Source organism: Trichosurus vulpecula, chromosome 7 (assembly GCF_011100635.1).
Source record: "Trichosurus vulpecula isolate mTriVul1 chromosome 7, mTriVul1.pri, whole genome shotgun sequence".
NCBI lineage: Eukaryota > Metazoa > Chordata > Mammalia > Diprotodontia > Phalangeridae > Trichosurus > Trichosurus vulpecula.
Genome location: NC_050579.1, coordinates 60,200,522 through 60,339,374, shown reverse-complemented (window position 1 = coordinate 60,339,374; position 138,853 = coordinate 60,200,522). Strand labels below are relative to the sequence as shown.

The window sequence follows — 138,853 nt, the reverse complement described above, 5'->3', positions numbered from 1 at the left end:
GAAACTGATCCTCCGTCTTTAGAAACTTCCTCTAAGGTGAACCAACTAGGCGACAGTGCTTGGTCTGGGTCCCTGGGGGAGAACCTTGAAGTACCTTCCCTGGATGTGGCCAAGTTTTCACTCAGGATTGGGAGGGGACAGACTGAGCCTAGGGTCCCCTCCTCCTCTCTCCCTCTTGGGCCCCTTGGCCATCCCCTTCTACCTTCTCATCTTTCATACAGCCCATCTTCTCTCCTTTCCTGGCTGCTGCTTCTTCTTTGCCTTTCCCCCACTCCTCTTAGGATCTCCTATGTGAGGGGACCTTATTTCCACAGTAGGGTGAGCATATGAATGAATCTGTCCTGATCTGCGGTGCCCTCCCTCTCAGAGACTGATTACTCCTCCCTCTTCCCACCCCATCCCCACCTTTGCCCTGAGCTTATTCTTTAGTGAAATTAGGTAGGGAGAGGAAAAATTAAAAAACCCAAGAGAGACAATACACTATATATAATATATATAATATTCTATATATTCTATTTCTATTGTATATACGAGCTGTACATGTCCGTGTAAATGCTGTTTAATGAGAAGCCCAAAGCAGTGATTAGTGGACTATTTTCATCCTCAGTGCTGTACAGATATATTTTCATTGTATATTTGATATTTATAATTTTTTTTAGTGTTTGGCTGGGTCAGACCCCAGCCTGACAGCCCACAGGGGCAGGGCACTGGGCTGGGTGGGGGGAGGGGGATCAACTCTTTCGTTTTATGTGGGGTTCAGTATTGCATTGTGACCATTTGCTGTAGGCTGGGGCCCAGTTCCAGTTGTATCATTACTGTGTGTTAGCCATAGGGCTCCTTTGCTAGGTGAGTAGGATGTCCGTGCAGGCATGTGTTAGCATTTGTGATTCCTTGTGTCTACTGCTTTTCTGGGCCTCTTACTCGCTCATGCCTGCTGCTGTCCCATACTAGACCTTGAATTGATATATTGCAAATGAGGGAAGAAAAGGCCCCCTCCGGTGGGGTACCCTTTAACTATTAGTTTTTTTGCCTTGGGACAACAGAGGCCTTAGTCTACAGAGTGAATTTTACCCCAGGGTGATGTCTATCTGTCTGTCTGTCTTTCTGTAAGTAGCCAGAGTGAGCTAGAGCTCCATGGATCCCATTTGTATGTGAGCAGGAACAGGGCAGAGCAGAGCAAGCCATCATCATCCTGGACCCTCTTCAGAGATGGAGAAAAGGAGTGGTGAAACTCCAGACCTTCTCTTTCCACCAAAAACTTAGGTGCTCCCATCAAGTTCATAGTCCCTTTTACCATGTTTATTACAGGGATCAGAATTTGTATGTAAGAAGCCCAAGATAACCAGAAGGCCCCAACAAAGCTTTCCCTTATTCCCAATCTTACAATCCTCCAGGAAGGCCTTCCTTTGGTATGGACAGGCCAGGGCTCACCCAGCCCACATCCGGGAGCTGTGGGTCATAGCATCACTGGGGAGAAAGATTGGATAGGAACTGAGCAAATCCCTGGTGGCCCTCCTGCTCCTATCACCAGCTTCTCGCTCAGGGAGATTTCTCCTCCACCCCTCTGGCAAAGGCACTATGTCAAGCACTAAGCTAGGCTCCCCTAAGGTATATGTGAATGTGGAAGAGACCAGTGCTGACTTGGATAGGAGCAGCTAGGCACTGGGCAGGGTGAGGCATCCCTTATCTGCACCATACCCCCCAGCCCGGTGAGCCCAAACAGGGCAGGCTCCTGGCCCAGACAGCTTTTGCTTTCTAGCAATAAATTCCATATTGTGGTGGGACAATCCCTCAGAAGTGAGTTAGCTATTTAATTTGTGGCCTGTGAGTTGTTAGAAGCTGCTGGTGGTCCTGGCCCCCATTGCTTGCCTGAAGTATTACTAACTGGTCCCTGTGGCCACCACATTCCAGCCCTCCTTTCCATCCTTCAACCCTATCCAAGATTGTTAGCTTGCCCACCTGCTCTGAATGAGGGGCATTTGGTTCTGCCTCTCAGAAATGCCTAACACCTTCCCACCCCCCCAGGGTGAGAAAGCTACTAGATTTACCCCCACCCCAACATTATTTCCTTATCTCCCTCCAAGACATCAAGTTTGGCCCAGAATCCCTTGCCTGGAGGCAGCTAAAGTGGTTTCCTGGAGAGAACAAGCAAGCAAATCCCCCAGGAGGAGAACCCAAGCTCTTCTCCCAGACCCTGGACTTCTGGGGGTCACATTTGTCTCCCCAGGATTGGGATTGGGAAGAAGGTCCTCAAGGATAAATGGAGGCCCTTGCCTCCTTGCCCAGGTTCCATTGTACAGATAGATACAAGCACACAACTTATAGCCACTTTGTTTTCTAGTAAAAGTTTAAATCTAATTCAGCACATAACATCCCTCCCCTCTCCCAAACCCTCCCCATGATGTAGCCGATCAGAGCTCTAATTAAAAACTGCCCTACTCCAGGAGGAGGGAACACAATGGTCCCTCTGAACCCCCTGCCACGGGGCACAATAAAGTATCTGTTCTTACCAAGCTTGTGTTGACTTTGTTCCTGCTTGGAGGTGGGGTGGAGGAGGGAGTGGGAAGGACGGGAGAGAATGGGGTGGGGTGGAGAGAAGGGTGAAGGTTCTAGAGAAAATGTGGGGAAGGATTGAGGAGCAGAGAAGGTAATGGTTGTGATGGGCAGCATGAAGGTACGGGCTTTAAGGGGAAGGATCTCAAAAGTTTGGGAGGGATTCTGGGGGAATCTGTACCTGGGGAAGGGCCAGAGCTAAGCCACGTAGAGGATCGAGCACCAGAAGTCGGGAAGACCACAAGCATTTATTTACTATTTACTGTGTATTAGCAATATACTAAGCTCTGGGATAAAGCAAAAACAAACAGTCCCTGCCCTCAAGGAGTTTACATTCTAATGTGGGAAGACATACCTAGAAAGAAGTCAGTGTCAGAGGGATGTGACGAGGTGACAAGGTCCCCAAGGACTGAGGGAAATTTCATAGTGAGACCATAGCTGAAGCTTGAAGAAACAGGAGGTAAATAAAAGATGGTCATCCTGGGACCCTCCCCAAAATGGAGGCCCCAGGAGAAAGTCACCAGTCAAAGAGGCTGGCATGGAAAGACATGAATTTGAATTCTGTCTTGTGTGACCCAGGGCAAAAGAGAAAATCTCTCTGGGTTGGACTCTATCACCTCTAAAGTCCCTTTCAGTTCAATCTATGATCCTATGAGAAAAGAACGTGGGCTGAGGGGGGCACATATAGACACCACTCAGTGGGTATTGAGCAGGGGTTTGTGCTTGCCGCAGGATTCCTTCAGGGGTGGCTTTTGAGGGACAAGGGCTTTTGAGTTTTGAGATGCCTCCACCACCCCCACCTCCAGAGCTGGTGGCACAATGATCATTGACTCTTGTTTGTCCTTAGTTCTCAAAGAGGACCCTGACATCAAGAAGGTGATGCCATGACATGCGGTTGAATTGGATTTAAGTGAGGGAGGGCTGTGCAAAGTCACCAGCCTCTTAGAGCTGAAAGGAACCCCAGAGGTCATCTAATTGTTAGAGCTCTAAATGCAAGAAAGATTTTACTTATACTGAGCCATAGTCCTACTTTCTGGGATTAGGCAGAGTAAATTTCATTCTTTCTTTAAATTTAAAAATTTAATTTTTTAGATTTAAAATTAAAAAATTTAATTTTTTAGATTTAAAATTTAAAAATTTATTTTTAATTTAAAATTTAAAAATTTCTAAATTTAAAATTTAAATTTTAAAAGATCTAATTTTTATTTAAAATTTAAAAATTTAAATTTTTAAAATTTTCATTCAGAGTAAAATTTATTCTTCTATCACAGACCTCTTCAAGTGTGTAAATACAGTGGTGTTTATTCTTCTATCACAAATCTCTTCAAATGTGTAAATACAGCCCCCACCCCCACCCTCCATCTGCACCAGGTTCAGCTTCCTCAGCCCCTCCAATGGAGATCTTTCCCCTTCTGGGTCCCTCTTCTCTTGTTACACTTCAGATTGTTAAGATCTGTCTAAAGGATGGCAACCAGAAGTGAACACAGCCCTCCAGCTGTGGCCAGACTGGGATGGAATGAGGAGGGACTGTCATCTCCATTGTTTTGAACATCATCCTTCTGTTAGAATCATCTGAAAGAGAACCGGCTATTTGATCTGCTTTCACAAGAGCAGTGGTGTAAGGGACTTCCTGTAAGCCATTAGAACTGGAAACCAAGGTGCTCTTGTGATCAAGAGCAATAAATAATCAATGGACCACCCTTAGAAAGCATGCCTGGCACCCTCTAGGGTGGGAAGCACTTGTTGTATGCCAAGCACTGAGAGCAAACAGAACTGGAGAGAAGGCATTTTGCCTTCTACCTGCTTCTTCTCCACCTATTCAGGGCTACCAAGCATGAAGCCTCTCAGGCAGCACCTGGCGGGGAGGCAAGAACTACCTGCAGCCACAGTAGCCAGGCAGGGTGGGTGTAGGGGGGCACAACTAAGGATCCTTCAAGGTTATTGGGTTTGTGGTGTTTCTTGAGTATAATTCTGGGCATCTCAGTTTAGGAAGAATGTTGATAAGAGGAAAAACATTCAGATGAAAGAAACCAGGATGGTGAAAGACATCAAGTCCATGATATATGAAGATTGATGGAAGGAATTAGGACATTTAGCCTGTGGAAAAGAAGACTCAGGTGGACATGATCAATATCTTTAAGTATTTGAAGGGCTCTCATGTGAGAAAGGCAGGCAGGCAGCAACAGGTGGGTCCTTAATTTATTAGGTCCTTAATATTGCCAGAAAGACAGTCCCTGCCCTCAAGGAGCTTATATTCTAATGGAGGAAGGCAGTGAATAAAAGGGCGCTGGAAAAGGGTAGCTGGGAAGTACCCAAATGGGGACAAATCCTGCAAAGACATGGTGGTAAAGTCTAGAGAATTAGAAGAACAGCCAGGAGGAATATGAAGTGTGGTTAGCCTTGGCCTGTCCCTAAAATGGAGGCGTAGGAAGGAAATCAACAGTGGAAGAAGGGACCCAATGTGGTAGAGAGTTGTTCCAGGGTGAAAAGGGAACTGAATCATGGTGGCAAAGTGTAGGAGAGTCAGGAAGAAAGCATAACGGGTGTGGGCTCAACCCCCAAGTAGAGGTCCTGGAAGGAACTCGCCAATGAGAACGGTACCAACATAGCAGAAGGATGTTCCAAAGTGATCGGACTTGTTCTTTTAGGCCATAGGGAGCCAATGGATGGAAATTGCAAGGGGGCAGTTTTGAGGTTGATGTGAGAAAAAACTTCCTGATAATGAGATCGGTCCAGAATTTGAATAGGCTCCCTTAGAAAGCAGTGAGTTCCCTCTCCCTGGAGGTCTTCGAGCAGAGGCTGGATGACCATTTGTTGAGTTTGGTACAGAGTCAGCTGGTGGTGTTGTGGATGAAGCACTGGGCTTAGAGTCTGACCTTAGACTCTTACTAACCGTGTGACCTTAAGCAAGTCACCTAACTTCAGTTTCCTCATCTGCAAAATGGAGATAATAGCAATTTCAGGGTTGTTGTGATGATCAAATGAGATAATATTTATAAAGGGCTTTGCAAACCTTAAAGCGCTATATTTTTTAATTGTTTAATTGTTTCAGTCACGTCCAACTCTTTGTGACACCATTTGGGGTTGTCTTGGCAAAGATATTGCAATGGTTTGCCATTTCTTTCTCCAGCTCATTTGATAGATGAGGAAACTGAGGCAAACAGGGTGAAGTGACTTCTCCAGGGTCACATAGCTAGTAAATGTCTGAGGCCAGATTTGGCCCCAGGAAGATGAATATTTTTGACTTCAGGCTTGCAATTCTATCTCCTGTGCCACCTAGCTGCCCCAAAGAGCTATATAGATTCTAACTATTTTTATTATTATATTATGGAAATTTTTGTGTGGTTTGAGTTGGTTGAGATAGCCTCTGAGGTCCCTTCCAGTGCCAAAATTCAGTAATACTGTGATTGAGCGTGGAAAAAGAAGCTATTCTAGGCATGACCACCAGAGGGGGGAAAAGTCTGCTGAAATTTCTAGTCCTTTTCGGCTGTTTCATCTAAGCATCAGCTTTGATTGCTCCCCTAGCCTTCTCTATGCCCATCTCCCTCTCATCCCCATGAAGCAAATGGGGGAGCTGAGGCCCTAAAGGTCATGAGACCACAGAGACATAGGAACCCAGGAATCCAACCTGTAGATCGAAGGCCTGACTGTGTCACCCCCTCCTCCCCACCTTGGGCTATTCATTCAACTCCCGCCTTGGTTTGGGTTTTTAAGCCCTTTATGCACTGGTCCAACCCTACTTTTCCAGTCTTCTCACACCTGACTCCACTCCTCTAATTCTGCAAGGCAGAAGCATTGATTTGCCTGTTGTTCCTCCCACATGGCACTTGGTCTCCTTTCTCTGTGCATTCCTCTGACCCCCAGGCCTGGATGGTTTTCCCTACTTACCTCTGACTCCTGGCTTCCTTGAAGACTCACTTGAAATTCCACTTTCAGCAAGAAGGCTTTCCTAGTAGTGCTCCCAACCACAAAAGACCTTCCTTCTGAGATGACCTTGCATTTATACTATATGTACTATGGTATTTGCATATTGCTTTCCCCATTAGATTGCAAACTCCTTGAGGGGCAGGGACTATCTTTTACCTCTTTTTGGATCCCCAGAGCACATAATAGGTGCTTAATAAATATTTTTTGATGGATTGATCTGTGATTTCGCATTTATACTGTATATTTTATGTACTATGTGATTTACATGTTGTCTCCCCCATTAGAACAGGGCCCCTTAAGGGAAGGGACAGTGTTTTTGCTGTCCTTTGCATCCCCAACATTTAGCACAGTGCCTGGCATATAATAAGCATCTAATTAATAAATGTTTGTTAGCTGACTGGAGAGGGACTAGACATCTCTTATGAATCTGAACAGCAAAGGAAAAATGGAAACCTGAGGATTCCTTAGAAATGTAAACATGGGGGGAACTAGGTGGACCTGAGTTCAAATCTGGCCTCAGACACTTGACACACTTACTAGGTGTGTGACCTTGGGCAAGTCACTTAACCCCAATTGCCCTGCCTTCCCCCCTCCCCCCAAAAAGAAACGTAAGCATGCAAGTCTTTACGAGTTTTACCATCATCCTTTACTTGAGTCACTTCCAAAAAGCTTAGAAATGCCTATTAGATTTTCATAAGGAAACTGAGGCCAGGAAGGGGAAAGTAATTTACCCAAAGTTACATGGGTTCTAAATAGCAGACCTGAGGTCCCAAGACAGGGGCTTGGATTCCAAATTCACTGTTCTTGGGGCTACACAAAGCACCTTAGAGCAAATATGCTCCAAGGGATGTGGTATGCTAGTAAAAATGTTTAACAATTGGCTCTCTGACAATTTTTTAACAGTTATGACACATTTTAAAGTTTCATCTGCATTACTAATATTATCTCTATCACTTTCTTAAATCTAGACAATCAATAAAGCAATAAATGAAACCCCAATTTTTAATGTTTGCTGATTTACAAGGCATAAATGATCACACTGAAAATTTGACAATTAGTGGGTAGGAAGGGCTCCAGCATGCCCCTGGATGCCCCCTTCTAAGAGGAGGAGAGCACAGGGGAAGAGAGCTCCCAACGTGCCCTGAAGCATCTCTAGTTGAGGTAACAGTGAAAGTTAGGCTATCTCTGAGGTCAGATGATACCAGTTGAAATATCACCTCTGCTCCTTACTCCCTGTGTAACCTTGGGTAAATCAGCTTATTCATCTGTAAAATTGAGGTGTTGGACTCTAAGGGCCCTTTTGGCTTTAAATCTATGATCCCGTGAGACCTCAGAGTGAAATATGAAGCTACCCCCAGAGCCTGGCTGGTTTGAAGGTGAGATCTGGGATCTTATTTCAGTCTGAGCCTCCTAGGCCCCTCACTCAGCCCTGGAATGGATCCAGCCTTGCAGAGTTCCACAGAGCAATACCTCCCCGAGACCTAGTTTCTTACCCTTCCCCCACCCACTTCAAAACTAAACCGGTGTCTAGAGAGGTTCCATTCATTCCCCAGTGGTTTCCCTCAGGTGTGTTAGCATCATCACCACAGTCAGATGTCTGTCCTTCTTCCCCCTTCTCCCTTAGCCAGCTCTCAGTTACTGAGGCTCAGACCAGGAATCTGAGACATGTTGGTAGGGAGTAAAGGATGAAGGGACATATAGGTGAAGCAGTGGATACATTGGTGGGTTTGGAATCAGGAAGACTCATCTTCCTGAGTTCAAATCCAGCCTTAGACACTTATTAGCTGTGTGACCTTAGGCAAGTCACTTAACCCTGTTTGCCTCAGTTTCCTCATCTATAAAATGAACTGAAGAAGGAAATGGCAAACCACTCCTATATCTTTGCTAACAAAACCCCAAATGGGGTCATGCAAGAGTTGGATAGGACTGAAACGACTGAACAAAAGCAGCAAAGGATTGAGTGGCAGGCTCCAGGTTCTACCCCTCTCCCTATACTGAACTCTAATTAATTTAATTTAGCAATTATGTACTCAGGAAACTGTGTGGTCTGCACAGCACCAGGCATCATGGGGGATACAAAAAAAATGACAATACTTTCCTCCTTCCTCTTTGTCTGGCTTTCTTTTGTGTGCACCTCTCAATACTTTACCCTGGTGAAGTTTTTCTGAGTTTATATATTTATTCTAATAAATAGAGAGTAGTTAATGTCAGTAGAGGTCTGGCATGTATGAGGCTAGGGATGGAGGGACAAAATGAAATGGGAACACCTGGAAAGTAAGGCAGAGTAAAAGGAACCAATGATTAAGGCTTGGGTGCAATAGGTCTCTGAAGCCAAGCAAACACACCTACTGGGAGAAAATAAGGAAGTGATATAGTTGAGGGTAAAAAGAAGGTCTGGGAGCCTGGGTGTCTGTAGTTGGAGGTCAGGCTAGAAAGGAGCCCTGGAACCAAAACCCAATCTTGACTATTCCACTCTGTTCTTGAGAATCAGTGAGGGTTAGTGAGGTTTAAGATTCAAAGATTACCAGCCATGACTAGCACTTAGGGGCACCCCCCAACTCACCTAATGGGTTGTTGAGGTAAGGCAACCCAGGGTTTAAGGTATTCTTGGGGGCCAGTCCAAAACCTCAGGGGTTTCTAGACTTGCCCTTATATGTATATGTGGAAACTGAAGCCCACAGAGGTGAAGTAATTTGCCAAAGTTGACTGAAGTCATAAATGACAGAGCTGATATTCACACCCGGGTCTTCTGACTCTAAATTGGTCACTCTTTCTACTGTATCACATTTCACCTTTCCCTCCTGTCTCTTCCTGGAACGTCCCCCTTTGAACATTCTTCTCAACCCTATCTCTTGTCTTAGGGTTACAGCTCTAAAGCTGGTTTCCATTCCCCTAAGAGAAAATAAGCTCCTTGAGGGCAGGGTCTCCTTCATCTTTGTGTCCATAGTGCCTAGCATAATTCACTACATATACTAGGCACTTAGGAAAAGTTTGTTGAATTGAATGTCATTCCCCTGCTCAAAAATATTCACTGCCCTCCTTTTTTGCCTCTAGCATAAAATATGAACTCAGCATGGCATTTAAAACCCTGGATATCTTATTTCCGAGGTATCTTTCTAGACTCTCCCTTTATGTTCTAGCTAAACTAGGCTACCAGCTATTCTCAGAACGTGACATTCCATCTCCTGGGCCCATGCCTCTTCCAAGGCTGCCCCCCATTCCTGGAATGCTTTCCCTCCTCATCTCTGCCTCTCAGATTCCTCAGCTATTTTTAAGGCTCAACTCAGGTGCCATCTTCTTATGGGAAGATTACTTGATATTTCTCTATGCACCCCACTAGTTGTTAGTACTTTCTTCTTCCTTCAGTTGCCTTGTAGTTAATTGCATGAGCACATGCTGTTGCCTAACAGGATAATTAAAGATAAAAACTAAGTGCAGAAATGATCAATTAATCATTCAAAAAATAGGAAGAATGAAACAATCCCTACCCTCAAGAAGCTTACATTCTAATGGGAGGGACATTGTATTTATAAAAGTATAAACCATATTAATACAAAGTAAGTAAATACAAATATATGCAATGAAAACATCCTCCACATGTAGCATGGGGGTGTTGTTATGTGGCTTAAAGGGAGGCAGAATAGACAACTTTAACCCCTTATCCCTCCACCCTTCACTAAAAGAGATTTTAATTCTTGCCAGGAAGGAAAGCAAGAAGTTGAGGCCACTGGCTATTCTTCTCTCCTCAGAGACAAGTTAGGATTATATCTTGGTTGTTTGGTTGGTTGTTGTCCTTCCTTCTCCAAGAGGACCAAAATGACATGACTATGTTGGAGTCAAGGTATAGTGTATCTAACTATAGCTGATCAGACCAATTTGAGCTCGGAAGGCTTGGAAGGATTATATCTATGTGCTCCCTTAAATATTGTTAGTCTAGGGGATGCTAACTTTTAATTGCTGTCTTATTAATGGAGGAAGCAGGACCCTAAGTTTTATAGCCAAGGCTTGACTCCCTTCGCACAAAATACTAGTTCCACAATGAACACACATAACAATTAGTAAAGAAACCCATTTATCCAAGTCAAAGCAAAACAAAATTCAGAGTCTCTAGAGTAGCAAGCTAGGGCTAGAGCCATGGTAGAGGTGTCTAGCTTTTCTCATGTTGGTTTCCTCTCAGAGGCTTTTCCTTCAGCAGCCTGAAGTGGAGTTGGCATTATCCATCACACGTCTTGAAGCTGTTGGTCAGAAGCACCTGAAGCCAATGCAGAGCCCAAAGAACCCTAGGAGACTCAAAGGAGTCTCTCTCTGACTCACAAATTCTAGCTGCCCTGCCCCCTCAGGTGGGCTCAGGGCATTGATCTCCATTAATGAAGAGACAGTCCCACACCAATGGGCTTTGGGACTTTGGCTAGATATACGAAGTAACTAAATACAAGATAGATCAGAAGGTGAGGTACTAGCAGTTGGGGGGATCAGGAAAGGTTTCATGAAGAAAATAATGTCTTTGCTGCATATTAAAGGAAGAAATGGACTCTATGAGGAAGAAGTAAGGAGGGAGTGCATTCCAGGCATGGATGAAGACCAATTCAAAAACCATCTGATAGGGTGTCATCAGTGAGGACCAAAGAAAAGGCCAGTTTAGTTGGATTTCTGTGTTGGGGCTGAGGGGAAGAGTAATGTCCAATAAAAATATATAGGAAAGTTCCAGATAGTGTAGGGTTTTAAAAACTAAACAGAAGAGTTTATATTTTATTTTAGAGGCAATAGGAAAGAATTGGGATGGGTTGAGTAGGGAATCACATGATCAGGTCTGTGCTTAAGGAAAAATTACTTTGGCAGCATGTAGGATGGCCTGGAGTGGTGGGAGGGAGGGAGGGAGAGAGAGAGAGAGAGAGAGGCACTATAGATACAACCTTCCAAAGTTACCTAGGATTTGAACCAGGGTCCTCTGTTTCCAATGTACCTCTATTTTATGGATTGATGCAAACAAGCAAGGTAAGAAGAATCCAGACAGCAACTTCCACAATGACCACCATAATGTAAAGGAAAGCAACACTGAAAGACTTTAGAACTCTGATCAATGTTGTGACCAATCCTGACTTCAGAACACTGAAGGTAAACACATGCCTCTTGCCTCTAAGCTGATAGGTGGTGGACTAGAGGAATAGATAGTGGCCTGCATATTCAGACATAGCCAACATATTAATTTGTTGGCTTAATTACACTTATTTGTTACCAGGAAGTAGGTGTGGCAGTCAGTGGAAAATGATGGGAGAGGGGGAGAGACAAAAAAAGAAGGAAAGAAAAGAGCACCATCATTTAGTCATTAAAAACTAAAAAAAAATTTCTATTGAATTAGAACAAAAGAAGGAACTAGGGGGGAAAATTATAGCATGTTTCTTTGATAAAGGTCTCATTTCTCAAATATATAGAGAGCTGAGCCAAATTTGTTTTAAAAAGAATAAGAACCACTCGATAAACAGCCAAAAGATATGAACAGGCAGTTTTCAGAGGAAGAAATCAAAACTATCAATGGTCATATAAAATATTCTAAATCACTAATAATTAGAGAAATACAAATTAAAACAACTCTGAGATATCACCTTATATCCCTCAGATTGGCTATGATGACAGAAAGGGTGAATGACAAATTCCAGAAGGGACATAGGTCACTAATGCACTGTTGCTGGAGCTATGAACTGGTCCAAACACTTTGGAGAACTATTTGGAACTGTGTCCAAAGGGCTATAAAATTTTTCATTTGACCCAGCAATACTGTTACTAGCTCTCTACCACAAGGACATTTTTTTTAAAGAGAGGAAAAGGGCCCATATACACAAAAATATTTATATCAGCTCTTTTTCATGGTGGGAAAGAATTGAAAACTAAGGGGATGCCCATCAACTGAGGAATGGCCAGACAAGTTATAGTATATGAATGTGATAGAATACTATTGTGCTGTAAGAAAAGAAGGGGATGGTTTCAGAAAAAACCTGGGAAGAATTATATGAACTGATACAAAGTAAAGTAAGGAGATCCAGGGAAACAATGTACACAGTAACAGCAATATTGTAAAAATAAACAACTGGGGAAGACTTAGTAACTCTGATCAATACCATGATTCACCAGAACTCTAAAGAACTGTCCACAGAATTTTGAATGCAGACCAGATTGGACCTGTCTCTAACCTGGGAATGGCTGGAGCCAAAACAGAGCAGGCCAGAGGCAGCTGTATCAGGAATCAAGTAGCAATTTAATTAGTTTCAAAGTGAGGAAAACACTTGCAAATGGAAGTTCTCCTGAGTAGGAGGGTTTAACATGTTGGGGTACAGGCAAAGGCAGTGCTTACATACATATTGGACTGGACTATGACATAATCATTTTTTAGGCTTTGAGTTACTGTACTCATAGGTCCTGGGGGAATAATATTGTCCCAAGTCTTGGGGGTTGTGATTACTGTGTGGGGTACAGAACCAGAATTCTGTGACAGGAACAGGAGTACAGTACAAGGAACAAGGATTGTGAGCATGTCAGAGATGTGATGGATGTTCACTCTCAGGTCCTTGGGAAAGGTTAGTGGAAGTGAACACTTGGTGCAGTACACTTTCCCAGAGGGTGAGAGCATCCAAAGTGCAAAGGAGTATTGTTATGCCAAGCTCTGGGCACAGACTTCTTTCTGGGCCTTAGCTTTGGGAAACATCCAAAGTGCAAAGGGGTATTGTTATGCCAAGCTCTGGGCACAGACTTCTTTCTGGGCCTTAGCTTTGGGAAACAGGGTATCTCCAAAATATTTTGACAGGACCCGTGATGAAAAATGCTATCTATTTCCAGAGAACTGATAGACTCAGAATGCAGATTGTAGCATATTTTTCATTTCTTTATTTTTCTTGGCTTTTTTTGGAATATGGTTAATGCAGAAATATATTTTGTATGACTTCATATGTATAAGGGGTATCATTTTTCTTACCATCTCAAGAGGCAAGAGGAGGGATAGAGGGAAGGAGAGAATTTATAGCTGAAAATAATTTTTTTAAAAAAAGAAAATTTTCTTTTGTAAGAAAGGAGATCCACCCTCACCCCAATTAATCCCAGAAGGCCCTGACATCTCTATGAAATCAATAAATCAAAGGCAGACCAGGTTTGAATAAGGCCTTAATTAAGTTGAAAAGATCATAGGAACTTTAGATCATTGGATGAAAGCAGATAACTCAAGACAGAAAACATCTTGTGATTAGTAAAAGACAATCAGTGATGCCCCATGGGACTGTGTATAAAAATGGCAAGCTAGTTTGGAAGCCATTTAGTTGTGTGGCAGCTAAATCCAGTGGTAAAGGATTCCTGAGAGGGAACCACTTTTCAGAAGAGAAGAATTTCTCCCCTCCTCTCTCTTGTCCCCTCGTTCCATTGACCATATTATCAGAGAGAAGGGACCAGTTGGAGACAATATATAAAATTAGGAGTGAAGAGGAAGATATCAAGGACAAACATAAACAAGTATGGGACAATACCCACCCAAGGGAAAGTGGACAGAATGTCTGCTATGGACTATGGAAAGGTACTGATCATTAGAGTCAGTAGACAGCTATGTTGTTATTGTTTAGTTGTGTCTGATTCTTCATAACCCCATTTGGGGTTTTCTTAGCAGAGATACTGGAGTGGTTTGCCATTTCCTTTTCCAGCTCATTTTACAGATGAGGAAACTGAGACAAATATGGTGAAGTGACTTACCCAGGGTCACCCAGCTAGAACTTGTCTGAGGGAGGATTTGAACTCATGAAGATGAGTCTTCATGATTCCAAGCCCAGTACTTTACCTACTGAGTCACCTGGCTGCCCAGTAGAGAGTTATATCTAAGGTGAATTTCTTGAGGACTCTCACAAAAGGAGAAGTCCCAGCATTGCGACTTCTGAAGTACACCTTTGCCACCCCTGTTCCCAACATGTGTGCCTCATTACCTTGGAACCTTAAATCTGAGGCCACTCTCCTTAAGGACCTCGTGAGTGCAGGGAAAGAATGTTCCACTGGTTTGAAGGGAATGTTTTCTACCAACTATTCCACCTCAGTAAATAAACTTTTCTAAAAGTTAATTAAGACTACTGGCTAATAACCAAATCCACTGGTGGGGTCTTTTGAGTGACAGGATTAGAAACCCCAGGCCTTCAGGGTTACCCCTAGAACCCTGAGGGTAGTAGTAGCAGCTGCCCTCTGGGGACTCAGCCCATCGGTGCAGAGCAGACATTGGGGAAAGGGGCCCTGGAAGGGACCCTACACTGTGATTCAGAAATGTCTGACTTTCTGAGACTGTATTTCTCATCCCTCAGTACAGAATTCTCACTCCCACACTCCAAGGGCCAGGACATTAGAATAAGTGCTGAATTTGGAGTCGAAGGATTTAGGTCCAAATTCTGACTCTGCAATTTACTTACCTCTGTGATCTTGGGCCTTTAATTTAATGTAATCTCCATGGGCCTCAGTTTCCATGCCTGTAAAATAAGGGGTTGCTCTAGATAAATTCTAAATTCCTTCCCAACTCTAAATCTATGATCAATTTTTCTCCCATTGAGCTAGGGCAGACTAAGAAGAAAAAAAAAACACCTTTCTTTAATTTTAAAAACTACCAGGGCTACCATGCCCCAACTCTATATAGTAAAGGCCATACTCTTATCATGAACAGCTCATCCCCCAAAGAAATGTCCTCAAAGATCAAAGCCTTGACCTTAATCCCACCTAGGAAACCTGCTGGAGTTCATCTTAGAGACTGAGGATGTCTCATAGGAGGCTAGGAGGAGCTAATTAAATGATCAGATAAAGTCTTGGTCTGAGTCTCTGTGTGGGAAAAGAGTCTATTACCTTCAGCCTGACTGAAGGAGTCTGATAAAGTAATTAAATTAACCAGGCAGAGAGAAGGGATTTCAAGCAGAGGATTCTGGGAAAGAATGGATCCAAAGAGCAATTCTGGAAGATGCTGGCTAGAGTTTGCTGGTTCTGATCTTGGCTCTAAGGGCTAGTCTTTAGGAGGAAAGGGAAGAAGCCCTGGGGGTCTGGGCAATCAAGACTAGCCCCAGCTTCTTTAGGCCTCCCGAAGACATGCATGAACTAGAGACAACCTGAGAAAGAGAAGAGATGTAAGTCGGTCACATCTTTTCACATACTCAGGCATCTATGCTGTGTGGATGAGCTGCTGGCACCAAGATCTCCCCAGTCCCCACACTTAGCCCTCTAACCTAAGGGGGAGAGGAAGACAATATAAACTAGTTTCAGATAAATAAGGTTTGAGCACCCTGCAAGATAAAACTGGTCTGACAGATAAGCCAATAAAATGTTGCCTTTATGATCAAACTTGAAGAATCCAGAAAGATTCCCCAGCCTCAAAATATCTCTCCAACAAATGCCTAAAATTACACTATTAGAGACATGTTCATTTAGAAATAAGCATTGCTCTTTCTCTTCCAGTTTGCCAATACTCCTGGAATGGGTAAAATTTGATCTAATAGAAGGAAGAAAAGCATTATTAATCACCTACTATGTGCCAGGTGCTTTACAAACATCATCTTATTTAATCTTCATAACTACCCTGGGAGTAGGTAATATTCTGATGTCCATTTTACAATTGATGAGACAGAGGCAGATTGAAAGTTCAATGACCAGCCCAAGGTCACACAGCTAGTAAGTATCTAAGATTGGACTTGAATTCAGGACTTTCTGACTCTGGGTCCAATAATCTATCCAGTGCACCAGGTCATTGCTAATGGTACTGGTCTAAGACCCACTTAATTAAGAGCTAACTCCCAACCTTTACTAGCTCTGTGGTCCTGGGACCTGGGTCCTGGGAATAATAAGATTTTCCAGGATTGGCTTTGCTTCCAAAGTCTCAGGGCCTCTCTCCTTGTCTCTCTATCTTCCAACCTCTCTCCTCAATTCACTCCCTTCCTCAAACCCAGGTGCAGTCCAAAATACATAGAGAAGAAAGACGGGGAGGATAATCCAATACAAAAGTACAGGTCCTTGGGAGTATGTTTGGTTGGTGAAGATGACTGAGGTCAAAGGATTGATAGACTTCCCAAACTTTTACTCTCTGGTCCACAGAGAAGGGCAGCTCTGTCCTCCATGACCTAGAAACTAGTTTAAGTTTGGAGTGAGCACAGCCAAGCGAACTTGCCCGGTACCACTAGGGGGCAGCACCCACCCATTCCGTTTTCCAGTTCTGAGCAGAACCACCTGTTTATTTAGCCCTTGGCTCTGAACTATGTGGTTCAAGTTGCGGAAAACTCAATGCAAAGAAATGGCTTTTATTCTTTTCTCACCTCCTTCCATGCCTCTCCCCTCCCCTAAGGTAGAAGAAAGCCATCACCCAAATTTTTGAGTCCATCTGGGATCTCATTAATTTTGACGTCCCCTCTAATGATGGTTCATTGTTGCCTGTCATCCATGCTTTCCATTCACAACCGTGGGACTCTTGTCTATGTTGCTATTCAAGATTACAAGCATTATGATTCAGTTTTTCTTGATGGTAAGAATCATTTGTTGTTTTTTTAATCTTTGTAGATCTTTTCCCAGTTTTCCGCTGTTTGTTGTCTCCCTTCCATTTTCATGCTTAAATGCCATCAAAGATGACTCTGCCTATTTGACCCTCTTGCCAAGCTTTCTTTAAACTGGTTTCTCCCTCTACTGCTTTGCTCTGATTTATGAGGCCATGCTGCTTATAACCATCCATCATCCTTCTCCATAAGACTTTACAAACAAGTTTACATTAATTTGTATTCTAAACCAGAGTTGCCTTTGGCCTTCATTTCTCCCTGCTCAGCAAGTGAGTCAAGCGTTTGCTGACGAAGGCAATTTTTAGGCACTTTTGATCTCCTTTTTTATGGCAGATTGATTCATATTGGTTAAACTTCTGCATGGAGTTATTATAATCAGTGTTGATGTCAATTACTCATTTTTCATGAGCAATAACTTGTTCAAATAGCTCAGGATTGAGTTGTTTCAATAACATGTCATGCCTTTTTTCCTCATTATTCTTTCTTTTAGCTTTTTATTAATTCGATCTTTGCTCTAAGAAGTCACTGGTCTGACTGTACTCAGACAGCTAATTCAGCGATGACATCCACATCAGTAAGAATCATTTCCTGTCTTGTTAAAATCTAATTAATTTCATTTTTGGTGATGCTATTCAATGCTTGACACATTCATCGACTTTCCTGAAGAAAGCATTCATAATGTAATGGTAATTCATTATGTATTCTATCAAAAATAATAGCTAGGATTTATATGATTTAATCCTCATAACAACCCTGAGAGAAAGGAGTAATTATCCTCATTTTAATCTCATTAAATGAGATTTAAATCTCATTAAATTTAATCTCATTAAAGATATTTGTGAAATGCCACGTAGTAGGCACCTAATAAGCGCTTATTTTTTGCATATGAGGAAACTGAGACCAATAGAAGTTAAGTGGCTAAGGGTCATTTTGCTAGGAAATGTCTGAGGTTGGATTTGAATTTAGATCTTCTTGACTCTAAGTCCAGTACTCTATCCACTGAGCCAATCAGCCATCTCTCCATGTCTGCCTACCCCATCCATGTGTCTGTCTATTCTCTCCATGTCTGATTACATGAAAATCTGTCTATCCCTTCTATATCATTCCCATGGGGCAGCTGTATCAATAATTGTAAAAGGGGAGTCATAATAGTACCTATAAGGGTACTATTGTACCCTGTGAGAATCAAATGAGAGAATTTTTTTTTAGAGAGAAGGCAAGGCAACTGGGGTTAAGTGACTTGCCCAAGATCACACAGCTAGTAAATGAGAGCATTTTTGAAAAGTGCTTAGCATAGCACCTGGAACGTAGTAGGCACTTGGGAGATGCTTTTTCTGTTTCTCATATGACCCTCCACCATGCTTTTGGTCTGCTGCCCAGGTGTCTGTCTATCCTTTCCCTGTCTGTGTGTCCCCTCCATGTCTGATTACATTTATATTGTACTTTTCGATTCGTAAAACCCTTTCTCCACAACTCAACATGGTAGGTACTTCAAGAATTGTTATCTATTTCCATTTCATAGATAAGGTCACTGAAGGTCAGAACTGATGAGTGATTTGTTCAAGGTAATGAACTCCAAACATTTTACGGGCTTTAAAGTTGGTGACATACTTTACATATATTTTCATTCAGAACAGCCTGTGGAGGCATGGACAAATTTGCTTATTCACATTTTACATACGAGGAAACAGAAACTTAAGAAGGTAAGTGATTTGCTCATGGTCACACACCTAGTAAACATCAGAGGTGAAAACTGAACTCAAGTCTTCTGACTCCAAGGCCATCACTTGAGGACCACAACTGCATGTTGCTTGTCACAGCCAGTAAGTTGTTGCTTAGAGCTAGGCTTCTAAGTGATTCACAGAAATAGAATCCCAGACTTTAAGAGGTGGAAGACACCTCATGTGTCTAGTCCAGCCCATGACCCCCAAGGATCCCCACTCTAACATCCTCCCTCACCATCCAGCTTTTACTTTGAGACCTCCACTGAGATAGAACCCACCACTCCCAGAGGCATTTCATTCTATTTTTCAATAGTGTAACTTGTCCAGAAAACTTTTCTTATACCAATCTTAAATTGGTCTTCTTGCAACTTTTACCCATTGGTGCTAATTATGTCCTGTTATAATGTCCCAGGGACACTATAACTTATAATTCCTACTTCACATAACAGACCTTCAAATACTTGAACCCAGCTTTCAAAACTTTCTTTTTTTCAGCCAAAGAATTCAACATCTAAAATGGTTCCTCACATGGCATGATTTCAAGGCCCTTAATTATCCTCTTTGTTCACCCCAGGTACTTTCCAACTTATCAACATTCTTTTGAAAATATGGCACCTAGAAGTGAGCACATTGCTCCAGATGTGGTCTGACAGGGGTGGGGTAGGGGTTCTTTCTTGCAAGACCATCCTTCTAGTCCTGGACCCATATCTCTTAAGACAGCCTGAAATTTCATTAGCTTTTTGGCTGCCATATTGGTGCACATGGAGTATGGGGCCCACGAGGACCCCTAGATCCTTGAAGGAAGATTGCTTTCTGGCCATGCCCCATTTTCTATTTAAAAAAATGGAATTTCTGAACAAAGGTTTAAGACCCTACACAAATATCCTTATTACATTTCCCCTAATTAAATTCAGTCTGGTATTCAAGAAATCCAACAGCAAACATATATTAAGTACTGGTAAGTGTCAGATACTATATTATGTGCTGGGGGAGGGTCCTAAATAGTGGATTACTTAGAATAGAATATAGAATTATATAAATTATATAAAATAAAATAATAGAATATATAGAATTATATAAATAGAATATAGAATTATAGTTATATAAAATTGTATGGAATTATATAAAATATATATAGAATTATATAAAATTATATAAAGTTAGAATTAGAGAATTATATAAAATATTCCTCTACTTTGACGGATCTGTGATCTTACCAGTGCAAGTATGCCCTCTAATAATGCATATTCTCAACTATCCATGCCCTCTAGTCCTGTGCAACTCTTGTTCATCTTCTCTCCCTGAATATACAAAGACAGAAAGGGTAAACAACGATGTGCCAAAAGATCTTGTATTCTATATTTTAATGGATCCTAATTTTGTCATCCAACTTGTTACTTGTCCCTCTTAGCATAGTACACTTGCAAATTTGATTAGAGGGCTATTTATATGCAGATTCAAGTGTTTGATAAAAATGTTACATATCACAGAGCCAATGACAGATCCCCAGGGCACCTCACTAAAGACTTTATGTCAACATCAAACCATTAATGACTCCTCCATTAGCCCAGTCATTCAACCAAACAAATAATACAATCCATCAATCATACAATCTGGGCAGCCAGCCCTTCAACCAGATGAATAATACAATCCATCTAATTGTATTATTAGCTAGGCTACGATTCTCTTTTTTGTCCACAAGAATTGCATAAGAGATCTTATCAAATGCTTTGCTCAAATCGAATAAAATATAGCTACAGCGTTCTCTTTATCTACCACTCTAGAAACTCTGCCAAAAAGGGAAACGAGCATGAGTGGCTTGCTTGTGACAAAGTCATGCTGGCACTTACTATGTGCCAAGCACTTGTCCTGTATGTAAGAAATGTGAACAGAAAAACCAAGATAGTCAGCCCCTGCTCTCAAGGGGCTTACACGCTAATGTGGAGAGAAAACATATAAAGGAGCAGCTTCAGGGAACCTGGCGAGTCTCAGAACAATAGTCACTACTGATATAGCCCTGTAAGGTATGTAAAGCACAATGCATGTGTTATCTACCCTGGGAGGTAGGTGTTAGAATTATCCCCATTTTATAGATGAGGAAACTGAGGCAAACAGAAGTTAAGTGATTTGCCCACCAGGGTTACACAGCCAGTGAATGTCTGAGGCAGGATTCAAACTCATATCTTCCTGGCCCTATCTAACTCTCTATAGATTCCACTTGCTTACAGAGCACAGATTTAGAAACATCTCTTCAAATGTCCATATGGACTATTTGTGTGGTAGAGGCTTCCAAGCTCATATTGGTCTGATCAGCCACAGTCAGACATGGTGATGTCATTTTGGTCCTCTTTGAGCATGAGGGACAACAGCCATATACTCTACCACCGAGTTGCCTTCTGCACCAGAAGTCAAGGTTGCAACTGGACAGCAGATATTAAAGGCTAGGGGTGTACCAGTTAGTCAGATGACAATGTTCAAAACTGGCAGCAGAGCCTGGTGGTTCCCCATCCCAGTTTAAGATTTGTAGATAATGACTGCCAGCTTATCCTAGGGCTATGAACAACCATGGTGGCTTTCCCAACTAGCTACCCGAGTTAGGGTCTGGATGGCCCAGGGGTCCTTCAGGGAGGAGTAGATGGAAGGCAATGGGAAGGATACCCCTACTTGAATTTCTTCCTAATTGGCCAACCCAAATTCTTGGGGGGTTGGGCAGCCATTGAAGCAAAGAATAACAGCTAAGCAAAATATATCTTATACAGAGATCATACCTGATGATGATGCATGTGCATATGTGTCTATGTCTGTGTATACATGTATGTATGATATTCTATCCTAGTAGGTTCCCATCACTCTGCTATAAAAGAAGAGGTATATATTTCATTATCTCTTCTCTAGACCTCAATTATTTTTTTCTGTTACCTAGAGTTCATCTTCTTCCTTTTAATTTACGTTATCATAGTCATTTGGCATAAGGTTTCCTTGCTGTTGCTTATTTCAGCCTAGATCAGTTCATACAAATTTTCCCATGTTTCTCTGAATTCCTCATATTTATTCATTCTTACTATGCAAAAATATTCCATTATATTCATATTTCTGGGGGGGTTTCCTATTCATTCCCCTAAATGATTTTTTTCCAATTGCATTTTAAAATTTATTTTTAATATTCATTTCTTAACAAAAAATTTTGAGTTCTGAATTTTCTCCCTTCTTTCCACCCCTTGCCCACCCATTGTGACGGCAAGAATTGTGATATCAATTATACATATGAAATCATACAAAACATGTTTCCATGTTAGTCATATGACCAAAAAAACCTCACCAAAAACCAAGAAGAATAAAGAAGGTGAAAAAATTATGCTTCAAATTTTCATTTAGAAGTAGAGGAAAAATTGGGAAGAGAAATAAGAAGGATGCGAGAAAACCATGAAAAACAAGTCAATGACTTGCTAAAGGAGACCCAAAAAAATACTGAAAAATACACTGAAGAAAACAACACCTTACAAAATAGACTAACTCAAATGGCAAAAGAGCTCCAAAAAGCCAATGAGGAGAAGAATGCCTTGAAAGGCAGAATTAGCCAAATGGAAAAGGAGGTCCAAAAGACCACTAAAGAAAATACTACTTTAAAAATTAGATTGGAGCAAGTGGAAGCTAGTGACTTTATGAGAAATCAGGATATTATAAAACAGAACCAGAGGAATGAAAAAATGGAAGACAATGTGAAATATCTCCTTGGAAAAACCACTGACCTGGAAAATAGATCCAGGAGAGATAATTTAAAAATTATTGGACTACCTGAAAGCCATGATCAAAAAAAGAGCCTAGATACCATCTTTCAGGAAATTATCAAGGAGAACTGCCCTGATATTCTAGAGCCACAGGGCAAAATAGAAATTGAAAGAATCCATCGATCGCCTCCGCAAATAGATCCCCAAAAGAAATCTCCTAGGAATATTGTTGCCAAATTCCAGAGCTCCCAGATCAAGGAGAAAATACTGCAAGCAGCCAGAAAGAAACAATTTGAATATTGTGGAAACCCAATCAGAATAACCCAAGACCTGGCAGCTTCTACATTAAGAGATCGAAGGGCGTGGAATGCGATATTCCGGAGGTCAATGGAGCTAGGATTAAAACCTAGAATCACCTACCCAGCAAAACTGAGTATCATGTTCCAAGGCAAAATATGGATTTTCAATAAAATGGAGGACTTTCAAGCTTTCTCAGTGAAAAGACCAGAACTGAATAGAAAATTTGACTTTCAAACACAAGAATCAAGAGAAGCATGAAAAGGTAATCAAGAAACGGAAATTGCAAGGGACTTACTAAAGTTGAACTGTTTTGTTTACATTCCTACATGGAAAGATGATGAGTATGATTCATGAGACCTCAGTATTAGGGTAGTTGAAGGGAATATGCATATATATATATATGCATATATATATGTTTATGTATATATATAAGTGAATGTGTATGTATGCATGTATCTATGTGTATATGTATGTATGTGTATATATATATATGTAAAAGAAAGAGAGCAGACACAGGGTGAGTTGAGGATGAAGGGAAGATAGCTAAAAGAAATAAAATGAAATTAAGGGATGAGAGAGTAACTTACTGAGAGAGGGAGATAGGGAGAGATAGAATGGGGTGGATTATCTCCCATAAAGGTGGCAAGAGGAAGCAGTTCTAGGAGAGGAGGGGAGTGGGCAGGTGAGGGGGGAATGAGTGAACCTTGCTCTCATCAGATTTGGCCTGAGGGGGAATACCATACATACTCAGTTGGGTATCTTACCCCACAGGAAAGAAGAGGGAGGAAGATAAAAAAAAAAAAATAAAAGGCAGGGGGATGATGGAGTGGAGGGCAGATGGGGGTGGAGGTAATCAAAACAAACACTTTGGAAAGGGGACAGGGTCAAGGAAGAAAATTCAATAAAGCGGGATGGGTTGGGAAGGAGCAAAATGTAGTTAGCCTTTCACAACATGAATATTGTGGAAGGGTTATACATAATAATACATGTGTGGCCTAGGTTGAATTGCTCAACTTCTTAGGGAGGGTGGGTGGGAAGGGAAGAGGGAAGGGAATTTGGAACTCAAAGTTTTAAAATCAGATGTTCAAAAACAAAAAAACTTTTTGTATGCAACTAAAAAATAAGATACACAGGCAATGGGGCGTAGAAATTTATCTTGCCCTACAAGAAAGGAAGGGAAAAGGGGATGAGAGGGGAGGGGGGTGATAGAGGGGAGGGCTGACTGGGGAACAGGGCAACCAGAATATACGCCATCTTGGAGTGGGGGGGGAGGGCAGAAATGGGGAGAAAATTTGTAATTCAAACTGTTGTGAAAATCAATGCTGAAAACCAAATATGTTAAATTAATAAATTGCATTTAAAAAAAAATTTTCATTTAGATTAGACCAGTGCTTTTTCTGGAGGTAGAGAGAATTTTTCATCATAAGTACTTATGAACTGTCTTGGATCCTTGCGTTATTGATCAGACTAGCTGAACCATTCATAGTTGGTCATCATACAATACTGCCATTATTGTGTGCAATATTCTCTTGGTTCTATACACTTCACTTTGCATCATTTTATATAAGTCTTCTGAGGTTTTTTCTGAAACCATCCCCTTCTTTTCGTATAGCACAATAGTATTTCATCACAATCATATACACAACTTGTTCAGCCATTCCCCAATTGATAGGCATCCCCTCAGTTTCCAATTCTTTGCACCATAAAAAGAGCTGCTATATTTTTTTGTAAAAATAAGTCCTTTTCCTTTTCCTTGAATTTCTTTTGGATACAGACCTAGTAGTGGCATTGCTGGGTCAAAGGGTATGCAGAGTTTTATAGCCTTTTGGGCTGTGTATTGTGTACCTAATCTATTCCACTGATACACCACTCTATTTCTTGGCCAATACCGACTTGTTTTGGTGATTACTAATTTGTAATACAGTTTGAGATCTGGTACTGTTGGGCCACCTTCCTTTACATTTTTTTCACTGATTCCCTTGATATTCTTGACCTTTTGTTCTTCCAAATGAAATTTGTTATTTTTTCATAGCTCTATAAAATAATTTTTGTTACTTTGATCTCAGTGATCTTTTAATACATACATAGTACACAGCAAGTTGGAAAAAATTAGGAAAGTATAAGTGTAAATCCTGCCTCATCGACTGTGCTTCTGCATTAACACCTCCCATTTCTTTCAGCTTGGGAGAATGAAATTCATCTGGGTCTGGATCTTAAGTCTGAAGGCAGCTTGGTGCTTTCATTATCTCTCTCCTTTTTGTTTTCAACCCCATGTTAGCCATCTTTGTTCTATCCTTTCTGGTAAAAATTGTTCCCTTAAACAGAAAAAAAAGATGAGGAATAAAGGAAAAGTTGAGTAATTCTTTTTTCTTTCTGTCATTCACTATCATCCAGTCCAAGTTCTCATCTTAAATCTACCTTGATCCTCCCTTTTCCCCCAAATAGAGCTTAAAATATCCTTTTATTGTCTTTAGAACTCATTATCAGCCTCAGCTCAATCTAGATTTGAGCCTTACTGACTCTTTTCTCATAGGACTATGCCATGCTTTTGTATTTATCCATTACCAACACTCACTTCCATGTTCTGTCCATATCTTTTAAGAGTCATCTATATTGGTCCCTTTGGACAACTCTCTTTTTTTCTGCTCCATTGAAATTGTTTATCATTGTGTCTTCAGAACTTGGCCTTGGAGAGCTTCCCGAAGCCCTGTGTACTTTCTTTCTGCAATCTTAGTTGATATATTAATGCATGTATAGAGAGAAGGGAAGCTATCTTTCTTGAGAGGCAGTGTATCCTTCTTGAGAGGACAGTGTTCCTTTTGGACTTGGGAAGAGTTAAGTTCAAATTTTGCCTTTCAAACTTACTTGCCATATGATCCTGGGAAAGTCATTTTAATTTCTTTAAGCCTCAGTTTTCTCAATTTAAAATGGAATAATACTACTTACTTCACAGACTTTTCACCAAACTCATATAGAAAACATATGTAAAATGCTATGGATACTTTAAAACACCAATGCCAGCTATTTGTATTGTAGGCATCAAGTATTAGAACCATAACCATCATTGTCCTGACTGCTAGAGGAAAAATCAAACATGGATTGGATTGATTGATCCTTTTGGATTTGACTTCCAGTTCCCAAACTTACTAGCCAGGTGACCTGCGCAAATCACTGAATGTCTCTGAGCTTCAGTTTCCTTTTCCATAGAATAGGGGAGGACAATACTTGTACTACCTACTCCCAGTGTTTTTATGAGGAAAGTAGTTGGTAAACCTTAAAGCATTTTATGCTTTGATACTTTTAAAGATCTGTGATTCCCTTGGTACAGGAACCTCTTTCACCAACCCTAGACCTCTGCTTTTCCTGATGTCATCAACAGATCCAAATGAAAACCTCATCAACTCACTTTAGGGGAAGGAACACTTCTGAGCTTGGAGTCTCAAAGACCTCATGGCAGTGATCCCTCCAGCAGAGTACAAGCCCTGCTAAGCCTGACCAAGCTGGAAAGGCCTTGAGGGCAGCCCAGGGATAGACTGTTCATCAGTCCAAGCAGGACCAGCTCAGCTAAACATTGGAATTCGTGAAGGACCTATGATTTTGTCAATATGAAAACTTCCAGTGTGGAAACTTCCTTCATCAAAGCAGAACGCAACCCACCTATAACTTTGTAGATAAGTTCTAGGGAGTTGCTTGTGTCACACAGAGGCTGTGATTTGTCCAGGATTGAACAGAGAATAAATGTCAGAAGTAGAACTGGAAATCCATGTCTTCCTGACTGCGAGGCGAACATTCTATCCACTTGGTTATTTCACCTCTTATACACAAAAAACACATTATCAATGTGTAAGCAATGATTATTATTGGGAGGCAGCTTGATGGGGGTGTAAAAGCATGCTCGCTTTGGCATCCTTGGATCCCTCTTCTGTCACTACTATACATGTGTAACCTTGGGTGGGTAAGTCATTTAATTTTTCCAGGCTTTCCATTTCTCTTTTACAAAATGAGGAAGTCATACTGACTGGTCTCTAACATCCCTTACAATTCTAAATCCATCATCCTATTATTACTCTCCTTTTGTTCATGATTCTATTATTCATAAGAAAGAATTTGGGGTCAAGCTTCCCAAACAAGGTAATGGAAGGTTTTGTTTTACTTTTCCCCTAATTCTCCAGGCAAAATATTTAACCTTTATCAGGCTGAACAGAATCTGTTGCTGACCAGGCCTGGAGAGTGAGTGAAGAGCAAGAGAATTCCCTTCCAAGTCTGCCGAGAGCTGGTGGTAACGAGGAAAAATGGAAGCAACTTTGAACAAGTGCTATAGGGATTATCTCTGGAAACTATTTCTAGGCTTCCATGGCAGAGTTTCCTGGAAATCTAATCACAGCTGTTCCCTTGCCCAGAATTCAAATTCAGAAAGTGTAGATTAGCAGGTAATCATATACATAAAGATCTTGGATTTCTAGATTGTTGTAAACATTCGAAGTGCTTTTAAATCCATTATCTCAATCTCACTGGATTATCCCAATAACCTTCTGATGTAGGCAGGTCAGATATTATCAGAGCCCTTTCCCATCCTCTAAAAGTATGTGCGTATTAGTTGTAGCTGCAGATAAATTAATGAATGATTTTATGAATCAATGAATTTAAAATATTAAAGAAGGGTATTTGCTTGTACCTTAATAAAAGCAAGGGGGAAGATCAGCAATTTTGAAGTATGAATTTTAAATTATCTTTTGAACCCAGAAAAATGAGGCTAAATGTTATTTTATGACTAGTAATGATTAGTTACATGACATCAAATAACACTCAAAACCAAACTAAACTCCAAACATGAACAAGGTAATGTCACCTCCTTGAATTTTTTCAGAATTTTGGAGTTGGAAAGGATCTCAGTGTCTTCCCAGCTAGTCCCACCCCACTCCTACAAAAAGGACCTCCATTACAACATATCCAATAAGTGGTCATCCAGCATCTTATCAAAGGACACTATCAAAGGGGACTCTGCCTCTCCAAGCAGTCCATTACACTATTACATAGCTCTAATTGGGAAAAGGTTTTCCTGATGTTAAGCCTAAATTTGCCTCTTTGCCAACTAATGGAGTTGACTACTGACTACTCATTGTGAAAGAAAGTGGCTAAAGAGACCTAAGGGGAATATTTTGTAACAAGGTCAAAGAAAGAAAAATGTGATAATTTTGAAGCAAGTTTCTCTGATAAAGGCCTCATTTTTCAAACATAAAGAACTGAGTCAAACATATAAAAATGAGAGCCATTCCTCAGTTGATAAACGATCAAAAGGTATATACAATCAGTTTCAGATGACATAATCAAAGCTGTCTATAGTGATGTGAAAAAATACTCTAATTCACTATTGATTAGAGAAATGCAAATTAAAACAATTCTGAGGTACTACCTCATACCTATTAGATTGGCTAACAGGACAGGAAAAGTAAATGACAAATGTTGGAGATGATGTGGGAAAAATGAGACATTAATATATTGTTGGTGGAGTTGTGAACTGATGCAACCATTCTGCAGAACAATTTGGAACTATGCCCAAAGGGCTATAAAACTGTGCATGCCCTTTGAGCTAGCAATACCACTACTAGGTCTGTATTCCAAAAGAGATTTAAAAAAAACAAAAAGGAAAAGGACCTATATGTACAAAAAATATTTATAGCAGTTCTTTTCTGGGGGCAAAGAATTAGAAATTGAGGGAATGCCCATCAATTAGGGAATGATTGATCAAATTGTGGTATGTGATTATGATGCAATACTATTGTGCTATAAGAAATGATGAGCAGGATGCTCTCAGAGAAACCTGGAAAGACTTATATGAGCTGATGCAAAGTGAAATGTACTGTGTACAAAGTAACAGTAATATTGTAGAATGATCAGCTGTTCTCAGCAATACAATGATCCAAGACCTCTCTGAAAGACTGATGATGAAAAATGCTATCCATCCCCAGACAAAGAACTGATGGTGTCTGAATGCAGACTGAAACATACTTTTTTAACTTTATTTTTCTTGAGGCTTTTTTTGGTCTATGTTTTCTTTCACAACATGACTATTATGAAAATGTTTTATATGACTACACATGTATATAACTTATATTGGATTGCTTGCTTTCTCAATGAAGGCTCTAGGGAGGGAGAGAATTTAGAACTCAAAGTTTTAAAAATGAATGTTAAAGTAGTTTTTACATGTAACTAAGGAAAAAAATACTAAATAAATAAGAAGAAAAAAAGGAATGATGAGCAGATAGGTTTCAAAAAAACCTGGAAACTGATTACATGATCTGATGCTGAGTGAAGTGAGCAGAACCAGGAGAGCATTGCATACAACATCAGCAACATTGTGCGATGATCAGCTATGAATGGCTTAGCTCTTCTTAGCAATACAATTATCCAAAACCATTCCAAAGGATTTGTGATGGAAAATGCTGTCCATATCCAGAGAAAGAACTCATGGAATTTGAATGCAGGTCAAAACATACTATTTTCACTTTGTTTTTGTTTTTTGTGGATTTTTTCCTTTTTTTGTTTCTTTTTTCACAATGTGACTAACATGGGAATATGTTTTGCATTATTGCACACGTATAATCTATATCAGATTACTTACCCTTTGGGGTGGGGAAAGGGAAGAGAGGTAGAGAGGGAAATGTGGAACTCAAAATCTTTCCAAAAAATGAATGTTGAAAACTGTCTTTACATGTAATTAGAAAATAAAATACTATTAAATAAGAAGAAAGAAAGAAAGAAAAAAGAAAGAAAGAAAGAAGGAAGGAAAGAAGGAAAGAAAGAAAGAAAGAAAGGAAGGAAGGAAGGAAGGAAGGAAGGAAGGAAGAAAGAGAAAGAAAGAAAGGAGAATGTGTATTCAGAAATATTGAAATATGCATGCCTTACCACTTCGTCCTTGGTCTTACTCAAAAGGAAAACATTCAGCACATGGACAGATGTGTGATTTTTGACAAGTTTGGCAGTAGACATCAGTTGTCTTCCAGTTAAAAAAAAGTCAATGTGTCAGGTGCTATGCTGAAGCTGAGGATACAAAGAAAGACAAATATAACGCCTGCTCTCAAGAAGCTTATAATCTAACAAAGGAAGCAATATACAAACAATTATGTATAAACAAGATACATACAAGATAAATTGGAGATAGTCTCAGAGGGAAGATACTAGCACTAATTGGGATTGTGAAAGTCTTCAATATTAGCTGGGATTTGAAGAAAGCCAGGGAAGCCAGGAAGGATAGATGAAGAGGGAGGGAATTCCAGGCATGAGAGATAGCCAGGGAAAAAGCACCAGGTTGGGAGATGTCCTGCTCAAAGCACAGCAAAGAAGCCAAACATTCTCGAGTCAGGTAGAGTATGTGAAGGAAAGTAAAATGTAAGAGGACCGGAAAGGTGGGAGGGGGTCAGGTTATTAAGGACTTTGAAAGCCAAATAGCAAATTTTATATCTTATCCTGGACTAATAAGGAAATACTGGAGCTTACTGAATGGGACAGAGGGTGGTAACATTTTGATCATTTTGATGGCTGAGTGCAGGGTGGTTTGAGATGGGGAGAGACTCCAGGCAGGGAAACCAACAGCAGAAAACAAATACCACTAAGTATTATTGTTCCTATTTTACAGGCAAGGAGTTGGTTGGTTGTTGACCTTCACTCTTGAAGAGGACCAAAATGACATCACTATGCCAGAGTCAAGTTTCAATGCATCCAACTGTGGCTGACCAGACCACAATGAGCTCAGAATGCTCTACCATAGGTTGGGCACAAACAGTCTATGTGAACATTTGGGGTGGATACTCCAAATTTGTGCATCCTGTGTTTCCTTTGAGCTGTCTCAATTCTGCTTTGCTCATAAGAGCACAGCACCTTCTCTGATGTGGGCACACCATGCTGAGCGATCCTGTGACAATGTCTCCCATGTCACGAATCGGTTTCAAAGTTCTTAAGAGAGACCTTGAGAGTGTCCCTGTATTGCTTCTTCTGACCACCGTGTGAACACTTGCCCTGTGTGAGTTCTCCATAAAATAGTCTTTTTTGGCAAGCTATGTTTTGCATTCAAACAATGTGGCCAGCACATCAGAGTTGTGCTCTCTGAAACTGTGTTCGATTGAAGGAGACTAAGTGCCGGAATGACTAATTGACTTGCCTGAGGTCACACAACTGGAGCCAGGAAGACCTGAGTTCAAACAGTCTCAAATACTTACTAGCTGTGTGCCTCTGGACAAGTCTCTTATTAATTATGTTTCCTCATCTGTAAAATGAACTGGAAAACGAAATGGCAAACCACTCCAGTATCTTTGCCAAGAAAATCTCAAATGGGATCACATCTGTATTGGACACAACTGAAATGACTCAACAACAACATACAACTAATTAGTGACAGAATCAGAAATGGACACACCTCACCACCTGACATTAGCCTGGCTCCAGCTTGTTCAGCCTCTGACTCAGTGAAAGGAGAAGGACTATCTTTTTCCTCTTCATAATGGTAGTTTCTTCTTGTCCTACCTCTGCCTCAGTTTTCTCAGCTCTTTAAACCCTACCTGCCCTCTTCAAATTATTCTTGTTGCCAAAGATGCCAAAGCACTTTATAAAGTACATCTCTATATCACCCCAGGCAAAGTCTAGCAGGAAGTTTTCCTACTTGGTGCCCCCAACAGCCTATACTTTCTTCCTTGGAATCCCTCTCTCTCTCTCCTTGCTTTCTCTATTTAGGACCACCCTGTGCCCTTCTCCCATTTATTTATTCTCGAGCAAACTCTGGCTTCCTGTTCCAGTCTCCTCTCACTATACTGAAATACTCTATGAACTCCCTTCTGTTCCCTGACATCTCCTTCCATTCTAGCACAAATCAGGTTTTTTTTTCCTCTCTCCTTTCTTAATCCTTTCTTAATCTTCTTCTCCATCTGGACCATGGCCACAGATCCTTCCTCTTATCAAATACTTTCCTTCTTCCTCATCTAGGTGGAGATATGTAAAATACATTTGAAAAAGCAGAACTTTAGCTTTGGGTAAAGATTGAGGGTAGAGGTATAGAATTGGAAATGATCTACATAAAGGTAATAAGTGAAACTACCTGAATAGATAAACTCACACCAAGGTAAAAAGTATAGAGTAACAAGAGAAGGGGATCAACAGCAGATAGAGCATCAGATCTAAAATGGAGAAGATCTGAGTTCAAATCTACCATCAGACAGTTACTAGCTATGAGGCCCCAGGCAAATAACTTAACTTCTCTTTGCCTCAGTTTTCTCATCTGCAAAATGGGGATAATAATAGCACCTACTACTCAGAGTTGTTGTAAGGAGAGAATGAGATATTTGTAAAGCATTTTGAAAACCTTAAAGTGATGTAAATGCTAGTTATTATGTTATCACCAATGAGAGACTTAGTTTGATCTTGGAGAAAGATATTAAAGGTAGAGTAATAAGGTTTATGTTTCCTTCCTTCTATTTCTTTTACTTGTCTCACATTAGTCCATCTTTACCTTCTGACAACTCACTTTGCTTCTGTAGAGCTTGGCATTTTCATATATAAAATGTAAGCTGTGTACTATACCACCTAAGATTACCTTCAGTACTAAAATTCTGTTTCTGAAGCCAACTTTGCAATGGGGTGTTATACTAATATTACACACCAGAGGTCGCTCCCAGCACATCCTTCTTCCCACCTTACCTCCATTCTTCATCACCCCTCCTATTGGTCCCCTTTGCCTTCTCCTCATCTTCAGTCATCTCCCTGCAGAGTTCATGCTACTATACCCCCATACTTCTCATCTGAGGTTCTGTCCAGAAGAAATGGGCTAGATCTACAGCAAGAAAGCTTTGACTGGACTGGGTGGGGGTGTGTGTGTGATGATGATGGTTCTAGAACTAAGGGTAGTTAAGAAATAGGTAGGGAAAACAATGTATGGAGGTCTCTTTCTCTGGGAGGATTTTTGACTGAAATGAATCCCCATATGCATGAGGCTAGAGCTATGTAGCTGAAGGGGTAGCAGAATGAACAGGTTGATCCCTGAAGTGGATCTTCCATATTTTTCTTCTCTTTACCATTGCCATGGCTGCTTCACCTCTCTTTAAGAGACTTCCCCTTTTGTTTTCTCTGTTCTTCCTGTTTCCTCTGTCCTTTCTTAGATATATAACATTTTTTTCCCCTCCGGACTTATATCTCTTCTTTGGCACCTCTGGAGTTTCCTATTCAATTATTTCCTCCCTTACTTCTGGCCATGACCTCCCCGGTCATCGTTGTGTCGATACAAGTAACACCACCACCACCACTACCACCACGATCACTATCATCAATAATCAAACAAGCATTTGCTAAATGCTTGCTACATGCCAGGCACTGTGCTAAGTGATAGAGAAAATACAAAGAAAGGCAAAAAACAATTCTTGCTCCCAAAGAGCTCACATTATAATGGAGAAGATATCGCCTACAATTCTTTGGACTAGATATGTACAGAATAGATATGTACAGAGTAATGCAAGAGGGAAAGGCAGCAGAATTTAGGAGGACTAGGCAAGACCTCTTAAAGAGTCATGTTTGAGCTGAATCTTGAAGGAAGACAAGGATTCTAAGAGGTGGAGGTGAGGAGGGAGAACATTACAGGCATGTGGGAATGCCTGTACAAATATAAAGATATAGGAGATGGAGTTCTGTGTGTGAGGAATAATAGTGGGACAATATGGCAAGATCATAGAATTCATGGAGGAGAATAATATGTAAGAAGACTAGGAAGATAGGAAAAAAGCAGATGATGGAAGAGTTTTAAATGCCAAACAGAGAAGTTTAGACTTGACTCCAAGGGTAGTAAGAAGTTACTAGAGTTAGCTGAAGGGGAGAATGACATAGCCAACCCCATGCTTAAAGAAAATCACTTTGGCAGAATAGACTGAAGTAGGGAGAGACTTGGGACTGAGACACCAATTAGAAAACTATTGCCACAAGCCAGGCATGAGGTGATAAGGGCCTGAGCTAAGGCTGCAGCTCTATGAACAACAAAGATGTGTTGGATGGCTCCACCAAGGCAGGTAGTGCTAGTTTCCCTCCCATTTCTAACCACTTTCATTTTTCTCCTTTCTCTATCCCCTTTGCTTTGGGAAATGGCATAATCCCAGCCAGCCTGTGAATAGATTTGAAGCTGTCCATTGATGGGTTTTGAGGTTGGTTCTGGAGTAATAGGAAAGGTAATTCTAAGCAATGAGAGTCCCATGGCATTTTGCCTGAAGTTCTAAGGATAGGACATTTAACCCCAATACTACCTTTCCTATTACTACAATTTTATATATTAACTTAAATAACTTCTTAGTTATGCTGTTTTGGGACCATCTAACCTACTCTGGTCTATCGAACTCCCTCTCCCCACTCCCCATTCTAGCTTCCCACCCCTTTTGGCCCATTCCTGTCCTGTGACATTTCTGTACTATTTTCAGATAAAAATAAATTGAGAAATCTTCTTGACTCTAAACCAGTTAAACACTAATGAGGAAGTATGGTACAGTGGAGAGAGCACTGATTTTGAAATGTGAAGACCCAATTTTAAATCCCCTCTTTAATAATTATTACCCGTGGCACTGGAGGTGAATAACCTAATGTCCTTAGGCAGGGTAGGGGAATGGCATAGATGTTCTTTGCAGTCCCATCCAGCTCCAGAGTATGAACCTGTGAAATTTTGAATGCTTAGTCAGATTGAGCTAGGGGCAGTAAGGTCTCTGTGACCATGTGTCAGCTTACATCCTATAGACTCATAAGATATTAGCATTAGAAGGCACTTCAGAGTAACATCTCCAAGTATAGTAATATTTAATAGGTATAAAGCAGCTTATCTAAGGTCTAAAGCTACACAAAGAATTGAGGATTATCTATGTATCTACTTCTATGAGAACTGATAGTTTAAATAGGTTTTAGTTTTCTGTTATCAATCTCTTTTTTTTGCTCATGATAATAATATATAGCTTCACAGAAAAGTCCTATTCCAATGCCCATTCTTTATGATATGGTCATGAAGGCATGACTCTGGTTTCTAGAAGGCTATGCCAGGCAAACACAAACTTTGGCTACTCCTACCCTCCTACCATATTGGAAAGGCTGTGAGACAGGACTCTGTGACAGGCTCATCCTCAGACAGAGCCCAAGTGGATGAAGCTTATCCCCAGGCTGATCAGAGGGTGATAACAATTTTTAGCCAGACAGGTCTCCAAGATCATCTTTTAAGTTGCAAAAGGGTTGGGTTCTGTGTCAGCTAAAGAGGCCACATCAAGTTAATCATTGATGCTGAAAATATCGAAAGTACTAGCATCTTTCATTGTATTGTGTTTAAACCTTTCTCGAGGAATTCTGACATTTTGCCTCCCTAGCCCACCTTCATTTTATCATTGATATTGTAAATGCAGGGCCTACATCTGTACCTACACCTGGGAAGGCACTGCAGGTGAACAGTAAGCTGCACCCATAATTGAATAGGAGGGAAAAGGGAGCCTGGATAGCACTTGGGGAACTATGCAGTGCTCAGCACTATCCCAAGCTCCTCCGTGACACAAAAGCCCACTTTTAAAAACACTGATATTCCCCGTATGCTTCTATATCGTGGCTTTGATCCATGGAACAGTTTCCAATGAATCAGAAGCATAGGCACCAAAAGACAATAGAAAGAGGCACAATGGGCATAAGTAAACTATCTCATATTACTAACGTGGTCTTGTTTTCAAGAAATGGTTTAAAAGATATCATCCGGGGAATATATGATTGGAGGGGGGTGGAGAAGAAGGTCCAAGGATAATAGCTGGACAGCTCCAGCACTGCCCTTGGTTGGTACCCATGGAATTAGTCAATCAACAGGTTTTATCAGGCTTCCACTAGCAGGTGGGGAACCTGCAGCCTGGAGGCCACATGTGGCCCTCTAGGTGCTCCAGCACAGCCCTTTGAATGAATCCAAACTTCACAGAACAAATGCCCTTAATAAAAGGAGTTGTTCTGTAAAACTTGGACTCAGTCAAATGCCACACCCGAGGACCTAGAAGGCCACAAGTTCCCCACCTTTGAAAATGTTCAAAGACCTAGAGGAAGACCTATACTGTGTTTGGTTGATTCCCTACAGAAGACTTATGGAGGGATATGGAAAATAATCACACAGGATGAGAAGTTGTGAATAGTTAGTGGTCTGCACCAATGTAAAAGTTACCTTCATGGATGAGATTACAGGTCTATTGAAATATTGCAGCAAATTTGGCTACAGTTAGGTCACAATCTGCTTCTTAATGTAAAGTAATTTCTTCAAAGTCTACCTTCCGAATGCCAGATCGGGAGAGTACAGGAGAGGAAGTGACTGGCACCTTTGGCGAGGCTTATATTTTCAGTTTTCAATAAATATTTATTGAGCTTGTCACATGCCCAGCACTGTGCCAGGTGCTGTGAGGGAAACAAATGAAAAAGAATGTGTTCTTCTCCCTGCCTTGAAGGAGCTTACAGTCTAGCTTGGGTAGAAAAGACATAAACGCATGAAAAATTAAATAACAATATAAGTGATAAATAGCAAGGGAGACAATGTTAAGAGCTGCCACCAGGCAGTGCATGAGCGCTTACCTTATGCGGGGCCCAGTGAAGAGTTTTGTTATGGAATGGGCCTACAGCTGGCCACACATTCTGGATGCATAAACTCCTTTTACTACAAAGACCTCAGGCAAGGGAGAGGGAGAGGGGAAGAAAGGACACAAGAATGGAGCTGGCTTCAGTCTGTTAGAAAGTCTCAGTGAATAGAACCCAAGTCCCTGTCTCTCCAAAAGACAAGCCTCATTCTTCCCGCCTCTTCTTTTCTTCTCCATACACTGTGTTCTCTTAAGGTCTCCCAGACTCTGCCACTACCCTGGACAGCTCCAGAACTCTCGCTTTGTTTCGCCAGTGGGGAGCCCATTTACCTAAGGCTAAAGGGACCCAGGGGACCCTGCTCCCAATCGCAAACTCCAAGAACAGCAAGAGACGTCTTCTCAATGTCCTGATTCAGTCCCTGCGATGACTGCTGGTGACTGTTGCATCACGTTCTCAACAAAACATACAAATACCTCAGAGACGCTCCTTTCCTGAACTCCTAGGGTGGGCTGTGAGTAGCCCAAGCTCATAGTTCAAAAGATCTCTTTTTTCTGCAATATCTTATGGATGGTTCACTCAAGACAGCCTCTCTTTCCAGTCCCAACCATTGGGGAATACCTTCAGAAACGCTAAACACCAAAGGTACAGCTAATGGGGGAGGGGATTTAGAGAGAGCCCTGACTAGGGAGACGCCAGAGACTGGGGGAGGGAGGGATAAGTCAGGGGTCAAAAACTCCTTTTTCTCGGTCACCGGGGCTGCAATGGGCGGAGCTGCCGAATAGGGAACCAGCTCCCGAGAGAGTGGAGAGGGGGAGGGAGGTGAACAGAAGCAGTACGCCGGGCTGAGCACCGGCAGCGACGGGGTTACTCGGCCCGGTGCAACTGCGGGCTCAGCCTGGGCCCCGAGAGAGAGCCAGACCTCAAAGCCGGAGCTGCCGCGCCCCAGCACCCCTCATCCTCCCTGCCTGCTCCAGGCGCAACGCCCCGCGCCCCGCCCACCCCACCCCACTAAGGGCGCGCCTGGGCAAGGCGGAGCCGTCAGGAAAAGCCTCTGGAGCTGGGAGTCCGCAGCCGGGAGTCCGCTGCCGGATCCCTGGAGAAAGAAAAGAAGGTTCTCGGACGCCTGGGTCCCTAGCCCAAGCCGTAGCATCAGTGATCAGCCTCCACCTAGAGAAGCTACTTCCTGGGACCACCCTCACTTTGGTCTCACCCTCCGGCTCGGCCAATCTCGCCCCCCCTCCACTCCAAGCCAAACGTCGTCCCCCCCACCCCGAAATGGGCAGAAGCTTGGATGGCGAGGTCCCCATTGCGGCTGGATCCCAGGGCCCCGGCGCCGGGGCACTTCGCTGAGGCCACCCCCCAGCGCAGCCCTTCAGCACTAGAAGGGCTCAGGTGTCTCCCATAGATCTGCCCGGATAATCCGCTAAGGGCGCCGACAGCTCTGGTCAGAGCTACTGCCCCGCCCCTTAGCTCAGCGCGGCGCAGGACGCCCCGTCGGATTCCCCCTCCCGCCCCAGTTCGGCCCCCTCAACGCTGCACCCAGACGCCACCTCCCGGAATCCCGCTCGCAGTCCGCGCCAGGGACCCAGGGACCCGAGCCTCCCCCGGTCCTACCCGCACCGGCTTGTTTTCCTTCTGCAGGCGCAGCCACCTCGCCCAGCGCGGCCCCTCCCCCCGCCCCTCCCCCCTCTCTGCGCTGGATTTATGAATGGGGGGAAGAGGCCACATGCCGCCACCGCCGGGGCTGCTGCTGCTGCTGCCGCTGCTGCTGCTCCCTCGTGTTGACCAAGAACAGCTTGGGCAGGCGGAGCTGCTGCCTTGAGAGCATCGACCCGGCCCCGGCAGCCTCTGCTGTGAGGACTTGTTGCTGCTGCGCTACCGCTGCCCCTGCTGCCCCTGTCGCCACCGCGGCCACCTGCGTTACTGCTCCTAGCTTGGAAGGAGGCGCTCCCGGGGCTGGGTCCGGGGCTGGCTGCGAGAGTGCGGCTCCGGCTCCGCGGAGCTGCGGGCGTGAGGGTCAGGCTACTGGAGTGAGGAGGCTTCGAGGGGCTGTGTGTGCGCGCGTCCCCCGCCCTAGCCGGTGCGGCTTTGGACGCTTCTCTGTCCTTTGCGGGGTGGTGGGGGTGGGGGTGTGTCGCGGGTCCCTGCGAATCTGCCCAGGGGTTCCTCTGTGTGTGTGTGTGTGTGTGTGTGTGTGTGTGCTCGCGGGCGCGTGCGTGTGCGTGTGTGAGTGTGCCCCTGTGGGGAGAGAGGGTGTGTGTGTGTGTGTGTGTGTGTATTAGCGCTCTCACGTTGTGTGTGTGTGTGTGTGTGTGTGTGTGTGTGTGTGTGTGTGTGTGTATACGTGCGCGCGCGTGCCCCTGCCTCTCTGTGTCCCTTATTCTGGCCCTCAGTTTTCCTCTTCCCGCTTCCCCCTCCTGCTGCCTGGCTCCCCCTCCCTTCTTCTCTCTTTTCTCCCTCCCTCCCTCCCTCCCTCTTTCCCTCTCTCTTTCTCTCTCCCTGGCTGCTCTGCCTCCCCAAAGCCCCAACCACCTGTGCATCTGAGAAACCTAACTCCTTTCCTTGGAGCCTCAGGGAGTTGTGCCCTGGGTGGGGAGGCAGGGGCCGAGGCACACCGCCGGGAGGGGGCTGCCTGCCTCTTTCCTCCTCCTCCCTTCCCTGCACCCCCCGTTCCCCCTCCTCTCCTCCGCCCCCCCACTCTCAGTCTGACGCTGCCTCCTCGGGAAGGGTGTTTAGAGGGCAGCGGCCGCCCCAAGCCGGAGCCCCGCAGCGCTTCTTATGATCAGCTCGGTGTGTGTATCCTCCTACCGCGGGCGTAAGTCTGGGAACAAGCCTCCGTCCAAAACATGTCTGAAGGAAGAGATGGCCAAGGGCGAGGCGTCGGAGAAGATCATTATCAACGTGGGCGGCACGCGACATGAGACCTACCGCAGCACCCTGCGGACCCTGCCTGGCACTCGCCTCGCCTGGCTGGCGGACCCCGACGGAGGGGGACGGCAGGAGCAGAATGGAGGCGGCGGCCGTGCGGGGAGCAGCAGTAGTTGCGGCGGCAGCAGCAGCGAGTTTTTCTTTGACCGGCACCCAGGCGTCTTCGCCTACGTCCTCAACTACTACCGCACCGGCAAACTGCACTGCCCCGCCGACGTGTGCGGCCCGCTGTTCGAGGAGGAGCTCACTTTCTGGGGCATTGATGAGACAGACGTGGAGCCCTGCTGCTGGATGACCTACCGCCAGCACCGAGATGCTGAGGAGGCGCTGGACATCTTCGAGAGCCCAGACGGCGGCCCCGCAGCCGGAGAGGAGGCCGGGGAAGACGAGCGGGAGCTGGCCCTGCAGAGGCTGGGCCCTCACGAGGGTGGCAGTGGAGCCGGCCCTGGGGGAGCAGGTGCCTGCAAAGGATGGCAGCCTCGGATGTGGGCGCTCTTTGAGGATCCCTATTCGTCTCGGGCTGCCAGGGTGAGTAGATAGATGCCTCACCCCATCTCTTCAGGTGGATTCCCCTAATCAGAGATATAGGGGAAGTCATGTCTTAACCCAGTTTTGAGGTGTGATGTTAAGAGAAGTTGGATTTGGGACTAAGGCCTGGACCTTCTCCCCACTGGGTGACCCTTTGTCTTTTTACCTCTCCTCTCTCCACCCATGGCCTCACTTTCTGAGCAGCTTTTTCACCTACATACACACTTGCTCAGAAGATTTGCACCACACATTTTCTTTCCCGTATGGCTTTGACCCTGGACATTATTAACTCTCCTTCCCACCCTCACCTAATCCCTAAAAGTAACTGTGTCCCCATCTTATCTGCTTGTCCTGGCCTACTCCCCATTCTGAGGCCATTTGAGGGTGTTACCTTGGCCTGTCCCTAAATAGAAGCCTTCAGATGTTCCCTATTACTGTTTCTGGTGTTCCTTTAGTACAAAATTCCTCCACCTGATAGACACACATACTCTCTTTACAACTCTCATATACATAGGACCAACAGATGCTGCTGGACAGCTGCATAATGACTTATTTCTTCATAGACTAGGAAGGAGTGGGAAAACAAGGGCAGGGCAGAGTTGAAGGTGGGGTAGAGAGGAGGTGGGCTAGGTTTGGTCCCACTTGTTTGTGGACCTTTAAGGAAGTGCCACAGATAAGCCCAGAGCTCCAAATCAAGTCTGTGCTTAATCTGAAGTTTCATTGACCTCTGACTTCACTGGTCTTGACCTCATTAGGGGGTTAGACAGGAAGAGTGCCTGCTTTCCCTGGCCCCAGATGACTTGGGTAGAAATCGGGCTGTCCTTTAAGCAGCAGATTTGCTTGGAATTTGTGTGCCTGTACCTTTTCATTCCTATTCATGGCCCTGGGTTTGCGTATTTGTGTGTGTATGTGTGTGTGTGTATGTGTGTGTGTGTGTATGTGTGTTTGTGGTGGGGAGGAGAGGAACCAGGATAGCTTGAGTAAATACTACCACTCTCCTACCATGGCTGGGGGCAGGGAAAAAGGGAAGATGAATCATCCCATTCTCTACACACAAGCTATACATACAAGCTACACACACACATACACACACACACATGCACATGCACACATGCACACTCAACCTGGAGGGAAGAAAGAGCTAAGACTCCTACCCACACCATTATCCTTATGTGACTAAAATTTTTTAAATAGTGGTAGGATGGAGTTTGGCTCTTAAAATAACTGGAGTCGGCTATGGGGCAGGGACCCTCACCCAACCAGTTATAACCTTGGCTTGGGGTTTCCTCAGCTGTGGTTCTATATAAAGCACTAGTGGTTACCCTCTCACCCTGACCCCTCACTCTAGCACAGAGCATTGTGTCTTGTACATAGTGAGTGGACTTTTAACTGCTTACTGAATTGAATGGGGGAAAAGCAAAATGCTTCCTTCTGGGAGTGGTAGGCCACCTTAGAAATCCCGAGTTGCCTTATTAATGAGTATTGTAAGGCAGCCACCCTCCCCCACTGCACCCCATGCCCAGTACCTCCCATTCTAGACCCCAAGCCAATCACTGAAAAGTTCCATTTCCCCACTCTGGGGAGAAGAGAGCAGAGCAGAAATGAGCAGGGTAGGAGATGGAACTGAAGGTAATGAGTGGGTGGGGTTGAGTTGGGATCCTAACTAGAAAGAAAATATCCTTACTCAGAAGGAAAGGAGAGGCAAGGCCAGAGGGCTGTCCCCCATCCTGTGAGAATGTTATGCACATTAGTGTACACCAACCTGGGCAGCAGGGACTCTTGGCCCATGCTGTGAACTAAGACAAATTCAGTGTGATGTGTTGGTTTCTTCCTTAAGCAACCTGGAGCCCAGGATCAAAGGAAGAAGAACATTTATGGAGGGTATTTGGGCATCCTGGGTCTTTGGGACTGCCTATTACTCCAGCCTGGCCTCTGGAATCCTTCCTCACAGCTGATTACACAAGTTCCTTGAATGAGGCACCAGGACACTACAGTTAGGTCAGTCACCAGTACTAATGATGAGAGTCAGGGGCAAGGATAACCCCACAAAGTAAGCAATCCTCCCAGTGGCCTCCTTTTGGCTAGGGTCCAGAAGTGGAGATGAAGAGGCAAGAGAATTATGAGTGATAGGATGCTAGCTCCAACTAAAGTTATGGGGAGGCAGCCTAGGAGTCAGGAAGCTGGGAATCTGAAGAAAGGTTCTAGATTCAGCCTATTCATAAGCTAACAGCCAAGATGCCCCATTTTTCCAGCCACAGCTGAGGCCTTTGGGGTTTTCTTACCCTTCTGAGGTTCTTCTCTCCAGGATTGCCCCTTTCTCTGTGACAGTATCTGCCTCCCAACTTCTTGGACCAGGCCTCTTGTTTGAGCAGAGTATTGCCTCCAGCCTGGGCCAGCTTGTCCAGGGTTTCCTGTACAAGAGCTGAGTCTGAGATACCTCTTCTAAATTTCTCAAGGATCCCAAAACAGAACTAAGTTTCTCTGACATTCAATGCTATGAATAGTCATGGGCACCAGCTCGAATGGTACTGTAGTGGGGCCCATTAACATTGATCCAAAACTTGAAATGAACATGTCCAGGGCTTAGGTATCCCTTCTGGGGCCAGGGTACCCCTGGGGACCTAGCTCATAGGCTGTGACCCCTTTCTTGTAAATTACTGATAACTGACACTTAAAAGTGTTTTAAAGCTTGCAAAGCACTTTGTATATATTATCTTACTGAGATGGAGGTGTTTTGAGAAAAACAGTGATGTGAAAAACCCAAGATTAGAGCTTCAGCAGGGCTGGTCTCAGATTCTTGGATCCACACCATTGTAGTGGGAAAAGCATAATCATATAGCATTCAGAGCTGGAATTGACCTCGATACTGGACTTGGGAGTCAGAAGACCTGCCACTTCCTACCTGGGTGACCTTGGATAACTCTCTCTAAGCCTTAGTTGCCATATCTGTAAAATGGGATGATCTTGGCACTGCTTCTACATAGTTGTGTGAGGTATCATGGTTTTAAAGGTGGAAGGGACCTAGAAGTCATCCAATCTAACTGCCCATTTTACAGGTGTGAGAAATGAGTTCCAGAAAAGCAAAGTAACTTACCCAACGTCTCACAAGTTAAATGGCAAATCCAGGATTCAAACACGGTACTTCTGTCTCCAAAGCTAATTCTCCTTTCACTATTTCATGCTTGGAAGAATTCTATAAGTATCACCTCTTTAGGAGTTCGAGACCACTGAGGGTATGCTGGGAGAAAAGGGGAGCAGAACAAGCATTCCTACTATGTGCCAGAGACTGTCCTAAGCACTTTACAAATATTATCTCATTTTTAGAGGGAGGCAAGTGGGGTTAAGTTACTTGCCCAAGGTCACACAGGTAGTAAGTGTCTGAGGCCAGATTTGAACTCAGGTCCTCCTGATTCCAGGAGCTCTATCCATTGCACCATTTAGCTGCCTCTAATGTTATCTCATTCGATCCTCACAACAACCCTGGAAGGCAGGTGCCACTATTGTCTCCATTTTACAGTTGAGAAAACTGAGGAGGCTGAGGTCAAGTGACTTGTCCAGGGCCACAGAGCTTCTAAGTATCTAAGAGGTGAGATTTGAATTTGGGTCCTTCCTGACTCTAGTGGCCAAGGGAGGGAAGTGCAAACATCCCCTTTCTGAATGAATTTCTTAACGTTGGTGTTTAGGCTGATGACTGACCTGGAGTTAGGGAACCTAGGGCAGAAATCAGGCCTAATGTAGGGACTTTATGGGGTAGAAGTTAAGAGCCCAGGACTAACTAAGAGAGGAGAAGGGCCACTCAGACCCCAGGGCATCTCTCCCAGAAAGCAGCAAGCAGACCAGTCATTTGAGAAGTGTTTTGAGAAGGATTGAGAAGGATTATAACAGCAGCAAAATAGAAATAAATTAAAATTGAACAAAGCTGGTTAGAGGAGCCTGTTGCTTAGCTACAGCCCTGGCAGGCACCCCATATAAGTTCAAATACAGGTAGGTGCCTCGTTTGGAGGTCTGTTGCCTTCAAGGTGCTTCTGGAGTCCAGCTTGAGAACATGGAAATTGTCTCAGCTCCTGTCTGCTAATGTTCCAGGCAGCAAACTCCTCTGGTAGTGCTAAGGGTCTGGCCCTTGGTGGGAGCTGCTGCATCCCTGCCTGTTGCCCAAGGGCAGGTAAGAGCATTTCCTGATGTGGCTTTGGGACCAGAGTTAGATTAACGGTGATTTTGATTGAGCTGCACAGACCAAGTAATCAGAACCCCCTCCCCGGAGCCAAAAATAACTGCATCCAGTTTTCTGTGGGACCGTATAAAGTCACAGAAGAATAGAATGTCAGAGCCACTGGGGACCCGAAGGATCCTCCAAGATCTGTGGTGGTGCCCTAGGGCAAGGACTAGAATTTCTAGTGAAAGGCAGAACTAGAAGGAAATTTAGAGGTCATCTAATCCAGACTGAAATGCAGAGGTCAAATGACTTTCCCAAGGTCACTAGCCAATTTGTAGCACAAGGATTATATCCTAGGTCTCTTGACTTCTTGCCATCCCACCTTGCTCCTTTTTCCCCCTTTAAACTATAGTGATTTCTAAATAAGCCCCTCTGGACAGGTGAAATGAGCCCCTTTTGGGGGGGGGGGGGAAACAGAAGAAAGAAGAAGTATCAGCTTCTTCCTTGATATTTATGGCTTGTGAAAATTGTTAGTGGGGTCCCTCTCTCCTGTTCTTCCAGTGGATATCACCACCATCTCAGAGTGGGCAGTGGTTTCACCCAGGTGGTATTGGCAGGGCTGGCTCCATCTTCCAGCCAGAAGAGAGGAGGAGGACAATGGCAGGGCCAGATTGGGTGGCCCTGGCTGAGCCCTGGTTGGGTTCTGACAAACCAGAGCTCAAGCATGGGGAAGGCTGATAGGGTCTGGTCCAAGATGCTACTTTGAAGGCACTAACATTTGCCCAGGCAAAGATGGGGGTGGTTCCACACCTTGGGGCTATAATTTAATGCTTGGCTTTCCCCTGCTCATGTGGCCCCTCATAAGTGGTCAGAAAGAGTCAGGGAAGTGGTTCTTTTCATCCTTGTCTCTTGGCCAATTTCTTCCCAAGCTCATTGTTATTCAGTTCCCTATGTTCCTCTCTCCCTGTCAACTGCACTCCCAAAGTTGCCTCCTATAAGGCCAAGGTACCACCAGAGCTCAGACTACAGACAGGAAGAGGGATAGAGATGGGAGTTATGGGGAGGGGGAGGTGACAGAATAAGTTCTGAATGATGCCCAGAGGTGGCTTTTACCCTCAAAAGAAGTGGAATAAAATAAAATTATTCTGGGAAGTAATTGGAATGTCATTTGCCTGCCCACCTCAAGGCCCTCAATCTTGCCCCAAGAAGACCTACCCTTTTAGAGGGTTGCCTGGAATTTTTTTTCCTTTTTTTTTTTGGAGGGGGAAGGCAGGGCAATTGGGGTTAAGTAACTTGCCCAAGGCCACACAACTAGTAAATGTGTCAAGTGTCTGAGGCTATATTTGAACTCAGGTCCTCCTGACTCTAGGGTTGGTGGTCTACTCACTGTGCCACCTATCTGCCCCTGGCTTCCCTGGAATTTAAAAAGATTTGGGAATCTGCTACATGACGCAGACATGACAGATTTGAGCCTGGTCCTTGGCCCTCCTGGGATTTTGGTAGCTGCCCAGTCTTTGCCAGAAAAACCAAAACCCTGAAAGACTGTGCCTTCTGCTTTGAGGCAGTCACCCCTGAGAAGAGAGGGATATGGTAACCAAATCTCCTGGGCCCTACTCCTGGGTCCCTTAAAGCAGGGGAAGAAGCCTGGGTTCTAGGTTCCAGACTCCTTGCCCTGAAGCAATTTCCTAGTCAAGTCTTCTGTTTTTTGTTTCCTCCTCTCTAAGCAGACAAACATTTGCTTTTGAACATCTTGTTTCTGGGACAATGAGGTGTTTGTGTTGTTTTGGGGTTTTTGGGTGGGGGGGTTGGGAGTAGGGTAGAGAAAATAAACTTGGACTATTTTGGAAAGTGGAGAAAGATATAGAAGAGGTGGAGCTAGAAATCTGGGTCCTTGTGGCCTCTGCTCCTCCAACTCCTTCCCTTCCCAGGGTGCGGAAGTGGCGGGTGGGGGGGGGGGGAGGAGGAAGAGGAGAGTAACTGGGGTCTGAGCCCTGCTGGGCCACTTTTTGGCTTCAAAATACAAAACAAGCCAGTTGGCATCCTGCCTCTTGGTACTTATGTCCAGCTACTGCTAACCCTGCACAGGTGGTTATGCTTAGGACGATCAAAGCATTGGCTGACCCCAGCAAGACTCAGCCTCTGGGACTTTTCAGGAGTGAGTGGTGGAGACCATGACCTGATCTGACTTGAGTCCTTTGGACTGTTGACACTTTTTCATTGAATCTGCTCAGGGTCCAGCCCAGCATGGACTGTCCTGTTCCTAAAGCCAGCCTTGGACAAGATGCCAAGCTAAGCACGGACAGATGTAGCCCCTTCTCTGGGCTGGCCAGGAATGATGACAGAGGGCTGGAATTTCACACCGAAGATCACCCTGGAGCACAGCTGCTAATGGAACCTTGGTATCTGAGAGAAATCTCTCTCCTGAGTCCCAGGCTGTTTTTCCCAGGGACCATTTTCTGCTAAAGAGGTTCTAGTGGATGTTGCCATTGGTCACTGGAGGGGAGACCAGTCTACCAGAGTCTCAGATAGAAAGGCCTTCTGGCCTTGACTGACTGACTCTCTCCTTGGACCAAAGGGATGTCTTGATACTTAAGACTAGTTTTTCTTTTCCATGGCATGGACAAATGACCTTCACTAGGAACAAGTTATTCTAAAGAGCAAGGCTCCCAAATTCAAAGGAGACTTAGGCCAATCTCTTAGACCTCACTTTCCTCATCTGCAAAATAATTTGGTTAAACTAATGATTTTTAAGGCCAATTTTAACTCCAAAATGTTATAACCCCATGGTTCTCTTTCTTCCTTTTCCCTCCCTGCCTAGCTCTGTCCCCATACTGGCTACCTAGGCACATTTAGGAACCCCCTGGGACATACAAGGTTGGTGGAAATAGGTTAGGGTGAAAGGATTCTGTCAGCTGTAAACCATGAGGGAAACTGAGGAATCCAGACCTGGTAACTGGAAAGGTATACCTGTTTACCTGCTGAAATGCCTTCCTTTAGGGGTTTCTGGCAGAAATTTAGGGTGACCCGTATCAAATCTATCAGCACCTGTTTAAATGTTTCTAATGGCTGTTTCTGTGGGATCTGCAGACAGAAAAGAAGCTGTGTTCGGACGTTGTCTCTTTCTAAAACTGAACAGCCCCATCCCCCATCCCCCATCCCCTATCCCCTGGAGTCCTGGGAAATATTTCCCATCTTCCCTATCTGACAGGGGAGCCAATATAGGAAGCATCAGTAGGTATCTCTGACTTGGTTTAAGCTTACAGCAATCTGTGGCCTGGTATAATAAAAAGTACACTGAGATATCAGTATGTTTGCCACTAACCTTTTTTTGTGGGGGGAGGTCACTAACTCTTTATGTGAGCAAATCACTTCATCCTTCTGGGCCTCCTTCCCTTGTCTATAAAATGAGAGTATTGGGCCAGGTGTGGTGGCCCATGCCTGTCATTCCTGCTACCCCAGGAAGGCCAAGACTGGTAGATGGATCAAGTTTGGGAGTTCTGAGCTGCAGTAGAGCGCTGAAGCTGATTTGAGTGTGCATACTAACTCACATGGTGAGCCCTGTCTGCACCCCACCCCCTTCTCTGAGCCCTCCCTCTATCAGGGAGTGGGAAGTCAGTGGGCTGCCTAGGGAGGGACAAAAAGCCCAGGATAGAAATGGAACAGATCAAAGCTGGTCAGAAGTGGGGTTGGGCCATGAGTAACCTCTGCATTTCCAGCATAGGCAAAATAGGCTCAAACAAATACATAGATAAATGCACACATAAAATATTTATTTGTCTGTGTATATGTATGTACACATATGTATATATACACATGTACATGTTTGTATGAGTACGTGTTTGTTATATATGTGTATATGTATGTAAATACGCATACATACACATGTGTATATGTATATATACATATGTACACACATACATACATATATAAAACATAAAGTGAGAGAGTTAGACTAGCTAGGCTTCAGATCTGGCAGGGAGCCTTAGAGATAGTCACTTCTCTCACTCTGGGATTCTTTGGTCTTTAGTTTAGCCTGATAAGTATCCATTAAAAACATCTCCTATGTGCAAGGTATGAAATTGACTGTAAAGACAAATGAGAATCAGTCCCTGCCCTCAGAGAGCTTATAATAGCACCATGTGGGAGATAAGACAAGGGCACCGTAACCATAGTACAGATTAAGAGCCTAATGACTTCCTAAGAGAGATTTGGACAGAGTGCTCTGGTAGAAACGTCACACACACACCTTGCCCAACTCACTTTTTAAAGACTTTCAGGAATGGAAGAAGGGTCTTCACCTTACCCCACCCTATCACAATTCTTCAAGATCGGAAAAGGTCAGCTCAGGTTTCCCACCACCCCTCCAGTCTGACCTTTCTCGTTCCCATCAATGCCTTTGAGGGTAAACTAGGGGAGCTGAAAGAAACCTAGTTATTTGTGCCTGGAAGCATCTGTCCAGCACCTTGGTGGATGAGCTGGGAAATGGAGAGGAAAAAGGGGAGGAGAAGTGCATCACTCAGTGTCGATGGACTGTTCCTTACTGAAGGCCAAACGGAGATAAAGGGTTTTGATCTTTAAACCAGCAGCCTCAGAAGCCCTCCTTGCCAGGATGTACAGACTGCTTCTGGGGGAGAGTGGAGGTGCAGCCAAAAACACCCCTTAGGCTGTGAAATAAGTGGAATCCTTACCACTGCACAAGAAGCTAAGTACAAAATTACTCAGTCATTTTAAAAAATAAACGGACCAGATCAGCCTTTCACGAGAAACAGTTAATTGGAAGTCACACTGGGGCATGCTGGAGACTGAACTGTGGGTAAGATGCGAGGGTTTTTTGAAACCCCAGCTCCTGGGCTTCATAGGCTGCTCAGCTCCAGTGGGTTGTTTTCCTAAAGACCTTCCTCTAGAGGCAGTGATGTGCACTGAGGAAGACACCAGCCTTGGAGTCAGAAGACCTGAATTGGAGTCCTACTTACAACATCTACTTTTGTTCCCTTGGACAAGTCACTTCCATCTATTTGAGCTTCCGTTTCCTTCTTTCTGATTTAATTCAACAAATATTTATTCAATACCTACAATGGGAGGGCGAGCTAGCCTTAGAAGCGCAAACCCTGGGTTCATACATACATCAGCTGGGGGTCCAGGGGCAAATCACTTAACCCCTCGGTGCATCCAGTTCAGCTCTCTAAGACTACAGGTTATAGAGATAACAATTCTATTACTACTACTAACAGCTAACATTTATGTAGTGCTTTAAGGTTTACAAAGTACTTTACATATGTCATTTCATTTGATTTTTGTAACAAACCTAGGTACTATTATTATCCCCATTTTACAGATAAGAAAACTGAGGCTCAGAAGAGTTCGGTAACTTGCCCAGAGTCACATAGCTAGTAAGGAAGGGTCTGAGGTAGGATTCAGTCTTCTAGAATCTAATTGCAGCGTGGGATGCCTGAGATGAAGAGAGTTAGAGGTTTCTGTACCATGATGAAATCCCAGGTTCGGACTTCTACCCACCCACAAAAATTAGGGGCACAAAGATAATAGTGAAATCATGTCTGTACTCAAGAAATTTCCATTCATCAGAGAGAGCTTTATTGTCCTGTGAAAGGGCGGGGAGGTATGACAGCTGTCACTCTCATGGCATTTGGTGAGGATCAAACAAGATAAAGCACACAAACACACTTTATCCAGTCTACCATACTTTGCTGTGCAGTAATATCATAATAAGAAGTTGCATTTCCATGGTGCTTTTCCTCCCAGGAACCCTGTGAGGTAGGGCATGAACCTCAACCCTCATGTGACAGCTGAGGAAACCACCCCTGAATGTGCCAGGGTTCCAGCCCTAACCCTTCACTCCAGGCCCCTCAGACAGTAGGCCAGAAGATGGTCATTGCTTAGATATGGCCAAAAGTGCTCAGGCTGAGGAGGAGAACAATGGATTATGTTCCTAGGGGGAGAGGAAGTGGCAGATAAGAGAAAAGCTCCCATTCTAGCTCTCCCAGGGAGTAGAGTATATTCTTTTGACTTGGGGTTAGAGAAGCTGGAGAGATTTCCCTTGGTTAAACCATTGAGGTCCCTAAGAGTGGTTTAGTAGAAGAAAGAAAAAAAAAACCTATAGGTTGGAATGAGAAACTTGAATTCCAAACCTTAACTACCTGCATGACCCTAGGCAAGTGACCTAACTCTGGGTGTCTCAGTTACCTCAGCTATAAAATGGATGCAGTAAGATGATCAGCTTACTTCACAGGGGTTATTGTGAGGCTTAGGAGAGATGATTAAATGAGAAAGTGCTTTGAAAAAAATACAAAACAAAAAGCAAAAGGTTGTGTAAAAGTGCTAATACAAACCGGGCAGCTAGGTGGCACAGTGGGTAGAGCACCAGTCCTGGTGTCAGGAGGACCTGAATTCACTTACTAGCTGTATGACCCTGGGCAAGTCATTTAACCCTGTTTGCCTCAGTTTCCTCATCTGTAAAATGAGAAGGAAATGGCAAACCGCTCCAGTATCTCTGCCAAGAAAATCCCAAATGAGGTCATGAAGAGTCAGATAAAATTGAAAACAACTGAACAGTAGCATTTCATTAGAGTAGAAAAAGTAATTTTCAGGATCCAGGGCAAGCCTCGGCCATTCCCTGTAAGGTTGGTGGTTTGGGCTTTGCAAGTTCCTTTTGATAATGACCTAGCTCTGATCAGAAACAGAGAGGATTTGTCTTTGGCCCTATATGGAAACTGAGGCCTGAGAAAGCACAAGCCAGCTCTTTCCTTTCCTTCCCCCTTGCTTTGTGCTGAACTCAGCCTCTTGGCTCCTCTATCTGAACTTGTTTTTTTCCAAATTACTAATTAACTTAAAGCTTTGGCTCCCAGATGGGCCAGCTTCCCCACTCAGGAAGCAGCATCATCCTCATCACCCATTTGTCTCTGCAGCCGTGCAGTGCCCACAGAGAGAGGCTCAGCCTCTATTCAGCCATCTCCGAGAGTCTAGCTTTAGGGTTTTCTGCCCATTTTTCCAGTGAGCAAAGTGAGAACCAGGAAAGAAACCCAAGCCTGACGTGGAACAGAGCCGGAAAGCTAATGCCAACTTCAGGTAAAACAGAACCAGGTTCTTCTGACTCTTTTTCTTTCCTCGGTAGCAATCTCCTCTCCCTTTCCCCACACATGTGGTGGGAGTTCTTGTGTTCTTTCTTTCCCTTTCTAAGAGTAAAACCTGCTCTCAGGAAAGGACCAGTAGATCATTATAAATAAGTGAAAAGTCATAAAATGATCCTTCCCAGGAACAAAGTGAGGTAGTGAACACTTGGCGGAGAGTCTAGAGGAATCAAGTCCAATTGCCAGCTCTGCTATTTACTACCTGAGGGGCAAATCAGAACCTCTCTGGGCTTTTGTTTCCTTATTTACCAAACGAGGGGGTTAGATTAGCTGACCTTGAAGTCCCTTCCTGCCCAAAATATATGATCCCTAATCCATCAGTAAACATTGAGTGTTTACTATGTGCCAGGCACTGTGCTAAGTGCTGGGGATACAAAAAGGGGCAAAAGACAGTCTCTACCCTCAAGGAGTTTACAACATTTGCATTTTAGCAAGAGAATAGGTTTCAAGACAGAAGTGTGACTCTGAAATTTCAGTTATCAGCGAGTAGCAGGGCAAAGGTATTCTGGTAGCAGGACTCCCTCACACCCCTGAAATTGTATCACTTGGCAACTGCCCATCCTGCTCACTTCTAAGGCCTTGAAAACAATACCTTTCTTTATCTTGACTGACACTTCCTCCTGTCATCTGGAGGTGAACGAATGCCTCATTCCCAAGAGGTGTGGGTCCCTAGCACAAATGCTCCCGGATCTCCACTTTCCTTCTGATAGCATCACCATGTGATGAATTCAAGGTGTCCTTGGGATCCCAAGAGACACAGCCCAGCCAGCGTCCTGTACTTTCCCTGCCTGTCAAACAGCTTCTCTGCACCCCAGCTGGGTACAGAATCAGTCAATAAGCCTTGATTGTGCCAGGATACAGTACCAAGCGCAGGAGGTACAGAGAAAAAGCGAAAGCAGCCCCTGCCTCCAAGGAGTTTACATTCTAATGCATGAGAGATAACACAAATGAATCATCTACAGATGGAGGGAAGCTTGGAAGGGATGACAAGTAGGGGCTGGGGCAGGGATGGGACCAAGAATAGCCTCCTAAAGAGAGGGGTACTTCAGGCTGACAATGGAAGGGTGCTAAGGGTTCTAAGAGGGGAAGATTAGGAAGGAGAGCATTCTAAGCATGGAGAATGGCCAGCACCAAAGCAGAGAGACAGGAGGTGGGGCATTCTGTGTGAGGAACAGCAGTGAGGCCAAGATGATTGATCACAACATGCACAGAGGGGGAAGAATGTAAGAAGATTGGAAGGGTAAAAAGGGGTCAGGTTGTAATGAGTTTTAAATGGCAAACAGAGGACTTTATATTTGATCCCGGGGCCATAGAGTTTATTGAGCAAGAGAGTAATATGGTGAGCCCCATGCTTCAGGAAAATCACTGCCAACTGAGCAGATGATGTATTAGGGTGGGGAGAACTTGAGGAAGGGAGACCAAGCAGAGGGTTAGTACAATAGTTTAGGAGAGGTAATGACCTAGGGGGTGGCTTTATGAGGAAAGGGGAGAGGGTGAGTGTACAAGATGCAGAGAAAGAAATTATAAGATTTACAACCACTTGGATCTGTGGGCTGATTCCAAGATGTGGAAGGTGACACCAAGGCTTTGAACCTGAGTGACTGGAAGGATGGTGGTGCCCCTGACAGTAACAGAAAAGTTCAGGAGAGGGAAGGGTTTGGGGATAAAGATAATCAGTCCTGTTTTAGAAAAATATTTGTCCCACAGGCGCCAGGCTGGCTTCTCTACAGGACAGGGGGAGAAGTCATTGCCCAGTATGAGAACTTATGCCAGAGGGGTAGGTTGTGATACTGGAATCCCTGAAGCTTCTCACTTGCCTCTCACTTTGGCTCAAGGGAAAGTTGAATCCCCAGGGATCTAATCCAGGGGCAGGAGGCTACAGCAAATGGCCTTTGTGGTCTGAGGCATCTTATGTCTCACAGTCTCAACAGTCTGGGTTCTTCTCTCCTCTAATCATAGACCTCCCCCCTGCCACTGCCTTCTTCAATCTCAAAAGGTGCCCCCCAATCCCAAGCTCCTTAGTAGCTCAATTGGGAGGCAATAGAATATCTGATTTGAACTCAAAAGACCTGGGTTGGAATAATTCTGTATGACCCTGGGCCAGTCAAATCCTTTTTCTGGGCTTCAGTATCCTCATCTCTAGTCCCTTTTGGCTCTAAATCTTTGAGCTTTAAGGTCCCTCATTTCAAAATGCTACATGATCTAGATTCTACATCCTTGTTCTTCCACTTCGAATCACCTTTGTGATGGAGAGCAGGGCAAGTCATTTAACTTAGCACAATGAAGGCATGTAAATATTTACTGAATTGAATTGAGTTGAGTTGAGCTTCCATTTCCTTTTCTGTAGAATAAGGATAAAAATATCAGATCCACATAATGGACAGAAAGCCATCCTCAGAGTCAGGAAGATGTGGCTTTGAGTCCTACTGGCTGCATGAGTGATCCTGGGCAAATCACTTGAGCTTTCAGTCTCCCCCCACCTCCACCTGTACCCCAAGAAGTCTCTAAATCCTAGGTTTTTGAGCAATTTCTTATCTTCATTGGTAGGGGAAATTTCTTCACTAAGAGTTCTCTACACCAATGAAATCACAGGTTTAGACCCCACCCCCAAACTGGCAATAACAATACCTGCATGTAAAACAACTCCAAAGACTCATGATGGAAAATGCCATCCGCATCCAGCGAAAGAACTATGGAGTCTGAATGCCGAGGGAAGCAGCCTATTTGATCTCTTTTTTTGTTTTGTTGTTTTGTTTTTTTTCTTTCTCATGGTTGATTTCATGCATTCTAATTCTTCTATACAACATGACTAATGTGAAAATACATTTAATAGGAATGTACATGTAGAGCCTATATTGGATTGCACGCTGTCTTGGGGAGGGGGGAGGGAAGGGAAAGGGAGAAAATCTAAAGCTTATGGAAGTGAATGTTGAAAACTAAAAATAAATAAATTAATCTATTAAAAATTGAAATGGGTGCTTAAACTAAAAAACCAAAAAAGTATAGCAAAGACTTGGAATATTACTAAGATTAATCCTGAGTTTACTCCTATGAAAACATCAATAGCAATAGGCAAACAATGTGGAAAAACAGGAGAAACTGAAGTTTTATTTCTTCCTAAAAAATAATAATGCCTGCCCTGCCTACCCCCACGGGATCTGTGCTTGGGATCAAATGAGATAATTTATGTCAAGGACTGTGTAAACTATAGAATGGTATATAAAAGTCAGCTGTTACTATTATCGAAGAGTCTCTGAATGAAAGCCTCTTCCTCATCTAGGACTGGAGGGGGCTGAGGTAGGGAAGTAGGTGGAAGTGTAAGCATAGGCAGGTGGAAGTGGAAGGTTTTGGGGGGAAGGGGAGTAGGGACGTGAGAGTGAAAAAGTTGGCTGGCCTCCAGCAGCTGGGATCCTGACGGGTGGCGGATGGCAGCCACATGAATAACAGAGAAAGGTTCCATAATTGGTGTTATTACACATGCATTTCATCTCCATTCATAATGATTGGACACTTAAACCCAGTAGTTACTCAGCAGAACCCTGCTCTCATCATTCCGGCAGCTGCGTGGATCAGCCATTGTCACTGAGCAAAGCCTTTGGTGTGCCCCTCTCTCCCTCAGCCCACCCTCATGAACTGAACTTCCCAGAGAACTTTGGGGCAAGAGTCATCACACTGTCTCATCTCATCTATACCCTTCCTTCCTCACGTCCCTTCCTTCAGAGGCTACCTCTTTATTCTTCAGTGTGGGTTCAGGTCAACGTCTGGAACAAGAGGACGTGGTAAGAGAGACTGAGGATGGTGGGATCATAGCTGGATCTGTGTATAGGAAAAAGACTCTTCATACAGGAAGAAATAGAAGGATCATTTGCTCCATCCACCCACTTGTGAGCAGAACCTTTAAGCATTCTAGGTTCCTTATCCCCTTACATTATTGTAAGTTGCTTGAGAATAGGGACCCTGTCTTAATTAAGTTTTGTCTTTCCTCCAGCACCTAGGACAGTGGAACTATGCACAGCAAGCATTTAATGTTTGTTGTAGTTTCCATTTGGTTCTACAAGCATTTATTAAGCACATCTATAAGGTAATGAGTATAAAAACAAAAATCAAGACTTGCTTGCCTTCAAAGAGCTTATATTCTAATGGGGATGCAATATGCACACAGAGATAGATATAATACTAGAGAGGGTGTGGAGGGGGCAAGAGAAACATTGGACAAAGTGTCCTGGGAATATTTTGGGAGGAAGGAAACACTACTAAGAATGTATGGTGGGGGAAATCAGGGAAGGTTTCCTGGAGATACTGATACCTGAACCTATAAGAATGATAAGGCTTCTGAAAGGTGGAGATAAAGGACTATATTCCAAGCATGGCATACAGCTTAAACAAATGCAGAGAAACAGGAAAATGCCTTCCTTTTTTAGAAGGCATTTTTTCTCATATTTATTAATTATTGTCCATAAGAAGGTAAGCTCTTTGAGGGCAGGGACCTTCTTCACTTTTTCTATGTATCCACAGCACTTAGTGCAGTGCCTGGCACATAATACCAGGTTAATAAATGCTTGCTGATTATTGTTCTACTGGTGGTGTATCCAAATCATGGAACAGCCAGTTGGGCTGGAGCATCGTGTGCATGAAGAGGGTAGTATGAAATTAATAACAAGAAAGTTGGTTGAAATAGAATGTAAACTCCCCGAGGGCAGGGTCTATTTATATTTTGTCTTTGTATCTTCAGTGCCCCACGCAGATTGGATTTTAATGTTCAGAGAGATCTCCTGAGATGAGCATTTTGCACCCCTACTCCATCACCCATCCTGGGATCCTCCTCTTACCCCTCTTTGTCAGGCTACATACATTGTCCCCTACACCATGCCTGTCCAGGCCAGGGAAGTACAACTTCCTCTCATTTGCCCTAACCCCACCAGAACCAGCCCAACTGATATAACCTGGTGCCACCCTCCCCCTTTCCTTTGTCTCCTTCCCTGCCCTGCAGGTTGTGGCCTTTGCTTCTCTATTTTTTATCCTTGTCTCCATCACCACTTTCTGCCTGGAGACGCATGAGGCCTTCAACATTGACCGCAATGTGACGGAGATCCATCGAGTGGGAAACATCACCAGTGTGCGCTTCCGGAGGGAGGTGGAGACAGAGCCCATCCTGACCTACATTGAGGGTGTCTGCGTCCTTTGGTTCACACTGGAATTCCTGGTGAGAATCATCTGCTGCCCAGACACACTGGACTTTGTCAAGAATCTGCTGAACATTATAGACTTTGTGGCCATCCTCCCTTTCTATCTGGAGGTGGGGCTAAGTGGACTTTCCTCCAAGGCAGCCCGGGACGTGCTGGGCTTCTTGCGTGTGGTCCGCTTTGTCCGAATTCTACGTATCTTCAAGCTCACCCGACACTTTGTGGGCCTTCGAGTCTTAGGCCATACCCTCCGTGCCAGCACCAATGAGTTTCTGTTGCTAATCATCTTCCTGGCCCTGGGAGTCCTCATCTTTGCCACCATGATCTACTATGCCGAGCGGATTGGAGCCAAGCCATCCGATCCAAGAGGCAATGACCACACTGACTTCAAAAACATCCCCATTGGCTTCTGGTGGGCTGTGGTCACCATGACAACACTGGGCTATGGAGACATGTATCCCAAGACATGGTCAGGAATGTTGGTAGGGGCGCTGTGTGCATTGGCTGGAGTACTCACCATTGCCATGCCTGTCCCTGTCATTGTCAACAATTTTGGCATGTACTACTCCCTCGCCATGGCCAAGCAAAAGTTGCCTAAGAAGAGGAAGAAGCATGTTCCCCGACCCCCCCAGCTCGAGTCACCAGCCTATTGCAAGTCGGAGGAGACATCACCCCGAGATAGCATCTTCAGCGACTCTAGCCCCCCAGTGGGGGAAGAAGGCGTGGTGGAGAGGAAACGGGCAGGTGAGACTTATATGGGGGATGCTGGTGGGGTGAAATCAAGGCCTTCAGATAATTCTTCTGCCTTAGGACCCAGGCCACAGGTTTTAAGGAGACAGAAAATGGCTCTGGCTCAGGTCCTTCTAGGGTTGTTGATTCTTGATACTGTATTTACCAGACTACGTGATGCACTTTTCTGGAAGGGAAAATATTGGCATCAGATTGCCCCATGTCTTATGGCTACCTGCCACTTGGGGGGGAATTGAAGTGAGTTCCTTAGGGTTCGATGCAGGTACTCCTCCACTAAGCAATTCAATTCCAGGAGCATTTTGTTTATTGCCTACCACTATTAGCCAGTCAACAAGAATGTATATGCCAGGCACTGTACTGAGTGTTAGGGATACAAAGACAGGGGGGAAAAGGCCCCTCCTTTGAGGAGCTCACATTCCAATCAGGGAGAGAATGTATAAATAACTAGGTATGTAGAAGACATAAGCAGAGTAGATGAAGGTTATCTAAAAGCATACATCATTCAAAACACTGGAGATGCAAAGACAAAAATGAAGAACAGTGCCTGCCTTCAAGGAGCATACATTCTAATGAGGGAGACAACATGTATTGATGTATAGTAGAAAGAGCATTAAAAACAATCTGCCTGGTGACCTGAGACACAGGATCTTAGATTTAGAAGGGAGCTCAGAAGCCATCTAGACCAACCCCCCATTTAAAAAAAATTATTCGTTTTAAACTTAAATATGAAATGAGAAAGGAGAAAAAGAACATTTCCATGTACACAGCAGAACATAAAGAGAAGATCAATATAAAACAACAAATTTCCATTTCAAACTGTTTACTTTTTTTAAAAACTATGTAACCAATACTACACATCATTTTCAAAGCTACCCAGCTTTTCTGTGCTTCCTTCTAAGTTTCCTTTTGTTCTCTGTTGTGCACTTTTTATTTTATTTTCCCCCAATCCCCTCATTTTTATAGCCAAGGAAACTGAACCCAGGTCCCCTAAATCAATGCTTTTCTCCCTGTATCATTCTAATCTAGCCTAAACTCTGGCAGAATTTCCATCCTTCCTGAGTCACTTATTGTTTCTGGGTTTTGCTCTCTTCCTCTGCAAAATATCTATGTCCTCTACATCCCAGACAGTAGCGAGGATACAATGAGATAATAGAAATGAAGGCAACTTGAAAAGTGAAAAGCACTTTAATAGAATAAGGGATTAGAAAGGCAGCATGATGTAGTGAATAGACAGCCAGATTTGTTATCAGGATGATCTGGGTTTGAATCTCCCCTCTAGCTGTGGACAAATCAATTCACCATTCTGAGACTTCATTTTCTCCTCTCTAAGATGACAATGAAAGGATCGTTGTGAGATTCAAATGAGATGATGTGTATAAAATATTTTGTAAACCTGAGAGTGTTATATGACAGCAGCTGTTAGCAACTCCTTAAGGGGAAATCACTGACCTTACAAGGTATATCAGCAAAAGAAACATTTGCTTTCAAATCTTTCCTGGGGCATCCCAAAGCCTAATCAATAAGGTCAGTTCAGGGTAGCTCAAGGCTTCTTTCCATATGCATAACCTAGACCAAGCCTTCATGGAGTTCCGAGTACAGAATTGGCCTCTTGGGTTTGAAATGGATGGAGAAAAATGTAAGAGAGGTCAGGTTCATGTGATAAGCTGAGAATTAAAGGAGATAATCAACCGATGAGAATACTGAAGAAGGTGAAGGAAAGTTAGAGGAACTGGCATCATGTGGCCTGAGAAGAGAAGACCAAGGATAGCCTTCATGTTCTTAAAGAGAGGAAAGGCTGTTTTAATAGTCGGTTTCTGCCTCTGGTTAGGATTGAAAGGGAAAACTCAACACACGATGGATTCAGGTTTGGCTACAAGAAACTATTCTTGACCATTAAGTATTAGAGTAGCTATCTAAATGAAGTTATGAAATCCATGTCTCTGGTTTGCTGAGGGCAGGGGGGATTGGCTGGTGGGCTGGTCAGGACTTTGGTCTTTGGGGTAAATGAGTGGTTTGGTTCTGGCCTAGGAGGGAGAGTCCTCCAAGGCAGGAAACTGAGACTGTGGCCTGAGGGCCTTTGCCTGTGGTACATGCTATAAGTTGAGCTGCCTGAGGTAATTTAATCAACAAGCATTTATTAAGTACCTACTATGTGCTGGGAGCTGTACCAGGCACTGGGGTGACAAGCACAATGAATGAAACGATCCCCCCTTATATGGACTTTTGAGTTTGTAAGTGGACCCTGCTGGCTCTGTATTCCCTCAGAAAGTAGGACAATACTCTTAAGGCTTCCCTCCTCTGTCCTTCACCCATCCCACTTCCTCACTTCTCAATCTCTGGTTCTTAGCCCCACACCCAAAGATATCAGAGCACTTTAAACTGTCTTCAGGGGAGTCAGAAGCCCAGAGAAAATCTTAAAGCCCCCGAGGCTAGTCTCTCATTGTTGTGTGTGGCATTGTAGGCACACCTTTGGCATGAACTCACTTTTCTGGCAGCTTCAAAGGGTATTTGTGCTGTAGTACCATTGGGTGAGAGTCACCAATCTTATGCCTTAGGATTTAAAAATAAGGAGATTGAGGTAGAGTAATTTGCCCAAGGTTACACAGGTGATAAAATGACAGCTGGTATTAGAATGAGGTTTTCTTGCCACTGTCAGGTCCCCAGCTCTGATATTGTATTTTTAAAAATTTATTTTTAGTTTTCAACATTCACTTTTACGAGATTCTGAGTTTTAAATTCCCCCCCTCCCCTCCCCAAGATGGCATGCAATCTGATATAGGCTATACATGTATAGTCATATTAAACATTTTCACATTAGTTATATTGTGAAAGAAGAATCAGAACAAAAGGGAAAAACCATGAGAAAGAAAAAAAAAAGAAAAGAAAATAGTATGCTTCGATCTGCATTCAGACTCTACGGAATTCTTTCTCTGTATGTGGATCAGCTCTGATATTTTTTTTACCATCATTTTGATCCCATTCAGTCTAGGTGGAGTGTGGTATGGTAGAAAGTCACCCTAGGTTCCAATCCTGACTCGTTGTGACCTTGGGCAAATTATACAACATTTCTAGAGCTGTTTCCTTGTCTACAGAATGAGGAGAGGCCACAGGTGCTGTCCAAGGTGCTATCTGGTTTAAAACTTAATTAGTTAGGCTGCTAGACACCTCATAATACTGTCTGGAACTTGTGAACAGACAAGAGAGAGTGGGAATCATAGTTTCAGAGTCCAAAAGCCTGGAAGGAAGGAAACAAGCATTGCTTAGCCACTAGGCTATACCAGGCACTGTCCAAAACATTGTGCTGGGTGCTACGGACACACACAAAAATAAAACCATCCCTGCCCTTGAGGAGATTATATTCTGTGTATCTATCTAATTATATTTAAACCATATACAAGATAAATACAATATAAATTTAGCAGGGAGGTAATAGCAGCTCTTAAGAATAATAATGACAATCCCTTACATTGGTAAAGAGGTTTAAACTTTTTAAAGCACTTTTATATCTACTATCTCATTTGAGCTTCACAAATACTATTTCAGCAACCCTGAGAAGCAGATACTGTTATTATCATTCTCACCTTTCAGTTGAGGAAACTGAGGCAGGGGTTAATTGATTTGCCAAGGGTCACACAGCTAATGTCTGGGGCAGAATTTGAACTCAAGTCTTCATGACTCTTTTATCCTGACTGGCACTATCCTGAAGGAATTGTAGCAGTCCTAGGCCTGGCTGGATTTGGGCTGCCAAATTCCCAAGAAAGCTAGTAAGACCACAGCATGGAGGGCTGGTCCAGAGCTTGTGGCTGGCAAGGAGCCAGGAAGCCCAGAGTTAGGCATGACACAGGAAGGCTGAAATCTGAGTCTCCAGGTGGTTTCTCTAATGGACTTCCATCTATAACAGGGGAGCCCCATAGTGAAAAGCCATTTGTCTTGGAAGACCATGATATCTTGTTGGGATTCTTATGTAGAATAGAGTTAGTGCTCCATTATTTAATCAGAAAATTTGAGAACATAGATGGGACCTGGATGTTTAATCCTAGGCTGGTTCTCCATGCTTGAAGTGCCCCAACCACAGTCTTCTCCCCACCCTCCCCATCAGAGATGTTTGCTCAGGAAAATAAACTCACTTCAAGACTCCCATGGAGGCTTGATCCAGGCCAAGTGTGATGGAAGCTACCCCAATTTGCCTATGGGCTACCTTATTGATTAGGTCTTAAGATGCCCCTCACTTGAGGGAACTTGCTTTGCTTAACTGTAGATATGTATTACAAGGGTTTTCTTTTTCTTTTTTGTGTGTGTTCAATTAAGGTATGGCAGAAGTGGGAAGTAGACAAAATAAGTGCTGTTAATTGAAAAAAAAGAAGACTAAATTTATAAAAAGCTAAAAAGAAAACCACACTATATAATAATTGGAAAGAAATATTTCTTTTTTTTTACAATACAGTAAAATAAAAGCTTCCCTGATCTCTCTTGTCAATCAACTAACCATTCAACAAGCATCTATTGAGGGCTTATGTGTGCAGTACCTGACACACAGTAGACGCCTTATAAATGCACAACAGGGAAGGTAATAGCAACTACTCACAAGGTTGTTGTGAAGATAAATGGGATAGCATACACAAAGTACTTTACAAACCTTAAAGTGCTATATAAATTATAGCTAACATTAGCTAATTTTTATTAAATGCTTATTTGATTGATGGGTTGGTTTGGTTGAAGGCATTGTGCAAGGTTTTAAGGATACAAAGACATAAAGGAAATAGCCCCTGCCTTCAAGGACCTTATATTGTTTCTTTCTCCTTCCTTCCTTCCTTCCTTCCTTCCTTCCTTCCTTCCTTCCTTCCTTCCTTCCTTCCTTTGTTCTTTCTTCCTTCCTTTGTTCTTTCTTTCTTTCTTTCTTTCCTTCCTTCCTTCTTTCTTTTTCTTTCCTCCTTCTTTCCTTTCTTCCTCTTTTTTCCTTCTCTCCTTTCTTTTCTTTCTTTTTTCTTCTGCCTACCTATCTATCCATCCATCTATCTCTCTATATATACATCTATCTCTCTAGCTATCTTTCTATCTATCCATGTGTTTCTCTATCCATCCATCCATCTAGCTGTCTATCCATCCATCTCTTTATCCAATTATATTAAAATGCATACAAGAAAAATACAGTGTAAATTTGACTTAGAGGCAATAGAAGCTCTTAAGAACAATAATGATGACAGTCCCCTACGTCGATAAAGAAGCTTAACCTTTCCAAAGCACTTTTCCACCCAGTATCTCCTTTGAGCCTCATAAGCAGTCTGGGAGGTAGGTAGCCCTGCCTGTATGCTAGACTTCACCAGAAGGTCAAGAGGGGAGAAGCTGGAGTGAAGGTCTAAAGAAAAGGGGAAGATCATCAGAAAGAGGGGCCCACCTGGAAGCAAATGGCTCTTAGAAAGATGCCCAAAATTGCGTGAGACGTTCTCAAGTCACAAATCGCTTATCTACTTGTTTATTTCATCTGTGCCATGATTTCTCTTCCATAGAAAGTGTTAGAAGATGAGGTAGCAGTAGCCAAGCAGAAAAGCTAGCACCAGCATTAGATTGAGGGGCCTGGAAAGAGGGTCAGGCCCTCTATCCCTGGGTGTATGGTAAAGGTCATGGGTTCATCTTCATAAGCTCATAGACTTAGAGATACCAGGGAACTTTAAGTCATCAAGTCCAATTCTCATTTTGCAGACAAGAAAACCCAAATCTAGAGATTTTAAGTGAGTTACCAAGAGTTATAAAACTAGTAAGTGTTTGAGGCAGGATCTAAACCCAAATCTTCCTGACTCTAAGACTTTGTCTATCTGCTATACTATGATATGTCTAAAATGACATTTCTATCCAGAATGGGAGGCTTCTATGGATAGGCAAGAGGGGATGTGGTATTGTAAGGATAGCTCCTTGCCCAGAGCTAAAAGGCCCTGACCCAACAATTTTAGGTCATCCCCCTTGATCTTCATCATGAGATGAAGGGGCAGAAGGGCTAGAGCTGGGGTGCCAGGAAAGGGGAACAAGCCCCCATGAGGAAGGGTCCACCTGGCAGTCACCAAATTCAGAACTGACCCACCTCAAGCAAGAGAAGCATTGCCCCTTCCTCCCCCATGGGTGCAGACCTTTTAATCCATTCTGTATTTCCCCTCTCCTCCCCACCCTTAACAGATTCCAAGCAAAATGGAGATGCAAATGTGGTCCTGTCAGATGAGGAGGGGGCCTGCCTCACCCAGCCCCTGGCTTCAGCCACAGAGGAACGAAGGGCCATGCGCCGTTCCAGCACCAGGGACAAGAACAAGAAAGCAGCCACCTGTTTTCTGCTCAGCGCTGGAGACTATGCTTGTGCTGATGGCAGTGTCCGAAAAGGTAAGGAAGGCTCTGCTGTCCAGTGTGAGGTGGGAAGGAGGGCATCTAGGGACAGGGGAGCCAGAGTCTGGGTGAGGGGGTCCCAGGGTGGGGCCCTTTCCACTCTCTTCTCAACATGATAGCCCCATGTCCAAAGCTTTGAGTTAGGTTCAGGCTTATCTGCCCCCAGCTTCTGTTTGTGGCTGTTCCTGCCCCCTTCTCCTCCACCCCTTATACTGACCACCAGTTCTAATATGTACCCCACACTAAGCCTATTCTTCCAGGGATGTATCTCCTCTCTATAAACCTCAGTTTAATTGCCTTCTTTCTTCCTCAATTTTTCACTTCTTGGCCCTCCTATACTGTTGACTCTGGCTGTTTGACCCTTCCCAGTACTCACAGCTTAAGTCCAGTTTGGTCTACCCCCATTCCCATAAGGAAAGCCCTGCTTTCCTCATTCATCTCTCTTGCTCCACTGGCTTCCACCTCTGATATCACCACCAGGCCCTTCTCCTCTGCTCCTGAGCTCTGGGCCTTTCCTTTCTTAGGGGGCTTAGTCAGGTTCCAGTTCATTTTTGGTGCTCCGGGCTAGGTTTGGTCTGGGCATGAGATACTTCTGGAGCCCTGAAATGTCTTTCCAGTCTGCCGGGATTTTCCAGGCCATTTTCTTCCAGATAACCCCCACTAGAAGGAGAGTTCACAGCTGTTCCAAAGGCAGGACTGCTAGATAACCCTGGATGAGGGAAGAATAAAAAAATCGGCCCTCTAAAATAGAATGCCACTTCTGGATAAGGATCAGACCTTGGGCTCAGGCTAGCCCAGAAGGGTCAAGTTCCTCATAGTTTGGAACGGTTAAGCAGAGAGGAAGAAGCCATTGAGGAGGCCTTCCTTAGCCTGCCTACATCTCCAGTGCTAGGCCAGACCAGTCCATACCCAATACCTGCCAGCACAGAGTATTGACTCTGGTGAGGACCTGTGTTTGAATTCTACCTCTAACACTTTTGACCTTGGGCTAGGTTTGATGCTGAGATATCTTCTTCTTCATCATCATCATCTGCCTGGATTTCCTAGGTCACCCTGGGACAGTGAGCTCAGCTCCCGGCCTCTGGGGATTTAAACAGCTGAATTACAGGATCTAAGGAACAATGGTTGAAACGCATCTAAAAGCTGCTTCTGTCAATGGCACCTGACAATACAATTGCTTCTATATCACAACCAAATCCCCACTTTAAATGTGTTCAACCCCTTTGTTAATGCTGAAGATGAGGTTCAGTTTCTGGGAGTGCCTCCACCCTGTACCCCACATCCTCCATACCTCTGACCTCCCATGTCCTAATATTTTTATGCCCAGATCAGCCCTGAACATTTATCCCTGGCCAACAGGACTGCCCAAACCCCTCTACCCAACTCAGTCCTTCCCTGTCTTTCCCTCTCCAGACACGGGCCCAGAGTACCCAATTCCTAGTTCTTCGTCATTCATTCCCGGTACTTTTCCTTAGCCGGTCCCCACCTTTCCCCTCCCAGGGCCATAACATTGACTCTGTCCAGATGCCTACCAGCTCCTTCTTCCACCCAGCCTTCTAGTAATTTACCTTCCATGAGAAGAATGTTTCATGAGTATTAAGCTAATGGCCTCTCAGTAACATTGTTTTTCCTGAAGTCATCTTTTCATGGAATAAGTTAACAGTGGCAGGGTGGTGTATGCCTGCAGTTAGAAACTCATAGGCCTACTCAGAGAGGAAATCTCAAGGCTAAATGGATAATAATCAGACCCTGGAGGGGGGTATTTTAGCCTTATTTGATTCATGTACTCAGCTCCTTTGGGCAGCATGCCTACTTAGGCTGGCCCCCATGTAAGAGAGGGGTACCAGCTGGTACCCAGATCGGACATTCAGTTTTGGCCCCAGCATGAATTGCTATATCATCCTGGGGGAATCACTTGTTTCTTTGCCTTGGTGATGGTCTCTGTGAAATAGGGACCAGAAAGAGTGGTCTGCAACATACTGAGAGTGGTGAGACCAAAATGAGCCTAGTCCTAGAGTGCTGGGGTTGACAATTATCCCCATTAAGAATCAGCCCAGAGCTCTTGGCAGTGGGGGACAGGCTCTCACAGGAAATTTTTCTTTAGCTCCTGCTCCACTTCCGGGGCCCAGGTGTGCCCTGCCTGGTCCAAGAATGACCAGGAGATTGGGGACTGGGGTATAATCAGGTGGCTGACCCTCATACTGAGGTAAAGAAGAGGCCTGAGGGGTTTTGGCCCCATGAAAGAAGTGTTCCCAGGTTCAGTTCAATGGCTAAATATTGTCTGAGCAGATGGCTCCTTTCTCTGTCCACCTGAGTCAACTGGCCCAAGCCCTCCTCTATGGCTCTTTGTTCTGCCCCCATCCTTAGTAAGGGTAAGATGAGTCCACTCCCAAACAAGGTTTTCCACTCTTCTTTCTCAGACATGGCACCTCATCCCAGTGGTGAGGGCCTAGGTTTCAGTACAGAGAACAGACCTGGGTTCAAAGCATACCTCCAATACTTATTACCTGTGTGACCTTGGGCTAGTCATTTCCTGATCTATAAAATGAGAGAGGTGGAAATGGCCTCCCAAGTCCCTTCCAGCTGTACATCTATGATTCTATGATTTTCTACCTTTCCACAAGGAAAGAGCACTGCCCCAAGCACTAGGGAGTACGGGAGCCAGCGAGGGCCTTAGTGCATATGGGTCTATGTGCATGGATGTGTTCAGACCTGTGCTTTCTGCAGCACGTGTGATCCCTGTGTGTGTGAGTGACATCAGCAGAAGAAACAGGTCTTCCGTGGGCTTCTGTTTCAATAGCATACATGGAAGGGTACACAGCACCCTGATGTGTTTCAAGGTTGCATCAGTGAATGGGGAGGTGGCAAGGATGGGGGCAGAGAGGACAAAAGCTGGAGAAGTGGCATCTGGCTCTGGGGGCGTCCACATGTTGGCATGTAGTAAGAGCAAGTGCTCTCCGTATGTGTATGTTTGTGGAGAAGGGAAAACCTGTCTCCTGCTGCCAACACAGCCTGTGCCTCAGGGAGAAGAGCCCTCTGGGGTACCCACTGGGCTCAGCCACCGTGTTTGCGAGATGCCTCTACACAGCTCCTTGGTAACAAATACGTTGCTTAGCCAATTAGAGTGACCTTCATGAGGGAACAGGTGGGTTGCCGGGAAACAGGCCTTGCTAAGCAAGTGTGGCAATTAGCATTCTCGAACCCCCAATGCTCGGCAACTTTCCCTGAACCTAGTACCCGAGCCCAGTTTGGAAACAGCATGGTGGGGAGCAGCAGTGGGGCCTGGCCCATAGTGTTACGCAAGCTGACTTCACAAGAACTCCTCAGCAGAGACGCCACTCAGTGCCCCCTAGCCAGCTGCCTCTACCCCCCACTATTAGAAAAGGAGGAAGATGGTTTGAGTGAGGGATGCTCAAGGTCAGGGGAGGCCTGTCTAGGAATGAAGACATGGCAGAGGTGGGATGGGGCAAGGTAGAGGGTTAGTGAGTATGAGAATCACATCAGGCCAAGTTCTCTGTGCAAGAAAGATTTATTCCATACATTTTTCCCTGGGAGGGGAAGAATTTGTTCCCAGGTGGGAAATAAGAGCTGGTAAACCAGGGGACATTTGACCCTGGGGGTTCCCTTTCAGTGCCCCTTGGTGAAAGTACTTCATAGCCTAACTGGGCAGTGAAGCCTCTGTCTCATCACGCGTCTGCCTTTTCTTCACCAAGGCTGTGAAAAGTCCCGAAGCCTAAACAACATATCCGGAGCAGCAGGAACAAGTCTGGGGCTCTCTCCACTCACATCGCGCTACAGCTCACCCTACCCTCCAAGAAAGCTCCTGCTCTCCCACCCCTTCCATTCTCTAACGGGCCCGACACATGGACACGCTGCTCCTTAACCAACCCGTCTCCAGCGCCACCGTGCATCGAGGCTGCTCCAGCTCACCCTCATCCTCTTCGCCCTCCCTCTGCCTCTCCCATGCCTGCCTTTCCCCCTCTCCTCCCCATGACTCATGCTGCCCATAGTGATGCTTCTCAGCCCCCTACACCATCCCTTCCCAGCCCCCACTCCTCCCCTGTTCAGACATAACAGCCTTCAGACTTTGGCCCACTTGGGGCTTCTTACTCCAACAGCATCCGACTCTTCAGAATTCCCAGCTCTGGAGTCATTGACCAAAAGCAGAGAACTCCACTCTGCTGCTCCCCTCAGGTCTCTACGTTCATCCTGAGAGGACAAAGAGTAAGACTCTTCCAGCCCCTGGCCCTCATCTGTCTCAGGGCTCCCTCTCTCCCTGCTATTCCCTGCCATCTTTGTTCTGGGCAGCACCATATGGGTGCATACCCAGGTGGTGCCCACACACATATATATCCTCGAGCCTGCTGAACTATGCTGGGGCCTTAGCACCTTTCTTACCTTAGACATTTATTTTTTTAATTGCAACAAATACATTCCATTTCCATGCTGCCTTTATCCAGTAATGAAATAGGCCATGCAAGGATGTCTTTGTATGTCTGTCTATCTCCCTGCAAGAGTTGGGCCCACTTAAAGCAATATTCTTGCCATAAATGGGCTTTCATTCACCTCTCTTCTTAGATCCATCATTCTTTCTCTCCTTTCTCTCTCTCTCCTTTCTCTCTCTCCTTTCTCTCTTCCCTTTCCTTCCCTTCCCTTCTCTCTCTCTCTCTCTCTCTCTCTCTCTCTCTCTCTCTCTCTCTCCCCCCTTCCTTTCCCTTCCCTTCCCTTCCCTTCCCTTCCCTTCCCTTCCCTTCCCTTCCCTTCCCTTCCCTTCCCTTCCCTTCCCTTCCCTTCCCTTCCCTTCCCTTCCCTTCCCTTCCCTTCCCTCTCTCTCTCTCTCTCTCTCTCTCTCTCTCTCTCTCTCTCTCTCTCTTTCTCTCTGGTAGATGAGGGTGGGGGAGGCCTAGAAGCTTTACTTTACCCTCCCATAATGTTCCTTTCCATCCTGGAGGACTAGACCAGGGACAGGACCCTGTGGTAATGGAGGAGGAATGGGCTACCTTCTGGAGCTCTCCACTCTGACCTCTGCTGACTGATGACTCAAGAGACAATGACTACGTTCTACAGAAAGCACAACTTTCATATGATCTCCCCTTCTGCCTGGCTGTTCCAGGCAACCCCCTTCCCACTCCCCACACATCCCTGCTGGGTTCACAGGCCAGGCCACAAAGCAATAATCAGAACCCCAGCCACTCCTCTGTTTTCATCTAATTCCCATGTTAATGTCTATATTTCCCTTCTTGATACAGCCCCCTCTCCCCAAACCCCTCCTCTCCTGCCAAACTCCCCGCCCTGCCTGCCTCTGAGTCACCTACTGTTCCCACCCAGCCTCTCCTCTCTCTATTTCTGCCAGAAGCAGAGACTCATCTAATTTCTATAATTAAGTGTATTCATTTACCTAACGATCCCGATCTGGGAGCACAACAGGTTTGTGAGTCACTAAGTAAGCATGTGTGTGCCTCAGTCGCAGCTGAAGGAGACAGGAGAGAATTGATTTCCCGCCTGGTCCCTACTTGCCACTTAGCCAAGGACGGGGTTATCCTTTTGAGGCCGGGCCTCTGCGGTAGCATCCCTACCACGGGGAGCATGTAAGGCTTGCCAACTGAGCCAGGCTTCCCAGTGGGGTCCTCCCGACCCTCAGAGTGCCTGAGCTGGTCTAGCACCTGGGCCTTCTGAAAGACCCGAGAAACTTCTCAGTGGAGACACTTCATGATCTACCTGACGGGGATTAGATCTGACAGTGGAGTTATGTGCTTGGCAATTTTTAGAATTGGCATTATGCAACTTAGTGGGAATGACTAACCGTCCGTCTCTGCTCCTTCCAGAGTTGGCAGAGGCAGAGTTACAGCAATGAAGCAAGTTCTGGGAGTGGAGCAGCAATAATAATTGGGGAGCTTTGGAAGAGAGAAATTGGGGGGTGAAGGTGGGGGACTTTCCTTCTTGGCAGGAGTGAGGCCTCTGCCCAGGGGGCTCCTGCTTTAGATGCTCCCTTCCAGATAAGCCTTGTGCTGGCTGCTGGGATGGCCTGGGTTCTCTGGGGATGCTGGTGCCTGTGCACCAGCCTGTGTACCCCCAGCCCCACCCCCCAGAGTGTGATGCTCCCTGGAGGGATAAAGGGGAAGCATCTGAACAATGCTTTTCCCAGTGAGGTCCTCAGAAATACTAATAATAATAAAGATAGCCAATATTTACAATAGCACTTTAAGATTCACAAAGTGGTTGAGAGTGTGCCCATCCATGAGTCCTCCAGAGATGGGAAGGAATGCCCTGAGGGCTAAAAGAACCAATGAGTAGAAAGGCAGGCAGCCCTGGAGCATGCAGAGAGTCTCCTGGGAGGGGAGCGGGAAAGCCAAGGGCGCCAGGGGGGTAATTTGGCCCTGGCCTGGGACAGCCTGAGCTGAGAGCACACTGTAACCCCCACCCGAGCCTAGCTATTTTCTCCTCCGACTCTCTGTTTCAGAGAATTGAGTTGGCTATTTCTGTGGTGACCTCAGGAGCTGTCAGGAGCCCAAGTTTCCACAGTCCTCCCTGCTGCCACCCTTTCTGCCCCTGTAGGGGCACCATCCTTGAGCAGGCTGCCCTTGTCATGAGTCCAGCTGGCCTGAGGCAGCCTGCTTTGGGCTGGTGCTGAGGTGAGGCCGGCCCTTTCACAATGGCTTCTAACTCATAGCTAGGTAATGACTTGAGGTCTCTGTATCTCCCTTTCCCCCTGCCCACCACCAAGATCTGGAGGGGCTCAGAGACAGGCCCACACTAAGGAGGCCTAATTACAGCTGGTTATGCCCACTGTCTTCACTTCTGTAGAAATACCAGCCTCCCCTGTGAAGCAGTCCCTCATCAGAAAAAAATAACCTTTCCCTCTTCAAATAATTTTAGGCACTTTGGTACATCTTATTTGCTTATATGTTGCATATCATACAATAACATGTGTTCTATATCTTCCATTAGATAGTAAGCTCCATGGGGGCAAGAACAGTGTCTTACCCAAACTTTGTGTCTCCCCCAGCACACAATGCCCTGGGCAAGCAGGCACATAATAAATGTTTGTTAAATTGAAATCTATCTTTAGTAAAACATTGTTGGGGCATGAGTGGTGGGGGAAGGGACCAAATTAACTTCCAAGCATTTATTGAGTGCTGACTGTATGTAGAGTCTGCAGGGTGCATCCCCTGTGTGGGTCAGCCTAGAAAGGACATTGCCTGTTGTCTATTAGGGTGTTAGGATCGCTAAGGTTTGGGATAAGGCCCTTCAGATAGGAAGGGAGATTGTTGGGTTTTGTCCCACCCACCCATCTAGATTGGCCAATAGCCTTTCAGCCTTTCTTGGATCCAGGACTCAGTTTCTTCAACTTGAGGATTTGACAGGATGCTACCTATCTTGGTTCCTCGCCCAGCTACCTACCCATCTGGGGCTGGCCATTAGGCTTCTGGTCTCTGTTGGGTACAGGATTTGTTTTCTCCAATTTGAGGATTTGACAGGATGCTCTCCAGTCCTGACTTGAGGATAGGTGGGGTCTTAGGATGAGCTTTGCACTTGGGACCAAAGTACTAGAGTTAGCATGGGGGGAAGGGGCCCTTTTTGGGTCCTCTGTCTCATTGAGAGAGGTAGCCCTAGGGCCAGACAGAGCTCTACAGTTTTAGAAGCTATCTCCTGCTGACGCATTGCTGAAGCCAGAGAGGAAAGTGGTGTGGGTCCAGGGTTGGCCATGCCGCTGGTCAGGAATCCTTTCTAAGGGCATCATATCTCGGGGCACCAGTGATCCAGAAGACAGAGGAAGGCTAATTAGGGCACCGGGACCAGTGCCAGTATACCAAGAGTACATTATTGACTTTCATTGTGTCCAGGAAGGACAAGGAACACTGCTTCCAGGGAGGGCCCAGTTCTTTCCCTGCTTCTATTCACTTAGCTCATCCCTTGCTTCTGGCAAGTCGACTAGGCAGGCAAAGCTGCTAGAATGGGGATTCCCTGTTTTAAGGGGCTTCATAAGTACCCTTCTACTCTGTCAGATAGCCCAGGGGAAGAATCGTGGGAATGGGGGCAGGGAATCATTTCCCAAAAGTGGGATCCCATGGAAGCACTAGACCATAGGATCTATGGCTGGAAGAGACCCTCTGGTCCAATTCCCACGTTTTACAGACAAGCCCCAGAGGGGTTACATAGGATTACAGATGTAGAAAGGACCCTAAAACCGTCTGGTCCAACTCCCCTCATGTTTCAGATGAAGAGCCCGGGGCTCAGAGAGGTTAGATGCCTTGCCGAAAGCCACACTGGTAGTAACAAAGTCAGGATTCCAGCCTGGATCTTTTCTTCCAGATCTTATTATCTTCTTTCCCCAGGTCCCTTCCTCCCTCCCTTTAGCCTGGCTCAGTTGCTTCCTTTTATATTTCACACAGCCTTGCCTTGGGAGCACTTGACATTGGGAGGATGTAGGTGAACTTTCAGACCAATGGGAGTCTCTTCATTTATCCCCTCCTAAAACCCGACGCCTGGCCCCAGGTGGTTTCCCCAAGGCATTGGGCTGTGGTAGAAGATGAGAGAAGGGATAAGATAGTATAACAGACTTGGGAGGCAGAGTTGGGAGCAGATGGAAGGCCTTCCTCCATCCCCTTTATACCTGACAGGACGAGTAACCTGCTTTGGACCAGCTAAACTGGGGTTTGTTGTCCATCTCCTGTACAGCGGAAAGAATACTGATGATGCAGTTAGAGAATATGGGTGCAAATTCCACTTCTGGCCTTTACCTGCGCTACCTTGGGCAAGTCACTTAGGCAAATGCCCTGAGCCTCATTTATAAAATGCAGGGATCAGAGATCCCTTCTGGAGCTATGATCCCATGAAGATAGTGGATCTGGAGCTGGAAGGGACCTCAGAAGCCAGCCAGTTCAAGCCCCAGAGAGCTTGTAACTTGCTCAAGGTCCTACCCACGTAGGAAATAACAGGTCTGGCGTGACTTCCAAGTTTTTTGTTCTTTCCTCTGAGCCACACTGTCTTCCTGGTGCCTGCGACAAGAAGGGACCCGGGTGCCTGGTGACCTGAAGGAGGCTGGGATCCTAGGACAGGAATACTAGGCATGGGGTCCCATAGAATGAGGCATGTCTTTGGATGATTGGAGAAATAGCATCTCCTAATGGAAAGAGCATTAGATGTGGAGTTAGAAGAAACCTGGGTTTAAATCTCTAGCGCAGCATCATTGTATGGCTATGGGAAAATCCCTTAAGCTCTCAGAGCCTGTTTACTCCTCTATGAAATGAGGATAATGATAACCACACTGCCTGCCTCATAGGGCTGTTGTGAGGAGAGAACTTTGTAAACCTTTGGCTTACTACCCAACTTTGTGCAGGACCTCCATAGATAGATACAGAGCAAGGTAAGGGCCTACCCCCTAGCCTTCAAGAAATGTTGATTGACAACAGGGGGAGGTTATCTCCAAGATGCCATCTTGGATCCATCTTTGGTTTTCTGGATTCACACAGTTTCTAGGACATTCGTGGGAGATGAAGAATTCTAGGAAGGGTCCTGAAAGCTGGAAGGAGGTGTGGATGGGACTACCCAGGGCCTAAATTTGTCATTTCTCCAACTCACAGGATATCTGGTTCTTCATTGGCTCTTGGCCCTCCATGCACTGACAGGGAAAGTAGGCAGGACATGCGTTGCTTTGTTTTTTTTAGTTTCCTGTCTCTTGCAGGAAATAGATAGCTTGCACATATTTCCCTTGTGCCCCAGCTAGGGTGGGAGATGAAGCTGGTAGGATACAGCAGGCTGTGTACAGGGTCAGGGAACACTGTAGGACAGCTCCACTGAGGCTGGTAGGAATCCTGTGACAGCTCAGAGGCCATCCCAATAACCCCCATGATTGTCTGCCAAGCTGTGCCCTCATCTCTTTCAGGGGCTCTCCATGGTTAGAGGGACCAGGGGGCCTTCTAGATATAGGTGCCTGAACACATCTGGAGGTAGAGAACTGTTCTCTCCCTCCACAAATTTTCCAAGAGCACTTTGTGTCTGTCTTTTTTATCATTCTCTACTGTATCTTATATTTATCTTCATACACATCAGATTCTCCCTTAGTAGGTACACTGTGCAACTTGAGGGCAGAGATATTTTGAATTTCATCTTTATATTCCCAGCCCCTTGTTATGTAGGCCAAGTGGCCCTGGGCAGGGTCAGCCATGAGAGATATGTGGGTGTGAAAAAAGAGGGAATAAGGAGAGGAGGAAGGGGATGGTGTTTTTAATAGTTAATTGCTACCAGCTCCTCCCAAGTCCTTCAGCCCAGATGCAGGTGGCCATTTGTCAGCTACATACAACTGGGCTCCTGGCCCCATCACCTGTGGGTTGCGGGTTTCTCCCTTCTAATTTGTTCTCGCCTTTCATCCTATCCCCAAAGAAGGCAATGTTGATGGGAAAGTATGCATACCGGTAACTCACACCTGTGCTCTTTAAACAGAGACCTGCCAAGACGTCCTCTCATCCAATTATGCCCAGGCCGAGGTCCTCACCTTCTCTTAAAGTTTGGCTCACGTGGAGGCCAGGAGCATGGAGAGAGACAATGCAAGAGGCTTAGGGAAAACCCTGGAAACCAGGCAAGGATCTTTCACTGGGAAAGAATTGGAAATCCTTGTTTGTGCAGAACTGTTGGAAAAAATACGCACGCACACATACACACACAGCCTATGGCCCAGGATGGGTCTGATGGCTTATTCTATTGTACATTAAAAGATCTATATGCATATATATACATATATATTCTATATTCTTACATGATGTATCCCTGTTTGTAGTGCATGTGTTGCTTGGTGGTCTGTCTTTTGTGTCAGCCTCTGCTATTCCCCATCAACCCAAAATACTAGGGTCCTATCTCCTTTCTTGCTCCCAGTTCCACATTTATTTTTCTGAAGTGTCCAGAACCTACCGGTAGAATTCCAGCTGTAAACTGGCTGGTTGGCTGGTGTGGTTCCTGCTTCCACATCAGGCTTGACTTGGGTTTAGCCATTCACTCTGTGTCTATATGTTCTCCTATCCCGACCCACATGTATCAGGGGCAGGCAGAGCCTGACAGAGATTCAGACTGCCACCCTTGTCCTGGTGATCCCCTTCAAACAGGACCTAGTACTCCTACCCCTCTGGCTTGTGGTCAGTGTTGTCCTGGTCAGGGGAATGGGATGAGGGATCCCCTGCCCATGTTCCTCTCCTGAACCATCTACTCCACAGACAGGGGTCACTTTGTTATTGTATTTCTGCGTGTTGTTTCCCTCTACATTTGTTTTCAAAGATGCTGCCAGGCGGACTCATGGGGAGGGGTGTCTGTCTGTCCGTCCGGCTCAGGGGTCCGAGGACCCGTGGAAGCCTCGGGATGAAATGAGATTGAGTTGCAATACTCTACTTCCTGACCTTGGGCCAGGGGATGTGTGCAATAGCAGAGTCAGGGCTGCTCCTTCTGCCTTGGCCTCTGCCCCTCACCTCAGCACCCCTTCCCCTCTCCCCTAACCAATCTTCCCCGGTGTCTGTCAGTACTTTTCTAAAACTGTTACCTCTCTCTGTGTCCAAGGCAATACTCTGGCCAGGACCTGCTGGTCTGTCCGCATGCCTCTGGCTGTTATACTGTGGTCAAGCCCCAATAAAGAGATTTGGAGCTGTCTCAATGCCCTTGCTGTGTGAATGGCCTCTCCCTTTCCTTTCTGCTGTACCAGGGGAATGCCTTTACTCATGCACTTGGCACATGTACAACTGGCTGGGACCCAGGACCTCCCCTCTGGGAGTTTACAATCTAAAGGTTGACATGCACAAAGAGACTCAGGCTCGGACAATCATAAAGGAGGAGAGGACACTGACTGGAGTCCAAGGACTGGTTTTAAATCCTACCTATGATACTGCATGATCTTAGGCAACTTAACCTCCTTGGGACTCAGTTTCCTTACCTGTTAAACTGGTGGACTGGATGTACTCTGAGGCATTTTATAGGTCTATAATCCTATGAGAGTTTGTCTGAGAGGTCCCAACCTCCCCTCTCTATCTCATGATATTTCCTCCTCAACCATTTTATGAAGCAAGTGTTCTGCTCCTCAGAATTACTGCCCTCCAGAACTTATCTCTCATACACCCTAGTGTGGCCATAAGCCAGTCTTCTGTGACCTTTCTAGAGGTGGACATGAATGGGTGGTTATCTGCATGGTTGAAGGGACTGTCCAAGTCGATGAGATTGGAGGTCCATTTGAGTATGAGCCTATGGGCACAGAATAGATGTTAGTTTAATTGAATTGAATTTTAAAACTGGAAAGAACAACTCCATTAAGTCAGCTTCTTCCTCACACATTGATATACAGCAGCGTCATGTAGGGAGGCAGTATGGGACAGGAGAAAGAGCTCTGCCTCCAGGCTCAGAGGACCTGGGTTCAAATCCCACCTCTGAAGTTTACTACATGTCTCCCTGAGCTCCCTCCACTATAAAAGGAATAAATTGGACTAGATGGCCCCTGAGGGTCCTTCTGGCTCCACACCCATGAGCTCTAACATCTCTTCCTCCTCTGCCTTTCAACTCTTGCCTATAAGCTCAGGGGGAAAGAAAGCTCACCTATAGAACGCTTTAAAGCTTGGAAAGCATTTTCCTCTCAATAATCCTGAGAGGCAAGTACTACAAGTGGGATTGTCCCGATTTTTCAGATGAGAGACTGAAAGACTGAGATGCTAAGTGACAGTGAAATTTGAGTGAATTGAATTAAAAATTCTCTCCATAGAGAGAAAACTGGAGGCTGCAGTGGATGGAATGCGGGACTTGGAGTCAGTTCTAATCTGGCCTCAGACACTAACTAGCTGTGCAACCTTGGGCAAGTCACTTGATCTCTGTCTGCCTCAGTTTATTCAACTGTAAAACGGAGTGATAATAGCAGCTACCTCCCAGGGTTATTGTGAAGATTATATATAGCATAATATTTGTAAAGCACTTAATACAGTGATTGGTACATAGTAGTAGGCATTCCTTCTCTTTCTGTCATTCTTTCCTTCCCTCCTTTCTTTTCTTCCTTCTCTCTTTCCCTCCTTCCTTCCTTCTCTTTCTCTCCTTCCTCCCTTCTCTTTCTCTGCTTCCCCCTTTCTCTTTCCTTCCTTTGTTCCCTTTTATCCTCCATCCTTCCTTCTTTCCCTCTTTTTGTAATTCTTTCCTTCCCTCCCCCTTCCTTCTTTCCCTGTCCTTCCTTCTCTCTTTCTATCCTTCCTTCCTTTTTTCCTCCCTTCTTTTTTCTTTCCTTCATTCCCTCTTAGCTTCCTTCCTTTCTTCTTTCTCTACCTCCTTCTTTCCCTCTTTCTGTCATTCTTCTCCTCCCCTCCTTCCTTCTTTTCTTCCTTCTCTCTTTCCCTCCTTCCTTCCTTCTCTTTCTCTCCTTCCTCCCCTCTTTCCTTCCTTTTCTCCCTCTTATCCTCCTTCCTTCCTTCTTTCCCTCTTTTTGTCATTCTTTCCTTCCCTCTTCCTTCCTTCTTTCCCCCCATCTTTCCTTCTCTCTCTCCTAACTCCCTTTTTTCTTTCCTTCCTTCTTTCTTTCCTTCATTCCCTCTTAGCTTCCTTCCTTTCTTCTTTTTCTCTTTTCTTCTTTCCCTCTTTCTGTCATTCTTCTCTTCCTCCTCCTTCCTTCCTTCTTTCTTTCCTTCCTTCCTTCCCCCTTCTCTCTTTCCCTCCTTTCCCTCCTTCCTTCTCTCCTTCCTTCCTTCTCTCTTTCCTTCCTTCTTTCTTTCCTTCATCGCCTCTTATCTTCTTTCCTTCCTTCCTCTTTCTCTTCTTCCTTCCTTCTTTCCTTTCATAATCGTGAGCCCTCCTCCCAAGAATTCTAAGCCTGAGTGATATCAAGGACATTTTTTTTAAAAAACCAACTTATTTTGAAGAGAAATAAAGCTGAAGTAGTACCATTCCAACATTTCACACATGAAGAAACTGAGACTCAAGAGGTGAGTAATGGGAGTGGCCCAAGGTGACTCAAGTAGCCAATGGCTGGGCTGGAGCTAGCCCTCTGTTCTCCTGGCTCCCAGGATGGCACAGCTCTGTCTGTTTCATGAAACCTCACTGCCCCCTCACTACGCTGTATTGTAATTGTGGAATCAAAGGTTTTGTCCCTCCTCTATTAAAAGAAACACAGGCATCAGGCAGTAGGAGGGGGAGGCACTATTTTGAGCAGGGGGCCTTCCTGGCCCCCCTGAAATCACACCATGCCTACGCAGGTAGGGCTGACAACGAGGACAGAGCACACAGATGGCTTTCTGAACCAAAACGCAAACAGCCGGGAAAAAGAATTACATACCCTCTGCTGGGGAACGGAGAGTGAGGGGCCGACCGAGGAAGCCCCCTGCCCAGGGGATGGCAGGGATGGAGCACAGAGGGCCAAAGCTGGCTTTTGTTTGACACCCTGACTCCTAATCCCTCCCCCTTGCCTTGGCTTTCTTTGTACCTCGCTCCCAACACACACACAAACACATACACACACACACACACACACAAACACAGTATTCATAACAGCTAATAATAATTGTCAGCATTTATAGAAATCTTTTAAGGTTTGCAAAAATATATGACATTATTCCCTTTGATCTTCACAAGTGCCCTGTAAGGTAGGAGCTATTATTACCCCCAGTTTACAGATGGGGACACGAAGGCTGAGCACAGTTAAGTGATGTTTCCAGGCAGGGTCCAACACACAGATGGCACGTATTAGACAAAGCATTGGAACTGAGGTCTTCCTGACTTTGGGCCCAACATGGTGTTTGTTACCCCTTCTCTGCTGCTTGCTTCTCCTGCTTTACGTACCCACTAATGCTGTGGGTATCCGGCCATGGCACTCAGTCCTGGAGCCTCTCGGGACTGGATCTTATGAGAGAAGGACCAAATAACACCAGTGGTTGATTGGAACTGGCCTGATCAGCATGGGTCAGAGGAGAGTAGGCAGGGGGCAGTGGCAGGGAGGGGCTGAGGGAACAATCAGGAGAAGGGCTAAGGGGACAATATCAAGGGAGGAGCTGGGGTTCAGTGAGGAGACAATATCAGGGGAGGGACCGAGGCAACAGTGTCAGATGGAAGTCAAGGGAACAGTGGTGGAGAGGAGCTGAGGGGACAATGTCAAGGAGAGGTAGAATTGTCAGCATTAGGAGGAAAGCTGAGGGGAGAATGTCACAGAGAGGGCTGAGAGAGAAGTTGAGGAGTAACCGGTGTTAAATTGAGGTGAGGGGTTGAAGGGCCAGTATCAGAAAAGGCTGAGGAAAAAGTATAGGGAGGGGCTGAGAGGATAGTGTCAGGGAGGGGCTGAGGGGACAGTGTCAGGGGAGAGGCTGAGGGGATAATGTCAGAGAAGGGCTGAGGGGATAATGTCAGAGAAGGGCTGAGGGGATAGTGTCAGGGGAAAGGCTGAGGGGACAGTGTCAGGAGAGAAGACAAGGGGACCATATCAGGGAGGGGCTGAGGGGACAGTGTCATGGAGGGGCTGAGGGGACAGGGTGAGGGAGGGGCTGAGAGGAAGTGTCAGGAGAGAGGCTGAGGGAATAATATCAGGAAGGGGCTGAGGGGATAGTGTCAGGGGAGAAGAAGAAGGGAACATATCAGGGAGGGGCTAAGGGGACAGTGTCATGGAGATGTTCAGGGGACAATATCAGGGAGAAGTTGAGAGGACAGGATTAGGGGAAAGGCCTATTCCTGAAATGAAAGAGAAAAGCCAGGCTCACAGCCCAGGCCAGCCTCTAGGAGATGGCAGACAGCCAGTTGTCAATTAAAGATAAAATCTCTCCTCTCAGCCACAGAAGACTCTGGCTCTCTCAGACAAGAGAAGGCCATTTGCAACTGGGTTTGGCTTGGAGCTGCATGACCGGGCTGATAATGGGATTGGATGCATTGCTGGCTTCATAATGATATTAAACGTCAGGGCCCACGTCCAAATTTGCTGATGGTTTTCGCTGATCGATGCAGAACTATTTCCTTATTGGGGCTGAGAGCCCAGCAGGCCCGGGGCACCTGATGCTGGAGTGAGACCCAGGGGTTGTGGCTGGGATCTGGGAGCAGGTCTCTCTGGGCCTTGTGGGTAAACACTCCAGCAACAAAGCCCTGGTTGCTTCAAGCCTGTGGGGGCTAGGGAGAGTGGAGTAGAATATTTAGGGGAACAGTCAGGGGACCCCCTTTCTGACTAGGGCCACAGATAGCTCTGTCTGTCTAGGGAGGAAACTCTCCAGGCATTTCCAGGTTTCTGCATAGAGAGACCAGAGCTGGTTGGGAGGCCAGGCTATACTGATGCTGATTTTAAAGGCAACAATTCACGCCATCTCCAGGTGCCATGTTTGATTTGGCAAACTAACTCCTCTTCCTAGGGGATCATTTGATCTCAGGACTGGGATTTCAGAGCGACCCCTTTCTCTGATGGGAGTGGAGGGGGAAAGGGTATTAGGAAGGTCAATTCTTCAGGTTTTTACATCATTAAGAACAGACGTCTCATTTGAACCTCACAGTCACACCCCGTTCAATTAGCAGAGCATGGATTATAAGCCCCAATTTATATATATAAGCAAATTGAAGTTCAATGTGTCCAAGGCCACACAGCTAGTTAGTAAAGGAAATGTGACTAGAACCCAATTTTCCCGACTCCTGTTCTAGTTGGTGTTCCTTCTACTTATGCCTTTTTAGAGATAGACTGCCCTGCCTAGGACAGTGATTCTAACATGCTAAGTCTTTGGGGTAGAATTTCCTCATAAACATTCCTACCTGAGGGCACACATTCATTATAATTATCCCTCTTCACTACCGTACCCCATCCCCCAAACCAGATGAGACGTTTATAACATCTAGTCTCTCATTGGCCAATGAATGGCTTTGGGGAGTGGGGTGCTTCTCCATCTCTAAAATAGGGGTAGTGATGTATGTTAGACCCTCTTCCCACTGCAAAGAATGGCAAAAACCATTCTTCTTCTTTTCCCAAGGTGACGTACAAGACCCTTACTCAGCTTGATGATATAAATATATAGGCACGGGTAAACACATGCACACATATGGATGCTTGTACCCTGAGCCTCCATCTAACATGTTCCATGCAAGAGGCCCCAGACACAAAGAGATGAGCCCCCCCCCCCCCACACACACAGACACCTGGCCTGCAACTTGGCATCTGTGTGACCTTGATCAAATCAAATGGAATAACATGGGCAGAACTTTGCAAACTGGGAAGTGCTCACTGTTATTATTAAACCACTTGTCTGAGCTTCAGCTTCCTCATTTGTAAAGTGGGGTTGGACCAGATGGAATCCAAGGTCCCTTCCAGGTCTGCCTCTATGATCCAATGACTCTGTGATACCTCTGGACTACCCAGCATCACTCTGCAGGCTAGTACAAACACATAGCATCCCCTGAGACACACACCTCATCTGGGTCTTCACTGAATGAAGGGAGTGGGAAAAGGAGAGAGGCTAGTCAGTGACTTAGAACCAGACCCAGAGGCTCTCCTCCCCACTTCCTTGGCTCTGGCCACACCCTTGCTCCCATTTCTGAGCCCCAGGTGGTGCCGAACTGAGACAATCATGACAGGGAACACCTGTCAAATCATGTCTCCCAAAAGCATCAGTCACCATGCTTCATACTCACAGACCCGGATCTGGATCCCTTGACCGAGGCTGAGCCTCAGAGCCCAGGTACAAACCTGTTATTAACAGGACCTGCTCAGCATAACAATCCAAAGAAGGTGGCCCTCTCTTGGGTGTAAGGTGATTGTCCGGGACAAATGATGTTGTAGAGTAAAGCTGTCCCTAAAATTGTTATTGGTCACAGAAGCTGTCCATAGAGAGCCATAGGAAGCTGAGCTTCAGGGGGTGGCTAGATCTAACATAATAAAAAGGAGGCTGAGACTCTTTACAGCTAGGTGACCAAGTAGGTAGGGCATGGAGCCTGGAGTTAGGAAGAGCTCAGTTCAAGTCCAGCCTCACACGATTACTACCTGTGAGATCTTGGGCAAGTCACTTAATCTGTCTACCTCTGTTTCCCCAATTGTAAAACCTAACCTCTCAGAGTTGTGGGGAATCAAATGAGTTAATATCTGCAAAGTCCTTAGCGCAGTGCCTGGGACATAGCGCGCGCCATATAAATACTAGCTATTACCTTTATTACTAGTGTTATTGTTAGCATCTTGCCTGATAGATTGAGTTGGAAGGGACCTTTGAGGTCACATGGTCCAACACCTTTATTTTATGGATATAGAAACTGAGGACTGAGGTTCAGTGACTTGCCCAAGGTCACACAAAACCTCGGAATTGGAGAGGACCTCAAAAGGGATTTAGTCCAGCCGTTAACCTGAACGACGATTCTTCCTCCAGTGTCCAGACAAATAGTTGTGCCTCTTCCAACTGAAAACTTCCAGAAAGGGGCACCTCTCCTCCTAAGGACCTACCCATTCCTCTTGCAGGAAGGTCCCTTAGAAAGTTTTTTTTTCTTGCATTAAGACTAAATCAAGCTCTCTGCAGCTTTTCTCCATGCCTCTTTATTCTGTCCTCTGAGGCCAAACAGAGCAATAGTCATGATGGTCATTTATATGGTCCTTTAAAGTTTGTGAAGAGCTTCACATTCATTATCTAATTTCAGCCTCACGACAACCCTGTAAGGTAGGTACTCTGAGAATTATCATTCCCATTTTACAGATGAAGACTGAGGCTCAGAAAGGTGAGGTGATTTACCCACGGGCACAACAAATCTGTGAGACAGGTACTGGAGGGATTATTATGCCTGTGAAGGTGTCTGCAAACTGTGGCCCGTGAGCCAAATCTGCCTGAACCTGTCTTTGCACTGCAAACTAAGAATGGATTTTACATTTTAAAATAAAATTTCATTTAAAAATTTTAAAAACCATTCTCAGCTCATAGGCTTATAAGCAAGTGGTGGGCTGGATTTGCACCCCACCCCCCACCATAGTTTGCCAGTTCCTGTTCTAGATAAAGAAACCAAAGTTCAGAGCATTTCCATGACTCGCTTATGGCTGTGTAGCTAGTGAAAGTCATGGTCACGTATGGAGCCCAGGTCCTCCTGCTTACAGATCTAGTACGTTAGCCGCTATACCACGGTGTTACTCAGTAAGGCTAACATTTATTTCCACATGACTTCCCTTCAAATATTTTAAGATTTCTATCTTTTGTAGTGTCAGAGAACTGGAAATGGAGGAGGTTCTCATCAATTAAGGAATGGCTGAACAAATGATAGGATATGAGTGGGATGAGATATTATAATGCTGTAAGAAACTAGGAAGGGGGATGGTTTCAGGGAAAGACTTGTATGGGGAGGGAAGACTTGTAGAACTGAGGCAGAGTGAAGTGAGTGAAACCAGGAGAACAATTCATACAGCAACAGCAACACAGTAAAGACAAAACAGCTTCAAAAGCCTTAAGAACTCTGATCCAAGCAGTGACCAACCGTGATTCCAGAGGATCCATGATGAAACACACTGCCCCTCTCCTGACAGAAAGGTGGGGGACTCAGGGTGACGATTAATTTTGACATAGAGATAGATGGATAGATAGATAGACAGACAGATACATAGAGAGATAGATAGACAGATACATATAGATAGAAAGCTAGACAGATAGACAGATAGATAGGTACATAGATAGATAGATAGATGTAGATAGATAGATAGATAGACAGGTACATAGAGAGATAGATAGATAGATAGATAGATAGATAGATAGATAGGTACATAGGTACATAGAGAGAGATAGATACATAGATAGATGTATATAGATATAGATATATAGACAGATACATAGAGAAAGAGATAGATAGATTGATTGATTGATAGATAGACACACACATATATTTATATGGCCAATGCCAAAATTAGTTTTGCTTGATTATTTTTAAAAAATAATCTATCATGTCTCCCCTAAATGTTTTCTCCAGGCCATACATCCCCAGTTTTTTGAGTCCACCTGCATATGCTATGATCTGTATGCCTCCTACCATATTAGTCCACTGTCCTCATGATATATACTAGCTTCTAAATATCCTATAAATATAAATGGTCTAAATGAGCTCCAGGGAAGCACACAAGACAATTGCCTCCCTTGTTTAGGACACTACGTTTTCTCTTAAAGCAGTATAATAATAATGACTAACATTTTTATGAGACTTTAAGATTTGCAAAGCACTCTGCAAATGAATCTCACTTTATCCTCTCAACATCCATGGGAGGTTTTTTTATTTCAATCTTTATTTTCCGAATTAGGAAACTGAGACAGAGAGCGTGCATTCCCAGAGTCACACAGCAGTAACTATCTGAAGCTGGTTTTGGACTCCAGTCTGGCCGATTCCAGGCCCAGAGCTCTGGCTGCTGTGTCACCTAATATCAGATGGAGTTAGCACTTTCGGCCTCCAGGCCATACTATTTGACATGTTTTGAGTTTCAGGTGCAACATACCCCTCAGATCACAGGAATTATAGATTTAGAGTTAGAATTTAGGCATAAAGGAGTCAAAGACATGAGTGTAGAATGTTCAGTGGAACCCTAGGGGATCCCCTTCCTGACCAGGACTCCTTTATCCAAGTCGGGATAAAAATCCAAAATAGCACAGGACCAAATACACACTCCCCTGAGGCACTCTGCTGGAGACCTCCCTCCAAGTTGATAGCAACTCCTTAGCAATGATTCTTTTCTTTGCTTGGGGCCACTCCAATAGTTCAAAAATCCTCCTAAGAGCACTATCATTTAGTTCTCATCTCTCCATCTTGTTCACAAAGACAGGATGAGAGAGTTTGTCAAAGACTTTGCTGAAAATCTAGGCATCTGTATCTAGAGCATTTCCCTGATACATCAGTCTAGTAATCCTGTCACAAAAGGAAATGAGGTTAGTCTGGCATGACCAGGGTTGATGAAGCCATGCTGACTCTCAGTAGGTGGGAGAGATGAACCACAAGTCAACGGTTGCCATCTCTCCACATCCTCTTTTACTTCTCTTCAGCTCTGAATCTAATCATTTAACCTCTTGCAGAGTCTCAGTTTTTTCCTCTGTGGAATGGAGACAATAACACTTTGGAATTGTTGTTAGGAAAGCACTTTGTACCATAACAGCATTATATAAAAGTGAAAGATCTGTCTCTCAATCTGTTCCCCATTAAGGCATTCCTAGAAGTACCCAGGCACTAAAGAGAAATGCCTTTTGTCTCAATTCTCTAATTTCTTGTTGGGAAAACTGGATGGAAGAAAAGGGGAGAAAAGGAGGCAGTAAAAAGGACCAGGAGAGAGGAGGGGGAAGAAGGGAGGGAGGGAGGGAAGGAAGAAAAGCTGAAGAAGGTGGCAAAAGAGAATAATTGGGATGGAGAAAGGTCTTGAGGTTGTGGTGTATGAAGATCAGTTAAAGGAATTAAGAATGTTTAGCCAGCGAAAAGAAAACTTACAGCCTGTCTGGGACATGAAAGATGCCTTCAAATATTGGAAGGAGTATTGAGTGGAAGGGGAATTAAATCTGGACTGCTTGGTCGCAGAAGGCAAGACTAGAAGCAATGGGTGGGAGCTGCAAAGAGGCAGATTTATGTTCTATATAAGGAAAAACTTCCTAAAAATAAAGTCTGCCCAAAAGTGGAGTGGGCCGCCTCAGGAAAGAGCAGGCTGTCCTTCTCTGCGGGTCTTTAAGTTGAGGCTGGGCAGCCACTTGTTGGGTATGTTGGGGTGAGGTGGGGAGTTCTTAGATCAGTTGGATTAGATGGGCTCGGAGGTCCCTCCTATCTGTGATCCCCAGAACAGGAGGAGAGAAGAGAAGAAGGTCTGTAAGAGGGGGGGAATAATAAGAGAAAAACAGAGAAAGAGGAGACTAGAGCAAAGAGGAGGATAAGTGGATAGGAGGGTGAGGACAGGAATAAGTGAAAGAAGAAATTTGATTCTGTAATTTCCACGTTAGGTCCCTTAGTCCCTCCAAACACTGCCTTCCCACTCTGAGGCACTGAGGACAACCTGATCGGTTTCTCCGAGGTGGACCCAACTTGAATGTGTAATTGACTTTTTTGGTGGATCCATTATATCCCCTGCTCATTATGGCTTTTGTATCTCCCCTAAGCCTAGTACAGTGTTCTGTGTACAGCAAGCTCTTAATTAATGCTTGTTGAGGGGGGAAGTTGAATCAATAACCAGGTTCCAGAGATCCCAGTAATCATCTTTGGCCTGGACCAGCACCTCTCCTTGAAGTCCAGAATGGGCCATGGAATCGAAGCCACGGAGGTCTGTGAAGACATGCATAGTGCCCCATCTAAATTTTGTATCTCCCCTAAGCCTAGTACAGTGTTCTGCATACAGCAAGCTCTTAATTAATGCTTGTTGAATTGAAATGTCTCTGTCTCCTAAGTTCCCCTCATTGGTCTGGGGAGCCTGATATGGGACTGAATGGCTGAAGGTTATCCTGAGCTAATACTGACTTCTGAGCCTCATGTTCAAAGATGCGACCTGATAAAGTGAGAAACAAAAGATGGTTTTAGAGTCAGAGGGTCTGGGTTCAATTCCTGATTCTGTCAATGTGACTTTGGGCAAGTCAATTAATCTTGGTCTCCATTTTTCTTCACCTGTAGAATAAGAGATTACAATTTTGAGTTAGAAGGGCCCTTAGAGGCAGTCCCCCTCATTTAACAGATGAAGAAGCCAGAGGAGGCTGAGTGACTTTACACAAGGTTACCTAGGTAGTAAGTAAAAGAACTAGATTTGAACCCAGATCCTCTCATTCCAGACACAACAAACTTTCCCCTGTGCCTCACTATATCCAGCCTCAAGTCCATCATCATGGGCCCACTAGTTAGTTTAATCTCAAAAGTGTACCCTCTGCTATTAGGACTGGTGGATACCTTGGGTCTGGGAGTTCTGAGATGAAGCCGGCTAAGTTAATCAGGCGTTGGTGCTAAGGTCAGCATTGATGTGGTGACCCTCTGGGAGCTGCGGGGACACCAGGTTGCCTAAAGAGGGAGGAGCCTGCCCAGGTTGGAAGAGGAGCAGGTGAAAGCTCCTCAAGCTGATAAGAGAAGAGTGGAACTGTGCCCTGCACCTCCAGCCTGGGTGAGATAATAAGACACAGCTTTGGGAAGAGATGGGGGGGTGGGGGGAGAGAGAGAGAGAGAGAGAGAGAGAGAGAGAGAGAGAGAGAGAGAGAGAGGGAGAGAGAGAGAGAGAGAGAAAGGAAAAGAAAGGAAGAAAGAGAAAAAGAAAGAAAGGAAGAAAGAGAAAAAGAAAGAAAGAAAAGAAAGAGAGAGAGAGGGAGGGAGGGAAGGAAGGAATGAAGAAATGCCAAAAGTATCAGAAGGTCTCTACTCTATTCATTGGCATGTCCTTTGTCATTCCTGGGATATCAGCACATCTCCTAAGTCATTGAGTGTCAAGATATTCTGGCCACTTCTACTGCCTCTCCTTCCTCGAGACAATTAGCTCACTATGCTGGTGTTTAGAAGAACTGCACCCCCCACCCTAACCCTACACCCCCCCCCCCCACACACACCTTGATCTGAGAGCATTTTCCCCTGATTCAAAGGAGGAAAAAAAAAATTGTATCCATCTTTACATGAGTCCCTTCTCCACTCCCACCCCCCTGCAGCTAAGGTTGTCTTCATTCCTCTCCTGGGACCCCTGCTCCAGACCCTGAGGCTTGGCCCTGGACTTTATCCACCGTGATAACTCCCTCAGCCCAACCTCAAGGTGAAAAATGCGGGGGCTGTCCTCTCTCCGTGGCCTTTCAGCCCAGGACTGGGGGCTTTAGTTCAGTGCCATCTATCCAGAGGCCCCGAGAATAAGAGTAGCCATCCAAGGCCGTTGCTATGGCGGCCTTCCCTCCCTGCCGTGGCTGCACCCGAGTTGCTATGGAGAGCTCTCAAGCATGGCTGAGGAGCCCTGGATAGCTCCCCTGGGGATCTTTAACCCTCTCTAAGCTGGCTAGGGAGGGCACCTCTTGCTGCTAGCCTCAAAACGCCAAGGCTTCTCAGGGCCATTCTGGAGTTAGTTCCTGAGGCAACCCACATACCCACACCCACACCCACCCACACCCACCCACACACATACACATACACCCTACATTCTGACTTCTTGTCCCTAGAAACTCACCAGCTCAAGGGAATCTCTGTTTTTTCTGTTCTAGTCAATTACCAGCATAATCCCTCTGGGCCCAAGCTAGAGGTGGCAACTAGCTCCCAGCTGGGGGTGGGAGGTGGGAGTGGGCCAGAATTTTCTCTCTATTTCTGGGTCCTTGCCCAGGAGTCTAGTAAATGCCAGGCAGCACACTGCAGAGAAAAGTGAAATAACTTTGAACTCAAAGGACCTGGATTCTAATCCAGCTCAGCCACTCACTATGTGTATATCCTGGGGCAAGTCACTTCAAGTCCCTGGGACTCAACTTCCTTACCTCTAAAATGAAGGAGTTGGATAAGATGACCTCAGAAGTCTCTCTCAGCTGTATACATATGATCATAAATCACCTGTCCTCTCTGGGCTTGTTTTCTCATTTGTAAGATGAAGTCATTCAGCTAGATCAGGCCTGTTACAACCTGCAGCCTACAGGCCTCTTATGGCCAGCAGGCACACCAAAGGATTTTGGGCAGCTGGCAAAAAATATAGAGGATATTTTCCTCCACGTTTTTCGTAGGCTACTCTAAATCCTTTGGCATGATTCAAGTGGCCCAGGGGCATAAGCTCCAGGGGGCCGAAGACTGTGCAGGCCTGACCTAGATCATCTCTGAGGTCCACCTGGTTTTATATCTGTGAACTATGGGACAGCTTAGGGCCACCATTGTTAGCCTCATTCCCTGTACTGCTCCAGCTTTTGCTGGGAACTCTTCATCTTCTCTCCTGCCCAATGTGTACAAGTCATGAGAGGCAGACCGGAAATGGGGGCTCCAATGGGAGTTTGGGGGAGGGTCAGAGGAAATCATTTAGCCCAACCCCCTCATTTTCTAGACTAGGAAACTGAGGCCTGAGAAGTGGTATGATTTGATCATCATCACATAGGTAGCAGGGCTGGAATGCAAACTGAGATCATGTCTTCAAGTCCATTGAGGAGCAGAAGTACAAATGAGTTGGCTCCTTAGATCAATGACATCTATGTTTGGTAATATAGATTCCTAGCCAATGCTTCAGCTGCCCTCCTGCCAAGCACCTCAACTGGACCCATTCTCACCCTCCTGCTGCCTTTGTGTAGATTCCCTCTGGTGCCAAGGACTGCATACAGTCTCTGGATCCATCCTTCCAGTCTCCCTAACTGAAATCTACCTGGAAGGTGTTTCTCTTGGTGTAGTTGCTAGTCAGGTCCATTCCTAGGACAACCAAGACCCTCGGTACTGCAGTAAGCTGCTGGCTGGTCTCCTTGCCTCAGGCCTCTCCCTCTACTCCAGTCCATCCTTCATCTGTCAGTGATCTTCCTAAAGCTCAGGCCTGACCATGTGACTCTTTATCTCAATAAACTCCCTATTACTTCCAGGATCAAATAGAAAATCTCCTATTTGGCTTTTAAAACTCTTCACAGCCTAGCCCTTTTCCATGTACTCTGATCTATCAGGATGATTCCTTGTGGGCAGCTCTCAGTCTCCCAACTCTGGGTGTTTTCATTGGCTGTCCCCTATGCTTGGAATTCTCTACATTCTCATATCCACCTCTTGGCTCCTCTGGCTTCATGCAAGACTCTGCTCAAATCCCTCCTTCTCTAAGAGGACTTCCCTGGTCCTCCCTACTCCCAGAGCTTCCCTCTAAGATTTTCTGCCATTTATCCTGTCAATATCTTGTCATCACCTAGCTGTTTGCACATTGCCCTCCCCATTAAGTTTCTTGAGGGCAGGGACTGTTTTTGCCTTGCTTTGTATCCCCATCATTGAGCACAGGGCCTGACACACATTAGGTGCTTAATAAATGCTTGTTGTGAGGGGGGGTGGGAGGCGGGATGGAACAGTACTGTGGTAAAGCAGAACCAGAACAAGATTTGGAGTCACTAGACCTGTGCTTGAACCTCAGCTGCAACACTTACCGTATGCTAATTGTGTGACCCGGGGGAAATCATCTAACGTCTTTGAATATTTATTTCCCCATCTGTAAAATGGAAATAATACATTTTCTACTTATCTCATAGGGTTGTTATAAAGAAAATCCTTTATAAACTCTGAGGTACTGTATAAAATCAGTGTGTGTGTGTGTGTGTGTGTGTGTGTGCGCGCATAAGCATGCACAAAGGCAAGTGCCTGAGCAGAGGAAAAATCACAGGATTTAGTGTTGTGAGAATTGAGTTGAAATTCTATTCTTTCTTCTTACTAGTGGTGTGCCCTTAGACATATCACTTCCCCATTTTGTTTTCCCAATCTGTAAAATGGAGATAAAAATACTACCTACTATACAGGGTTGGCCTGAAGCTTAAATGAGACAATGTCTATAGAGTACTTTGTATTCTATAAAATACTGTAAAAATGTCAGTTATCTCCCATTTTCAGGGTTTGTTTTCTTTTCATTATCATAATCAAATGTTTTTCTTTCTATTCTTAAATTTTCATTTTTGATGAGCTCAACCAACATCAACAAACAGGAACACAGTAAGAGTATTATGTGTGAAATTATGACTCTCTATTATACGCAGCCTGTTTTTAAAGTATATATTAAAATTAACATGATAGTAATTGGGAAGACCCAAGTTCCAATCCCACCTGACCCCCTCCCCACACCTACCTTGTGATCCAGTGACAATGACCTTCTTGCTGTTCCTCAGAAAAGAGACTCCATCTTCCAGTCCGGCCATTTTCACTGACTGACCCCCATGCCTGAAACACTCTCCCTCCCCAACTCCATCTTTTGACTTCTCTGGCTTTCTTCCAAGTCTCAGCTAAAATCCTACCCTCTACTGTTGGAAATCTTTCCTCTCTGCCCCAGCCCTCCTTGGTTCTAGTTTCTTCTCTTTGTTGGTTATTTCCGATTTATCCTGTATATAGCTTGTTTGTACATAGTTATTTACACGACATCTCCACTTGACTGTGAGCTACTTGAGAGCAGGGACAATCTTTTGCCATTCTTTGTATCCCCAACACCTAGCCTGTTTCCACTAACTTATTGACTGATCTTTCAACTGAGGAAACAGGTGAAGGGACCTGCCCATAGTCGCCAGCTTGTAAGTGTCAGTAGAGGGACTTGAACCCAGATGTTTCTGACTCCAAGTCCAGCATTCCTTCTGCTACGTATGAGGAGAGTGCTTTGTAAACCTCAAAGAACTATATAAATATAATTGTTTTTGTTATAGATTAATCACTGATGGGGATCTTTAAAGTCTCCTATTCCAAACTCATGAATGGAAAAACTGAGACTTGGAGAAGGGAAATGACTTGAACAAGGTAATCATCTACCTTGACCTGTGGATCATCTACAGCTCTAGTAGCAGAGCTAAGATACAAACCCCGATCCTCTGACTCCATGGTGTTATCTCCCCTTCATTTTTCCATCTGTGAAACAGGGAGCATAGGAGGAGGAGGAAGAGGAGGAGGAGGAAGAAGAGGAGGAGGAAGAGGAGGAAAGGGAATATTTGAAACACAAAAATTGATGAGTTTGGAACCTCATGCCTCTTTCCTCAACCACAGGTAGGAACTGGTCTGGAGGAAGAAAAGGAGGAGAAAGGAAGGCAATGGTTATGGAATGCATCTTCTTGTGATTTTATTTCCAAACACACCTGTGAGCAAATGATCTCAAGAGCCAAGAAAAGCCCCGGCACCTGCAAGAGAATAGAGAGGAGAGAAACAATGAGGCAAAAGGAGACTCAGGCAGAACAACTTCAAAGAAATCCAGAACAGGAGGAGGGAGAGGCAGCAGCAAAGGCGACCAGGATGGAGGCAGAGGGAGTGGGGCTGTGGGACTGAGGCAGAGGCAGTGAAGCCTCAAAATTAACTGCACATGCCCAAAATAGAATGGCTGGGCAAAAGCCTGGCTCTGTTTGGGTGTCTGCTGAGCTGAGCTTGTATGGGAATAGGACAGGTTGGAAAAATGGTTGTTTTCCCTTATAGGCAGGTCAGGCTAGGTAAGGAGTTTTATTCTAGTTCCAAAAGAGATCGTACTTAGAGCAGAAGCATCCTCTACCTGAGCAGATCAGCTTAGAGTCTTGGAGAGTTATCTGGGGGCACTGAGATGAAAGGGAACTTGACCAGGGTTACAGAGTCAGTGTGTTGTGGGAAGGGAGGGGAATTGAGCCCATGTCTTCCTAATTTCAAGTTCTGCTCATCTACATTCAGTCCCTCAGGTGTTTCTTGCCCTGAGGCCAGCTATCCATCCAGAGGTGTCAAACTTTCATAAAACTCCAGAGGTCACTTGAACCAGATTAAAATGGCATTGGGAAATGTTTAACAAAATAAATAAAAACACAATTTTTGTTGCTGTTCAGTTGTTTTCAATCTTTTCCAACTCCCCATTTGGGGTTTTCCCAGCAGAAATACTGGAGTGATTTATCATTTCCTTCTGCAGCTCATTTTACAGATAAGGAAACTGAGGGAAACAGAGTTAAGTGACATTCCCAGCATCATACCTAATAAGTGTCTGAGTCCGAATTTGAACTCAGGAAGATGAGTCTTCTTTATGTCAGACCCAGCACTTTATGCACTATGGCCACACCTAGCTGACTAAAAATACAACATAGATAATGTTAATTTGTGGTTTTCTAACTTAATATGCAGCCCTAGAGATCCATTTCTCTTGGAGATTAATAGCATTGCACTATACCATGTGACCTCTCACATAAATAACAATAACAAGTAATATTTAAATAGCACTTTTAAGTTTGTAAAGTTGTGAGGCAGCTAGGTAGCACAATGGATAAAATGCTAAAGCTAGAGTCAGGAAGAACTGAGTTCAAATCCAGCCTCAGATACTTTTTAGCTGTGTGACCCTGGGCAAGTCACTTAGGTCTGCCCCCTCTCACTGAAGAAACTGCCTCAGTTTCCTCATCTGTAAAATGGGGATAATAACAGCACCTACCTCCCAGGGTTGTTGTGAGAAAGAACAAGATAACATTTGTAAAGTTGGTTTTTTTAAATAAATGTTAACTATTAAAGCCCTTTGCTGGCATTATCTCATTTGAGTCTCAGCCTCACGCTGATAATGTCATTACTACAAATGCTTCTATCCCTGTTTTTACAAACTAACCTTCAGAGGAGCTAAGTGACTTTCCTGTGGCACAGCTATGGAGTATCCCATGCACACTGTGAACTCAGTTCTTCCCAACTCCAGCTTCAGCATGCTAGTCACTATACTGTACCACACAGCTGTTAATATATATTTGGACCTGGGTCCCTTTGCTCCAATTCCAGAGCCCTTTTTACCACCCCATACTTATATCTTAGAAAAATACTCCGTCTTGTAACCATTCTATTTAATTATGAGACTTAACACCTTGATTCCTATCCCTTCTCTTACTTGGGACCTCCATCCCTGGTATCACTCTCTGACACTGACCAGTGTGAGATTTGAGATGAAAGGGTTAGACTTTTTTCCTCTAAACTTTATTGCTATTGATTTTAGGTGAAGCATCTAATTGCAGCTTTCCAAATGTTGGTAGATTTAGCAAAAATGCATGAGGATAGTCTACAGCCTGTAACCGAGGGTGCCACCGAGTGGTACCCAAGGCAACTGCTGATGGATTTCTCTCTCTCTCTCTCTCTCTCTCTCTCTCTCTCTCTCTCTCTCTCTCTCTCATTTTCCACCAGAAGCATTTCACTTTTTCTCCTCCTCTTCCCTATCTATCTATTCCTTTTTCTCCTTCTCCTTTACTTGTGCCCTAATCCTGCCAGTAGCCTCCATGACCTTGTTTAGCTTCACTTAAGACCTTTGGAAATAAACAACTTATTGACCTTTGGTGTGGAAGTCATAAACCATAACCAGGCCAGGCCATCTAGGCTTTACCCTAGATGCAAAAATTTTCAGAGTGTTAACAATATTTCAACTTAGAAAGAGCTAAACTTAGAACCTAGTTAACAATAGTAATTATTTAAAATAGAAACTACTAGAGTCTTTTCCTGGTGGCCACACCCCAGATAAGCTCCCTCTTGGCCTGACCTTCCCTTGACTTCTTCCCCATGGATGACAGTAGCCTCATGGGGTGCCCAGTTTTCCACCACCACCCACCACCCAAGATAAAATAAATTCAAGGTGTGTTTCCTGCTACTTGCCCTTTACACAAAACTCACTATTTATGGATCTGGGATCAGGACAGGTCTTGACAAACAAGGGTGTCAGATGGTCATGGGAGACTGTTTCTCAGCCCAGCTGTGGGACGCTCAGTGTCAGGCTCTTTCCCTTTATATAAGAACAGCTGGCTTTCAGCTTGGATATGTGTCTGGGTGCAAAGTTTGGATCCAAGATTTCTGGGGCTGGAGAACAGACTTAGATGGGAGGAGAAAGCCAAGTTCTTTCCACAGTAAGTGAGAGGAAGTGAAGAGGAAGGATGTGGTGAGTTTGGGATATAGAAGAGGTAGAAAGGTAAGTAAGAAATTCATTGCTGATAGTCACATAGGACTTTATTTCCTCTAAATGAACCTCTAATTTTACTTATATACGAGTAAGTACTACTGAGATAAATGTTATTATTCTCAGTTTATAGAATAGAGAAGTAGGGTTTGTAGATGGCAAGGGACATTTTCCTGGTCACAGAGCTAGGATTCCAGCTCTTTCCACTACAACATACTGCCTCTAATAGAAAGCAATCAATAAACGATCATTTATTAAGTAGCTACTGTGTCCTAGGCATTGTGCTAGGTGTTGTGGTTATAAACACAAAAACAAAATAGTCCCTGCCCTCAAGAAGCTTATGTTTTATTGGGAAAGACTACAGATATGTGTGTGCATACATACATACATACATACATACACACACATACACACATACTTGTATTCTCCACATATATTATTTATCTATATACATATATATCACAACATACAAAATAATGGTGAGGCGTTTTGACAAGAGGGCACTGAGACTGGGGGTAGATCATCAGGAAAAGCCTCATGTACAGTAGAAAGTGGAATGTGAGCTGAGCTTTGGAAGAGACTAGAGATTCTAAGAGATAAACGTCTGGAGGGGTAGCATTCCAGGAATGTGGAATGTGAGAAGTTATACATATGGAAGGTGGAATGTTACGGGAGCAACAGTGAGAATGCCAGCTTAGCTGAACCAGAGACTGTGTGAAGGGGAATAATATGTAATAAGTATAAAATGGTAGATTGCAGCCAGTTTGCTGTGGTTTCAGTCATTGAAGTTGTGTCTGACTCTTCATGATCCCATTTGGGGTTTTCTTGGTAAAGATACTGGAGTGGTTTGCTGTTTTCTTCTCTAGTTCATTTTACAGATGAGGAAACTGAACCAACAGAGTTCAATGATTTGTCCAGGGTCATATAGCTAGTAAGTATCTGAGGCAGGATTTGAACTCAGATCTTCTTGACCCCAGACTCAGTACTCTGTCTACTGTGCCACCAGAGAGAGTTAGGAGTCAAAGATGACACCTAGATTGTACGCACAAGCAGTTGGGAAGATGGTGGTACCCTGGACAGTAATGGGGAAGTTAGGAAGAGGGACAAATTTGAGTGGAAAAATAATGAGTTAAGTTGTGGAAATGGTTGTTCAGTCATTTCAGTCATGTCTGACTCTCCATGACCCCATTTGGGGGTCATTTCTTGGCAAAGATGGTGGAATGATTTGTTGTCTCCTTTTCCAGCTCAATCATCCAGTCCAATCCCTTAATTTTACAAATGAAGAAAGTCTCAGAGAGTAGAACTGACTTACTCAAAGCCACCCAGAGAGTTGGTCTCAGAGCCGGGACCTAATATCCCAATATCCTAAATCTTAGCCCAATTATTTCCCATTCTATCATACTACTTAACATTGAGTGCTGGTAACTAAAACCATGGTAGTCAATGCCAATTATCCAGATAATTTTACATTTAATGAATTGCCCAAGTTTTTGTTTTTATCTATGATCTCCTAACTAGCTAAGGAAGACAAGTGTCCTGGGTTATCATCATCATCATCATTATTCTTTTATATTTCCATAGCACTTCAAGTTTGCAAAGTACTTTATATACATTCCCTCATTTGGTCCTCACAACAACTCTGTGATGGAAGTTCCTATTATTATCCCTGTTTAACAGGTGAGGAACAGAAAACTCAGGGAGGCTGAAACAGTCACTTGCCCAGGATCACACAGCTAGTAAGTTTTAGAGGCAGGATTCTCTTAAGATTAAAGATTTAGACCTGGAAGGGATTGTAGAGTGTCTAGTCCAAACACCCCATTGGATGCCAAGATAAGGGAATTGAGACCCAGAGAAATGAAATGAATTGTTCAAAGTCACACATGTGACCTTTGGATCCAGTCTCCTTTGACTTTTACATACAGTAGTCTTTCTCTTGCGCTATGATGTGGCTCCATCTTGTTCATCTTGTTTCACTCTGCTGCTCTGGGGAGTTTTCCCATCTCACCAATGATAGTACATCAGAACACAGCTCCATGGAGCCCTAATTGGTTATCAATTCATTCCAAAGAGTGTTGGAATTGAGGGGGAGTCCTGTCCCCAAGTTGATTAGATAAGTCCTCCTGTTCTGATTAGGATGATTAATGATGTGTTTAGTTATTATAGAACTCTTAGTGGAAATTAGGACCCCAGAGTCCTCTGCTTCCATAAATTGGTCAATTAGGATCTAATCATTCATAAGAAAGCTCAGTCTGGGACACCTTTCGCCCTGGCTTCCTAGTTTGTCAATGAGAGAGATGTAGATTATCAAACAATCCTCTTCCCCTTATTTCCATCCCACTCCTCCCCCTCACAGTGATCTACTCCCTGTTTTGCCTTGAGCAGAAATAGGCTCAATCTCTGCTTAGTTTTGCCTGGTGGAATGAGAAAGAGAAATCAAACTCCTTTCCTTTGAGGATGTGAATTCCCCTGCCCGTAGGTCACAGGATGTAGAGCCAGAACAGATCTTAGAGACCATTATGCCCAACTCCCTCATTAACTGTGTTATTTCCTGCCTTTCCTCCACAATTGGGAGGAATAAGTATTTGGGGGAACTAAGAGAGATGGAATATCCACTAGAAGATCTGAGTTTGTCCCCATATGACCTGTCCCTTTGCAGGGAGTCAGGGAGGGAATGTCTGGAGGAATGTCTATAAAGTGCTCTGAGCTTCTCGGATATAAAGGGCAAAAGAAATCAAAGCTGAGTTGTTATCATGACTCCTGACAAGTGAAAACAGGCCAGTATGTCCTTTCTTGCCTGATCTAGTCAGTGGCTGGGCCAGAAGCCCTGTTGTTACTTTTTTCCACTTGACCCCAAAGGTTAACTGAGTGTCAGCCACTGAATCATCGATAGATGGTTAGAAAGAACCTCACTCCATCCTGTCCATCCTGAGCCAGCTCCAAAGCACTGATATGTGGCTAAAATGAGACTTCTTTTTGTGCTGGCCCCAGAAACCACCTTGTCGCCTCACTGTAGGTTTGGGTATTAGGTGTATAATTTGATATGGGACAAAGATATTTTTAGGTATCAACCACTCCCCATTCACAAGTAAGGGCTATTTGAGGATAACTAGTGAAGGATAGGGGAGGGCTAAGGCCCCAAGACATAAAGTTCTCATAAACAAATCCCTGTAGTCAGTAGCCTAAGTAAGCCCCCCAGGACAAAGTTTGCAAAGGGATGCCCCACCCTTCGACCCAATACCCCAGAGACATATGTCTGGAAAATGAACAGGGACACCTAAATATTTAGGAGGCACCTAAATATTTTCAAGGGCATCTTGAGCTATCACCATGCTCATGAGGGAGGGGGGAGATGGAGAAGACTCCATGTGGGCCTGTGTTAAAATTTCTAGGATGCAATCTGCCTGGGTTTTCTCAGTCCTCTCCATATATACCCATCTGGGGTCATGAGAAAATGAGAATGTCTTCGGTGTGTTTAACTTTCTCCTAGTGTCATGCAAATTCAGCTCTTCTAAAACTGAAAAACTACATTAGCCTTCTATCTTTCCCTCCCTTCTCCCTCCCTTCCCCCCCCCGCCCCGCCCCCCCCCTCACATACATACACACACACACACACACACACACACACACACACATACACACACACATATCATTTTTGCTCCTGAAGCGTTATTGTTCAAAAGAAATAAAAACACTGAGCCCAGGGCACTGGGCTCATACTCTCCGGGTATGACTAGAGAAGAGCCATCTTTCCCTGGCAGATACATTTGAATACTATAGGTATGGATCTGCATTCCACTTCTAACCTGGAAAAGAACAAAAGAAAAGGAAAAAAGAAACCATTTAGGTTTCCAAAAGGCTAGATTATTTAGTTCAATGTGATGAAAAATTTGACAGCGTCTGGAGCTGTCCAACAATGGAGCAGGCTTTCTGCTTTAAGAGGACTACTTCTGGTCACTGGAAGTATTAAATCAGAAGCTGGGCTGCTGGCGCCACATCTCAAGGGTGCAAGGATGGGTAGAGGGACTTCCTGCAGAAAGTGGGAATACAGACTATCTGAGATACTTCCAAGTCTAAGATTCTACAATGAAGAGTCACACCTTCAGAGAGCAATACCAGTGAGCCAAAACCAAGCGGGAGTGAGATGTAAATGCAATGGTTTAGAAAGTTGCTGTGTTGATTTCAATTGAACGATAGCTTATTAAGACCTTCCTAAAGGCAGAAGATGATGCCGAGGGACATGAAAAGTTTCGATAAGGCACGATTGCTGACTTCGTGGAGTTTGCAGTATGAGAGTTAGTTGCTCTATTTTTAGAGGTGCTATAAGGAGGCACTCCTAGTATGATAAAAGAGCACCATATTTGGAGCCAGAAAACTTGGTTTCAAATCCATCCTCAGATATTAGCTGTGCAATGTTGGCAGCACACTTAATCGTCCTGGCCCTTGGTTCATTCACCCATAGAAATGAGAAAGCTCCATTAGCTAGCCTCTATATAGTGTTTTAATGTTTGTGAAACACTTTATAAATATCACCTCATTTTTTATTCATAAAACCCTCTGAAGTAGATGTTATTACTATCTCCACTTTACAAATAGGGAAACCGAGACAGATAGAAATTAAGTGACTTTCCAGGGTCACACAGCTAGTAAGTGTCTGAGCCTGGATTTTAACTCAGGTTTCCTTGACTCCAGGCCCAGCCCCTCTATCCACTGCACCATCTAGCTCCCTCTAAGGTCTCAATTTATGATCTATTACTCAACATATGGAAGAACTTTTAAAAAATATTATTTCATTAAACATTTCCTAATTACATGTAAAAATGTTAACATCCATTTTTTTTTAACATTTTGAGTTCCAAATTCTCTCCTTCCCTCCCATCCCTCCCACCTTCTTGAGCAGGCAAATAATTTGACATTGATTATACATATGACTTCATGCAATATATATTTTCATATTAACCATGTTGCAGAAAAAAAACAGACGAAAAAGATAAATAGAGAAAGTTTTAAAAGTGTGCTTTGATCTGCATTCAAAGTTCATCAAATCTCTCTCTCTGGAGGTGGGTAGCATTTTTCATCATGGGTCCTTTGGAATTATCTTGGATCATTGTCTTGATCAGATTAACTAAGTGTTTCACAATTGATCATCCTCACAATATTGCTGTTACTGTGTACAATTCTCCTGGTCCTGCTCACTTCACTTTGTATCAGTTCACATAAATCTTTATGGAAGAACTTTTTAATCGGAGCTATTGAAAAATAAGATAGACTTTTGAGGTAGTGAGCTCACCATCACTAAAGATTTTTTAAATGACGGCTAAATAACTATTCATCAGGTAGAGCATAGAGGGGATTCATGCTTTGGCTTGAGGCTGGGCTCTCTGAACTTTATTCCAACCCTAGAATATGCCTCCAAACTTAGCACCCGAAGTTGTTAGCATGGCGAGGGTGAGAAGCAAACATTAATGACAAATTTTGGACTAGGTGCTTCCAGGGCACCAAAGCTAATGATTCTATACAATAAAATCTTCCCCAATTTGCCCTGGACTTGAAGTTAGAAAATCTGAGTTCAAATCCTACTGCTTCACTTTACATGCCCTGGGAGCTTGGGCAAGTCTAAGGGCCTTGGTTTCCTTATCTGTTAAATGAGACCCTGGATGGTATCTAAGGTCTCTGCCAGCTTTAGGATTCTCTGAAGACTCCCCCCTTCCAGGATGCCTGGAGGCTTTTCCATCTCTTGGAGTCACCTTTTAAAACACAAATACTCAAGCTATTCACAGCTAACACAACTTCTATAATTATCAGTTAACACCTTAGCAGGAACCTGTTTGGAAGAGCAGAAATGGAAACGGAGAAAAGACGAGAGGGATGCTGCTATAGAATCCTAGAGTAATTAATGTGTGATGGCACCGGAGGGACCTTGGAGACCATTTAGTCCACTGAGGTGAGGACATAGAACATTCCATCTCCTACCTCTGCACCTTTGAACAGGTTGTCTGCCATGTCTGGAATGCACGAATGCACTTATCCCTTGACCTTGGACTCTTAGAATTCCTAGATTCCTTCGAAGCTCAGCTCATACATCAGCACTTGCACGAGGTCTTTCTTGATCCCTCCCAGCTCTTAGAGACTCTTCTTATTCCTACTCGCAGTTGGCTGGGGGGGGGCGGGATGGGATGACAGTATTTTGTATGTGCTTGTAAAAATAACAGTTAATATTTATATGTCACTTTAAAGTTTGCCAAGCATTTTGTGCGTGTTTCACCCTCCCAGTGAGTCCTAAGGTAGGTGCTATTCTTATCACCCTCTTACAGATGGGAAAAATGAGGTTGAATAAAGTTAAATGCCTTGACTAAGGTCATACAGACAGTGTCAGAGGAGGAACTCGGACTGGTCTTTCTGACTCACAAGGCCAGCTTTTTATCCACTATACCACACAAAGGCCTCTCTTTAAAGGCCTACATGAAACTCTCTATAAAGAACTATTATTATGGCTTCCTAACTTTCACAGAATATTATAGCTGGAAGTGACTTTAGAGATCACTATTCCCTGTGCCTAGAATACCCTCCCTCCTTTCTCTTCACCTCATCAATTCCTACCTAGCCTTTAAAGCATCACTCAAAGGGCATCTTCTTTAGGAAACCACCTCCCTTTCACCTTCTTGGAGATAACCTCCTCCTCCTGCAACCACACAGTATTTTGTTCCTTTTATATCTGTTTTTTTCCTTCCATCCTTTCCCTTCCCCTCCTCTCTCCTCTCTTCTCTTCCCCTCCTCTCTCTTCCCTTCCCTTTCCTAATCAGGCCTGTGATTTCATGGGTATAGCGGACTCCTAGTGAGGAAACCCCTCTTCCAGTCATCTCTTCTACATTTCCATTTTTGCTCTTTGAAACACATTCCTGCCAGGGTGTTAACTGATAATTATAGAAGGTGTGTTAGCTGTGAATAGCTTGAGTATTGTGTTTTAAAAGGTGACTCCAAGAGATGGAAAAACCTCCAGGCATCCTGGAAAGGGGAAGTCCTCAGAGAATCCTAAAGCTGGTAGAGACCTTAGATACCGTCTAGTGTCTCATTTAACAGACAAGGAAACCAAGGCCCTTAGACTTGCCCAAGCTCCCAGGGCATGTAAAGTGAAGCAGTGGGATTTGAACTCAAATTTTCTAACTTCAAGTCCAGGGCAAATTTGAGCAGATTTTATTCTATAGAATTATTAGTTTTGCCAAAATCTCAGAGAGTTGATTCTTTTGTCTAGTGAATATTATAGTTAGCCAGATGCTCCTTGAGGACAGAGAGCAGGACTTATCTAACTTCAGAATCTTTCTCCACACTTAGTGCCATGCTCTCCACTCAGTGGGCACGTCATTAATGTCTGCAAATATATTTGCATTTTCTAATTCACTCTTCACATTACAGATGAGGAAGCAGCCTCCTGGAGACATGAAGTGCCTTGCCCCAGGTCACCAAGCTGGTAAGTCTTGGAGCTGGGATTTGAATCCAAGTCTTCTCCATGTTCAGTGCTGTTTCTGCTATACCAAACGGCCATGGTGCCATGCCACCTTGGCTTTTGGTTAAAAGAGCCCCAATGCCTGAGGAAGGGAAAGGAAAATTATAATGATGCCAAAGTTTTTGTCTTACTGAAAACCAAGATAGAGATGGGTGGATTCTGACCCTCTCTAGGATGGGACTTTGGCAACCCTCAGCAGATTTGGATGACCCAATGAACAACCGTGACTTTTGTTTGGATTTTCTACGGGAAGAAGTGTCAATGTCCTAAGTCCCTAGGAACACCCTCTAGCAGCCTCAGCTGATTTCCTTTGAAGAATGGAAGAGGAGGAGAAGTTCGTCTTTGGCATCCTTCCCTTCCCGCTCCACACCCATATCCTTTTTCTTTTTTTGAGACTGGGTCTCCCTATCTCACTCAGGTTGGAAATTACAACAGCCACGCATGGACCTGATTCCACCACTGATTGTCATGGAAGCTTTAGCCTGTTCACCTATCCTCAGGCAATATGGTGACACCACTCACCTTTGAGGGACTCGCTATATTGGTACCAGACTTAGTGTGGACTCCCCTACCCCCACTGATTTTAGTCCTACTTCAGCTCAGGACTCCCTAGTTTAAGTGTTCACCAGTTTCAGTTCCCTTGTAGCAGGGATTACAGGTGTAGATCACCCCCAACCAGCTCCTCTTCTCTTTTTGTGCCCCTCTCCCACTTCCCAGGCACTAGGCACCCAGAGCCCAGTGGTTGTCCAGAGCCCACTGCCCTCACTCACCCTCCAATTTCTCACATAAGCCCACTCTGCAGGATAGTGTCCTATGCTCCAAAAATGCTTTTCACTCAACGTTCTACAAAATTACCATTCCTTAAGAACCTAATGTGAGCTGGTTGTTTCAGAGGAAAGCACCTGACAAACTAATTCACCAGTAAGATGGGGATCCCTGAGAGTGAGCTTAATATACCCTCCCTTTTAAAGGATATTTATATTTTATTTTTATTTATTTTTGCGGGGGGGGAAGGTGGGGCAATTGGGGTTAAGTGACTTGCCCAAGGTTACACAGCTAGTAAGTGTGTCAAATATCTGAGGCTAGATTTGAACTCTGGTCCTCCTGACTCCAGGGCCAGTGCTCTACACACTGCACCACCTAGCTGCCCCTAGGATATTTATATTTTAAAAGAAGAGTTTAGTAACTCCATGGAACAAAACTCTGACGGTGGAATTTGGGCAGAGATATTTTATACAAGAAGACCCTTGAGTTATATTGGAGCCCACTGGTAAGCAGGTTTAAAGAGATCATCTTTCTCTATCCCTTGAGAAATTCTCAGCACTGAAAGCTCTCCTGGGCTGAGAATATCCTTGTCCTCTTGCCCAGGTCTACTTACATCACGATCCCTGGAGAATTCATAGCCTTCTGGGCTAACCACCCTTACCATTCTTCTTTGTGGTTCCATCCAACAAATAGTTACTATGTGCCTGCCTCCTACAGTATGGCTCTTGTGTTGGGTGCACTTGGGGATACAGATATGAACAAAGTACAGTCACTGTCCTCAAGCAGCCTACAATTTAGTAGGAGGATAAGATAATTCAGGTTTACAAGCATTTATCAAGTTCCTGCTCCATTCAAAGGATTATGCTAGGTATAGAGAATATAGACACATTTGATACAAACCCTGCTCTTGAGAAACTGACCTAATAAATAAGGGGAATGCTATATAAACAAGTGACTATGAAAAAGGGAAACCATGTCCAATGCAAAGTAGAAGTCCTCAAAAATGTTTGGAGGAATTTTAGGAGGGAGAGGTAATTTTCAGCTAAGGGAGTAAGGTAAATAATGAGAAAGAATCCTGAGGTGGACAGACAGGATGTAGCAACTATTTCGTTGTGGTTAGGTGAAGGAGAGAGAAAAGTCAAGATTGATTCACCAGGTAAAGTACTTGGGTGAGTGGGTGGATGGTGTTGCCAACAGAAATAGAGAAGTTTGGGGGAGGGGCAGATTTTGTATCAGGGAAGATTGTCCAGTTTTGCACAAATAACTATAGCACAAGTCAAAATAGGATAAGTGCCTTGAGAGACATCGTCCAACTAAAGGTGAGTGTCAGAGGAAGGAAAGCCCATAGTTACCTGCATTAGGCAAGCATCACCATAGAAGAGGTAGCATCCCTGCTGGGTCTGGAGAAATGGTAGCATTTTGATAGGCACAGATGGAGTAAGAGCATTCCAGGGAGATCTAACAGCTAGAGCCCAAAGTGGAAATGATTTGACTAAGGAGGGAGAGCTATTCATTTATGCCTCATTCGATAAACATATATTAAACACACTATTTGCAAAGCACTGTGCTAGGGGCTATTTGGTTCAGTAGAATGGTATAAGTGAATGAAAAGACTTGTGGTTTATAAGAAAAGCAGGTTTAAAATAAGCTATAACCCTAAGCATCTGAGGAGCAGGGGCCCTTTCATAGCCCCAGAGGCCACAACAGGGACAGGAACCCTTATCAGTCAACCTGTACATAAAACACCTTGCAGTTGAATTACACAGTAAATCATCATCAAAGAAACATATACACTCACTTTCAGTACAGAATGCATTACCTATTAAAGCCTTTCAGCTGTAGGCTAGACCTTGGAAAGAAATGGCTTTTCTCAGGTTTCTTCCCTTCCCTCTTTTCTGTTTCTTTCCTCGCCTCTTTTCTCCCCTCTTTTTTCCTCTCCTTCTCCCTCCTCTCCACCTTTCTCTCCCCATTTATATTTCCCTTCACTCCAAAAAAATCACTTGAGTGAAGTCAGAGTCAAGATCCAAAGAAGATTTTGACAGACTCAAGCACTGAGCTGAATGTAATAAGATGAACTTTTATAGTGATAAATGTAAAGTCTTAATATGAGTATAAAAAAGAAATGAACTGCGCAAATATCAGGTGTCAGAGGAGGGACGGGTAAACAGAAGTTGTTCTAAAAAGGAACTGGAGGTTTTAGTGGACCAGAAGCTCTATATGAATCATCAGTGTAATGTAGCAACCAAAAAAGCTTGACTCGATCTTGGGCTGCAATGGAGGGGAATAGCTCCTGGGAATAGGAAGGTGAGAGTCCCACCGTCCTCTGCCCTTGTTAGACCCCACCTGGAGCACTGGAGTGTTTAGCTCTGGGCACCAAGGTTTAAGAAGGACATTGATAAACTAGATCATGTCCAGAGGGCGCTATGGCAAAGGGCCTTGAACTGGGCATGTTTAACCTAAAGTTGATTTGAGTTAGGGGGTAGATTTCTTTTGTTTGGCAGCAGAGCGCAGTACCATGACTGATGGGTGGTACAAAATAAGGCAGGAAACATTAAGTGCTAGGTGCTGAGGCTACAAAAAGGGGGAAGGGGAGGGATGAAAGGCAGAGTTTTGAAGTCCAGAGGAAGTCAGACATGGGACCAGGAGGAAAACAAAAGCAGGTCAGCTTCAACCACTCCTCAAAATGGAATTTTGTGATTTGATGAAGAACCTAGGGTTTCCACAGATGCCACCATGACAATCTCCGTTTTCTAGCTTCCTATTCCCATCTGTTTAGGGGGAAGGAAGGAGAAGGAGCATCCATTTGGGACAACTAGAAACAGAGGAGGGAAAAGAAAGAAAGTAATTGGACTGAACACAGTATCCAGTAGAGACAACCTAACATCCCTCTGTGCCTGAGTAAACCTGACAACTGCAAATAGTTGTAGTTTAGTCATTTATTTGTAATTAACAGGAGGGGTTTCTGTCTAGTCCTGGAGATCACTGGGAGATCACTCAGCGCCAGGGGCTGAGTTAGGACTAATGACAACTGTCCTCTTCCTCTTCAACCCCCACCTGAGGCCATCCTTCATGTCTTTTGAATCCATTCTTCCGGTCATTCAAATAATAAGTACCTGGCAAATTAATAAATTCTTGTGGAAATTGAATTGAATCAAAGGGATCGATAATAAAAACTTAGATTTATGGAGCACTTTGCCAAATGCTTTTCCTACATTATCTCATTTGAGCCTTACAATAAAACTATGATATAGGAAGTGAAAGCATTATTAGACCCGTTTTGTAAATGAGGACATTATGGCTCAGAGAATTGAAGCCATCAAAGGTCTATAAGAAAAAGGTTATTGAGTATGATGTCGTGGGGATTCCTTTTTAGGTATGGGTTGGACTAGATCACCACCAAGGTACCTCCCAGCTCTGAAGCTTAGTAATTCTCTGACTTGCCTATCATAGCATAATAAGTATCAAAGTCAGGATTTGAACTCTGGTCTTCCTACAAGCGATCTAGTAGATTAGTGATGTCAAACTCAAATAAACCATATATAAAGGTCCTGTCGGGTGCATACTGACTTTAAAAACCATAAATTAACATTATCTGTTATATTTTTATTTGTTTTGAGCTGTTTAACACTTTTATCAATGATCTGGATAAAGGTGTAGATGACATGCTTATCCAATCAGCAGATGACACAAAGCTGGGAGGGAGAGCTTTCATACTAGGTGATACAGACAGGATTCAAAAAGACCTCGAGTGTTTAGAATGCTAGCCCCAATTCAACATCACAGGATCTAATAAGGACACATGTAGACTCTTTCTCTAGAATATCAAAAAATAAGCTTCAAAAATACAATATGGGGAGGGATGGCTGGATAGTGATTTATCTGAAAAAAGGTTTTGATGGGCTCCACAGGAGCCAACAGTGAGTGACACAGCAGCCAGAAAAGCCTTACCAGTCCTACGTTGTGTTAAAAGAAGCATAATGTCCAAGACCAGGGCTGTGATAGGACAGGTCCTGTTTAAGGAAGGAAAAGGGTAAAATAGCAAGCACTTAGTTAAGCACCTACTATGTGCCAAGTGCTGAGTGCTTTATCTCAGTCTTTTGATCCTAACCACCACCCCGGGGAGGTAGGTGCTGTTATTATCTCAATTTTACTCATACTGAAACTGAGGCAAAAAGAGGTTAAGTGACTGACCCAGGGTCGTACAGCTGAACTAAAAAAGATGAATCTTCCTGACTCCAGGCCAAGCATTCCTTTTACTGAGCCATGTCACTGGAGTGCTGTTTAGAAATTACATAAACTAGATAAAACTATAATATAAACTCTAGTATAATATATCATATAATATAATACATAATATGGTACAATATATTATATCTTATGTAATATAATAATAGTATATAAACTATGCTATAATATAAACCATAGAGAATATAATGTAATCATATCATATCATTATAGTACAGATTATATTATATTATATATTATATTACCATAATATATAATATAAGTATACATGATGTCCCTAAAGTCTGGACACAGGAAAATTAATGGCAATGTGGAGTTACTGCATTGAGTTCACACGAATCTTGCAAAGCACATCAACCTTTGCATCTCAAATGATGGAAACCATATTGAAGATGTTATTTGTTAATATTCCAATTAAATAAAACGTGGTTGAAAATTTCATTGATTTCTTGAAGATATGCATTTTTGCCTATGTGTCCAGACTTTAGGAACACCCTGTAATATAATATTATAGAGGAAGTGCATAGGAGGGCAATGAGGATGGAATGAAGGTCCTGAAGCTCCTGACATCTGGGGACATTTATGCAGATAAGCCCTGAGGGTGATCAGGGAGGGGATGGTGGCTCTCTTCTAGGATCTGAAGGCTTAATACCTACTTGAACCCGGAGGGTAGGACTAGCAGCAATGGATGGAAATTGCAAAGAAGCAAATTTAGGTTTGAGAAGAGGGGGAAAAAAGCTCCCTCACAGTTAAAGAGGTCCCAAAGTAGAATGGGCTGCTTTGAGAAGCAATGGGTTTTTCCCTATAGGAAGTCTTCATGCAAAGACTAGATGTTGTAAAAGATTATTCCAGCATATATCTCCACTGAGGTCTCTTCTGAGGAGCCCACTAGAACAGCTAGGATGTGCCATAGTGCACAGAACTCTGGACGTGGAGTCAGGAAGACCTGAGCTAAAATCCCGCCTCAGACACTTACCAGCTGTATGACCCTGGACAAGTCACTTAACCTCTGTCTACCCCAATTTCTTCATCTGTAAAATGGATATAATAGCAGCAACTACATCCCAGGGTTATTGTGAGGATCAAATGAGCTATGTGACCCTGGGCAAGACCTCTGTCTGCCTCAGTTTTTCATCTGTAAAATGGGTAGTTATCATGAAAGAGAGAATTGGCCTCAGAGCCAAGAAGATCTTGCTTCAAGTCTTTTTATTTCATTTTATTTTATTTTATTTTTTTAGATATCATCCCTTCATGTTCAACTCGCCCTGTGCCCTCTGTCTCTGTCTCTCTGTCTCTGTCTCTCTCTGTCTCTCTGTCTCTCTGTCTCTCTCTCTCTGTCTCTCTCTCTCTGTCTCTCTCTCTCACTCTCTCTCTCTCTCTCTCTATATATATATATATATATATATATATGTATATATATATATATAATATGTATATATATACATATATATATTCTCTTTAGCTACCCTAATACTGAGGTCTCATGAATTATACACATCATCTTTCCATGTAGGAATGTAAACAAAACAGTTTAACTTTAGTAAGTCCCTTATGATTTCTCTTTCCTATTTATCTGTTCACGCTTCTCTTGATTCTTGTGTTTGAAAGTCAAATTTTCTATTCAGCTCTGGTCTTTTCACTGAGAAAACTTGAAAGTCCTCTACTTGATTAAAAATCCATATTTTGCCTTGGAGCATTATACTCAGTTTTGCTGGGTAAGTGATTCTTGGTTTTAATCCTTGCTCCATTGACCTCTGGAATATCATAGTCTGAGCCCTTCGATCCCTTAATGTAGAAGCTGCTAGATCTGGTATTATTCTGATTGTATTTCTACAATACTCAAATTGTCTCTTTCTGGCTGCTTGTAGTATTTTCTCCTTGATCTGGGAGCTGTGGAATTTGGTAACAATATTCCTAGGAGTTTTCTTTTTGGGATCTTTCTCAGGAGGCGATCGGTAGGTTCTTTAAATTTCTATTTTACCCTCTGGCTCTAGAATATCAGGGCAGTTCTCCTTGACAATTTCTTGAAAGGTGATATCTAGGCTCTTTTCTTGATCATGGCTTTCAGGTAGTCCAATAATTTTTAAAATATCTCTCCTGGATCTATTTTCCAGGTCAGTGGTTTTTCCAATGAGATATTTCACATTGTCTTCCATTTTTTCTTTCCTGTGGTTCTGTTTTATAATATCTTGATTTCTCATGAAGTCACTAGCTTCCACTTGCTCCAATCTAATTTTTAAGGTAGTATTTTCTTCAGTGGTCTTTTGGACCTCCTTTTCCATTTGGCTAATTCTGCCTTTCAAGGCATTCTTCTCCTCATTGGCTTTTTGGAGCTCTTTTGCCATTTGAGTAAGTCTATTTTTTAAGATGTTATTTTCTTCAGTATTTTTTTGGGTCTCCTTTAGCAAGTCATTGACTTGTTTTTCATGGTTTTCTTGCATCACTCTCATTTCTCTTCCCAATTTTTCCTCTACTTCTCTAACTTGCATTTCCAAATTCTTTTTGAGCTCTTCCATGGCCTGAGACCAGTTAATGCTTTTCTTGGAGACTTTTGATGTAGGGGCTTTGACTTTGTTGACTTCTTCTGGCTGTATGTTTTGTTCTTCTTTGTCACCAAAGAAAGATTCCAAAGTCTGAGTCTGAATCTGAGTCTGTTTTCACTGCCTGGCCATGTTCCCAGCCAACTTACTTGACCCTTCAGTTTTTCGTCAGGACATGACTGCTTGTAGAGTATAGAGTACTTTGTCCCAAGCTTGAGGGGCTGTGCTGTTGTTTTCAGAGCTATTTCTACACAGCAAGCTCTGCCACACCAGCACTACTCCTCTCCCAAGAACCGCCAACCCCGACCAGACTCAGATCTAAGCTGGCTCTGCACTCCTGCTCAAATCCTCCACTTAATTCCTATCACCAGGTGGGCCTGGGTCCTAAAGCAACTGCAGCTGTACTTCTGTAGCTCCACCACCTCTGCTGCCTCCAGGGTGGTGGCTGAACCACGAACTCCTATCACTCGGTCCCCAGCAGCTTTTCCCACTAATCTTCTCTTTTGTCTTTGGTGTTTGTGGGTTGAGAGGTCTGGTAACTGCCACAGTTCACTGATTTAGGGGGCTAGACCCTGTTCCACCCTGGTCTGCTTGGTCTGGGCGCAGCTCACACTGGGCTCTGCTCCCTTCCGCTCCCAGCTCCATGCTATAGACCTTACGCCGCGACCATCCAGGCTATCCTGGGCTGGAGCCCTGCTTCCTTCTGCTATTTCGTGGGTTCTGCAGTTCTAGAATTTGTTCAGAGTCATTTTTATAGGTGTTTGGAGGGACCTGGGTGGGGAGCTCACACAAGTCCCCTCTTTCCAGCCACCAGCCATCTTGGCTCTGCCCTCTGGCACCTTGGCTTCAAGTATTACTTCTAGCACTATGTGCTGGGTGACCCTGGTCAAATCATTTAACTTCTGTCTGCCTTCTCTAACTATAAAATGAGAATAATAACAGCAGCCACCTCCCAGGGTTGTCTGTTGTGAGGATCAAGTGAGCTGATATTTTTTAAAAGCTCTTAGCACTATGCACACAGTAAGCACTCACTTTTTTTTTCTTTCCTTCCCTTCTAACAGTGGGTTGAAAGCAAGGGAAACCAAAGCTATACAATAAAAGCTATAGGAATATGCAGCAAAAGATCAAGGTGGAAAGTAAAGCAATACCTTGGTTCCACTTGGATTCTTTTGTTCTCTTCTCCTTCTTTTATTTTGCATGGGATACACAAAAAGTCTTGGGCTGAGGGGAAAAGCAATGTACCAACCCCATCATTCTTGTAGGATTACTTTGGTAGAATTCTCCTTCAAGTGGGTTTGGGGACACATGATTCTCATAATAGAATTAGGAATTACAATCAACTAATCATCAGTCAATAGGTGTTTTATATAGGTGCACAATGTACTAGCACTAGGGCTACAAAGAAAAAGAAAAAAAAACAATCTCTGACATCAAAGTGCTTATATCTTAATGTGGGAGATGACAAATATGACTTAGAACATACAAGAAGGAACTTCTAACCCTAAGTCAAACAGTGGTCTGGCACAATGCTCTACTCTTTAGCCCCAGTGGGTTCAAAGACAGATTAAATGGCTGTGTTCCCCAAGTGCTCAGACAATGGAGGTAAAAACTCTCCTTCCAGAGAGAATAGTCACCCTTAGCTAAGACTCTAGGAACCAATAGATCCCCCTTTCTTTATGGGAAGAAAAGCAGCCATAGGCTTTTCCCTGGTCTGATACTGGGAATGTGAAGGGTTTAACAAGTACTAAAGTTTAATCCTCTGGGCTCTAGGTTAAAAGAGAAAACCTATTCTTCCTCTTATGGTGAAGAGGCAGCGAACCAGTTGAGGACTCCTGCTGAACCTGGAAGTAGAGAGATACTCCACAAGCATATGTCTGGCAGAGTCATTCCTATCAGTGACCATAAAGCCACTGAGGCATTGCTTGGAAGAGACTACACACTCAGAGACACCAGCAGAGAACAGCATGATGATGTCATCAGAAGACACTAGCAGCCGTGAAGCATCAGAGGCATGCTCCTTCATATATGTCTGCCCTGGCCACATCTGATTCTTACCTGTGTGCCCATCCATAAGTGTGCCCTAGGTGTGTCTACTCTTCCCATGAATGGAGTTTATATTTGTCCAAGAATGTATCTTGAGTTTATGAGGGAAATGTCCTATTACTTTTCTTTCTATGCTATTTCATTAAAATGCCTTTGTTTCTAACTGTGTCCTCTGAATGACTAGTAAAAGTCAACAAATAAATAAGAGTATTATAATACTTTAATAAAATGCAGCTTTTTGGGGTTGGGGAAGGGGTGCTCATCACATATAAGGGGAGTGGTGTCCCTAGGCGACGCCCTTCCAACTTTGAGGTTGTGTGATTGTTCCTGCTGGAGTTGGGTGATACACAGAGGGACAAAACATCTACTTAATGTCTGAGAAGTATGGAAAAAGTATAAGACTTGGAATCAAGAAGCCTGAGCTCACTTTCTGGTTCTGTCACTTACTAGCCACATGATCCTGAGGCAAGCCTCACTGAGCACCATTTTATTCATTTGTTACTAAAGCCACAGTTTTCGGGCCCAGTGGCTTTCCTTGAGAAGGGATCACAGTAGGTGGAAAGAGTGCTGGATTGAGATCCAGAGGGTCTGTGTTCAAATCCCAGCTCTTCTACTTATTACTTTGGTCCAATATAGCCCACCTTCTCCGGTCCTTAGGTTCCTCTGCTATAAAAGGAGATTGTAGGTTATTCATAGCCATAGCCCAGAAAGGAGAGTTAACAAGGATACAAGATTTAACTCAGCTAAGTATGTCCCTGCTGGCTACTCTACTAAAGTGGATCAGGCTGGCAGAGCAGAATGTGGTGATTTCCATGGCCTTGTGGCATTCACCAAGTCTGAAAGGGCCTCCCCACCTCCCACTCCCCATAGGCAGACCTCTACGTCTTCAGGTGACCAGGAAGCCATATTAACACGGACTAAGGCCATCAGGACAGGAAGCCTGGCTTTTGCCTCAATCCACTGGGCCAATCAAGTCCTGGAACTGGTTTTAGGGAAAGAACTAGCTTAGGGTTAGATGTGAGTGTTTGAGACAGAGTGGGGGTGGGGGGAGGATGGAGGAATCCTGATAGATATTGATCCTATTGAGCCTTCCCAAGGAGATCTGCATTTTAACCAGGATCAAAGCCCTATGCTTTTTCATCCCCAAAGGGATGAAACTCAAGGAAAATCTTGTTGGAGAGAAGACTTCCCTCCTAAGCCTGAAATCACAGATGCTTAGACTTGGAAAGGGCCTTAAAGAATATCTAGGCTAACCTCCCATTCTACGCAGGGGTCCCTTCAACAACATTCCCCAACGTTGGACGCTGTTGGAACACTTGAGAGCAGGAGGTCACAATAACCCAGTCCAGAGGAACTGGGAGTTCACTCTGACATAGTCTAGAGGGGGGAGGGATAAATCAGAGGATCACTCTGACCTAATTATTTCTAGAGGGTTCAGGGGTCACTGTGACCTACTGCTGTTACCTGGGGATGAAGTGACATAAGTGACTTGCACCCTTGCAACCACAAGTTCAAACCAGAGCCCCTCAAACCCTCCCTTCTCCCCAATTTCCCTATCACCATCGAGGATATCACCATCCTTCTGGTCACCCAGGCTCACGACCTGGGTGGGAATCATTCTTTATTCCTCACTTTCACTTACCCTACATATTCAATTCACTGCCAAATCTTCTTTCTACTTTTACAACATCTCTCATATGTGCCTCCTTCTCTCCAATCACACAGCCACCAACCTCATTGAAGCCTTCATCACTTGGAGCCTAGATTGTTGCAAAAGTCTAATTTATCGCTCCCCACTCCAAACCATCCTCCATTCAGCTGCCAAAGTCATTTTCTCTTATAATGTAGGTATATGTCACCATCCAACTTAATGAACTCCGGTGATTCCCTACTACCAGCAGAATAAAATATAAACCCTGTCACTTAAAGCCCTTCACAACCTGGCCCCTTTCTACCTTTCCAATCTTATACTTGACTTCCCCTCCACACACTCTAGGATCCAACTGCTGGCTTCCTTCCTTTTCTTCCCACATCTCACTCCATCTCTCATCTCTTTTGCAATGGCTGTCCTCCACACCTGGAATGCTCTTCCTCCTCATCCTCACCTCTTAATTTCTTTGGCTTCCTTCAAGACTCAGCTCAAATCCCTCCTTCTGCATGAGTTCCAATCCCCCACTCCCAGTCTTCCCTCTGAGATTCTCTCCTGTCTATTCTGCATATATCTTATATGCACTGTTATTTATATTGTCTCCTACATTAAAATGAAGACAGTTACTGTGTGTTTGCCCTTCTTTGTACCCCCAGCACTTAGCACAGTGCCTGGCACATAATAAACACTTATTAAATCCTTGTTGACTGACATTTCCTCCCTACCCAATAAGCAGGAGAGGGTCAGAATTATAGTGGAAGCCTACTTGTACAGCCATCCCCATAACATGGCTATTGGACTCACCATTTGGCTGTCAGACCCTAAGAGGGGAAAAAGAGGTGGAGATGGGAAGGAAAGGGAGGACTGTTTTCACATTTCTTCTAGCAGGCTTGAAGTCAGAATTTTCCCTCCTTTAGAAAGATCCAGTGCTTAACCTGGAGATGCTGAGCCTGCCTAGGAGTAGATTCAGCAGCCCTCAGAACTCTCCAGAGCCAGGCATTCTTGGGATATGTTTATTTGCTTTTAACAGTGGAAACTTGTACCTTACTAGGCATTGGGTGGAGGTGGGCTGAATGACCAGAGGATGGACGACACAGAGCAGGTGGGCGAGGTCCAGTTACTGGTGACTCAGTGTGACACACACAAAGAAATCAATCAAACTAAAATTCCAGCAAAGAAATGAAATTCAGAATTGGTTTCTGGCTGCTGAGAGCCCTCTCAGCTTTCCTTCTGTCTTGGCTGCAGTCGTGGAGTTGGCCATTTTCTGCTTTAATCTCTGCCTGCCGGATTTGGGGGAGGGGTGGTGTAAAGTCTGCAGAGAGCTCCTCTCTCCTGGGGTTTCTGTGGTCTGGGCTGGTTAGTGCAAAGTGCTAATGAGAGCGATGTTATAATGGGGCCAAGGTCCCACACCATTCCCCTAGAGAGACTGTTAGCTTCGTTCTGCTCTGCTGGAGCCACAAAGGAGACCCCTGACCTCAGCCTGGCATGCTGGCCTATAGGAAAAGGAGATGATGTTGGATAGATCATCCCCAGTACATCCCTGCTGATAGAAAAGCAACTCAAATAAGATAATTATCATTAATAGCTGACATTTATATAGTGCTTCTAAGGTTTGCAAAGCACTTTGCATGTTATCTTATCTGAGCCTCACAACAACTCTGGGAGGTAGGTACTATTATTAGCCCTATCTTACAGATGAACAAACTGAGGCTGACAAAGATTAAGTGATCTGCCCCAAGTCACACAGTCAGGAGGTATCTGAGAATTTGAACTCAGATCCAAGTCTAACACTCCCGCTATTGGGCCACTCTGATGTCTGAATACATTGTCACTATAGCAGTAGGTGTAAAAGATAAAGTGCTGAGCCTGGAGTAGAGAAGAAAGACCTAGATTCAGACTTCACTTCCTATACTAACTAGCTGTGTGACCCTGGACAAGTCACTTAATATCTCTAGGACTCAGCATTCTTTACCTATAAAATAACAATATTGGGTTTGATGACCTCTATGGTCTCTTCCAGCTCTAAATCTGATCCTGATCTCAACTGATCCTTCCACCAACCCTGTGAAGTATGAGCTACAAATGTTATTATCCCATACTACAGATGAGAAAACAGGCTTAAAGATGCTGTGACCTGTCCATGATCACACACCTAGTAAATGTCAGAGTTAGGATTTGAACCCAGGCCTTCCTGACTTTAAGCCAACACTCTAGTTTTATGGTTTGAGGAAGGGGAAAGTATGATATTCCATGCTGGGAAAACAGCTTGGGACATATAGTAGAGGCAGAAATGAACGTATGATACATCCAGTAAACAGTGAAGAGACCAGTTTGACTAAAAGGAGGGTGAGAGTGCCAGGTAAATAGGCAAGAAACTAGAGTAGGTAAGAGGGAAACATGATAAATCATTGAGCAAGAAAATTATCCAGTGAGAGTGATGCTTTAGGAAGCAACATGTTGCCCCTTGAAGAATAGGTTGGAGGGAGACAAATCCCTGGAGATCTCAGATCTCCCAGACTTGTGAATGAATAGAATTACAAGGGCTAGATTGCCTTTCCTCCTTTTTCTAGGACACAGAATCTTAGGGCATTTAAGGATCTAGATTTCTGCACATTTGGAAGATGTTTGTTTAAGCTGTAGAAGGACATGAGGCAACACTGAGAAGAGAAGCTAGGACTCCCTCCTCCTCCCTTCCTCCACACACAAATGCTCATCTACCTGTGCTTCAATTTCCTTGCCTGTAAAATGAGGGGCTGAATTAAATGTCCTCTGAAGTCCTTTCCAGCTTTAGCAATAGGAATTTTTCCATTTGATTTGTGAGCTGTCCTTTGAATATGGATATCTTATGTGGCATGCTGAGCCCTGCCTCCATCAAGCAGATTAAAAACTCACCGAGGGCAGGATTGAACCCAGGTTAGCTTCTCTGAAGAAAGAGATCCCAGAACACCCTCTAGTGACCCCATTATAACATCTCTTAGGGTCTTAAAATTAGAAGGGTCCTTTGAGATCATCTATTTATTGCTCCTAATTTTAACCTCTAGGGCCATATAGAATAATCTAATCTCTCTGCCCCGTGACATCTCTTAAAATATTTGAAGACAGCGATCAAGTTCCCCGTAAGTATTTTCTTCAGGCTAAAAATCCCCTGGTCCTTTAGATGATCCTCAGATGGCCTGATCTCATGACTTCCCTTTTCTGGACACTCCCCAGCCTACCAATATCTTTCCTAAACTGTGCCCAAATTATTTTTTCTCTTCAAGTCATGACTGGAAAAATGCTACAGCCTGTGAACATCCATCAGACGTCTTTTCATCAGGCATTGGGGTCATCATCAATTGTAATTCTTCTCCAGTTGTGATAAGTGGTTCATATCCAGGTAGCATGATGAGAGAATATGAGAGTGTGGTTAATATTAGAACTACCAAATGAAGTAGAAAGAGGATTGGACTTAAGAACCAAGAGAGATCCCTACCAGGTGTGACCATATCACTTGACCAGTTTCCTCACCTGCAAAATGGAAATGATCGCCCCTGTACTACCTGCCTCACACGGTTGTTACATGGTCAAATGAGATCATTTACATAAAACACTCTGTATACCCTTAAGCACTCAAACTATCATATTTCATTATTAATATACTACTCATTTTTCAAGACCCAATTCAAGCCTGACCTTCCTCTATAAATCAGAGCAATTCAGAGTTGGACAAGACATTATAGATCACACACACGCGCGCACACACCCTCTTCAGATGAAGACAACTCTGATTCATGCAGCTTTCTCCTCTTCCTGATCTCCAAAAATACTTAGGCAACAATGCAGCAAGTATTTAAGAAGTGATTACAAGGTATCAGGCACTGTGCTAACCGCTGGTGATACAAATACAAATAGAAAGACAGTCAGTGACCTGAAGAAACCTCATTAATATAGTTGGTCTTCCATCAGCCTCTGATTGTTTTTGTGCATGCACCTATTTTTTCTGACTAGATTATGAACTCCTGGAGAAAAGGGGACTTCTACGTAATAAGGTCTTATGTGGTCTGATTTCAGATGTCTGTGATATCTATATGACCTGTCCTCCACCCGCAAAGGTACCTTATACCACGAAGAGCAATAGGGGGTCAATGAATATTTATTAGAAGTACTGTGAACCAATCCAATATTGCCCCTTCCTCCCACCCTCTCAGTGTGGCTACAAAGGGTTTTCTTCACAATAAGCCTGCTGAATGAACAAATGAAGACAACCGGGTCTCATTTTCCTCATCAATAAAAAAAGAAAGGGTGGAACTAGATTACTTTTAAGGTCCCTTCTGGCTCTAGCTCTGTGATCCTATGATCTTATGAGCTACACCGTCTCTAAGGTCTTTTCTCTAATGTCCCAGATGTACAAATCCTAAGAGAACAGGTAGTGAGATAAGCAGCTTATAGCTCTAGGATGTAGGGAATTAACACAAATATATGACAAAGAGCTTATTCCCTAAAAACCTAAGTGATCAAGTGAGAGGAATAAGCAGTTCTCAAAAGAAGAATTACAAACTAGTAACCATATGAAAAATTGCTCCAGATCACTAATGATAAGAAATGCAGGTTCACCTCACATTCAGCAAATCACATAGATGAGGAATTCTGGTTTAAATGACTTGCTTGGAGTCATACAAGCTGCACCTGGAACCCAAGTCCTCTGAGTATACTGGAGTACAGCAAATCACACCATTTGAGTTATAATTATATGCAAAATTTGGTAATTGGTTCCACCCTGATGGACATATATCTCTCCTCCCCTCTTCCCCTCCCCCCTCCCTTCTCCCCTCCCTTCCTTCCCCTCTTCTCTCTCTCCTTTTCTTTTTCCACTTTTTTTGGAGACTAGATCTCCATATCTCCCACTCTTGGGCCAGATCTCACTTCTGATATGCATGGAAGCTCTGGCCTGCTCCATTTCTGACCTGGACCTTTTACCTTTCGTTAGGGAGTCAACCCTGTGTTACTGTGCTCTCTCAGTCTCACCATAATGATGCCAGACTTAGCAAGGACACAAGATGAGTTTTAACCCTAGCAAAGCCCAGAATTTCCAAGCTCGAGTGATTCACCAGCTTCAGCCTCCCTCAGAAGCAGGGATTCCAGGCATGCACCACCATAAGTTTTTCATCATTACCCAGCAGCCCCTTGACCTGAAGATGACAGCTGTTAAATGTTGGAAATAATGGGTCTCATTGCCAAGAGGCTCATCGGCTGGCCCTGCTATGGAATCAGGAACACTCACGTAGTTCAGTAATTCTAGATCTGGTGGAAGCAACTGGCCCAGTGCACTTGAGAGTGTGCAGAGACCTTGTCCCAGTCTCTTCTTGGAGTTCAATGACATTCCACACCAAAGGTACAGGAAGCACCAGCAGGGGTAGCAGATGACCAATATCAGGCTCTCTAGGTAGCCAGCTGCTGGGGTGATCAGTGCCCAGAGCACAAAATAATTGAAAACAGGCAAATGTGCTCCCCCCCTTCTAGGAAAAAGGAACAAAAGATTCTGGAAGGTGGCTGCAGGCTTTCCTCCCTTTCCTTCAGGATCCCCACATACATCAGCCAGGCTATCATGATTCCCTCCCCCATCATGATTCCTTCCATCCATAGAGGCTGCCTTGCTTTGCCAGCAATGGGAATCAGGCTGCACTTTGTCTCCCCCTTTTTCCCTTGTGACTACAAGGCCAGACGGTCTGCCTGTGGCATAAGGCTTTTCCCTGCTCAGAGCTACAGGCTCATCCAGGGAGTAAACCTGCAGCCTTGGTTTGTGCACTCCAGCTCATATCATCTAAGTTTGCCCTCTCTGCATTCCTCTAGGAAGATCCCAAAGCCCTCTCCCTTCCTCCTCCTAAAACCCTGCATCGGGGTATTCTGTCAGGGTCCTGTTCTCATTTAGATGGGCCACAAATGGGCTTGCAGAGTTTAAGCAATCTCATGTTCGTCATTTGTATCCGCAGCACGCCTCCTGTGGTGCTGTGGGCCTAGTGGGTACTTAATTAATCTTGTTGAATTGAATTCACATGGCAGAGTCGGAAGGGACCCCGGAGGCCATCTAGTTCAACCTGTATCTATGCAGGAAACCTCTCTACAACATGGGATGGAGAAGTGTTTATTAATCTTTCACTCTGCTTGAAGCACTGATGATACAAACAGAAAACCAAAACAGTCTTTACCCTCCAGGAGTTCCCATTCTAACTGGCGGAGGGTCCATGTTTATGTTCAACTCGTGGAAAGGCCAAGTAGTAGGCAGAGAAAGTAACAGCGTAGACCGGAAGGCTCCAAGGACCTTGGGGAACGAGGGCCAGGCAGAGGATGGTACCCAAGAGGATAGTGGGTTCAAGTGTTAGATTAAAGTGGGGCTATGGAATAGGTCCATCAGAGGTAAGGAAGTGTGAGTGGGGTCGGTGTTCAGCTGAGCCCAGGCATCCTATACGTGGTGGAAACTGGGCAATGTTGGGGTCCTCTGCCCCAACACCCAACTTGTTGGGGCCTGTTATCCCCCAACACCCAGGCCTTTGTCCAGCAAAGGACCTGATCTTGAGGACAATGAATGGGGTGGGAGCCGAAGGTGGTGAGTAACTCCGTTTTATTCAGGTTAAAAGCAAACTTTTATATCTTTGGTTACATAGGCATTAGGACTGCCCTGGTTCCGCCTACTCTCCTCCCCTTTTCTTCCCTTGCTAACCCGAAGCTCCCTGCGGTCAGGCAGTCCAGACAAAGAACCGGAAGTTCCATGTGCTCTGGCAAGCCCAGACAAAGAGCCAGAAGTGCCATGTGGTCAAGCAGGTCCAGGCAAAGACCTGGAATTGCTACGGAGGGGAGGCAACAAAGGCGAGACCCCTCCTCCTGGCTCCACCCATAACTCAGAGCCCTGAGTTTACCTCAGCAGGCGCTGGCCGTGGAGGTCCGAGGAGGGCAGGGGTCGGCTCTAACTCGCCCTGTAACAGGGCAATAAGGGTTGGTTGGGGAAGGGAAAGGATCCCCTAAGTGACAACAGGTGGTACTGGTCTGTTTTCCAGATCAAGTCACAGATAGTATAACCTCTGGGGTCTCCCGTGACATCTCTATTACTTCTATAGGCAGTCTATTCCACTTTTGGATGTCTCTGATTAGCAAGCTTCTCCTTACTTAGTAGAGAAGATCTATCTTTCTATAACTTGGGGTCATAGACTTAGAATTGCACAGGACATTAGGATGATCTTAATCTAATCTCCTCACTTTATATAAAGAAAATAAGTCCTAAAGAGATGTTCATACAGGTTGTAAGGAACAGAACTCAAATTCAAACTGAGGTCCTTGTATTCCAAATCCAGCGTCTTTTCTATTACTACTTTTTATTCTGGCTTCTAGGAGGAAACAGAACAAGTTCTGAAAACCGAGGTGGTCGGACCCAATGATGTCTAAGGTCCCTTCAAACTCCAAATATATTACCCTACCTTAGTCTAACCCCAGCAGGGCAGGTAGGCGGCTCAGTAAATAGAGTGCTGAGCCTGGAGTCAGGAAGACTCTTCTTCCTGAATTCAAATCTGGCCTTAGATATTTACTAGGTGTATGACCCTGGGGAGGTCACTTAACCTCTATTTGTCTCAGTTTTCTCATCTGTAAAACTAGCTAGAGAAGGAAATGGCAAACTACTTCAGTATCTTTGCCAAGAAAACCCCAAATGGAGTCATGAGGAATGTGATATGACTGAACAACAAAAATCTAAACCCACTTCCACACAAGATCCTTTCAAATACTTGAAGACGGCCATCATTTTTTCCTGTGGGTCTTGCCTTCTCAAGCCTAACTATCCCCAGTTCCTTCAAGCTGTCAAGTCTATCTTCTGGCTGTTAGGGCCAGAAATGGAAAGAACTCAATGTCTACTTGAATCCTTCAGGTGACATCTCTGTTAACATCTTGAAGCACTCCGTTACACTCTTGGGAAATGTTCATTTTTCAAGCTCCTCCTTACTTGGAGGCTAAATCTACCTTTCTGTTATTTAGCATCATAGATTTAGAGGTGGAATAGACATTTGCTCAACTCCCTTATTTTACAATTAAGGAAAAAGTGGCCCAGAGAATTGACTGGCCAGTCCTCTAGTCTTCTTACCCTCCTGACTGTAATCCACTACATGTATTCCAATTTGTCAATGTCCTTCCTAAAATATGGTGCCCAGAACTGAACAGGGTATCCCAAATGTCATCTGACTAGAACAGAGTAAAGTGGGATTATCACCTCCTTAGGGCTGGACAGCCCAGGACAGCATTGGCTTCTTTCCTTGCTATGTTACACTGATGATTCATCTTAAACCTACAGTACCCTAAAATTCCCATTACTGAATTAATTTAGATGAACCTACATAGAACTTACTGCGTGTATTTTGACAACCTTAAAAATTATAGTCTACTCCCACTTATCTGTTGTGTGGATTATCCATCTTGCTGAGGAGGCTACAGCTGGTAGAGACAGGTGAGCAGCAATAAAGATGGCAGGAGCCCTGGCATTGCCTCAGAGCCCCACTATTACTTCCTGCCCTGGGAAATGCAAAATTAATTGAATGACATGGGCCCGATTACGGGAAAGAGAAGAAAAAAAAATCAGCGGATCCTGCCAAGGAGAATAGGAATTCATTCAGCCTGTCACTTTACGCTGAGTTCCCTTAGAAGATATGAGTGGAGCTGTCATTTCTCTTTTCCTAATAGAATCCCTCTCAGCTCCAGAGAGCACTTTTCAGTCCCAATCAGAGCTCTTGGGAGCCATAGAGAAGAGGGCCGCCTGCCACTATTGGAAAACCAAGAGAATCGAAAATTATGGCTCATCCAGATTCCTAGGCCAGCTCTTCTCTCTCAAGGCTTGTCCCCTTCCCCATTCCCCATCCTAAAGAATCCTCATCTTTCTTGGTCCAAAGAAACCCACCCTGGAGCTGAAAGAGGCATTCCATTCCTGAGTCCTTCAACTTGCAGTCACAGGACCTGTTTTTCAATCCAGTGGAATGTAACCTCCTCGAGGGCAGAAACCTCTTGAGTCTGCCTTTGTGTCCTGAGTTCATGTTACTTAGAAACCACTTAATGCCATTTTAATTCTGGTTACAGCAGCATTTATAGCATGACCTGCTTAATCTCTTTGGCCCTCAATTTCCTAACCTATTTATGTGACTTTGAATAAGTCACCACCTCTCTAGGACTCAGTTCCTTCATCTGTAACATGTGGGAATTGGAATTGATGACTTCTCAGGTCCCCTGTAGTTTATATTTATGATCCTGTGATCTGGAAAATGGTCATAATTACACTTTCGCTAGTCACCTCACAAGAGTTTCGTGCTATAGAAACATCTATCACCATCGTTTATCTATCATTTCCTCTCCTACCCCCAACCCAATAAAACCCCCTGTGAGGGCACCTAGAATCTTACATCCCCACCCAAGTCTTGGCAGATGACTAATTTTAGCTGCATCTTCCTTGTCATGGGGCTAGTCAGCCGCAGTGTTGCTCTGGGTCTCCAGCCAGAGTCCAGGGCTGGTTATATTTTTAGCCCATTGGGTATCTGAAAAGGTATTAAGATGCAGCCAGTGTTACAGACACTTCGGCAAATCAGTATTCTGCTACCGGCCTCCCCGTGCCAGCAGTTTCCATTCAATGTCTCAAAAGCAAGGGTTGCCATGGAGACCCAGCGCCAGGGCAACAGAACTTCCTGTCAGGAAGCAACTGCACAGGTAGAAAGATGGGCCAATGGGAAGCCCAGGAGCCCCAGGGATGTTGGTGGCTTCCTCTTCACAAGGCAAATGACAATCCAAAAGCCCTGGATGCCCAGCATGAGTGGGGGGAAATGTGTGGAGAAATTAGGACAACTACCTAAGGAGTGCTCTCCCTCCCAAGTCAGGCTAAGGGGTGGGAGTAGAGGTGGGAACCCAGGGCATTTGGCTTTTGTCTATTGGTTCCAGAAGGAACTGATGCCATCTGCTACCTCACAACTGTTTGGAGGTTGGTTATGCAAAGGCAGCAGGCCGTAGTAGCTTGGGGAGAGACCTTTATAGGCTTATTGGATCATAGATTTCCATCTGGAAGGGGCCTTAAAGAGGCCAACTCCTTTCCTTTTACAGATGAGGCCCACAGAAGTTCAATGCCTTGTATAAGGTCACATAAGTAGTAAGTAGCAGGCAATTGACAAGTATTTATCAGATACTTACTTTGTTCCAGGCCCCGTGTGCTAAATACTGGGGATAAAAAGACAAAATATGAAGCCTGCCTTTGAGGAGTTCACCTTTTAACGAGAAAGACAAGATAATCGCATGTAAATAACCACATGCATAAGAAGAAAGGCATTAGCAGCTAGGGGAGACCAGGTAAGGCCTCCTGCTGAAGAAAGTGGAATCTGAGCTGAGTTTTTGAAGGAAGCCAGGAACAGACAAAAGGCAAGGAGTCAGGAGATAAGAGTGTCCTGTGTGAAGAACAGCAAGTAGGCCAGTGTATGCAGATTGTAGAACAGAGGGAAGAAGGGAAAGAAAGGATCAGAAGACTAGAAAGGGAAGAAGGGGCCAGATTGTGAAAAACTTTAAAAACAAGAGGATTTCATATTTGTAACTCCAGGGAACCACAGGAATTTATTACGTGGGGGAAAGACTTCATCAGACCCCAGATTTAGGAAAATTGCTTTGGCAGTTGAATAGAAAAGGGCTTGGATTGAGGATCTACTTGAGGCAGGGCTGTGATTTGAACCCAAGTCCTTCTGTTCCAAATCTAATTTCTTTCTGCTGTATCACAACCAAAACACGACAAGGCTTTCCTACCTCCTTGCCGTGGAGGCCCACTCTTGGCAAAAGAAGCAGGTTGGAAGGAGGAAGCTGGCAGAGCCACCAAGTAACAGGGGCTTTTGGGGGATACAAATTGCAGAATCTGTTAACTCATTTGTTTGAGGTCTAGGAAGACTCACATAATAGAACTTCTGGCAGTCTTTTTTAAAAGATATCCATGCTTTTGTTCAGTGACTCCAAAACATGGTTTTGGGACAACCAAAGACACAGGATCACACTGAGAAACCAGAACTTTTTTTTTAATCTCTGCTTTCTAATCTCCCATCTTAGGTCTTAGGGCCAATCTCCCATCCTCTTTCCCCCAGGTAGTCCATTCTGTTGTACAGCCCAGCCCCTACCCCTTCTTAAAGAACAGTAAGGCAACAAATTAATCTGGATGTTAATAATAACTTACTATACAGAGAGACAAAGAGAGACAGAGACAGAAAGACAGAGAGAGAGAGAGAGAGAGAGAGAGAGAGCCCTTACCCAGGGTTAAAAGAGGCTCCCCAGGAAAAATCAATGCTTCAGTTCAAAGGAAAGAATTCAACAAATATTTATTAAATACATATTATATCAGATAGGGATAACAGGATGAAAAGTAATAGAGGGTCTGCCCTTAAGGCATTTATAATCTAATTGGGAAGAGGTATCAAAACAAAGAAGTTAAAGTGTAATCGGTTCTAAAGAGAGAATAAAGTGCATGCCCATCCTCCGCTCAGTAGAGAGGTTTAACTTCAGAGGGCTGATTGTCCCAACGATCAGCTAGAGCATTTATATCTTGGAAATTGGCACTACAAACCAGGGTTTGATGTTTTACTCTTGTTGATTATTTAGACATAAGAAAATTATTTTGAAAATATGACTCAGACAAAACTTAAATATGCATTGGGTATTCTTTTTTCCTTCGGAGGGCTGGTCGTTAAACATTTTACCAGCATACCCCTGGAGGTGGGGGACATTTGTTGTAAACTCATTTTGGAGAGGGCCATGTAAATCTCAGAAAGCTCCTGAGAGGAAATGCTACCTAAGCTGAACCTTGAAGAAAGATATCAACAACTATGGATGAGTACCTCTAATGGTGACATTTCTGATACTGTGGGCAGCAGCTGAGTGTACTGTCCCAGGACCTTCTTTCAACCAATATCACCTTGCTTTAGCGGACTACTCCCACCCACATCATTTCATTTGATCCTCACCATGGCCTTATAAGGGAGGGTAGACACTAATATTTTCATTTTAGCAGGCTCAGGGCTCTTAAATGACTGAGTCGGGATGCAACGAGTGTTGAAACTGAGACTAGAATGGATTCTTCATGGTCTAAGCAGAGGTGGGGAACCTGCAGCCTTGAGGCTATATGTGGCCTTCTAGGTCCTCAAGTGTGGCTATTTAACTGTTCAGATTCTGTCAAAGGGCTACACTTGAGGACCTAGAGGGCCACATGTGGCCTTGAGGCCGCAGGCTTCCCACCCCTGGATGCTTTTTTCAATTCACCAAGTAGATTCTAAATACCTTACTACTTCAAATATTTTACGTTATGCTAGGTAGTAGAGGGGCTTGTCTTCAAGGAATTTATATTCCCTTATGGAGGGCACTAGATGCAGCTAGGTGGCCCTGTGAATGGAGTTGCACTCTGGGTCTGGATTCAGGAAAACCTGAGTTCAAATCTGACCTCAAACATCTACTAGCTGCATGACCCTGGGCAAGTCACTTAATTCTGTTTGCCGCAGTTACCTCATCTGTAAAATGAGCTGGAGAAGGAAATGACAAAACCACTCCAGTACCTTTGCCAAGAAAACCCCAAATGAGGTCATGAGGAGTCGGGCAGGACTGAAAAATGACTGAAAATGAAGGGTACTGACTATTCTGCTCAGAATAATGAAGTCCATCTGGAGGGAGTTATCAGCATTCTCCAGGGTGTCACAAAGTTCTCTAAAATTTCTTAAATTAAAATGAATTAGAATGCATGCTCCAAAGTGCTTTTAAGAGAAGGCAGGGCAGACTCCGAGCAGCTAGATGGCTCAGTGGATAGAGGGCTAGATTTATAATTTGGAAGATCTGAGTTCAAATGTGCCTCAAAACTTCCTAGCTCTATGACCCTGGGCAAGGCAACTCTGTGAGTCTGAGTTTCCTCATCTGTAAAATGGGTCATCTTCACTCTCACTCCCCCCTCCCCATATACAATCAGTCGCCAAGTCCCATTATTTCTTCCTTTGTCGCATTTCTTGTACATCCCCCTTTCTTTCCAACACTGCCGTCATCTTGGTGCAGGCCTTCATGAACTCCTGCCTTCTGGCTGGTCTCCCCGCCTCAAGTCTCTCCCCACTCCAACCTATCATTCACTCACCTGTCAAATCACTCTTCCAAAAGCACCGCACTGACTGTGTCACCTCCCTATTCAAGAAACTCCAGTGGCTCCCTATTATCTCCAGGATGAAATATAAAATTCTCTGTTTGTCTTTTAAAGTTCTTAATCCAGCCCCTTCCTACCTTTCCAGGCTCCTTACACCTTACCTGCTTCCTTTTTGATCCAGTGACATCGGCCTCCTTTCTGTTTCTAGTATAAGACTCTCTCCTGACTGCAGGTATTTTTACTGGCTGTCCCCCATGCCTGCCTGGAACTCTTTCCCTCCTCCTCTGTCTCAGCTAAAATCCCACTTCAAGAAGCCTTTCCCGGTTCTTAATTTTAGTGCCTTCCCTTTGTTCATTACCTTCATTTAATCTTCTGTGTGTATATGTATATTTTTTTCATATATATCTATACACATATACATTTTATATATTTTCATATACACACATTTTATATATACATATTTTATATATTTTCATATATACATTTTCACATATATACAAATGCATACACATACATTGTTCGTCCATAATAGCTTGCATGTTATCTCCTCCATTATACTGGGGGCTCCTTGAAAACAGGGACAGTTTTGCACAGTCCCTGGCACATAGTAGGCACTTAATAAATGCTTGTTGATTTGATTGGACATTATTATGAGGATTCAAACAAGCATAGGGTTCTGAACTCTAAGGAGGTTGAGAAGCAAACACCTCCTGTCTGAAAGCATCTCAGGGACACATAACCTCCCCCATATAGTCTGCTCATTTGCTGAAAGACATATCCCCTTTGGGACCGGCTGGGCCTAGGCCTAAAATAACTCGAAGCCCAGCTAGTTATAACAGGAGGTGGACAACAGGGCTCCAAGAAAGAGTCTGGGCATTTGGCTCTAATCCCCAAGTAATTCACAGTCGGCTCCTGTTATTTATGAATCAGAGGACTCTTCCTAGCGCCCTTGTTTTGTGAATCAAGGACAAGATGGAGTCTTTACACACTCATCAGTGGTCCTGAGAAGACCTATGGAAAGTTAAAGATATGGATCACAGGACCTTAGTAACAGAAAAGTCTTTAAAAGAATTTTTTTATTTCATATAGCTCAACCTGCTAGGACTGGGACCAAGGTCGTGACTCTATTCTAGTGGCCCATTTATTGCCCAAGGGATCATGCCACTGGTGAGACTCAGGGTGTAATTTGAAACTCTCTGCCCAGGCATCTTGCTTAGCGAGCATACACTAGCCCGCTTAGTCCATTCCACTATCTAGCTGGCCCTGAACTGTAGACTGTTCTTCACCTTCACTTCTCATTCAGCGGGCCACCCCATATGGTAAGCTCTTGATTCAGCGTGTTGATTGATAGAGCTGCCTGAAGCCTTATCCCAGTTTCTTTTCTCATCTCTTGCTCTGGATACAGTAATCAAATCAATAGTACTATTGCTTCTAGAAAGGGCAGGAAATTGATTTTCCTATGGATCAACTCACCATCCCTGTGACTCACCAGACTAAAATACTCTTCTCTAACCACCACTCGCCCCATATGGGCCCCTATTAGAATCTAGGCTCCAAAGCGAGAGATGGGAAGGGAGAATGGGATAAGGTTTCAGGTAGATCAATCAATCAATGAGCCCCTTGAGACAGGGGCACCTTCTCTTTTTGTATTCCTATTCTGAGTACTTAGAACAGTGCTTGTGTAATGGGGGTCTGGACCATGTGCGATCCTATCTGCTAAGGGTTCTTCCCATGGCAGATACCATACTAAGATAGCGCTCATCATATGGAGGATATTGGGAAACTGTTTCAGAGGGATAGTTGTGAGGACTGGAGTATTCATGGACATTCTTTAACTGGTTTATCTTGGCCTGCCTATCATAGGATTGGGAGGAGCCTCTTGCTATAGGCTATACATGTTTTATATATATATATATATACATACACACATATGTATATACGTATATATACATATATGTTGAGGTCTTCAAAAAGACCTGAGTCAGTATTGGCCATGGCTTTTTCTGAATGAGTGATTGAGGGAGCTCTGTGACTCCATCACAAAAGGCTTCTTGTGAGAAAATCAAGCTTTAGGGGGAAGTGCCACAGAGCCTTAACCTTTTGATGTCATTTGACTATTAAGAATCCTTGGTTTTTTCATTCTTTGTTTTCTGTTCTAGGTGCATGGAATGGAGTTTCCAAACTAGACTGGGAGCTCAAGACATGGGGATCTGGGAATTCAGGAATCCATGCCAGGTGTTGCAGACAGCCCCACATCTATACCCTGAGAAGCAAGGATCCAGAACTCCAGCCTAGCAGAAGCCAGCAGCTTCTGCAGGAATTGAGCCAAATTTTGAGCCTAATCCCCCCAAGAGACCAAGAGGGTATAAGGGGGATTATGCCCTCCAGGTGTTGTGGGAAATGCTTGCACTTCGTTCTGGCTGTATCTCCGAAGTAAACATTCCTTTATAAAAGCTATCCAACGTTAACTGATTAGAAGGAACTGGTGATATGGGGCACCAAATCACTAGTCCTCACCAACAGGAGGAACACAATCAGTGAAGGCTGGAACCAACGACAGGGAAGAAAGACACTTGGAAGACATCCTCAGGGCAATACCTGGTCCTGAGAGAACAGGGCCAGAGGCTACCCTATAGCACTTACTAAACTGAGGCTGAATCGCCCTAAGCCCTCTAGCAGAATCAGGAATATATTTCGTAAACCAGTGAGACTTCATTTATTCTCCTGTGCTGTCCTGGGGAGGAGGTGTTAGAAACTGACTATCAGGGAAGGAGGGTGTTAGTGAAAAATCCCTAGAACAGAAGTTAGAGCCCTGGGTTCTAGTACCAGCTCTGCCCCTCACCCACTGTGTGACCTTAGACAAGTGACTCACCTCTATGGCCTCAGCTGATTCTCTGTAAAATGGAGGGCTAGAGTAAGCTGTCACTAAGGTTCCTTTCTAACTCTACCATTCCGTCATTCAAAGCTCTACACATGATTTTGTTCTTATTTCCTGCAGAGACTGTGACAAGCAGGATAGTATGTCTTGGCTGGAGGACACCCTGGTGCTGAGAACAGTGATGCTCCTGAACCTAGAAACCATTGCTTTTTCCCCTTCCTTCTAAAACACTGATGATATGGGATTGAGGGATGAGAAGGAGAATGGTGCATGAGAGGTCTAATAGCAATAATAATAATTAATAATAGAAACCTATGTGGCATATTTCAATATGGATCTGTGATTTCACTGGCTTGAGTATTCCCTCTAGCATTGCAGATCAAAACCCATTCATTCCTGCATATCCTGCTGAGCTTTCTCCCATCTCCTCTCTTCAGTTTGACCCAGGGGCTCCAACCAGTCTCTTCCAGGCATAAAGAAAGCTATACACCAGTATACTTTGGTATCTCTTGCTTGTTCCCTCTTGATTGAATGACCTACCTTTTTTTCAGTCATACATTTCTTTGGTGACTTCCTTTATGTCCTTCCACTTCATAATTTCCTGTTTGTGATGAGTTTCGATCCCATTCTAGTCACCAAATGCCTCTCCATTGACCTTTGGGGGATCCTCACCTTCAGTTCTTCAGAAACTGTAATGTTCCAGCCCTTAAAGGGGTGTTAGGAAATGACACAATTTTATATGTTGCATGCAATATATTTACATGCCTCTCTAAGGTCTGCAAGGACCTTTCCCCACAATAGCTCTGCAGGATGCAGGCAGTACAAGTATTCCATACTTATTTTACAGATGAGGAAACAGGCTCAGAGAGACAAAGGCTTGCTTGGGGTCACAGAGCTGCTGTATGTCAAAGCCAAGATTTGAACCCAAGTCTTCTAATTCCAGTCCAGAGCTTTGTATACACTTCAGTGCTGCCTGTTTTGCAGTCCTCAGCTCCTTCATCCGCCATGAGAGATAAGTTACTGCCTTGTGGATGTAATAGGAAAAATGGGAGGCCTCAGGCCAGCTATAAATTTTCCAGGTGAAGGTGTGGGGAGGGATTAGTATAAGGTCAGATGAGGGGAACTGGCTAAGGAGCCAGTAAGCCAGACAGTGGAGCCATCACCACCAGCCTCCCATACTCGGTTATAGGCATTCAAGCTACGAATGAACAGAATTGGAAGCAGGTCCACTGACAAGGTGTTGTGAAAAGAACACTGGGTTAGAGAAACAGCTCATGCGCCGCCTCCAACATGAAGCCTTTCCTGCTTCCCTGCTCTCCCCCCTTGTTAGCATTCACTTCCTCTTGAAACTACATTATGTAAACTTCTTACTGACTTCCAGCCGTGGGGATCTGGGAATCCTTGCCAGCCACAAGGTCTTCTTGACCAAAACCCCTATTCCTCTTCTCTGTCCTCATTTCTGGTTTTAGAATCATAAACAAATCAACTCCAGTCATTGCTCCTGGAAAGGACATGGGAATCGACTCTATTCGCCATCTGTATCACTTTCCAAGCCAAAGTATCCCTCCCTAGACATTACTCCTATAGACATGTTGACTCGCTGTAAGAATGTAATCTTCTTGAGGGAAGGAACTAGCTAAGCTTTTCTATTTGTTTCTTTAGTGCTTAGGACAGTGTTCAGCACATAGTAATTTCTTAATGGTTTTTCATTCATTCATACATTCAGAAACATCTCTAAACCCAAGTCAGATGGGATACAGCACTCTGAAAATTCTTGAAGCCACCTAAATGAGTTATTTTTGTTACTAGGAAAATAGAGCTCCTTGAGATCTTGCCTTTGGTCTTGATATTCCTAGAATTAGGGTTGTTACACACAGTAGGGGCTCAAGCAGTGCTTCCTGATAAATGATAATAATGATTACTGACTCTGAATTCAGCACTTACACATGGCCACTAACTTTCTGTGTGATCTGAGGTAATCAGCTTAACCTTTCCAGAAGTTCATTTCCTTCTATGGAAAATAAAAGAAAGGAATTGGACTAAGTGACCCTTAAAATTCCTTTCAAAGATCTAAAATTCTATTATTTTCTTTATTAAAGTGTCCCAAAGAGATTCCCATTTCCTTACATTCTTCCCTTGGCACATATGCACAAAAACAGGAGCTTCATTTCACTGAACTTGTGCATCCCTGCTGCTCTGTCCCCCTCCTTCCCCTGGCCCTGGCTCCCTTTCCCATCTCAGTAATGCCTCCAATGACATCATGGTCTCCACAGCAACCACTTGTGAGGTCACCCACAGAGGATGTGGGACCTCAAATCCCAGGGGAGCATCACGAAGAGTGGAGGATGGAGCTTTTCCCAAAGATCTCTTATCCTTGTATGCACTTCTATAAGAAGGAGGAGGGAGGGAGGGAAGGAAGGAAGGAAGGAAGGAAGGAAGGAAGGAAGGAAGGAAGGAAGGAAGGAAGGAAGGAAGGAAGGAAAGGAGGAAGGAAGGAAGGAAAGGAGGAAGGAAGGAAGGGAGGAAGGAATGGAGGAAGGAAGGGAGGAAGGAAGGGAGGAAGGGAGAGAAGAAGGGAGGGAGGAAGGAAGGAAGGAAGGAAGGAAGGAAGGAAGGAAGGAAGGAAGGAAGGAAGGAGGAAGGAAGGAAGGAAGGAGGGGAAGGAGGGAGGAAGGGAAGGGAGGAAGGAAGGAAGGAGGGGAAGGAAGGAGGGAGGAAGTAAGGAAGGAAGGAAGGAAGGAGCACTTATTAAGTGCCTACTATGTGCCAGGCACTGTGCTAAGCACTTTACAAATATTAATTCATTTGATTCTCATAACAATCCTGGAAAGTGGGTGCTATTCTCTCCATTTTATGGTTGAAGAAACTGAGGCAGCAGAGAGCTAAAGGAAATATTCAGGGCAGTGACAATTCCTGTTAAAGAAAAAGAGTGGCTGGGAGTTGTTTCCCTCACCTTAGCACTGTACAGTGGAAAAACCTGAAGACTGGTTCTCCAACACTTTAGAGGACTGAATAATCTCGGGAGCAGTTAGGTGTCACAGTGTAAAGAGAGCTGGGCCTAGAGTCAGGAAGACCTGAGTTCCAATCCAGCCTCAGATACTTACTACCCGTGTGACCCTGGGCAAGTCCCTTAACCATTCTCTGCCTCAGTTTCCTCATTTGTGAAATGGGGATAATAGCTCATCTCCCAGGGGTGTCGTGAGGATGGGATGAGATAATGATTGTAAAGCACTTGGCACGGTGGCTGGCATATAATAAGTGCCATATTAATGTTGGATATTATCATGATAATGATTATTAACATCTCTGAGATTCAATTTTCTCATCTGGAAAGTTTGGATAATAATAACGGCTATCATTTACATAGTGCTTTAAGATTTGCAAAATACTTTGGGCATATTATCTCATTTTACCCTCACAGCAACCCTGGAAGGTGACGCAATTATTAACCCCATTTCACAGCTGAAGAAACTGAGGCAGAGAGAGGTTAAGTGATTTTCCCAAGGTTACACAGCTAGCAAATGTCTGGATTTGAATTCAGGTCTTTCTGACTCCAGGCCTGAAGCCACCCTTACTTACCCCTAACTACCTTTATAGTCCTTTCATGACTCTCACATTTCTTTCTTTGGAAAATGGGGTTCTTGCTTTGTAGTATTGTGAAGTTCAGTTGAGACCATGTAGGTAAAGTGATGTATAAATGTCATTGCTAATTCTTACCCCACAGGGCAAAGTAAAGTCTTTTGTAAATCTTAAAACTACTACATGGATGTAACTATTTTCATCTTCCACTGATATTTCTCCCTATAACCAATTTGGCCTATTGATTGATCCCTAATATAGGGTTTTTGGGGGGACATCTGGGTGGTGCAGTGGATAGAGTGCCATGCCTGGTGTCAGGAAGATTCATCTTTATGAGTTTCAAATCCAGCCTCAGACACCCCTGGGCAAGTCACTTAACCCTGTTTGCCTCAGTTTCCTCACCTGTAAAATGAGCTGGAGAAGGAAATGGCAAGCCACTCCAGTGGCTTTGTAAAAGAAGACCACAAATGGGGTTATGGAGAGGCAGACACAACTAAAAAGACTAAATAACAAAAAAAACACAAAAAAACAGTGCCCCTTCATACCTGGAGTAACCCCAACCATCCTTTTCAACCTCCATCTTCTTGTTGATTATGCTCCTATATTGCACATTATCCAAAGGTTTGAAACATGGGAATCATCTTGGACTCTTCCCCTTCTGCATCTGATCAGTTATGTTCTTGTCCTTTCTCCCTCCCTATTATATCTTGCTTCTATGCCCTCCTTCCCAATCATCCAGTCACTGAATTAAGTCTTTATCACCTCTTGCCTAGACTTTTGTAATAAGTGCCTAATCGTTCTCTTCCCTCTGCAATCCATCCTTCACACAGCTACCACTAGGTCTAAATCTAGAGCAGGAAGCATGGTCGGAGCTTGTCCATGCAAACTCCTCATCATACAATTGGCCAGAGATGTGAGTTTTGTAGGATTGTAGACTTAGGTCTAAAGTTAGGTGGGACCTCCAGACCATCTAACCCAGCCCCTTATTTTACAGATGAAGAAAGGCCCAGAGAGGTCGTCCATGCTCACATGAGTCCTAAGGATCAGAGGCATAGTCAGCTCTCTTCTCCATCCCACCATAACTTCCAAATCACCTTTCAATGGTATTGGTCCAACCACATCAGTTCCTTGCTCTCAAACCATCTATCAGAGGCTACATATTCCTTAGCCTTTTATTTAAGACTGTCTTCCACATGCTAGCTCCAATCTACCTTTCTTTTTTAGTTATTTTTTATTTTCAATTAACAAGGCATTTATTTTCCTCTCCTCTTCATACCACTAAAGAAAAAGAAAGAAAAACAAACCCTTATAACAAACATGCACAGTCAAAACAAAGTCCTATTTTCCCTTGTCCAAAAATATGTTTCATTTTGCATCATGGGTCTATCAAAGGTGGGTAAGCATTCACCATTGGTCCTCTGGAATCATGCCAATCTTTCTATCCTTATTTCACATTGCCCTCTTTTGTGCATTCTATATTCCAGACAAATTGGGACTATTAGCTATTCTCCAGTCTCTTCCTAATCTCTCTGCCCTTGGCAGGACATCCCCTACTCCCCACTATCTCTGCATCTCTGCCTTTGGAGATTCATTTCTTCAAGCTCAGACGAGTCACCTCTTCCAGAAAGCTTTCTTTCTAAAACTAATCTCTCCCTCCTCAAATTTTCATTGCACTTTGAACCTCCCTTTGGCCATTATCATATTCTATCTTGAACCTTACATTCATGAGCTTGTCTGAGCCTGCTTCTTAGACAGATGGTACAGTGGAAAGAAAACTGCCAGAAAACCTGTGTTCACATCCTACTTCTGACCCCTGGTACTTGTGTGACCTTGGGCTATATTAATGCTAGCTGTTCTCATTTATTAGACAGGCAGTTAGATGGTGCAGTGCATAAAACATGGGACTCGGAATCAGGAAAAACCTGAGTTGGAATCCTACTTCAGATATTTAATAGCTGTGTGACTTTATATATTCTCTGTGTCTTAACTTCCCCATCTGGAAAATGGGGATAATAGTAGCACCCACTTCATAAGGTTGTTGTGAAGATCAAATGAGTTAATATGTGTAAAGTGCTTCGCACTTAAAGTGCCATGTAAATGCTAGACATCATTACTATTATCTGAAAAGATTTCAATAAAAATCGATTTAAAAAAAGAAATAGATCTGGGAAAGAAGAAAATGGAAGACAGAACAGAGAGCTACAGAGGAGAATTCTGTGTTGGTGTAAACCCCGCCCCCCCCCACTATTAAACCCCCTCCTCTTTGTCAGGGTGCTAGCCCTTGGGCTGTGCACATGGAAGAATGCTGGGGTGAGAGTAAGGGTGAGAAATGAGAGCGTGAGTGTTATAAACAGATCAGGGACAGACCAGAACTCTGAAGAAGTTGTTGTTATCATGTTTGTCCTTGGTTTTCCAAGAGGACCATGGCATCAGGGAAATGAAGACATGACTTGCAATTGACTTTGATTTGAGTGAGAGAGAAGTATCAGCTTTGGGATGAAAGGGAAGAATGGATGCCCTTCATCCATGCCTGTCCTGCCCTTGACCCCACTCCACTAGCTCCATTTATGATAACCGGGCAGCAATAGCCGATTAGTTATTAGTCATCAGGATTTAGAGGAAGGACTGGCTAGAACATTGCAGCTAATCAAAGAAAAAAATGGTAAATGCAAAGTGGCCAGGGTAGGACATTGGCCCTTCAGGAGACTATGAGTGGAAAAGCAAACAAAGGACCCTTGCTAACCCCTGGAGAGAGATCTGAATCTAAGGATCTGAACTGTGTTCCTAGAATTCCTGAGTTGGAGGCCTGACTATAGTCTGGTTTTGAGCAGCCCTTGGCTTATGAAGAGCAAAGGTGCATAGTCCCCTCAACAATTGTTTTAATTATTGGTTTTGTTCCTTTTGCTTTGGCAATGAGTAAAAATTATATCAATCAACCAACAAATGGTTACTAAATGCCTTCTATGTGCCAGGTACTTTACTAATCACCAGGCATGCAAAGACCAAAAAAAATACATTCTGCCCTCACAAGCTTATGCTTTAATGGAGGAGACACTTGTATGTATATACATACATACATACACACATGCATACACATGTACATATATTTATATACACACATACACCAACATATGTATGTATGTATGTATCACACATATTATACATATTTACAAAACACATCAAGCAGACACAGGTAGCCTTGGACGGATAGGCCCTAAACAGCTGAGGGGACCAGGAAAGGCCTTACAGAAGGTTGTACTGGAGCAGAATCTTGAAGGAAACAATGGGTTCCAAGACATGGAGGTGAGAAAGGAGAACATGTGAGGAATGGGAGACTGCCAGTAACAAGGTATGAAACAGGAGATGGAGTGTTGTATGTGAAAAACAGCCAGAAGGACAAAATGGCAGGTCCATAGAATGCATAAAGGGAACAATAAGGCTGGAAAGGTAAGGTTAGGGCCAGACTGCGACAAGCTTTCAATGCCAAACCAAGGAGTTTCTATTTGATCTTAGAGGACCAGAGAAAGCCACTGGAGTCTACTGAGGAGGGGGGCTACGTGGTCAGAACTGTGATTTAGGAAAATTGCGTGGGGAGCCATGGAGAAAATGAGTTCATGTGAGGAGCAGCTTGAGACAGGGAGACCAATTAGGGAGCATTACAGAAAAGAGAAATTGGTAGCTGGGAGACCAATTATCAGGCTATTGCAATAGTCTGGGCAAGAGGCAATAAACTCTTGAACTGGACAGTGGCCTTGTGAGTGGAGACAAAAGGATGGATGCAAGAGAAGAAGATGAAGAGGAAGAAGAGCGAGGGACTGGTACCACGACATTAGGCCCTGAAAATTCTGCCTGGTTGTTTCTGAATCTCGTCTGAATCCCTTAACTTGGGGAAGCCCTCGCCTCCCAGGTCTGGAAGAACTGGATAGGAGGTCCCAGCCAACCAGGAGCTTGAGCATTGGATACTATCGCAGCCCCTGGGTGTGAGTTACAGTAATAACTGCAGTCCTGGGCCAAGATACATTTAATGACATCCTGAGGGTTTGGGGGGGGGGGCATGAAGTGTGCTTTAAAAATAAATAAGAATTTAAGTTTTCTTCCACACCTGCTGGGGGAACACAGCCACATGTCTGGGTTAATATTAAGGCTGTTTATTTCCTAGGGTTGACATTTCCTTGGGCTGTATGAGACTGTTGCTGGGTGCACTGGGTGGAATGAGTGACATTTACCTTGGCACACTCCATCCAGAAAGGATTACTGAAGGATGGGAATGAGCATGTCTGGGCTACACACGGAGACGGACAGACATCTATAAATGCATGGATATCATTCCATAGCCTGCTGAAATCTGATATGCAGCAGATTCTATGATAGGCTGTGGCAGATTTATACATTAGAGGAGAATTGGGAAGGAAGGTTGCCAGGGCCCTAAAAAGGAAGACACTTTGAGTCTGGGAAAAGGGGAGGCAGTGGGGGGAGTGAGAGCATTCTCTAGGAATTCTAGCAAATGAGCTCACGGAGAAAGGGCCAAGTGGTATATAGGTTATCAGGAATCAGACATGGATGGAATGTTTCATCACTGGAGTAACCTAGACTCTCATTGAAAGGATTCAGCAGAAGAAATCATGGTATGCTGAGGTGGTCATGGGCAGCTTCTTCTAGGAGGGCCAATTTAAACTGAGGTCTGAAGGAAGAATTCAGATGAGTCAAAAGGGGTAAAGCGGACATTCCAGGGAGGGGCTACAGCCTGTGGAAAAGCACAGATGTGACAAAGTTTAAAGCCTATTCCAGAGACTTCACCCTTGAAGTGCTCATTGTTGGATAATTATAATAGCTTCCTAATAGGTTTCCCTTCTTCCAATCTCTCCCATCTCCAATCCATAATACAGACAGAAGAGTAATCTTATAAAAACAATACTGATGTGCCTATCGCAGCTCTTCTCCATAACCCTAATTGTCTCTCCTCCCACCTTTCTGACTGTTCCCTCTTATTCTCTTCTGCTGGCTCTTGCTGTCCCTTAAACACAGTGTTCCCCGTCACGGGACTCAGACCTTTTCTCTTCTCACTAGTTTACACTCTCACCTGTGACAATTAACATCAATCAACAACTTTTTGATAAGCCCCTACTATGTGCCAGGCATTGTGCTGGGTCTTGTAGACACAAGTTCAAAGGATTAAATAATTCCTGATCGATCATATTCTAATGAGGGAGACAAGTACATGTAAAATAGAGATATATAACATATCTATGTATGTAATTATATAATATAGTATACATATAGTATATAGTGTAAAATACATAATTTAAAGTTGGCATGTGTCCAAACAAAATTTCTGAAAAGCCTCAGTGTATTTCTGAACTTAAAAAAATATATAACAACCTTAAAATTGAATTAAAGCTTTTGGGACAATCTAACAGACTCTAGGACTCGGTGAAGGTGGCAGTTAAGGTATGCTCTAACAGGGTCATGGCTTGTCAAGTGTGGGCCAAGTTTGGATTCAATCACAGGGCAGCACTTGAGGACCTAGAGGGCCACATGTGGCCTCGAGGGTGCAGGTTCTCCACGACTGCTCCAAGAGAAGGGGCTGCTGCTCTGAAGGAAGTTCTGAAAGTGAAGAGATATAACATAGAAAAGGAGCTGTGGATCTCTCCCCAAACCCCACCTCAGAGCCCACCAGCCCATTGTAAGGGCTATCCTCCCCATCTTGACAGAGATGCTGCTTGGTAAAAAGGGGTCCCACCGTTTCGCTGAAACAGACAAGGAGGCTTCGAACTTTTGTGTCAAAAGTCGGGACAACCAGGAAAGGAGTGGGGAGCAAGGCTGGAGATCCGAAAGCCGGCTGGGCTGGGCTGTGAGCAGCTGATGTGAGAGAGAAACAGAGAGAAACGGAGCCAAGAATTTACTTAGAAACCTGGCAGCAGAGTCTTTAGAAAGCCTCTTGACAGCAACTGGAGCATAAATAGCAAACACCATCCCACCGAGGCCCGGGAGGGAAGAGCTCAAAAGCGATGACGCGGTGAGCCCAGAGCCTCGTGGCCTCTCACAAGGCACCCCAGCCCTGGCCTGAGCCTCAGCTTTAGACACATTCCCCTCACACCCAGGGCAGTGTGGGAGCCAGAGGGAGGGGCTACCTCCAACCCTGGTCCTCCCCAGCAGCAATCAGCCACAAACACAAGCAACAGCCCTTTCTTTCCCCAAAGGAAGCTTCCCTTCGAGACATCCCAGCTGCCTATTTGCTAAATACTTGTGCCAGCCCGTGGCTACAATTTGTTTTTGCTGTAGGCAGCTGCAGAGATGCTGTTCGCACCCCCGGAGTAAAGGGGAGATGAGAAAGGCTAGTATAGTATACCAGCAGGGGGTGTGGGGGGTGTGTGTGGGGGGGTGTCTAGCAAGTGGAAACTTAGAGAGAAGGCAAGGATGAGAGGTGGTGTGGGGGACTAGGGAGGGAAAATGCACTCGCCGAACTGAAGTCAGAAGACCAGCATTCAAATCCTCCAGCTTCAGCACTTACTACTTATATGTCCCCGGGTCATATATATCACTTAGTCTTCCGTGGGCCTCAGTTTTCTCATCTGTTAAATGAGGATAGAGGCGGGCTAGATAGCTTCATAGGTCCTTTCCAGTTCTAGATATGCAGCAGGTTCTATGATAGGATGTGGCAGATTCA

The 138,853-nt window shown here is 44.3% G+C and overlaps 2 protein-coding genes across 3 annotated transcripts; both read left to right on the top strand.

Annotated features, from left to right (window-relative positions):
* Positions 1-33,007: 33,007 nt before the first annotated feature.
* On the top strand, positions 33,008-39,075 carry LOC118857531 (formin-like protein 14). Its single transcript, XM_036768187.1, has 4 exons — positions 33,008-33,040; positions 37,149-37,665; positions 37,795-38,382; positions 39,071-39,075. The coding sequence occupies exons 1-4, from the start codon at positions 33,008-33,010 to the stop codon at positions 39,073-39,075; spliced, it is 1,143 nt and encodes a 380-aa protein (XP_036624082.1).
* Positions 39,076-39,144: 69 nt separating this feature from the next.
* On the top strand, positions 39,145-110,890 carry KCNC4 (potassium voltage-gated channel subfamily C member 4). Of its 2 annotated transcripts, XM_036767452.1 has the most exons (5): positions 39,145-39,822; positions 56,111-57,047; positions 63,222-63,419; positions 101,260-101,314; positions 110,671-110,890. In XM_036767452.1, exons 1-5 carry the CDS (start codon positions 39,145-39,147, stop codon positions 110,888-110,890), a joined length of 2,088 nt encoding a protein of 695 aa, XP_036623347.1. The 2 variants fall into 2 exon arrangements, with proteins under 2 accessions (XP_036623347.1, XP_036623348.1); XM_036767453.1 differs by lacking the exons at positions 101,260-101,314; positions 110,671-110,890 and adding an exon at positions 67,136-67,305.
* Positions 110,891-138,853: the final 27,963 nt, after the last annotated feature.

Excerpts from the sequence above, each read along its gene's own strand:
- KCNC4 (XM_036767452.1), top strand. The coding sequence starts at position 39,145 with ATGATCAGCTCGGTGTGTGTATCCTCCTACCGCGGGCGTAAGTCTGGG. Across the intron at positions 39,823-56,110 it reads ATTCGTCTCGGGCTGCCAGG|GTTGTGGCCTTTGCTTCTCT; the intron begins GTGAGTAGATAG and ends CCTGCCCTGCAG. Across the intron at positions 101,315-110,670 it reads TGCCCCAGGTCACCAAGCTG|GTTAAAAGAGAAAACCTATT; the intron begins GTAAGTCTTGGA and ends TCTGGGCTCTAG.
- LOC118857531 (XM_036768187.1), top strand. The coding sequence starts at position 33,008 with ATGACCTCCCCGGTCATCGTTGTGTCGATACAA. Across the intron at positions 33,041-37,148 it reads TCATCGTTGTGTCGATACAA|GGAACCAGCTCCCGAGAGAG; the intron begins GTAACACCACCA and ends GCTGCCGAATAG. Across the intron at positions 37,666-37,794 it reads GCAGAAGCTTGGATGGCGAG|GGCGCCGACAGCTCTGGTCA; the intron begins GTCCCCATTGCG and ends TAATCCGCTAAG.